Source organism: Aristolochia californica, unplaced genomic scaffold, assembly GCF_029961685.1.
Source record: "Aristolochia californica isolate CCGP_79_NKW_82.1479 unplaced genomic scaffold, dmAriCali1.0.hap1 SCAF_7, whole genome shotgun sequence".
NCBI classification, from domain to species: Eukaryota; Viridiplantae; Streptophyta; class Magnoliopsida; order Piperales; family Aristolochiaceae; genus Aristolochia; species Aristolochia californica.
In genome coordinates this window covers 4,974,633-5,098,749 of record NW_027182268.1, presented here as the reverse complement: position 1 = coordinate 5,098,749, position 124,117 = coordinate 4,974,633, and the positions used below count along the sequence as shown (strand labels likewise).

Below are 124,117 nucleotides of genomic sequence, written 5' to 3'. Positions count from 1 at the left end.
GACGGCATAGCCTAACAGGGAGCTCACAGCTCCTACGGTGGTGGACGGAACTACCTAGCTTTGATAGGAAGTGGTGCAATTAAAGAGGACAAAATGAAAGGAGAAATGAAAGAGCATACCTTTGATAGACTCAACTATGGAATAATATCAAAACCCAAATGAAAGGAGAAATGAAGCAACGGTGATCAGTTACTAAGCTCTCCTCATATTAGAACTCAAATTATGTCTATGTTTCTCGCAATTGAAGAGATTGTCAAAACTAAGAGGTATGAGAGAGAATTACCACTTTCCTTCATGTAAATGAGTTGAGTTCTATTCATAATTTTTTATTATTGATAAAGAATAAAGTTTAATTTGATATATTCCTCCATTGGCTTGAATCGATTTGATGCCAGTGTTGGTTACTTTTTTCTTAAACGTTTATTAAGGGCATCAATATTTAATCTAGCCTAGTAATATGAACCAAACTTGACCTTGTTGCAAGTGGGTCGGTTTAAGCTTAACACTGGAAACAAGTCAATTTCTCCTTATAGTATCCCTCTTCCATGTTAAGTCTACAATGTTACAATGGGTATCTTACTTGAGACGTCTCAAATCTTGGCTGAGACATCTTAGATTTATAAAGGGACATTTATTAAAATACCAGATTAAAAAAAATTACTTACCTACATAACGATCTTTTAAACTTGTTTCCTAAAATACCAAATTTCAACTTTGGGCGTCCATGCTAGAGCGGTCAATGCTCCACATCAACACAATTTATCCAATGTGTCACCACATCAACACCCTCTTTAAAAAGCTAAAAACCACCTCTTTTAAAAATATAAATACCTAAAGGGGATGTTGACATAGTGACACATTGGATAGATAGTGTTGATGTGTTTTTTAGGTAAATAATTTTTTAATCTAATATAATATAGAATTTAGGAATTGAGAATAATATTTGCCATGATTTTCATTGACGAGGAGACAAGTATTTATAGAATTACAATAGTGACTGTAGAGATTACAACTCAACGCGACTGACGAAAGGGACGAGGAAGTAACTTTGGAGAGCCATTCAAGCAGGAGATCATCGGGGTGGAGTGATTTTGTCGGGAAATTGATGACGGGAAATGGAGTCGGAGAGGAAGGATTCCAAGTAGGTGACGCCGTGACGGGAACGTTGAGCCTTAGGCGATGGTCGGGAAGGCTAGAGGATGGAGGAAAGTCATGCGTAGTGCAGAGAGTAGAATGTTGGAGAAGCAACAAATTGAGACCAGCTGCGGCAGAAGAGTGTGACTGATGGAAGGGGCGAGGAAGTAACTTTGGAAATACATTTGAGTAGGAGATCGTCGGGGTGGAGTGATTTTGGCGAGAAATCGGTGACAGGAGAAAGTCAGAGAGGAGGGAGAGAAAGGTGCGGAAGGGGCGCAAGGTCCTTGCCGGCTATAGGGAGCGACGACGACAAGCAACGGGCAAAGAGTCGAGCCCGGGGTCTGGGGAGTGGTGTTGTCGAGTTCGGCTTCAATGGTGATTTCCAGTGATGACAAGTTGGTTTTGATTAATTGATCGAGAGCTATCATACCATAAAGAATTTAAGAATTGAGAATAATATTTGCCGTAATTTTCATTGATGTGGATACATGTATTTATAGAATTACAACAATGATTGTAGAGATTACAACTCTTAAGAATTAGAGTTTGAGTTTGAGTCTATTTGATACTTGTATTTCGTTCCTTATCCATATCTCTATCATATAAAAACCCAAGATGTTTGAGAATTCAGAGATGCATACTAGTTCATGTTGAGTCCAACTAATTATTTGAAATCTGGAGACTAGTGGAGTTATGCTCTTGATCCACCCCCGTGTTGAATCTACTCGTCTGAGTCGTAGGTCAACAGGGTGATAAGCATTACCATGTTCTTGCAAGTTGCACCATTTGCAACAACGAGACATTTCCTCCAATTTCTCCATCTACGTTGGTTTGAAGTTTGTTAATATCTTGAATTTGAATCCAGTTGGTGCGAACTACTAACTTTCTGGCATGAAAGCGTGATTCTTTCTTTCTGAACTCGATGCATGCAGGAAGGCTTGCACGCAAATAGAAATAAAACATCTTTTGTTTGTATCGTATGAACTACACACGTTATTACTAAAGAGGAATAACTCCTTTTATTTACTTACTGGCTGGGAAAGTAATTTGTTTCAGATTGGACATGGATCATCGAAGAAAACTCGAACCATATAAATGGATTCACGGAGCAGACGCTGAGGATGCTTCAATCTCCTCTTCAACCGTGATGTCTCCTGCACTGTCAAGCTCTTGGACAGAGGCCGGAGATATCATGGAATGAACTTGGCGGGCGGAGTTCGTTTTACTGGTATAGCAGATTCCGCCGCCTCTGTTAGGTTCATTAGTGCACCGCCGAGAAGGAGGCGCCGGACCCTTCTGAAGAGATGAATAGCGCAAGGGTTTATCCATCATTGTCAGTTGATCTCCTTGTTTGAGGAGACTTGCTGCTCCGTATGGACTAAAAGTTGAAATCAGAATGAGTAAAACCATGAAGTTCAGTGCTGGGAACGAACTTACCACGAAAGCCATGAAAATGAGTGAGAAAATTATCAGCTTTGTTACAGGAGAGTCTGAAGGCAGATGGGTCCTTTCTGTAATGGAAGATGCCACTGGGAAGATCTATTCATACGTGTAAGGAGATACATGCCAGTGTGAACTCCTGGTTGGCGAGTGACGACCTAGAATGTCAAATGGTGGAGTATATGGAGACTCTTCAAGTTCACAAAAGTGAAAGAAGTGGATAGAATTCGAAACTTTTCGTATATAATGAAGTGAATTGCTCTCTTGATTGATTGGGAGAGAATACAAGTCTTTTGAGTTAAAGTTCTCCTTCCTCCTTGGTGTCTTGTGTTTCTTTTAAGCTTTTGAATTTTGAAAGCATCTAATCTCTATTTTCCTTGACTGAAAGATTTTGTAAGAGAGACTGTAGGTGACTGATCAACGGGAGTTTGAGGCAGAGAATCCAGATTTCTTAGGGCCAACAGTTTGGTTGACTCTTTGGTGCATGTCTTTAGCTAGAGACGCGTGTCATTGATTTGCTGGAGTTTTGTATCTTTGCATGGCTGGTGCATGGGCAAGACTGCGGCAGCCTGCATGGAACTGTGATTATCTTCACATAGAGCACTGGTAAACCTTTTCCAGGACTGAAGGAAACTGCAATGGCTACTACTTATAAAAATTGGAGGGTCTACCATCATTTCACATCACTGGTATCTAACCCTATAAAATTGGGTATTAATCATGTGCATGATGGGTATATAAGTGTAAGCATAAAAATTTAATCATCAAAATTAGAACCCTACTCAACGGTTTAAATCATTGACATCAATCGATGATAAAGATTGAAGTAACCTGATCACCAAATCAAAGTTTAATCAAACGGTTGGATAATGATCAAAATTAAGATCTATTATTGAGATCAAAACCACCCAATCTATAGTCAAGATAAAGTGGATTGTATGGGCCATAACCAAGATCAAATTAAAGGAGAGGGTCACCTAAGGGCCATATAAACAAATAAGTTGGCACATGGGTGACATGTCACATTGTAAGAGAGTTCTACCCAAGCAAAAGATGGTATTGTAGAAATGTTCCACCTAAATTAAAGGAGTGAAGTGTCATGTTTGCATGAGAAGAACTAAAAGTTTTGTCATGTATCTCATTCGCTTTGCATGTGCACCTAGACAATGGGGGGAGGGAGAAAATAAGGGTGATAAAATGTGGGACGGTTGAACCACTCACTACCCTATATACAGAGGCATCCTTCAAGTGTTTGGAAGAACTTTTGGAGGAACTATAGGAGAGAACATGTTTGTAGGTGGAAAAGTATCTGAGAGAGGAAAATTGTTGGAGCATTTATTCAAGAATTCCAATCGGATTTCTATAGTAAAGGTAACAACAAACAATCATTATAAGAAATTTGACTTTTCTTGACAAAAAAAAAATAAAAAAATTCTTAGAGAAAAGTATTCTCAACAAAAAATTTCATCAAGAATTTTTTTCGGGAATAACACTCAGAAAAGACAATTGTCAACAAAAAATACAATACACCAACAATAATTAACCATTTCTCAACGAAATTATTTCAATCTAAAAAAAATCTGTGAAATAGTTTCACTGTAAAAACTATTCTCGATGAAATTATTTCTCTGAGAATTCATTTTTAAAAATTATAAAATTCTCAAAGAAACTATTTCATCGACATAATTTTTAAACCCAACCCTAAACCCTAAACCCTATACAAAAAAATAAAATTTTGAGAACTAAAGTCAATTTTTTAAAAATAAATTTTTATTGAAGTACTTTCCTCAACAACTCTTTTTATTTTTTTAAAAAATAGAAAAAATTATTCTCAAAATTTGATTTCACCAAGAGTAGTTTTGTGGCTAAATAATTTCACTTAGAATTGTTTTTTTTAAATTAAATAATTCTCAACTAAATTATTTCACAAAGAATATTTTCTAAGGCAAAAATATTCAATCAAGAATTATTTTTAAAAATAAATAAATAAAAAGAGTTAAAATTATAGATAAAAAATTATAAACTTATTCAACCCAGGTTTGTTCCGCACTAGAGGAACATTGATAGAACTAATTAACCTCGGCGGCCCCCGGGCTGTATATTCTCGCTTACGTCCTCGGGGTATAATCTCCGGTGGACGACAAGGTTACTTTCGTCATTTCATTACTACAAAAAGAACTTCCCGCGCGTGTGGAACCTTCCTACCCCCCTGCTGCAAGTGCCTACGGCGTCGAGAATTCGACAATCAACAAATAACAAATGCGAGGCGGCCTGGTGCTTTGGCTGCTGCGCTCTGTGTCGAATGGTGACCGTCGTTTGTTGCTAGAGGGCACAGCCATGGCGTAATTATTCTCTCATATCTGCTCTCTGTCTGCATACCGTTCTTGAGTTTGCTATTTTTTTCTGTGTCAATGGCTTCCGTTGCTGGAGTGGCTAACAAATGTCGCTCTTCATGTGTTGGGTTGTTACAGATAAGATTTATTGACAATACAGATCCTGCTGGTATTGATCATCAAATTGCACAACTTGGAGATGAGCTCGCTTCTACTCTTGTAATTGTAATTTCAAAGGTCTGCATTGAATTTATGATATCATTTTAGACTTTTGGTCTTGCTGCATCTCATGTTTAAACCTGGTACCCTCTTATTTTCAGAGTGGAGGCATTCCCGAAACTCGAAATGGTCTATTGGAAGTTCAGAAGGCATTTCGAGAAGCTGGTCTGGATTTCTCAAAACAGGTTTTATTTGCAGTTTCTTTTTTCTTCTTCTTTTTTTCTTGCTAATTTGTAGGGATGGGCGTAGAAGACATATCCACCTGTTATCTTGAACTTTTAATGAATTATTTCCTTGAATCTGCGCACCCTGTTGATCAGTCAATGAAACATGGGCTCATGTAGATGTTGCATTTTTTTATGCTTTAAGACTCCCTACTGTTTTTGTTGGTTTTATTACTGCAATGGGAGCAATGCTTATGAAGGATTTCTTCTACAGGGTGTAGCTATTACTCAGGAGAATTCTTTACTGGATAATACTGCAAGAATTGAGGGATGGGTAGCTAGATTCCCAATGTTTGATTGGGTTGGTGGTCGTACTTCTGAAATGTCTGCTGTTGGCCTACTTCCAGCAGCACTACAGGTTTGCTACTGATTTATGTCTTGATGAAATAAGTGTGAGTGTTGACAGGAAAATAAAAACATCTGAGCCAGAGACAAAGATATTGGAAAAAGCTCTGAAGCTTTCTTTTTTGGCTCTTTAATTTCTCTTGTAGGGGATTAATGTAAAAGAAATGCTCGAGGGTGCTGCATTGATGGATGAGGCTAATCGGACAACTGTGGTACTGAAATTTCTTATCTTGCAATGTCATTCTTTCATCTCTGTGCCCGTGTCACCAGGACGGTGTTTCTTAAACGTGCTTCAATTTTAAAAAAAGACATGGGAAAACGGAAAATAATGAACTAATGAAAATGGTGGACTTGTGGATATTGGACGGCGGGGTATTGTACTTATGTTTTTCCTTCCATCAGAACTCCTTGTTCCTTGCCGAGGCCTAATTCTCTAAACCCTCTCCTACTCACATCAATTGCAAGTGTTCCAAATTGAGCATGATGTTTCAGCTACTACTTATATGCTATATGCTACTAACGGAAGACACATGGATTATGGGATGGACTTCTTGAATGTGTAACACTGGAAACTCTCAGTCTTAGGAGTCTGTGAAGCATGGCTATACAAGTGCATGGTGGCTCCATTCTCCCTCAATAGGAAGACATCATCTTTTATCAACAATTTTTGGAAGAGACGAGCACTGCTACCCTCACGCAACAGAATTTCGCCTTTGTATGGGTTATTTTTGGGATGAATTTCGCTCCATTCTATTTCAAATTTATCTGTTCCCTGAGTGAGGTGGCCTTAGCAATTTAAATTTCATCAATCGATATTGCTCACTGGTCTTAACCGTTACATTTTTTTTTTTTTGGGAAATAGTGAGTGTTTAATTTTATTGAAGAAGACTGAAATCAATATAAAGGGGGGACAGGGAGATCCTCAACCCTTGAGAGTGAAGGGGATAAGAATTCCCTAAAATACACGACTATTTGAGACACCTTCTTTAAAATCTGCTGCCACTTGACATCTAACAAGAATCTAAAACTGAAGATTTCATCATAAATATGGTGGAGCCTCCAAGGGGAAGCAGATTCATTAGACAGCCATCCAATTACTACAGAGGAGTCTCCCTCAATTATCACCAAAGAGGAAAAGTGTTGAGAGTAGAGGCTGATTCCAATGAGAAGAGCTGAGATTTCTGCTTGGCAGCATTGCCAATGCCTGCTTGGCCTGAGAAAACTAACTTGATGTTCTTTTCGAGATCATGAACAGTGCCACCCAATCCTGCTGGACCAAGATTCCTAATGGAGCTGCTGTCAAAGTTCATTTTTATCCAACTGGGAGGAGGGTAATCCAGGGGACAGATGAAGGGGGAGGGTGCTGTTTCTACCGTACATACTGCCGGCAGTTCCTTTGGATGTAGAGCTGGGCATGTGAAGAAGAGGGCCGAATGCATGAGCCAGAGTGAAGAATCTTTTCAGTGACTCCCTGATTGAGCTGCTTTTTCTATTGAAAGTGTGATCGTTCTGCTCTTCTAAAACATGCCAAATTACCTTCGTCAGAGAGAACTTTCAGAGACAGCTGCCCACTTTGGAGAAGGGGTTGCAGATGTGCTACGAGAAGAAATTGACTTAAGTGGCCGGAAAACATGTTTGAAACCTGAACATTTTTAAGATGGGGAAGTGAAGGAAAGGAAAAGATGGTTAGCTGTTTCCTCGGAGTTGTTACAAAACTTGCATAGAGTTGACTATTTGCTGAGATCTCTCTCTCTCTCTCTCTCTCTCTCTCTCCTCCTCCTCTCTCCCTCTCAGCTGCTTTTATTGATAATTTATTTATCTTTCTAAAAATTGGCTATTAATTTTCTTCTTGTTCTTTTGAGATGATACGTTGATGAAAATAGAGGATTTTATTAAAATGCAGAACCATTATACGTACTTCATTTTATAGTATGTAATTGTTGTCACAAGAAAAAAGGAGAAGAAAAAAAGTGCAAGTAGATCAATTTGTTTTTTTTTTTTTTTTTGAAATAGTGCTTGATTATATTAAAGGCTCAAAGGAGCAAAATTTGAATGATCTGAGAGCGAAGATAAATATCTAAATCATGTTAATATGCATCTTATCCATTGGTTTTCAATTTCTGACTTTTAGAGTGCACAGTAGAGCATCTGCTGTGTCTGATATACCTCAAACTGAGAGCAAGATGCCAAGCCAGCCCCATGTCACTCTCATCCCATTCGCATTACACGCATCTCCTTCAACAATCAAACTTGAAGAGTGAGAATGATCTCTACTCTATGGCGGGAAAGGAAAAGGTTGTACCTATATTGAGTATCTGAAGCCAATATGGCCTGATTAGTAAAGTATTAGTGTGTCATGTCTAGGATTATACAGATGCACTTTGTTTGAACCAACCTCCTGGTAGTTAATGAAGGGAGCTCTCTGTATTTAAGAGACTAAAATTTCTTACCTGTAAGCTGGAGAGACATGTGAAAACCTTTCTTCAAAGAGATTCAATCTTTGTCATCATTTTAATTAGTCTTCCAAATTCTTCTGTTATCATAATTGGCAACATTTGAACTTATGATCATAGACCTTTATATCTCGTGTTTCCTTTCTTTAATTGATATTATTTTTGCCTCAGGTGAAGAGTAATCCTGCAGCCTTGCTAGCTTTATGCTGGTATTGGGCTACTGATGGGGTCGGATCCAAAGTTAGCATTTATCTGGTTAAGTTAATCTCTGAGTTGACTTCAACTTTGAGCTTGAGTTTGTCTTTTGATGTTACTAGAACATGATCAGTCACTTTTTCAAAAAGATAGAACATGACCAATACTACTGGGTTGAACTGGAACATAGTTCTGTTGGTTCTTCTGATGCAAAAAACTGGATATCCTTTAAAAACTGGTGAAATGGCTGTGGCTGTGGTTTGACCACTGATGGGGTCTTTGGGTTGGTTTTTAATATGAAATTTCTTGTTTCAATTTTTTTAATTTGAATATCTATAGTTGATATACTTTAAGGGTTGGCATGGTAATTCTTGAACCTAAGACTTCACAACCAAAAAGTCCCCTTGTGGCCATTGAGCCAAATGGTTTTATAATTTTTATAATTTTTTATGTTATATATTTAGGTAGTTTTCATTAGATGTTTTATTTATGATATTTTCTTGGTTCAACCACTGGTTGGTTGATACCTGTCATGCTACAAATTCAAGAGCTAGTTGGTTTTTACAACACTGGATATTATCATGATTCCCATTTTTTATCTTTCCACAGGACATGAGCGTACTTCCTTATAAGGATAGCCTTCTTCTGTTTAGTAGATATTTGCAGCAGTTGGTGATGGAATCACTTGGGAAGGAATTTGACTTGAATGGAAATCGGGTATGAGTATCAGTTATTTGGATGATTTGGCTTTAATTTATGAAGATTTTGTAGTGGCGAATTTTCAAATTTTTTTGATGCCACATGCGTTTGACATATGGTTTGGCTATCATGTGTGTGTTGAACTGAAATGTGGCGGCCATATCGACTGATGTTAAATGCAGAATACAGTCTTCTGGATTTTTAGGTATGATTATTTGAATCTTTTCATCTGCAGCCTACTGCTATCCTCCTATGACTAACCTAATCAATCACTCAATAACTTGCACAAGACATGTTGACAGGAAAAACCAACTTTTGTTAGTCATACCTGTACTGCCTCAGGATAGTTGTCTCGGCATAAAGGGATCGGTAGGGGGTGAATAGTTTATTATGGGTTTGGAATATTCCAAGCTTATTAGTTAGGAAATTAGCTCATAATTTTGTTAGCCATTTTTGGATCAAACTGGCCTAACTTCAATATGATATTGGAGTGAATCCAAACCGGGATCTATTTCTGTTTTATGGCCTGCATGTACATACTATATATTTCATTGCAGGGAGCCTATATTTGCCTGAACATGAGGGAGAGTGTCTCATGCTATCTTCTGGGCGTGAGATGGGGTTGTTAATGGGTAAATAGTCCTATACCTTGTTTGGATTTGGAAGATCACGAGTTTAAGCTGGGAAAAGACCTCCTTTGGACTTTTTCATTTTGGAAGGAGCTTACCCAACTTCATCATGAGAATGTGGTGGGTCAAGCATAGGCTCTTTTTAGCTAAATACTGTTTGAATCTCCTGTTAATGCAGATCTTAATCAGCTCTCCCTAAAAGCTGTTGTTATCTTTCATTAAATGTTAATCAAGAAATTACAGTCTATGGAAATAAAGGGAGTACGGATCAACATGCGTGGGTTTCTGTCTCTTGACTTTATTATTTATATATGCTGAATTAAGAACATTGAAACCTGATGCCTTTCTTTTTGTGGTTCAGATACATTCAACAGCTGAGGGAGGGGGGAGGGGGTTCATAATTTTTTTGTTACCTTCATTAAGGTTCTATGAGATAGGCCTCCTGGTCATGATTGGGAACTTGAGCCAGGTGTGACTTGTGGTGATTACCCATTTGGAATGCTTCAGGTTAGTTTTTCACCTGGCATCAGTGAGAAATTGTTCCTGTGATTCTTATAGTTGATTAGGTGTAGTGCATTTATGGGCCTATCTTAGGTCTAGATCTCCATCTCAACAAAAAAATATTAATGGGTTAATGTGCATATGTTAAGTGACAAATGTGCCATGGTAATGTTTATGATCAGCTTTCACAAATTTGGCACTTAAACTTCCTTTCTTGCACTTGAACAGGGAACAAGGTCTGCACTGTATGCAAATGACCGTGAGTCTATTACTGTAACTGTTCAAGAAGTTACTCCCTGTTCAGTTGGTGCTCTTGTAGCTTTGTATGAGAGAGCTGTAGGAATCTATGCCTCTCTTGTCAACATCAATGCATACCATCAGCCTGGTATCTTGCAAATCTTCCGTTTTTTGTGCATTATTTGTTCTGACAAGCTAAATCTTTCATTTATTGTGAAAAAAATAAAAATCTGGCTGAGTTCTGACTTAGTGCATTGCTATACACAGTTTTTTTATTTTTTATATTAGGCTTAGTTTACTTCAAAGAAAAATCTGACATCCTTTATTTGTTTGTAACTTTAGGTGTAGAAGCTGGAAAAAAAGCAGCAGGTGAAGTCTTAGCTCTTCAAAAGAGGATTCTGGTCGTCCTTAATGAGGCTAGGTGAGTACCTGAGGTTTTGCTGGTTGTTTGAATCTTTTATTCGAAAGTTGATTCAGTTGTGGATACACCTACAAGAAAGTTCTTTTTGTAGAATTCCGCTGGGTGAATGGCGGATAATAAACTTTGCAATATCATAACCCAGAACTGGAAGTAAGAAGTGCAGAAGTAAATAAGAGAGAATGAACCACAATTATGGTTCTAACATCCTTTACATTTGATTTTTTCTTTTGTTTTCATTTATTGTGCTTTTCTATATTCACTATTCTCACCCACATTTCACAATAAGCATGACGGCTAATGCCAAATATCTGGTCTTCGAATTGCCTTTCTCGGTTTTCTTTATAGTGTCTTACTGCTACAATGTGTGATTGGTGTTTTCAGCTGCAAAGAGCCTGTTGAACCTCTTACGTTTGATGAAATTGCAGAACGTTGTCATAGTCTTGTAGATGTATCTCTCTCTCTCTCTCTCTCTCTCAAGCACACACACGAGCAGAGACACAGATGCCTACACATGCACAAAACAAATCCAAAGAGAAGTGTTAGTTTGGTCTGTAGACAAAAACAGAATTTGTTAGTGTCCATTGTTAATGACGCCAACTTAGAAAAAGTGGGCAAATTGATCAACGGGAAAAGAGAGAACTAAAGAGTTGGAAGCTCTAATAAAATAATTGAGAGTATGGAAGAGCAAGGTTGAATATATTTGCTAGTGCCGGAGTGGCATCTGCATGGTGCAAGAGACGGGTTGAAATATAATCCTTGTATATTCCTTCCACTAAAGGCACTAATGTCATCCTTTTCTGTTGGAGCAGATTGAGATGATTTACAAGATTATTGCTCACATGGCGGCGAATGACAGAGCACTTGTAGCAGAAGGGAGCTGCGGATCCCCTCGAAGTGTTAAAGTTTACCACGTCATAATTTTTACAGCTTTTTTGAGTCATTTGGACATGGATTTGCGGATCCCTCACATTGATGCAGATCCATCCATTGTGAAAGCTAATAAAATCAAATTTACTTGCCTTTACTCATTTTCTTTTATCTCAGGCCTGCAATTAATTCTTTAAAAAATTCACCACTAATATTTCTTCTCACGTGGGTCCCTTCCTTTCTGACGTGGATACATTCTCCCCGCGCGCCATCCCAATTTCGGGACAACAGTTCTCTCTGTCATGATCTTCTCCAAAGGCCTCACACCACCGTTAAAATTCTCATCTAATGGCCGGATTTTTTTCGCTCGGCCCACGAAACCACTCGATTCCGTGACTCCCGAGTTCCTTGATTCTTACGTCGGAATCATGCGCGCTTGCGAGCCTTTGCGTCAAATGAAGCGAGGGTATTTCGGGTAGTTCACTTGATCCTCATCCTCTCCCTGTCGAACGGAACTCGAAATTTGAAAATGGCAGGAAAAAGGGCCGGAGAGACCGTGGGCCCGCGATCCATTTGACACTGACCACGTCCGATGTTGATTTTTTTGGTTCGGTGGTTCACCCCCACGGGGCCGTCCCGCTCACGTCCGGACCGTTAGACTCGCCACGTCAGTTTCCCGTTACGGCTAGCCGACGTGCCTTGCTTTTCGGTTTTTTTTCTTTTTGACTTTCCGAATCTAATAATACTAATATTACATCGGAGCATTCTCTAAATACAAATCCGCTACAAATACGCCGACGCTTCTTACCCTGAGAAGCTTCTTTTCTCGGTCGGATCACAAGGATGAATTTTGAATATGTAGAGAGTTCAGCAATTTCTACGTCTGACGTGCTTCTTACAGTGAAGTTGTAGTGGATGGCTGTATCGTCTGCTTTTTCTGCACTCTTTGCTTAGTTTAACTACACATTACACTCCTCTGTTGGCTATTTTTTTAGCGTTTCGAGTTTTCGAAAATAAACCAGAGGGAATACGAAACGGGAAACGAGAGGGTTTGGACTTCGGAGGAAGAGAGAGAGAGTGTGAAGAACAGGAAAGTACAGTATTTTTTGCGGGAGTTCCGTTTCCAGATCTCTGCATTACGGCGCGTTTTCTCACCGGTGACTGAATCTATGGCTTCATTGGTGTTTTTGTTTCCTCTTTCTCGTTCTTGTTTCTCTTTTCGACTCTTTTGTTTAATGGGTGGAGATGTTTGTGTATTTTCTGATCCAGGCGAAAGTGGGAGATACAGGAATGTTCACTGAAGGACTGGACCAGAATGCACTACGGTGGGTTCGGGAGGTGAGTTTATCATAGCCGTTATTATCTTCTTGTGTTGAGAATTGTCTCGTGGATTGGAGCTTTAAGAAATTGTGATATGGAATTTATCTTTTCGACATTACGTTTTTATTATATGCATTCTTTTGAATACTGCTGTGTGAAGTCCATCTGTCCAGTGCTTTACTTCCCAATGGGTCTATTTTCGGATTTTTTTGTTTGGTTTTTGATTTATTTTATTTGTTTCGTATAAACCGTCGTTCTGTTGTTACTCACCAAAAGTGATGCCAAATGTTTCACTTGAGTTGGGGGTTCTACGCAAATGTTGCTTTAAAAAAATCGCAACTCTGCTTTGGCTTTTGGTTGCGATGAATGGTTTTTCATCCTCCGTTATTCATTACAGTTGGTGATGATCGCAATTTATGTTGTACACCTTCAGGAACCGCGGGTTGATCATCTTCGCAGTGCCCGAAATGTTAATTGGACCTATGGAGTAACTCCGGCAAACAAATTTCGAACTGGACAAGTACCGTCCAGAGTAATTCCAGTATCACGTTCAGTTGTCAGAGATGAAGATGCTAGTGTGTCGGGTTCTGATATGGACGAAACAACCGACACTGAGGAGGAGGTTTATGGACGATATTCTCTTGATTCATCGCCACAGGAAGACATTCTTCCAAGGATTCCTAATAGTACATCACATAGATATGCAGCTCCTTCAACTAGGCAGCAGAATTATTCTGATTCAGATTCTGCTGGGAGCTCTACAAGTGGTGTGGTGCTTTCTGGAGCGAGTTACCCTGCTGAGAGCTACTCTTCTAGTGTTCCATCAGGAGTGGATACGAAATCTGGACATGAAAAGGTTTGTCTTGTTTTGACCTTTCTACGCAGTGACAGTGAGGTGTTTCTTGTTTGAAGTTTATCTTTGTTATGCATTTCTGTTCCCACACTCATAACTATGTAATTTCACATGGCTCCATTTTTTTTCTTCTTAAAAAAGTTTGTGATCAACGGTGTCAAGTAGAGGTAATTTAAGGTAGAGTAATATTCTGGGGTTTACATGAAAGTAGTAATGTGGGTTTGATCAAGTATTTGTATTAAGTCTACCATTGTTACCACTTTTTAAAAAATCTTTAAGTTATGCGCATGAGGTTCTGAATTTCTTATCATTGTGCAAGTGCCTTTACAAGGATGTTGTGGATCACTTGTTCCAGATGTTATATTTAGTGGATGAATTAACTTCTTAAAACTTCTGACAATTTGATCTATGGACTAGACTGATTTTGTTGTGAATAAGTGACTTGATGCTGAAGGGGCTTAGCATAATTCTATCTTATGTTTGATATTTATATTTATAATGACTTACTAAATACTAAACTTTATTGTTAGAAAGAACTCTCTATTTGGATGAAGATTTTGTTTGGTGTTCTTGCATGAATAAGTTCCTTGCGTATTATTTGCAGGATGATCGTCGGAGAGGGTTGCTGAATAAGAACATTCCTGATGATGATATCCCTAGTGCGCCTCCCTTTCATGGGACACATCCAGAGATCAACGAAGATTCCAAACATGTTGCAACTTCTCAGGCTCATGGAAATCGAAGTATATCAAGTTCAAATAGTTATCCGGTAAGAAAGGAGGAAAATGTATCAAAAAATGTGGCACCTGGGGCTGGTGCTCATGTAGGACATGGGTTGTCTGACAACTGCTTGAGGTTTGTATTTCCTTCTTTTTTTTGCATGTAAACTTTGTTGGCTGTGTTTTTTATGATGTAAGCCAGTGGGATAGCAGAATTATACAAATCTTATTGGTGGGGCACCTCTAAACAGGGATTTTATTGAATTAGGAAAAATAAACGTGGAGTCCCAAATCTATTAGATTCTTGCAAAAAACAATTGGAGGCGTTCTCTACTTAAATGCTGCCAACATAAAATAGTGTCATTATAACTAACTAATTTGTCTGCTTCATGATGAATAATGGTAGGACAAACTGCATGTATGAAAGCAAAGATGTTTTTAAGTCTCAAAGAAAGCACTTGTGCAGGTATGGTTCCAATGCGTGATTGAAGGCCCCATTAAAATTATTATTTTGCTTTGTAGGACTAATACAGCCGATGTGGAAACTGCTGTACCTTCTGGTGCAGTACCGGCTCGTGTTCCTACTTTTCATGCAAGGTTTGTTTGATTAAAGCCTTTTCCAAGTTTATCAGTTTTAGATTCAGTTAAGTTTCTGTGGAAGTTTTGATTCCTCAAACCTAAGAATGAAAAACTTTTCATTTTTCAATTGAGGAAAATGGGCCTGCTCAATGACCAAGCACTGGACTCGAGCTTTATAACATAAAAGGGCAGTTCCAAAAAATAGAATTGCCCATGTTCCATACACCTCCTTTAATTTAGTGTACATTGATATTGTCAATTTGATCATTGTGGCTTACTTATTGGATTCAGTGCACTAGGACCTTGGCATGCTGTGGTTGCATATGATGCATGTGTCCGGCTCTGTCTTCATTCATGGGCACGTGGTTGCATGGAAGCTCCTGGGTTTCTTGAAAATGAATGTGCACTTTTGAGAAACGCCTTTGGGTGAGTTCTGTGTGTTTTGCTTTTGTTTGGTGATAAAACAAACTCTGTTGTAAAATAAAAGAAATATAAATGAAGTACTATAACTGTAATCAGGTAAAGCTAAACAATAGCTACATAAGATAGTGGAAGAGCTACTTTGTATGCTCTATGTATCTGGTTTTAATCAAATTTCCGTTGTTTAAAAAAAATAGAAATCAGCTTAAACCTTATCTGCATTTTGGCAAAAACTAATTTGTTTTTACACTTTGAAGTTATCATTTAATTGTAGGCTAGTATCCTTATTGTTTTTTTTTTTCTTGCTATTGCATTATGGTGTAGTTTGCAGCAGATTCTTTTGCAATCAGAGGAAGAACTACTGGCAAAACGATCCTCTGAGCTTGTCAGTGAAGCTGTTGCCCCAAAACCAAAGAAAATGATAGGCAAAATGAAGGTCCAAGGTACTATAACATTTTTCTAAATTAGACATGCTAACAAAATTTGAAGAATAATGTGCTGCTGTCAATGGCGATCCTACTATTTATCAGAAAGGATGGTAAACTCTTTATTTATTTTACACCTATGCAGTTCGAAAAGTAAAAATGTCCTTGGATATGCCTCCCGGTTGCAGCTTTTCATCCCTGAAGTTGCCTACATTGAAGTTAGAACCTCTTAAGCACCGATTGGCAAATTTACAGTCAACTCTTTCTGCTGGATGGGAAGCACTTAGGAGAATTCGTGTACTGCCTCGAACTCCTGCCAACAGCTCATTCTCAAGACATAGCTTAGCATATGCACATGCCAGTACTCAGTACATTAAACAGGTTTCAGCACTCTTGAAGGTTGGGGTGACCACTCTTCGCAGTAGCTCATCCTATGAGATTGTGCAAGGTATCATTTTGTTTTGTTTTCTTTTACTATTTAAGTTTTTAAAATAAGTTTTACTTTTTAAAATTGAGTAGCATTATTTTGTTAGTCCCTTTCTCCCTTTTTTAATGTAATTTAGACTCATGAAGCTTCTGTTACTGGTTTTCAGAGGCATATTCTTGTCAACTGAGATTAAAAAGTTCACCTGAGGAGGATACCGTGAAAATGCAACCTGGATCCAGTGAAACACGTCTCTTGTATGTCTTCTAGTTTCTGCTTTATTGGTTTTTATTATTCTTCTTGTTTTCGCCTTTTATAATTATTTTCTTTGCCATTATTTTCCATCTAAAAGAAATGCAGTAACTTTCTCTCTGTGGCATTTTATACAGCTTTCCAGACAGTCTGAGTGATGATTTAGTTGTTGGAATTCATGATTCCAAGGGAAAGTTCTGTGGTCGTGTTCTTGCTCAAGTAGCTGCTGTTGCGGAGGACCCTGTAAGCTTTTAAATCTCTCTCTCACCCCGCATGTACACACATACGTGTGGATGTATATATGAGTATAAATATTATGTATGTACCTATATAATCAGTCAAAGTGATAAAAGTACTTCTCATGCAGGGTGATAAACTTCGGTGGTGGTCCATTTATCATGAGCCAGAGCATGAACTTGTGGGCAGACTACAACTGTATATTAACTACACAACTACCCAAGATGAGAATACTCTCAAGGTAAAAAATATGTTCAAGTTTGTATTAAATTCTAATTATGTAGCTGAGATAACAGGTCATGAAGGAACCCTTAGAGAAAATTAGGTTTAGTTTCACTTGCATAGTTAATATAGAACTTGGGTTGATTTTCATATACACTTATGATTTCTTCTCAATTAAGACAGATGTTTTGCTATTCGAACAAGATTATCTGTAATTTAAGACTTAAAACTAAGAACATAGAGAAATTTTAGGTTTAGTTTCACTTGCATAGCTAGTATAATACAACTTGGGTTTGATTGTGGTGCACACTCATGATTTCTTCTCAATCAAGATTGAGTTGTTTTATCATTCGAACAAGATTATCTATCATTGTAAGACAATATTAAAAAAATCAGCTTGAGACTGAATTTTTTTTACAATATACAATGTAAATATTATGTTTGAGGTTCTAGAATGAAATAATAAAAAATAAATATTCCCATAACTTATTACATTTATTTTTCTTTGTTTCTAGTGTGGTTCTGTTGCAGAAACAGTGGCCTATGATTTGGTGTTGGAAGTTGCAATGAAAGTGCAGCATTTTCGGCAGAGGCACTTACTCTTGCATGGTCACTGGAAATGGTTACTTACAGCATTTTCTGCATATTATGGGGTCTCTGAAGCGTACACTAAGCTCAGGTATGATGAGTTCCTGATGAGACAAATATATTTGATGGAACTCTAGAGAAAATGGTCTAACATTACTTTTATACGGCAGATATCTTTCTTACATAATGGATGTGGCAACACCAACAGCTGACTGCTTGACCTTAGTTTATGATTTGCTATCTCCTATATTTCTAGAGGGACGCAGTAAGAGCACCTTGAGTCATCAAGAGGTAGTTTAAAATTTTACAGTTGAAATGAAATTGAAATGGAAGTTACCAATCATATTTCATTTCTCTGTCTAATGTCAAAAGAGGAATTAATCTTTTTATGTGCAATATGTTGTGCTTGCAATATTGGGTTTTCATAGCTTGTCAGACTCATAGCATATCTTTGTAAATAGTAGACCCCTCAAACCAACTAAAATGACCCTGTCTGTACTGAAATTAGTTCTGCGAACCTAATCCAATATCGATTACCTCATGGCTGATCCATCATACTGGTGTGATGCATCAGACTACTCCCTCTTTTTTTTTTTTTTGGTTAAATCTTACCATGGTTTTCTGACCTGTTGCCAACCTGCAACTCGGCCAAGTTGACCTGGATTGTAACAGGGCTGGATCAGGTCGTCGGGTCAGACTTGCCCCTTCTGTGTTGGGCAGTCCACTCTGACCCACCCCTAGTCCAGCCCTGGACTTGGGTTTAGCTGACCGACTCGGTTGACACAACACAGATTTTAAGAACCTGGGTCAGGTCCCGATCCCAGGTTAGAAAACCATGCATTTAACATGTGCTTTCTTATAGTTGAATTGTAGAAGCATTAACCATCTGCAGCCAGTCTAACTAGAACCACATATACAGGATCTGCACTTCTACGTATTCCCTAAAATTTGAGTGTGTTTTGCATAGCTTTTTCAATAAAACACTAAACAGTTATGGGATATTAGAAGCCCTAACAGTATCAAATAATTGGTGGTTGACTGTCCAGAATCGCATATTGGGAGATAATGAGGAGCAAATAAACCATATACTTGCTGTGGTATTTGAGAACTACAAGTCCTTAGATGAGTTTTCAGCATCAGGGTTGATGGACGTTTTTAGGCCTGCAACTGGGACTGCTGCTCCAGCATTGGTGCCTGCCATTAAATTATACACCCTTCTCCATGATATCCTCTCTCCTGAGGCACAGTTGAAATTTTGTGGCTATTTTCAGGTTTGTAACAGTAGTGCTTAATTTCTATACTATTCCCATGGAACTTGTGTGATGATTACCATCTCCAACTGTATATGTTTTTTGGTGTTTTATTTGAAAAAAGTAAACATGTTTCTGACTATCAGGTAGCTGCAAAGAAGAGATCACGAATTCATATGATGGAGACTGATGAGTATGTCACCAACAGTACTGAAGGCACACTGTGGGATCCAGTCACTACAGCAACTGCATACCAGAAAATGAGGGCACTTTGTATGAATATAAGGAATGAAATTTTTACTGACATTGAGATCCATAATCAACATCTTTTACCGAGGTGAACTTCTTGGCCTCCTTGTGATGCATATGGTTGAAAAGCTCTTCTTGAACAACTTCCTAAAATTGGTTTGCATGGATTTGGCAGCAGTATTTTAAAATCCAACCCCAGTATCAACCTGATAGATTGGCCTGGTTAGAGTGCAACAAATTCAATCCACTGACTCAATCATTTGGATGAGTCAAACCAGTCTAGTGATTTGTTGGTTGTTCCAAAATATTACGATGTAGGTCAAACCAATTTGGCCAAGCTCTGAGGTTGGGTGGGACCTTTTTCAATTGGTTGGGTTAATTACGTTTCCTGGTATATTTTCCTAACTTTGTTTGGGACTGATATGCACAATGGTGGAGTTACTACGAAGTCTGCATTTCTCATTTGTTACCTTGAACCAACACTGTTCATTTTTCTTCTTCCTATGGATCTAGAAGTTACAAATGGATGTGCTTAAACTCTCTTCTCACTTCAAAGATGCCTTAAAATAAATGTAGATTGACTAAATGGATTGGATCCTGTTGATACCTGCAATTATTCTGGTTAAGATTCATTAGTCTTTCTTTATAAGAGGTTGACAAATCTGATTCATCATGTCGGTACCTTTATTTTTTATTACCTCTACTGATCCTGTGTAACTTTATCTGGAGGAGAAAAATCTAACCAATTTTGTATAATTTCTAAACTCTAAATGCCTTCCAGCATTCTCCACACCATGTAGCATCTAACTGAAAGACCTAAAAAAACAAAAAAAAACAAAAAACAAAAGAGCCTCTTCTTAGCACCTGATCCCTCTTTTATAAGCCTATCAGCTTCAACTTTTTTCCTTGGGCTCTGCTAACAGGGGTTGTTCATGTTGAATTGTACAATACAAAACAAAAAAATGTGGACCATCAAATTGGTGATCTCTGATGAACCTGAAACAAAAAAACTGATACAACAGTCTATCTAAAGGGTTGTATTAGCTTATTTATGAAGAGCTGTTACTTTTCTAAAATATCAAATTGGAGGCATTGGGAAAGTGAAGGAACTGATGTGATACTACAAATGTTATCACAGAAACAAGTTTCTTCATTATAGGGCAGAAAACATCATTTTATTTTTGGAATTGAGGAAATTTAGATGTTCATTTTTGGATCTTTTTTGTCAAATATAATGTGCATACCTTTAATCATGATTTCCTTGTCCAGTTGTCCTTTATCTTGTTAATTTGTTTTGTTAACTTAGTTACTAGTGTTTGTCCATTTTTTAATTTCTAGTCACTAACTTTCTCTCTTTTCCCTTGTGTTTTCTTAAGTTTCATAGACCTGCCAAATATTGCTGCATCTATATATAGTGCAGAGCTGTGCAATAGATTGCGTACTTTTCTAGTTGCATGCCCTCCTACTGGCCCCTCACCTCCAGTGGCAGATTTGGTAATTTCTACTGCCGATTTTCAGAGGGATCTTGATACCTGGAATATTGGGTAAGATCAGGAGAAGTTTCAAACTTCACTCTAGGGGTTATCAAACTTACTTATTTCCATTATTGTTGGTTATCATTCAATATATCTGATGTTTCATATTTTGCAGTGGCAGCAAAGAAGGGGCTAAGGGAGGAGTAAAAGGAGGAGTTGATGCAAAAGAGTTGTTCCATTTGTATATTGTACTATGGATTCAGGACAACCGGCTATCATTGCTAGAGTGCTGTAAACTAGATAAGGTAGGATTTCTATAATTTTTTTGTTTGGTCTAGAGTAACATATGTTTGTTATCTTAATAAATATGTGCCTTTACTTCAAGTGTTTTTATGTTCCATCTCAATTTGTGCTGGTCAAATTTGTTTAGTACTAAACACTTTTCTTTATTATCATTTTGAAGTATACTTGGATTGATAAATATTTTTAGTGACAAATTTTTCTTTACAGATGAAAGCTTTAAGTGGCTTACTGCATTTTGTTATGTTTGTAGGTTAAGTGGTCAGGAGTGCGGACACAGTATTCAACAACTCCATTTGTGGATGAGATGTATGACAGACTGAATGATACTTTGAATGATTATGGGGTTATTGTTTGTCGGTGGCCAGAGTACACTTTTGTTTTGGAGAATGTATGTTGAAGTGAATCTCTTTAGTATTGGTTATGAGCATCTATATTTTCTCAATCTGAACTGTCTTTTTCTCCAACATTACAAGGCCATTGTTGATGTCGAGAAGGCAGTGGTGGAAGCCTTGGACAAGCAATATGCTGATGTGTTGGCTCCTGTCAGAGACATGCTTGCGCCTAAGAAATTTGGTCTCAAATATGTACAAAAACTTGCTAAACGCAATTCTTTATGTCCTTACATTGTCCCAGAGGAGGTAAGGATAGACCCTGTAGCTTTCCATTTCAATGAACCCTGAAGTTATCTTGTAATCCATGTCATATCTGGAATTTGGTTTTGGGTTTCAGCTTGGAATTTTGTTGAACACAATGAAGAGGTCCCTTGATGTATTAATGCCTAGAATAGAGACACAGTTGAAGTCATGGGGTTCTTGTATACCTGATGGGGGAAGCTCGGGGGCTGGAGAGAAGCTTAGTGAAGTCACTGTGCTGCTGAGGACCAAGTTCCGGAACTACATACAAGCGGTGGTGGAGAAACTTACTGAGAATGTATGCCCTTCTGAAACTTTATATATTGCTAATGCTTTTTGTGCTAGTTTATTTGGAACGAATGAAGAACTAATCACATGGACTGCGTATATACAGACTCGTTTACAGAGTAACACAAAACTGAAAAGAATTATCCAGGATTCAAAGGAAAATGTGATCGAATCTGATGTCCGGAGCAGAATGCAACCCCTTAGGGAGCAGCTTACAAGCACAATTGATCACCTCCATACCGTCTTCGAAACACACGTGTTTGTGACTGTTTGCCGGGGCTTCTGGGACAGGTTGGGACAGGTATGCTAGGATGAGGGTTTCCATCCCAATGTTTTTAACCGAAACCATTTTGTATCTCTGTTTTTCATCTTCTTTGCATCTTTTAATTTAAATTGTGTGAGTGATTGCCAGAATTGTGTCTCTTATGCAGGATGTGCTCAATTTCCTAGAGAATCGAAAGGAGAGCAAGTCATGGTACAAAAGTTCACGTATTGCAGTTGCTGTGAGTTCCTAGTTCTTTCTATTTCCTTTTTGGATATGTCATGTCGTTATATCTGGTATACTTGGAACAGGCAAATCTACTCATTCTTTCTTATGGTACATTCTGAGACCAAACTTTTAAAGTTCTCTGTTTCTACTTATAGTGTACTGGGGCTAGATTTGGGCTGGTCTCTTCCAATCACATGGTAGGATGAACAAGATCCGATTATTTAGTGAAACAGGTTCTATCTATCCTCTCCGTGCCATTGGAAGATACTAGCCCCCCGTTAAAAAACATTTTAGTAAATCAGAACTAATGCACTAATCTCCTCTATCCTATGTTTGCATTTTGTTATTCTTTTTCCTCTGAACTACTTTATCATTTGCAGGTATTAGATGATACATTTGCATCTCAGATGCAGCAGTTACTGGGTAATGCACTCCTAGAGAAGGACTTGGAACCACCCAGATCTATATTGGAAGTGCGTTCTGTACTCTGCAAGGACGCACCGAACCACAAGGATTCAAATTTCTACTATTAACTTGATGATGTGTAAATATGAGGATGTTTACCTTTCAAAAAAGGCTCTGTTTTGCTCAGGAGGTGGACAGGGAAAGAAGAGGATCCGCTGGGACCAGAAATTCGCCAATTTTGTGCAGGAGAGAGACTACAAATGCTTGGGTTGACAAGTTGCCCACCTCGGCATCTCTGACAGATGTGAAGAGCTATTTACATATTACAAAATCCATGTTTCTTTATTACTTTTTTGTTTTTCATTTTTTCATTTTTTGTCTTTTGCTTGAAACACTTTCAGTTCAATCTGAATCCAGAAAAATAGGTTGGAATTACTGGGTTTCTATTTTTTAAATTCCATTTGGGCTCTCTCTATCCCTGCTTCATCCTGGGAGTGTTAATTTTTCTATCTTCATCTCTATAATTCTTAACTAATTTACCTATAAAGTTTATGAATTCTGTTGATCATTTTAAAAACATATATTTAATCAGACATATTTTAAAACAAATTATATAATAAGAGTCTTTGTTTTGTATCTGACTGAATGTTTTGGTATCTAATTGAAGCTAAACTGATTCATCAACTGGTGATCTTATTGAAGCAGTGGACTTCCATCCTCCCACCGTTTAGTGACAGTTTACTAACCGCATTCATGGACACATTGAACCAAAGAATGGTCGCCAAAAAGCCAGTTCATTCGGATAAATTTCAATTCTGGGTCAACTATTTACAGAAAAAAAATGTCCAAGCTGGAACACAAGTTCGACAATGTAGTGAGTGTTACAAATTGACAGCTATCTACAATGAAAGCTGGAATGAGATGATGACAGAGCGCAATTAACACTTCTGTAGCATAAACCAAATTTCCAAGCCCGATGAAGCTTCATTGCATCAGGCTTCATTGATTTTCCCATTCAGCAAACAAAGCTTGTTCACAAGAGCTTTGAAATCACCCGGCAAGAGGTACAGAACGCAACTGACGCTGCCCTCAACAAGGCAGGGTTTTGGTAGATTCTGTCACAAAAATCAAATGGTTAAGAAAAAGATCGAGTATAATAGTTAGAAACTTCACTATGATGCTAGCAAGAAGGACAGATTTCGAGCAAGCAATGACCACATTTATCTTCCAGAAAAAAAGCTACAATTACTCTCACCCCTGAAAGATTGCAAATTATCTCACCTCTCTAGTTTTCAAAATTTGTTTCACCTCTTTGGCTTCTTTTTCAGTTGAAAAAGGATAGAACCCCTGATTTTATAACTCTAATTTAATTAAAAACCATTTGATAAATAAGGGACCTACCTCCACCCTCTTTATCTCTCAGCATGAAAAGAGAAGCAGGGGTAGAGGAGGTGCCTTTGCCCTAACCACCCTTTCCCCCCAAAAAGCCAGGAAGGAGGGGAAGTGGTAGGCCCCTCTTTAGATAAAAAAAAAAAACTTGAAACATTCCAAGTCCTCATAACATAAAAAGAAGACAAAATTGTTCAATGAATCAACTTCTAAACACCAGAAGGATGAATGTAATTTGCATACTCCACGGGGTTGAAAGTAATTTCATAATTTTCTATGGAGATAAGAGCAATTATACAACAGACTGAAGTAGGTAAAGCTGCATGGTGGGTGCCATAAAAGCTTCAAAGTTGAATACAATATAGACCCTACCCAATGGCAGTGGCCCCCCAAGATGCCACATTGTAAATAACCTTGCTTCCATCCCATGCCTTCTGAAGCTTCCCCTTCTTCTTTTTTATGGAGAAGGTTTTGCTAAGGGCTGCACAGGAGGTATCAATCAGCTAAATATAGCATGCACTTTAAAAATTGAATTAAGCTTGTATATATTGTATTTAAAGCAAAACAATTAAACAATCTCACGATGTTTTAAAGTTATGTTTTTTTTTCAATGTTAAAAAAACTAGTTTTTTTTTGTTTTTTTAAAGAAGACAAAACCTGTCTTGAATCTAATTATGATGCAAATTATTTTGGTACTCACCTTCCTGAAGTTGATTAGGAGTTAGTTCCTGCATACCAAAGTATAACTTATTAGATTCACTCTTGAATGAAATACTAAAAATAATCTTCTAAAGCAGGAAAAATCAAAGGAATTAGCAGATATTCGTCACCATTCATTGACGAACTGCTATTTGAAACATCAATACCCTGAGAAGGGTAGAATATTACTACGACCATACCCATTGGAATTGGTAAAGACGGTAAAACTAGCAATTTATCAAATGATATAGTCACTTTTTGGAAATGAATGACACAGTTTATTATTAATTGCCTCCTTAAAGATGAGTGGCAGATTAATCTAACAAGAGCTCAAACATTAAAATAAGGGATCTAGACATGCCTTAGTTTGTTCAAGTGACAAAAGATATGCAGCCATGAAACACGCAATTCCCTCTACTATATCTTCTTGTCTAACAAGGACATAACCCTCTTGGTCTGCTTCACTTTGTCCATCTATTTGACCTTCTTCCCATAAATCCTTTTCAGTAATCATGTCCCATGTGCTACCCTCTTCTGCAACAATGAAAATATGCATTTTGAAATCAGAAATTAAAATAAACCTTCGCACAAGGACATAAACTCTTGTAGACAGCAAGTCTAGAGTAAAACAGTAAGACAGGCTAATAACATGTTTTCTGATGTATACCAGCCACGCTGTGAGACACTGACATATGAATGCTCCCAAGCTTTTCTAGGAAGTTCGGGGATTCCACTCTAGATTTGAGAAGATCACAAAGCTGCAGATTCAAACAAATTGTAATTTCAAAAAAGAATTTTTAAGTAAACATGACTTTAAGATCTATTGTGGCTACAAGCAAAATGATCTAAGCCTTTGTTCTTGCAATAGTTTATAGAGTACTTGATTATCTTTAGATCAGAAGTCATCTCCTTCATATAAAAAAATATTGACATAACCATGCCTGTCATTCATGATATCATTGCATGCACCAACCATCATCCTGGATGTTTATACAATTTGTTTTCATAAAAATAAAAAAACATACAATCTGTTCAGCCATTTCCCATCAAAAGTAAAGCTACTGGGTCCCAGAGTATTCATTAAGTATCCATGAATACAATAGATGTCTCCACCAGATCAGTTGTAATTTGACAAGGGTGGAAGTAAAGTAAGATGCATAGGTAGTGGTAGGCAGAAGCCTTTACATTTTAACCAATTAACACCAAAGGCTACAAAAACTTCAAAGAAGCTGGGAGGAAGCAATAAAACGTTTTTCTTTTCTTTTTCCTGTAAACACCATACCCTCAATCTTGACAATCAATTGAGAGGTAAAGTGATGTGAAACAATGGAGTTCAAAGTTCCTCAGAGTATCACTTTGATGAACAAAAAAGCCAACTAATACTTTTAAATTATGTTTTTAAATCCAAGAAGTCAGGTCTTCCTTCTTCTTCCTCCATTTGTTGTAATTTTTCTCATGTTTGACTAACTAAGCATAGAAGTTGAGCTTCTCTGAATCTTTTTCATTTGTCATTAGTTAATAACTTCCAGCTTTCAAGGCAAGTAACCGGTGCTTTCCTTTTCTCCAAGATTTCCTTTCCCCCGGAAACTTCCCTTGCCATTCTGTCAGATTCCAATTTTTTTTTTTGTCTCATTGTCTCGTTTTATCCTTTATGACTTCCGCCTCCATCCCAACAACTTATTTCCCACCACTGGAAGTATCTACTTAAAAGAGCTGATAGGAAAACCTTAGAGACTTAAAAAACTATAATCCAGAAATCCCACAAGCACATAGCCAGCCGGCGACGTCATAAATTCTTCTCTAACATCAATCGACGTACAAAAGCCCAAATCAATTGGCGGATAGTTGTAATCGACCACTGGCCAAGTAAATCAAGTAAAAAATCCGCAACAAAATAAAGCAACCAACAGGAAGAAACCTCAGACAGCAAGAAAAAGACAAACCCAAACCCGAAACAAAGAGATAGCGAAATCCACTAACCGCATCCGTCTCGGAATCGCCAGTCCCGCAAGGAAACGACGACGGGTCCACGGAGCTCCCAGGGCCGTCGGCGATCCTGAGCAATTCGAGGGCTCTTTGACACTGATAAAGCACGGACTGCAGGGTCTCCCTCTTGACGCGGAGCTGGTCCGTCTCGGCCAGGGCCGGGCGACCGGAAGCGGAGACCTCCATGAGGAAAACAGGCGAGGGGTGTCCGCAACCCTAATCTGAATTTGTCTCCGGATTCGGTATCGATTCCGTCCTAGGTTCTGATTTCTGAGATGAGATCGTCTGAGTTTTTATATTTTGTTTAGAAGACAAAGAGTTCTGCGAGGGGGACAGAGTTGTCTGCAAGTAGAGTTGTGTTCCGGACGGGATTTGTTTACATTTTTACAGGGCCGACACGCCATCGCCACTCCTTCCACTCTTTTACTCTTTCCTCTTTACTCTTTACTCTTTACTGAAGTTTATCGGGTGTATAATCCCAGTTTTGTAACGATCCCAGATTTCGGCGACCCGGTTAACGACAACCTTGCGGGCTCCACAGGCAAAATACTGCCAACTGGAACTCACCAACGTATACAAGCGCGTGCCAGCCGCATGCCAATACCTACGGATTGTCTTCTTCCCTCTTCAATGCATCGACTAGGAATTTTCAGAGCCGATTCATGGAAATTATAAAAGAGAAAATTACCAAGATTAAATATTTTCAGAAATGAGACACACAGGCTCATGACGAAATGATACAATAATAGATAAACCAGAATCAATCCACTAATTAGAAAAAAAAACGAAAACAACCTAGGAGGCATGATTTCTAATTAATATTCATTCCCCTTCCTTTATTTTTCTGTTTTAGTCCTCATCGTCGGCTTCTTGTATCTGATGATGAAGATCAATCCATGCAGGCTGCATCTTCATCTGCTCAGAAATCCTTGAGGAGTTTTCTGACTTGTTCGAGCGTGACAAAGAGGACGATGGTGAAGGGACCCTGGCGGGAGATGGTGGGGATGAATCCCTTGTAGAGGGCAAAGGGTCCCTCGGCTCTGATTGTCTTCATGGCGCAATCGACGGCTCCCTTGTACGGCATCTCTCCCTCCGGACTGGGCTTCATGTTCATGACTCTGGTCTTTATCACGTCCACCGGGTTGGAGGCCACCGCCGCCACGAACCCAGCTGCGAAGCTGGCCGTGACGTGGGTACCCAGGCCGTCCTTCATCACCCCTCGCTCAAGGATTGTCTCCTTGATCTCATCGTACGACGCCAGCTGCGAAGCCGTCACGATCATCGCCCGGTTCACCGTCAGCGAAGACCCTCGCCAGAGGCTTCTCAGCCCCTCCGACTTCGTCATCTGGCCGATCGCGTCCACCACGCTCTTGTAGTTCCGGCGCTGCGCCGCGGGAAGTCGTCCGTCAGCTTGCATCCGTACCATCGCCACGTCGGCGGGGTTCCCCACAGCGGCGCCTATTCCGCCTGCGATCAGCCCCGCGGCAATCTTCTTCGTCAGCGGGATAGTCTTCGTCTCCGGATCCGTCCACCCGTTCTTCAGAATCTCGTACAGCCCCATCCGCGTCGTCGAGTAAAGAGTCTGCCGGAGCATCGTAGCCGACACGCCGGAGAAGAGGGCGGGGACCCCCTCCGTACGGATAATCCGGATACCCACGGAGATGGGTCCCACCTTGGGCTGCTTCAGCGGCTGGGGAAGGGGCATGTTCACGGCAGTCGCCGCCCCTCCGACGTTATGGTGGAAAGCGAGGGCCGGCCGGAGAGCCGGAGCAGGCTGCGGGGCGGCAGCCGCAGACTCCCCCTGAAGCTGCATTCGTACCTTAATGAGGTCAAGCGGGTGGGTGGAGCACCCCGCCACGATCGAGGCGATGCCTCCTTCAACAAATCCCTTCAAACCCATCTAAAAAATCCCACTTTCTTTTCCTCTCACGCCGGAAACGGTTCCGAGATTAAAATCTCAAATAAAAGAACCAAAAATCAAACCCAGCAAATTAAAAGAGCCCCAAGTCAAGAACGAGAAGCCCAGTTGGAATTAGGGTTCATCTCACTGGAAACCAGGAGATGAGAATGAAGGCCGAAGGCTACGGAAGAAGAGTGCGGGACGTTGGGCCTCTGAGACATATGCCGAATAGAATTACAATGGAAGAGAGATAGGGAGTATTTATAGCTTTAAAAAACGCGTGTTTCAAATTCCATATATTCAGATTGCACCGGAGGAATCGGTTTCCATGAACCCCGGAAGGAGGAGGCGGGCCCCGGTGGTGCTGTGAGGGGTGGTATCGAGCGAGCCAAGCCGGCCCCGATCAATTCGAGTTTAATTTAAATATTTCAAACTCGAATCCGAGTGTCGGCTCGAGCCTAAAATTATTATGAGTTCAAGCCCAAAAAATTTAACCGAACTCAAGCTTCAACATACATTTAAAATTTTTCAAAAAATATATATCAAATAAATTATTTATAAAATTATGCATACATTTTATATAAAATTAGATATGACCTCTACATAAAATTGGGCATAATTGGTATGATCTTTACTTAAAGTTGGGTATAATTTATATATATAATACATATATAAAATTCGGCATGACCTCTAATTATATACTCTATATATATAATATTTGCATAAACACTCCATAAAATTATCTATATATTCAATAAATATTCGATAAATACGTCATAAAATTGTCTAATAACTCGCCAAAATCACTGACTTTTGTCAATCTTAAATTAGATTTCCTTTATATCTAAGCAACAAATATGCTTGATAGAAGCTAAATCAAAATAGAAGCCAACTTTCTGGTTTAGCAGAGTGTAATAAGATCTTCTTCACCATGACCTCTTTCAACAGCATACGAAGAAAATGTGAATAAGACCTTAGATAATTTCTCTTTTTTTAAAAAAAAAAAGATAGACACAGATCTCAGTAGAGTTGGCCAGTCACCATAAAATGTTTATGTGATTGGATTTTAAAATAGCTCAAAGTAACCAATAAGTACCCCTTAGGAAACCTCATATGCAATTTTTTTATGCATCATGCTTAAAAATGGATTTTTTTTTAGTAATGGTATGTTCATTAAGCAAGAAGGCTAATTTCATCCATCTTTATTTTAAAATGCTAATCTTTTGTTTTCATTAAAACTAAGAAAATATGACTAGAACTTGGATAATTTCTATAAAAAAAAACACAGACATAGGTATCAGCTGGACAGTCACCACAAATGTTTATCTGATTGGCTTTAACATACTTAAAATGGAAAAGGCTAATTTCATCCATATTAAGTTAAAAAATGCTAAACCGTTTGGGGATATCTCTAAAACCTTTTCAAGAATTAAGAAGCACCGTTGAAAGCCTAAAACGAAACGAGAGTTAGAGATTTTCTAAGGTTAAATCGGCCACAAAAAAAGAAAATCTCTTTCATCTAGTCGACGAGGAAGAACTTCGGATGAATAAATCGAAGAGAAAGAAGATAAAATAGGAAGAAATCGCAAAGGAATAAATCATAGACAAAAAAATTAAAGTCTAAGATAGAGAGTGAGGAATCGAGGGAGAGGGAGAATCGAGGGAAGTGAAAACCACAATCCCCCGTTTCCCTTGAATCACGGACAACGATTTTCCATGAGAAAATCATGCTGAAACGGAAATACCGAATCAAGTTAGCATCAAGCCGAACTCGAACAGTTCGTAAAGCCAGCTTGGTTCGAAGCAACCCCGGCCCTGTGAAGATCAGAGGGTGGAAGATGACTCCATTCTTGGACTTGCTTGTTTAACGGCCTTTAAGACCTCGGAGAGCAGAAACGGTCTTCCTGGGTTTTGAACTCTGAAGCTCCGCTGATTTGACATTAATGCTTCGAGAACTTGCTTTTTCTCTGTCAAACTCTGGGAAAACACCGAGAGACGCTGAGGCGAACAGCCGCGGGCAGCAGACCATTACCGACAATTTCCCATATTCTAGAGAGAGAGAGAGGATTGGCGATGTTGTGACGCTTTCGCTCACTTCACATCACCACCCACGTGTTCGGTCCAGATAAAATCCAATTCGTATCTTTAGTTCTTTACCGAAATGGAATTATGGGAGGTTTTTTTTTTTTCATTATTTTCTATTTTAATTTTGACGATTCTTTCTTCTTCAAACCAAAATTGTATGGAGTTTGTTTCTTATTCCATCTAATTTGGAATTTTCAGATTCCGAATCTGAATCCGGTCTTTGGTCAGCAACCCAACTCCCCACTTCTTAGGAAAAGCCCCCTCACAAGCTTCCTATCTAGGAGTCATGACTGCTGGTCCTCGTCATTAGTCAGCACCTCAGGCTGCGGTTTCCTCGCGTGTAACCTGATTAACCGCGTTCCGACGTAATTAAACTCAGGCTTCTTCTTGCACTTTTCGACTCCCCGCGGCAGCGTCCCCTCTTCCTTCCTATCAAAACATTCCCACTTGTTTCTCTTCTCTCTGAGAAATTACGCCAAACTGTTTCTTTCCTTAATCTTTTATCGGCACATCGTTCCCGAATCCAGATACCCAAAATGGGTTTGAAGGGATTTGTTGAAGGAGGCATCGCTTCCATTGTAGCCGGCTGCTCAACGCACCCATTGGACCTCATCAAGGTCCGTATGCAGCTCCAGGGTGAGGCGGTGGCTGCGCCGCTGCCTGCTCCGGTTCTCCGCCCTGCTCTTGCTTTTCAGTACCCCAATATCGGTGGCGCCGGCCATGAGTGTCCGTCTTCCTCCGCCGCCTAAGGTGGGACCTTTCTTCCACGAACCCTGCTGCGAAGCTGGCCGTGACGTGGGTACCCAGGCCGTCCTTCATCACCCCTCGCTCAAGGATTGTCTCCTTGATCTGGTCGTACGACGCCGTCACGATCATCGCCCGGTTCACCGTCAGCGACGACCCCCTCTAGAGGCTTCCCAGTCCCTGTCATCTGGCCTATCGCGTCCACCACGCTCTTGTAGTTCCGGCGCTGCGCCGCGGGAAGTCGGCCATCAGCTTGCATCCGCACCATCGCCACATAGGCGGGGTTCCCCACCGCGGCGGTGGCCCTCTAACCCGGTGGACGTGATGAAGACCAGAGTCAAGAACATGAAGCCCGGTCCGGAGGGAGAGATGATGTACAGGGGAGCCCTCGATTGCGCCATGAAGACCGTCAGAGCAGGAGGGACTGGGAATCTTGAATGGCTCAATCCCCTCTTTTTGGATGATCAAATTAAGAATCTAATCATTCAGTATGCTGATGATAGAATAATATTGTAAGATGGTTTGATCGACGAGGTTTTTTATGTATCAAAAGTGCTCCTTCATATGTTCGAACTGTATGTCAAGACAAAAATTAAATTGGGCAAAATCTAGTTTAAACGGGTTCAATCTTGATCAAGATACTACTTGCATTGACCACTTGGCTGGATGTAGACCATTATTACTTCTCTCACTCGGGCCTTCCTCTACTTACCAGGGGGATTGATAGAAGATGGTGGAATCCAGTAACAACACATGCTAGTGATTCCACAGCGAGGGCGGCAAAAGTGAAGACATGGAAAGCACAGGATTCATGTCGTAAGTTTAGCTGAACATCACATCGGCGTTCCACCAAGTTTACCAGTGGTATATACAACAACAATGAAGGCCCGTTTGACTTAACAGCTTATGTGTGCTTATTACTCTAAGCTCAGAACTTCAATCTCAAACGTCAAAACTGAATTTGGCAGTATGCCCCAAGCCGGAAATCCACCAGGTCCATAAGCATAGTCTGGTGAGCACTGGAAAAATGTCAAGGAAAAAAAATATTTTAGGCAATTATCTTGACAATAGATTTTACAAAATTGAAGCCATGTCTTGAATTTGACAGATTCAAAAGGCTCTATTTCATATACTGATTCACCTTTTCAAAACAACAAAATCTAATGTGTTTTACCCAGTGAGATAAACAAAATACACAACGAGACAGAATACAGAACACTGATTTCACTTAATATAGGAATAACTCAACTAAAACATGTAAGAAAAACCAAGGAAATAGTTTATCAGTTTTAAGAAAACATGTTTCCTTCTGATTATTACGTTTACATTAACCTACCTGGACCAAAGTAACTGTAACTTTCAAAAAAAATATGTTTTCAAGGATTCTTTTAGGTTCCTTCGGATGGTTGATAGCATGCAACACAAAACAAAAATGATTCTGAAATTTTTTAATTCTCAATTTGTTTGTTGCAGAATAAAGGATAATCTAATCAAATACAATCACTGAGCAGATGATTCGAGAATTAGTAGTGATAAAGCTGATAAAAAGAAATCTTACATGAAGACGACCCACTTCTCCCACTTGCATACCCATCACACCTTCATCCCAACCTACAGATACAGGCAAAACAAGGGAATGCTTGACCTTCTTAAATAAACAACAACACCTTAGAGCCAATCTAAAGGTAGGAGAGACTTACATACCACATATAATATCAATGCCTTTAAACAAATCAGCATGCTCTTTTATACAAACAGGATAAAAGATATTCATTTTATCATTAAAAACAGTTGCATTCTGCCAATCAATGAAAGTGCTCAAAATATTACTTTTTTTTTTTTTTTGAGAGGGCGTGGCGCGATTCAAAGAATAGTAATCCATAAAACAAATTTAAGCTCAAAATATTACATTAACATCGGACATCTCTCTTTTTGGTTTTATAAGAAGAAGTCAGCATAGGAGCCGTACTACCTCATCAGGTAAACAATATGATTTTCCCCAAGTAACTGATTCTATAAATGTTTGCCTCAGACATTAGGAAGTTGGAAGCAGAAAAACTATTAATTCTGAGAAAGAGATATTAAGAAGATTGACACGACGACCAAGAGTATTATGTCACAAGCTTCAGTCAAGAGATCACTTCATGGTACAGAGAAGGCGATATCACTTGAGATGCAATTACCTATGTCTTGATCTTGTACTAAAAAGTAAACTGACTATGTTTCTGTCTGCAACTGGTAGACCGTCTATATTTTCCTTATATTTGAAGGTTTTTAATTACGGATCAGATACCTTTTTTAAATTTTTTATTTTTTATTATAATGGTTTCTGATGGAAAACATTATTGTTTATATCTGTTTATTTGTTTACCATGTCATTCAGTAAACTTAAGAGGTTCCTTGATCACCTTTTTTTTTTTTTTTTTGAGGCATAGAGCACTTTAAATCTTCAAGATTCATCTGATAAAAATTATGGTCTACTGCATCCTGTCCTTCAGATACATACCTTGAAAAACAATTTCAAAGTTTTTTTTTAATTATCCAAAGAACTTCGAAAGTGTTCTATATTTGAAGATATGACATGGCTAGCCAATTGAGAAAGAAAGCTTACAAAAAAGAGTACCAAATATTAGAACACAGAGATATCATCTAACCTTGCAGCAGATAACAAAGTAGCTAGTGGGTATGGAATCTTCTGGCAGAATGTGTAAGATGACGTCAAGTCTTAACACATCAGCAGCACTACTTGGTGGAGTTTATTTATTGTTTTTGGAACTTGACGGTGTTTAACGATTTTGACAGCGAATAATATATACTACCATGAACTAACATAAGTTTTAAATTATTGGTTTGATTTGCTCAGTATTGATGTACTTCATGTATATCTTTCACTGGTACACCTATCAGTAAATTTAATTTAGAGATGCATGAAGGTAGAATATAGAAGCTACTGTCTCAATGGAGAGCTCTTGTTGCAGTATCCTGGAACAGCCAAAGTCACTTGTTGAACAACTGAAAAGGCATCGGGTGGAAAGCTGTGGCATTGGATTAAAAAAAGGCAGATCCAGATTGATTCCCTGAGTTTGAATGAGATGATCGTTTTTTCACTTTCCTTGTAGGTTTCAGGCACACCAATCAGGCATATTCTGGAGGGGTTGGACGGAGCAAGTTCAGTTTGCCAATATGTCAATTTCAGAATTTGATTGTATTCATGAAAGGTTAAGTATCGTTTGGCAAATCAAATGGTAATGCAAATTATGCCAGCATTCATAAGACATATACATACCATATGTGGGTATAACAGGAAAAAATAGCAAAGAAATTCAGACATACTACAGACTAACTAAACACAACTTATAAACATCTCAATGAAAAATGAACTGAAAACACAACATTTTTAAATTAAAAAATTTTTAAAAATTGAGTCTTGAATATAGCCTTGAGAAGAAATTGAAACTTCACAAACCACAATTTGATTCTGGGATGACAGGTATGCTGTCAAAATGCTGCTTTCTACTTCTACACCTAAGGAAACTAAAAAAAAGCCTCATAGATTTTTCACTTCAAAATGTCTAAGAGTAGAAGTGGCAAGGTCTTACCTTTTATAACTGAGCCTTGTCCTATCTTAAAGGTGAAAGGTTTCTGGCCAGGATCTTTTGTGCTGAAAATTAATATATAACAACATACAGCTTATTTTCAATTACAAAAACAGTGGAGAATTAAATAAAACCATAAGTAATTCGAAATGACAGATAGATTGAGAGTGTTGAAGGATAAAAGAAGTTGTATATAGAACTATTATTATTTTTCTTACCTTTTTATCCCTGGTTATGTAACCCTAAGAAGGCAGGGGTATTTTTGGCATTGTAATTTGATCACCCTATAAATAAAAGGTGACGGGGAGCTCATCCACACATATGAGATCTTCTCCCTCTCATTGTTCTTAGCACTTGTCCACTTTCTCTCTTCTCTAAGACTCTAAGTCTCTCTCTCTCTCTTCCTCGTCTTCTCTCCTCTTCACTTGGGAGTTTAAAAAGCACCATGAGTCATGCTCCAAGTTGGGTGTCTATAATATTTATGCACCAGCTTGAGGGGGAATGTTGAAGGATAAAAGGTATTGTATGTGAAACTATTATTATTTTTCATCTTTTTTACCTTTTTATCCTTGGTTATGCAACCCTAACAAGGCAAGGGTATTTTTGGCATTGTAATTTAATCAGCCTATAAATAAAAGGTGAGAAGGAGCTCGTCAAGGATTTTCTCCCAATCTCGTTGTTCTTTGCATTCATCCTCTTTCTCTTCTCTAAAACCCTAAGTCTCTTTCTACCTCTTCTTCTCTCCACCTCACTTCTTTCTTCACGTCTCTTCTTCCTCTTCACGTAGGAGTATAAGAAACACCATGGATTAAAGCCCTAGAATATTAAAAAGAGAAACATAAATAGAAAGGCAATGCTCACCTCCAAAACTTTTGAGACAGGTCGCCATTCTTACCTGCAAAATATTGATGTTAGTGAAAAAGCACAAAATCTCAACAAAGAAATCTAATGGAGGCTAAACTTCATCCGGTGCACTCAATATTTTGTCAGGACAAATTAATCAGAGACACTTTCTGGCTTTGCAAGCTTTTCTTGTAAAGAATCATAACCTCTGTGGGGACATGATGCGTGTATATGCAGATTCTATGCAAAAAAAATTAGGAAATTTTTGCTTCCAAGGAGAAACTAATGAAAATTTCTCTTTTATAGTTCCTATAAGTCCAATTAAGCAAGAACCCCAATTAAGATTAAAGAATGGTCCAGAGAATCAAGAGTCAATAACAAATTCCGAGCCCCAGACTGTTGTGAAGCTGGAGCTGAAGAGATCCCATTCTAGGAGACATATCAAAAGCATAGTAACTTTTTTTTTACGATATATATTGAGGGATTATAAATAGAAAGAGGAAATCTCGTGCAACTCAAACTGCTCAGCAACCTAAATAGGCTACTCCGCCCATTACAGAGCACAGGTTTAATCACAACATGATCCCAGCCGAAGAGGCCTCTGAATTTCCAACTATGTAAGAACAACCACCCAGCCTAATAAACAATATTGCAACAAAAAGAATTGTAACTTTCTGGAGAAAAATCGATAACTAAAACAATGTAAAGTAACAAACAACTGTTTCATTTTCTTTCATTCCTTTGTTTTTTACCCAAAATAACAAACACACAACTGTTACCAAGCACAGAAAACACCAAAATGTAATAACCAATACTAAAACTTAACAGTTCCAATTTCCAACATAAAAGTAGGAAATCGAGATGTCTAAAACGATTGTCAAAAAGGGCGCAATCTGATATCCACCTTGAATCATATTTTGTATCTAGAATCTTTACATCAAAATCAGAAAGAAATATTGATGAGATCACACAAGTTCAGCATATTACACACGAATACATAGGAATAATAGAATGGTTGTGAGAGAAATTCATAACTACCCAGGAAAAGATAGAGGGATTTACCATATCCGGTGCAGTGAACAGTAACATTTTGGCCGCGGACAGGTTTGGGACCATTGCCAGGCGCCAGGACTTGCTTTTCCACTCCCATTTTCGCACTTCTGTCGATTAGTCGCTGCTGGATGATTCCTTCACAGTCAGCGGTTTCAATCCATTTATAGTGAATGCCAACTGATTATTTGCTGGACCATAGATATGGGCTTGGATTCGAGAGCGTTTGGATCAAGATAATCGGGGTTTGGTTTTGCACTAGCAATTCCCTAGTCAAACACATCCAAGGGAGATATTGTACTTAGAAAATAAATCACCTGAGCAAAGAGAAAGCCAAAGTGAATTCTAAAGTGATTTACTTTTTCTGGAGAATATATTATTTTATATTAGTATAACCTATAGAAAGTACAATAGAATATAAAATTTTGTATTATTAAATTATTTTTTACTTTAATTCGAAATTTTTTATATAATTGTGTTTAAAAAAGTAATAAGAAGCACCTAAAATATTTTCAAAATTATTTATCATTTTAATAATATTTACGCACTCATTTAATTTTATATGAAGTAATAAATTAAAATTTACACATCCTTTCAAATTTATTTGAAACAATAAATAAATTAAATTACATACAAATATATTTTGTTATGTTTAAATTAAATTAAATAGTTTATTTAATTTATTTTTAGGTGGCACTTAATTAATCACTAAGGTATACAAAGTTAATTACATTGACCTAATCATGCAATGGATCGTACTTAATTATTTATATTAAAATAGAACATACATAAGATTTTATTACATTAACCTAATTACTTACTACATAAAATTAGATAATTTATTTCACTTACTTTTCTTAATTCACTAATATCTAGATATCAATTTGATATAAAATAATTAATATAGATTAACTAAAAAAGAAGATGAGGGAAATAATTTTTAGGTCATATAACAAAATATTTCTCTCATATAACAAAATGAGCCGTTAGTGTCTTTTTCATGCACGATAGATTCAATCCATGTCTCTTTTTTCTTGGATAAGAGATCACTTAGACCTAGGGGTGTGCTTCAGGTCACGTGGGTTGGTTTTTACGGAGAACTCGACCTAAAAAACTAGGGTTTGAATTTTTAATTTCACTCTATGGGTAGGAGACGGGGCGGAGAAGAAAACCCACCAGGTTTCAGGTTGGGGACAAGTTGGGTTTTCAACGATGGGATAGAAACGGGTCATGTTTAAGTCAGGTTTATATGGACTGGGGCAGAGACGTGTTGGGTTTACGGAGATGGGGTTAGAAGATGGTGATCGGGTCGGGGTTGGGTTTGACGATTCAGGTTTTTTTAAGATTTTTTTTCATGTTTGGGTTTTTGGGTCACTCACCTTTCTTCTTTTTAATTTAGTAAAACAAACCTTTTTAGGATTTGACATCTAGATTAACTCTGTCATAACTTTTGTTAGTGATTTTTAGATGGATTTTAAACCAAACTATTGTTTTTACTAATAGGAGGTTAAGATAGATACTATAGTTAAAAAGAAAAAACATTCTATAAGAAAGGTGGGGTGGTAGGGGGTTGTTCTCGTTTACCCTTGACTTGTCTCGTTCGATTCCAAAATGATGCAATTAAATGCTAAGAAAAGAAAAGGTTAAGGTGGGTTGGTAGGGGGTGTTCTTGTTTACCCATGACTTGTCTGGTTCGATTCCAAAACGAGACGAATTAAAAGCTTCAATAAGAGAGAAAAGGAAAGGTGAAATGTTGAACAGCTTCCATGGCTCTCTCTGTTTGTTTTTTTCTCTCGTCTTTCAATTGGTGGAGTCACTATCCTTCTTGGGAACGGTTCTACTAGATCCAGTCAAACCCAATCGATGAATCTGATTGGGTAGTGTGTCGGTGACAGCCAGATTCCTATATAAAATATTCGAAAAGTAGCTTAGGTGACAGAGAATCTGTCGTTCGCGAGCTTGCCGGTGGGAACGCAGCGTTCCCTAACAGGGCAAACCAGAATCGATAAACAAATATAGAACTGCTGATGGGACTAGGTTTATCATCCATCAATAATGACCTGTATTGGGTCATCTCGACGAAATCAATTATTACACGGACAATTCCTTCTTTCAAAAGATTCTCTTAGATTTGAGAGAGGAGGAACGATGCATTCGATGAATGTTGCCCACTTCACGAGAAGGATTAAGACAATTGAAAGTTCATTTTCAGTTCTTCCACTGGATTAGACCTGGAAATTCATTATTTCTACTTCATTTTGAAGCTATTACACAGTGTCTACATAGTTCAACATGGACGGCTTCATACAGCATAGTTATTCTACAGGAACCTTTCCGAAGTGCTTTGTAGTCGCCGTTTCCAGATGAATCTTTAAAACGCCAGCCTCGTCACGGATCCTGCAGGCGAAAACCCATTCTCATCGCGGTCACCTTAAACCGGTGCTTGAGTTTCTCCTCTGTGGCGACTCCTCTCCTCTTGGCCTGCTCGAGCACACAGCGCCAGTACAGAGAACGTCAGGACATGAACTGAAATTAAACTTTCTCGTTTTGACAGATGAAACTAATATATGTACAAATGGGTAAACATTCTTACTCGAAGGAATGCTGTAGTAAGCATATAGCCTTGACCGAACTGGTTTACCGAGACGCAGGTGGTCTCTAATCCCAGCCCCAGTGATTCGATTGCCCGTTGCATCCGAACCAGTGCGCCCTTATCTTTATCGCATCTCACTTTCAGAATAAACTGCGCGCCGTCCATTCTCTCCACGTCAATCTGAAGTAAAACCGGAGAAGTATTATCGGAACAACGGAGGACTAATTGGAAGGAAGGGAATTAGATGGCCAAGAAATATTACCCACCTCGGTTATGCAAGGACGGATAGTTTCTTGGACTTGGGCCGGAGGCAAATTAAGTGAAACGAATGCCGAGTTCTTGGCAGGAATATGTTTGGAGTTGTTACGGGCACTTCCATGTTCGAGCTCTGTCTGCTCGAGAATGCTTTGCAGGTAAGTAAGAGCTTCCTCCAGAACAGCTCTTTTGCTCATCTACCACAATATAACAAAAAGTACTGTTAGCTGCAATGCTCATCTAGAGTACTTAAAAACTCCAATGACTGCTACGTTGTAGAAATGATTTTAACCAGAATCTAAAGAAACAACTGAAGAAAAGTTAAAAAAAAGGGTACTTTTTTTATGTCAGGGACGATGGACATGAGAGTGAGCAGCTGCTGGTTAATTCGTTTCCTCCTGTTGCGCTCCGAGATAAGATTCTTGCAGCTTAATCCATCAATCCCTTTCTTAGTATCGTCAGCTTTTATCTCCTCTTCCTCTTCTTCATCGATGTTCGTTTCTTCCCAATGCGAGACCTGCATATTCGTGCAGCTCTTCGTCGCTTCCTCTTCCCTCCGAGCTTCATCATCGCAATTTGGTTCGTTCTGCTTCTCTTGCTGCTGCTCTTCCTGGTTCGCTATTTCTGTGGTGGTTAATCCATACATCTCTGGTGATAAATTTGCAAACTCAATGGTGGAACCTGACATGCTATCGAAGTCACACATTTCAGATAAGGGGAAATGGCACCAGGCATCGAAGTCCGAATCCATTTGGAATTCTGGTATGCCTCCCATTACAAAACCTTCAAAATCCTCCATTTCTGCAAATTTCTCGCGACGCTCAGGAGGAAGAAAACTAAAATAGATCAATCAACAGAGCAGCTGGGAATGGCATTTATAGCCGATCCATAATAATTGAGCAACCGTGGAGTCTATCATTGCAAAAGGACAAGTTACTGATCTTTATTTCTTTTTTTCATTTGCTTTTTTTTTGGTGTCGTTCCTCTCCTACATACATCAAAATGTTGTAATCATGCCTCTCAAACTGGCCAGGCATTTGAAAAGGATGGTCGCAATATCCGTTCAAGAGTTGTGGGTTCAAAGGCTTTGGTAAGTAAATAGTCAAAACACATATCAATTCATATGTCATGCAAAATGTGACATAATTCTTTTTAATGTCACTTGGATTTTTTTAATGAAAGGAGTCCTAGGAAAGCTTAGGTGGGGTTTAAAGGCAAGTTAGGAAAAGCATGGTCACTAATTACTTAATTAATGGGACTTATCTCCTTCCCCATTCAATATGAAGTGAAATTTTTTATTATATCTCTTGTCATTCTAACTTCATGTAAATGGTTTTAGAAAAAAATTTGGAGTTATCTTTGAGAAATCTAAGGAAAAAAGGTTATAGTATGATATTCTTTTGTCTCCAGTAATATTTGAGGCTAAAAAAACACTCATATTCTCGCCCATTGTCTTGGGCTTTCGAGCACAACCAAGAATAATTGCTTCACACCCTTGAAATTGGTGATATATAATTATAGCGCAAGAAGATGATGCATGTCTACAAGAAAAACCGACCCCAGGGGTACGTCTACAAGCCAATATTTGTAGTTACACTCGGGACAAGAAATTTGTTCGTAAGTAGGATTATATTGATTACACTAACTGGGGATTAAATTAAGGATCTTTCAACTTCAACTATAGTATTAAATGAAATGAAATATTTCGAGGGTAGCACAAGATCTTGATGTGTCTAAAACTAGTTGAAATTTTATAACTTGTAGATCCCATATAGTGTTTGATTCATGCATGTTGGGCATGAGGTGGGGAGGAGGTTATGTTGGTGTTAAGTGTGAGAGTGGTAGTACTTAATTTAATGGATTTTTATATGTGGTTGAAACCAAGGTATATAATCTTCATGTTTTCTTAAATTCAAAATCATTCATGTAGAGTAATATCCTTCGGTATAGGATTTTTATCTTGTTGAAAATTATCTGGTTTTTTTGACTTAATGGATTGACTTGCTTGTCGGGAGGAATTTAATCATTATCTCATTTTCACTAAATATTTTTGAGAATAATAATGGTCAAATTCTTATTTTCTTTTATTTTCTAGTGGTTCCAAACAAACCCTAGGAGAATCTATTCTCTCTGCTAAAGAGATATAAGTAAAGCTGAAAATCATTAAAGTCGCAATTTCTCATCTTTACAAGTGCCTCCACTTGAGTTTTCTCGTTTTGAGGCTTCATTCGCCTAAATTGGAGAGGAAAGGGACGTCTCACGAGCTCCACTTGTTATAGATGCCTTTTATCTTTTGCCTTTTGTCATGTATCATGCGTCCATATATTTGCTCGCATAAAGAAACCAGACAAAGGCAAAGGATTCCAGGGTTTGCTTGCCTTTTACAGGGCAGTCTCGTATGCTCATTCCATAGTGGCGTCTCGATTATCTTTTTCACCGAAACTTTCAAGTAGTTGATTGTAATGGGTTCCATTTGGTTTATACTAACATCGTCTCCTTTCATTCCGATTGGGACAATATGGGTCCTCCACCTCCTAGTTGCCCTCTCAGAGGCATTTTCGGTGATCTTACAAGGATATCTATCAACTTGATCAAAGCAAGGACTGGACGGTTTCTTCAGTCTGGTTTTTCTCTTTCTTTCTGCTTTCACATCGAAGCGAACAGTAGTGAGAATTCTGACTGAGAACGATGAAGTGTTGGGTAGGATAATGAACAATGAATACTTCAAAGGGGAGCATCTCATCCATGGGTTTCTCGAGGCTTTTGGACGTGAGCAAGGAAAGCTGGGGAAGTGGAGTTAGTTGGCTATGAGAGTGATGATTGAGAATTGAAAGAAAGCCAATCACGTCGCCAACCCCATTAGAATGGATGAGCATAATAGCTGCTGACATCCTAAAATCCCGACCTATTTGATGGAACTTGAGCAAGATAAATAGATGGAGGTCTCACATGTTCATATAGTCAATGTTCTTTTACTGGTTTTTACTCGGCATGTATCACATGAAAAATGTATTGATTAGGCAAACACTGATCAAATAGCTAGTGTAATTATAAATGTTTCATTGCCCAAAGTAGGAGGACTTGACTGTGTTAAAATTTAAACTATCAAGATAAAGTTCCCCATCAAGTGCTATCCAACTAGGTGATCATATCTTTGTATTCATTCAATAATTTTATAGGTCTTTACCTTATGAATGCTAGTGGAAGCTTATATGGAACTGAACGAGGAAAATACTTTGCTTAAGATATTTTGAGTCTTTGATCCAATGCCATGATTTCACCTAAGAAATGTGAAAATGGGAAGAACATTTAAGAGTTGTATGATCTGTATGTCACATGTTCCCTCCATAGATCCAACCAAAAGGATAGAAGCAACTAATTGACCAACGTAGTTGCTGGTGTCCTAAAAGATGTGATTAAGACAAGTATTATTTTGTTGAAGAAAGTTTTGAGTCCTTGGAAATGAGAAAAACTCCAAGATTTTGTATGATTTGTGACCCAAAGTCAATTGTTATTAGTCAAACGACCTGAGGATTGCAACCATTGACTTTATCATGGAACTTAAAAAATATATAAGAAGTGTGGCTTGATCATATAGCCGTTCTAGTTATAATCAAATTACCACGAAGAAATAAGGTGGATGTAATTGTGTTAAAATCCAAATCCTTAGAATCTCTCCCTCTCTAGTACTATCCAAATCATCATATCTTTGCATTTGTTTAATAAATTAATTTCCTTTTATTGGTCACTATGAATGGTATTGGAAGTATTTATGGAATTGCTCTTGTCTTCTAAAAACTAAAAAAAAGAAAAAAAAAATCTTTGGCTTATAACATATGAAAAGAGTATAAACTAGGCAAATAATGCACTCCAAGATGTGATTAGAGACAATTTATTCATTTGTTTATATTTTAAGGAGATTTTGAGTCTTTCTCTATGGAACCTATATTGTTCCAATACCAAAATTTTGCCTAAGAATCGTGAAAATGAAAAAAAAAAACACTGAGATTTATAAGTCACAATTTCCTTATTAGTTAATCAAAGTGTGATTAGGGATAAATTTCTATCGTTATTTTTTAGGAGATGTTTTCGAGTCTTTAAGATAGGTATTGATCCAGTGTCGAGATTTCACCTTATGAAAATGGGAAGAACACTAGGGTTTTGTACAATTTGTGGGCCACATGTTCCTTTTTACTCAACAAACCCGATGTAGATAACAACAACATCAAACTCATCAAAGTAGTTGTTGATGTTCTAAAATTCAATCATATTTGATGGAAGTTAAATAAAATAAAAGTGGTTTGAAAACATGAGATAGCTAGTGAAGTTAAAAATATTAAATTTTTCCAAAGAACATAGACCATCACGTAGAGGTATTGGTTGGTATAGTTGTTAATACAACCCTTGAGAGGGTATTATTTTGTCAATAGTTTTGTACCATTTCTTGTGGAATATGACCTCTGTATATTGTAGGGATTCCAAACCACGTTAAAATATTTTGTCTGTTTGTTTCTGATTCATCCTTTCATTATTCATCAATCCATGACATTGGTACAAAGCAGGAAAAGTTCTATATCTAAGTTTTAGCTAAGAAGTACTTAGATTCGAGTCCATTTTATAAGATTATTATTCAAAATTGCACCTTTGTGAGATAAGTATATCAATTTACTTTGTTGAGTGGTTTGGTAATGAGGTTATTTGGCTTCACAATTTAATTTCAACCAATTATGATCCATCTTGTTCAACAAAAAATGGAATTTTGTTAATTTTTGCGAAAATAGTTTGTTTTGCTCTGTTTGCACACTATTCCACTATTTGAATGTTGTTGCCGTTTGAACACTCCTATCCTACTAGTCAAGTAGTATTTGTGCGAGCAACACCAAATTTGTGATGGTCAATCCTAAATGAAGAGTAAAGTTGGTGATTTTGATTTAGATTAAGTTGGACAATTCCCACCACATTATTTGGCTGGAGTCAAGCAATTTCTTACGGATTCAAGATCCCTAATGTTTATTGATAATTTTAATTCCATGCTTTTTAAATTTATTAATATTCAAGATGAGAAAAGTGAAGGAAAATAGAGAATCAAAAGGAACCTTGAATACAAAGAATATACTAAATGATGTAAAAGTGGTTGGTTGGATAAAGGTTACACTTTCTCTTGGAATCTATCTCAAGTAACACTAATCAGAATTGTTACCAATTGTGGCAAGGACTCTGCAATGCTTACCCTATCGACAGTGATGCAAAAACGTTGTCAATTGAAGTTACAACTACAAACTACCAAGCAAGGTGAAAGAAGTGTTATGAACTCTTACAATTACACTGAAGGTACATAACTTTAGATTGTTGGACTTACACTCACATCGTAGGATAAAGTCACATATGTTCTTGGTGGTTTAAGAGAAGGGGATAATAAATTTACTAGGGCTCTCTTTACCTAGACATAATTGCCCTTTTTTGAAACACTTTTATCACTTCTATTGCAGCAAGAATAATTTTTACTGAAAGGAAGGGATCACATATCTCAACACACTACTCTTGTTCTCGCCACATGAGTTTAAACAAATTATAATAGCACCAATCAAAATTATAATAGGAAAACAATGACAATCGACTGTACTACAATGGACTTATTTTCCCCATTGAATTCTTCGCCCGAGTCAGCTTGTTGTGGATGTTGTCTACTTTGACTCTTGGAGACTCATTTGCCTCATCACTTTGCAAAGCCAAACTTTGTGACCTTGTTCTCTATAAATGTCAACACATTCTTCATCCATCAAATTGACCTTGCAATGCCACAACAAAACATAGATCAACTCAGCAAAGGGAACCAGAGTGGTGAACCAGAGTCTACTCATCGAGAGAAATTTCGAATCAAAATTCATGTTTGGACCTAAATCTTGATTCGTATTTGAATCCAAATAAAGATAAACCACAACTGCATACAAAAATATCAAAAAAAATTAAAACTTGCATGCTCAAATGAAGCATAAAAAAGTAAAAACAATCAGTAGGATAGAAACAAAAAACAACAACAAAAATAAAATAAAGCCGCGACAGGGAGCAATGGTAGGAGCGAGCGGAGGCACGACTAGAGACGGCAACGCATAGAAGTGGCAGTAGAGAACAAGAGAAGAAAAATGGTAGAATGGGAGGAAATAAACTTGGCAGTGACAAGGAAGAGAGGAAGAGAAAACGAGGAGGAGAAGAGCCCGCCAGAGGAAAACAAAAACCTAAAACTCTACTAACTAATTTTAATTCAAAACTCTAGACACCTATCAAAGCCTAACGAGTTTGATTCACCCACGCCACGTATTTGGATTGCTCCATCAAACAATTCAACCAAGCTAGATAGTGAAGGAGAAATGAGCAATGAGTTAACCAAAGGTGGGAAGTATATCATCCTAAAGAACACATCATAAGCGAACCTAGTGATCCAAGGCTCACTAGAAGTCAAGCTAGAAAAGAAGTAATCTATCCAAAGTCTAGACTTTATCTCCCAAATGAAGCCCAAAGATTTAAGAGAAGCACTTAAGAACATAGGTTGGTGTGAGGCCATTCATGAAGAATTGAATCAATTTACTAGAAGAAAAGTGTGGGATTTAGTTCTACTACCCGAAGCACACAAGGTCATAGGCACTAAATGGGTGTTTAGAATTAAACTTGACTAGAAAGGTGAAGTAAGAAAAAATACTAGACTAATGGCCCAAGGTTACTCTCAAGAGGAGGGCATCGACTATGAAGAGACATTTGTATCAATGGATAGATTGGAAACCATTAGGATTTTGTTAGCCTTTGCATGTTTCAAAAATTTTACACTATTTCAAATGGATGTCGAATTTGCCTTTATGAAAGGTCTCATTGAATAAGAAGTATATATAGCTCAATCACTAAATTTTGAAGATTCAAAAAAGGTCAAATCATGTGCTCAAACTCAAAAGGTTTTGTGTGGTATGAAAGGTTAAGTATTTTCTTGATTGAAAATGACTCTATTAGAGGCAAAGTAGATTCCAACTTGTTCATTAAGGATATGGGTATCATATTTTTTAGTAGTTCAAACCTAAGTGGATGATATCGTGTTTGGTTCTACAAATGAAATACTTCGCAAAGAATTTTCAGAACTTTAATGAGAGAGTTAAAATTTTCTCCTGTGCTGCAAATAAAAGAGGTTAAAGAAGAAATGTAACATTTTCTGATAATTAATCAATTTAATTAATCTAGAAAGAAGAGTAGATTAATAAAGTTTACAAATAAAAATAAAGAAAAGTAATATTCATTTTGGTAATCCATGATTTCAGTTTTATTCAAAATAACGAGTATCATAGGATTTCTAATAAACATAAGTTTATTTGATTGGAATAAAACTAATCAATCAGTTCCACAATGAATTAGTTAGTAACTAGTAATAAACTAACTAAAATAACTCGATCTTCGATAGATCGAGTTATTAGCAAATGGGATATTTCAAAATCAAGTACTTTAATAAAATTTTGTCTTACTATATGTATACAAAAATCGCCATAGAATTAGAATGATTGAAAATCTCATACTCTATTCTATATGTTAACAAAAATCTTATTAACTACTAAGCATTTTAGGGATTGTTCCACCCAAAAGGTAGAGGCCATAGAGTGTATGTTGGTACTCTCTTGCTTCATTTTGAACTCCTTCCATAGGTAGAAGAAGCCCCATATCAGCCTCAAATAGAGGAGAAACCAGGAGAGTCTCAAGACCATGCCTCTATGGGGCCAAAGAGACATGAGGTGCCTGATAGTCGAGCTTTTAGGTCCATTTGTGAGGAGTTGGGTCTTGAGATGAGCCAGCCACCACCCCTTGGGGATCTTCACAATAGTCCCTTCTGATTTTTAGAATTCATCAGTAACTTAATTGATGGGGCATCCGATGTTGATGCGGGAGTTTCATCTGGTCGACAGGAAGGATGATGACGGAGAAAAACCACTGATAGGATATTAGGATTATAACTAAATCCCTTTATCGTACTTGCACCCAAAATTTCATATTTTTATAGCATAATTAAATAACTCAATATAAATAAAAAATTTATATAATAAAAACACATTTAAACTAAACCTCACTTCTTCTCAAACTCAGACCAACATCTCCATGGAAATTATTTCTTTGATAACATCCACTCAGCAGTCTAGATTCAGCTGTCTAGATTAGTCTTTGTTTAGGGTTAAGCAAACGAATAAAAACAGACACTTCCCAAAAGGCGAAAGTTCACCCAGGATGAATCCGGAAGGAGCTTCCAATTTGATGAGACGAAAAGCCATATTGCTTCAGAGTTCCGAGATATGAAAACCCATTTTCGTAGCGAGTGTTAGACTTGATGTCTAATAATAATAAAATAAACATCATAGAAATAGATATCAAATCCTCCATAATTCCATTATCATGAAAGTCGTACATATATCATAGAATCGAAATAAAAAGAATAAAGAGAGCGTACCTTTCATCTTGAAGAATATAAATAGAACTTGAAGTGCACAAGATAACCTTTGATAATTCGTTTACAAGTGATAAGCTTGCTCTCGTTTAGCCAGACTAGGTGTGCAAATAGCTTTAGCCTCACTTGTATGACCATAGAGGAATTTATAGATTTTCAAAGGGTGTGGCACTAATGACTATTCATAAGGACACATCCTCTTAGAAGAGATACATCCTCTCAGGAGAGATACATCCCCTCAAGAGAGACATCTCCTTATTCCCAAGGGATGTGTCCACTAAGTCAATGCACCCATTTAATTTACCTCTACAAGGGAATGTGCTGGCCATTATTCCCTATACTGAACATCCAATGACAAAGCATTTAGAAGTGGGCCCCACGCCATATGAATCATGGTAATTTCATTTTATAAACAATATATTTGAAACCATAATTCCAACATGGGGCATCCGATGTTGACGCGGGAGCTTCATCTGGTCGACAGAAAGGACGACGACGAAGAAAAACCACTGATAGGATATTAGGATTATAACTAAATCCCTTTATCGTACTTACACCCAAATTTTCATATTTTTATAGCATAATTAATTAACTCAATATAAATAAATAATTTATATAATAAAAACACATTTAAACTAAACCTCACTTCTTCTCAATTCAGCTGTCTAGATTAGTCTTCGTTTAGGGTTAAGCAGATGAATATAAACAGACACTTCCCAAAAGGCGAAAGTTCACCCAGGATGAATCCGGAAGGAGCTTCCAATTTGATGAGACGAAAAGCCATATTGCTTCAGAGTTCCGAGATATGAAAACCCATTTTCGTCGCGAGTACTTTGACGCGGTACTTGAGCTTTTCGTTTGTAACGACTCCCTTCTTCTTCGCCTACAAAATTATTGAATACAGAGAACATCAAGCAGGCTGACACCAATAATGAGTCTTAAATGTACTGGGATTTATGGAAAAAAAAAAACAATTAATTTACCCGAAGGAATGTCATGGTAAGACAGTGATCTTGATCAAGTTCGTTGACAGACACAAGTGTAATCTCAAATCCGAGTGATTCGATCACTTTCTGCACCTGACCCAGGGCTCCTATCGCTTTGTTGCTGATTACCTTCAACATAAATCGGTCTTCACCCAACATTTCAGCATCTATCTGAATAATAAACATAGGCAATATGCTTTAGAACTTTGCTGTGTGCAGGGAAACATGACAAAAAAATTTCTCAGAAAGAGGAAAATGAAGTCGTTCAGCCAATTACCTGCGATATTGTTAGCATTGCTGGACGAACGCATTCTCTGTACTGCGCAGGAGGCGACTCCTCCATAACTACGGCGGACTTCTCCCCTGAAGAATTCATGTCACGATCAATCATCTCCATTTCCATTTCCATTTTCGTTTGCTGGAGAATGCTTTGTAGATAAGCGAGTGCATCCACTAAAATGGATCTCTTGTCCATCTGCAATGAGAATATCACATTTGTTTTTATAAAAATATGAGATGTATAAATTCATTTTGGAGAGTAGTAAAACACTAATGGTGGGGTTCTCGTCTTAATCCTCACCTCCACAGGCCTCTGATCTCTTTAAAATACAGTGTTCAAAAGAAAAATATACCTTTGTAATATTAGGAACAAGGGATCTGAGGGTGAAGAGCTGCTGATTCAGTCTCTTCCTCCTGTTGCGCTCAGAGACCAAATTCTTACTGGAACCACTGAATTTTCTGTTATCACTCTCGGCCTCATCTTCTTCGTCCTCAAGCACAGTATCCTCCTTCTCGTCCTGAAAGAGTACTTCTTGCCATTCTCTTGGCTCTTCTTGCCATTGCTGTTCATGGTGGGAATACGGGTGCTCCTGGTACACGTTTTGACCTTCAAAAGAGTTATTAGATTGATCACTAAGAAACAAATTCAGGTTCACAGACTCATCATCCACAGCATTCGGCAAAAATTCAAAGACATCCACTTCAGGCAACTGAATATCCAGCCACCCATCAAGACAGGAATTCAATGAGCCTTCCAAGTCCGTACTCTGGTAGCACAAATCCGGCACACCCTCCATTGGAATACCCTCCAAGTCCTTCATTAACCCTCCAAAGTGTTTCACTCCTGAACCAGGCCGATCGAATTAAAGAACAGGGAGAAGTGAATATCTCATGCACGGACATTGTTTATATCCCCGGGTGCTTCCAACAGTGAGATATAAAAAACAGGAAAATTATAGTTATCGAGAAGCTACGTCTCAAGGTACTCTCCGTTGGTTTGAGACACGAGGAACAGCAGAGTTTTTTTTTTTTTTTTTTCAAACACAGACAGAAGAAAGAATCGCAGAAGACTCGATCGTTCGATCGAGAGGCGCTGTCCAATCTTCCGTCTGTCTCGAAACAAACCAATGGAACTTGTTTATACATCTGGAGATCAGTAAAAAATTCAAACAAAGTAAGAATCTCGAGCATATCTTAAATACGGACAGGTTACACTTTCTGATCCGGAAAGCGCGCTAAATCCTCCAGTTTTTTAAATTCGTAACTCTACTTTCCGAACCAGAAACGATAAAGATTCCCGTAAATTTGAATAAAGTACGATTTACTGGGAGCACCAGAAAAGAACGTCATCAACAGATCCTGCTTCAAAGTTTCTAACGTGATTCAATTATTTTACAGACGAGTGTAGCAAAATGGAACAATCTGACAAATGAATTGTTTAGATAAAAAATTATCTACATTAAATGCATTGTTATCATCTTGCCTCGAAGACTATCGACTTGGAAATGGCAAGAACTGAAACCCAGAGTCCAGATTTCAGACCCCAATGCCCAGTGAATGGAAATGGTCGTCCTCGATCGCCAACCTTTTACCCCACCTCAAAGAGTTCTGTAGGGCTTCTGCTGCAGGCGTTTCAGATTTATTTTAAAATCTCTGGTGCACGTCAATCTCTTTTTTTTGTACATATTTACATCATCAGCACCCTGCGTGGAACCCACAAAAAAGAAAAGAAAAAAAAAGAAAGAAAAGAGAAAGAAAGGAAAGAGAAAGTTATTTCTGTTGTTTGGCAGTAGATAATCATTGAGAGAAAATAAAATAAGAGGAAAAATCACTTTCTCTCTTATTTAATAAATTTTCTCTCACAAAATGAAGGAATTTGAGAAGAAAAAAAAAGAAATAGAAACTTGAGAAAAAAATTTAATCATCAAAATTTTAAAATATGACTATTTTTTATTTTATTTTTATGTGTATCCAAACAAGAAAAAATATATTTTTCTTTCATTTTCTCTCCCGTTTCCATGGGTATTCAAATTCTTTTATCTTTCTCTTTTTTTTGCTCCATTTTCTGTGTTCCAAACACAACCTATTGAAAATACGCCTCTCAACGTATCATTGTTTAATATTGTATGAATCATTATCTTCCATTATCATCATAAAACTAGTTGATTTTGAAACTGTCTTTGTTTAACTAGGGATAATACGTAAAGGAGATTATTTTTCAGTTCCCCGGCTGCCTCTCCCGAGCTGTTGAATTCATGGACTTTGAAGGTCGAATACAAAGTGATTTAAGGAACTACAGCAGTCAAAAAGTCATTAATGATAGGCAGATGAGTGGCCAGTATGAGCTTTATTCACATTAGGCCTCTAAATGCAAAATCTGAATGAGACCAATAGTGAAAAAACGGAAGTTGCTATCTTCTCCTTAACCATCGACAATGACGATAAGTTGCAATGGAGGTGTGCTCTCTGGGTCTGTGGGCAGAGCGGAGAAAGCAGCCGTGCTATCTGGTATTTTCTGCATCCTACGATCATTGCAAAACCCTAGCTCCTGTGGGAGAGCAGCTCTGACGGCTTACAGACGGAGCGAGGGTTTCGAGGCTGCAACCAGAGAGACTGACACAGAGGTTAAACCCGGTTGACAAAATAAACGGTAGCCCAAGAACAATCGTGGAAACGAGGCCGAGAAACGAAGCTGACAAGTGACCCTTTAATATGCCCATTATTATCGTTACTTGATTTTTTGTCATTTTCTTATTTCTTTTCGCTCTGCGATTCTCACCCTTAATCTTGACTTTGTAAATATTGACTGACACTAAGTTCTTGAAAACTCATGGAGGGAGCTGTTCCTCGAGACAACCACAAAAAATGAAGATAAAACTCGAAGAGATCTTCCCGAAAAGACTGCCTCGAATGGACTTCAAGCTTGGCCTAATGTTTTTTATTCTTTTTTTTTGTGGATTTTTGTCCGGGACAGGACATGACTCACCTTTCTACAGCAAACTCGTGCTGCTGCAAATCCCAGAAGCTGCAGTAAAAGTAGCGACTCTCGGTCTCTTCTTTCATCTAATGCTGACTGCGAAAACGGAGACTGCCAACTCTAGGGTTGCATCCTGAGAATGGTCGGTGTCAAACTGTTGGGAAGAAAAGAATGTTTGGCCTCACGGTTTGGAGCATAATGCCCGTATCTCTCCCGTCTTCCTTTCTTCTGTCATGTTTGTATTTTTAAGAAATTACAAATATTTATTTTGTTTCTGAAAATTCTTTACTTTTTTAAACCCTAACAATTATTGACAACTTTCAATAAGCAATACATGTTTGGAATGGTTTATATGTGACTTGTTCATCTAAATTTTAAAAAATGATAAATTGAAAATTAAAGCTAGTGAAAAATAAATAATTAACACAAGATTTGTTGTTATCAATCCAATAGATATGATTGATCATGCTTCATAATCTTTCAGTGCCCAAACTAGATTGATCGATCAGTCCACAAGGATTGACCGATCATGCATTATAGCTCATTATGGCCAAGTTCTACGTGATCGATCAATGACCCTTGATTTATCGATCTTGCTTTTATATTTTCAGCCAGTGCATATTCTGGATGATGATCATTGGCAGACAATAAATGATCATGCCAAAGCCAGGTTTCTAATTTAGGCTTCAAAGCATGATAAAAATTTGTCCTAAACGATCTAACATGTTTGAAAGATAGGTATGCATCGATAAAACATGTTCCAATTCAAAATGTCCTATTGCTTCCAAAAAATTCATTTACACCTCAAGTTTGAAGAATTGGGGCTACTCTCTTACATGGATATGGTTCGTAAGATTCGCCAGAAAAATTAGACTCTGATTTTCAGATGTTCATTTCTTCTCTTGTTGGTGTTTCTTCAAGATGACTTCACACAACCAGTTCTTTTGCGTAGACCTTGATTTTTGTGTCTCTTGAAGAAAAGACCTCTGAAATGTTAATTTTGCAATTTTTCATTTAATTCAGTTTTATTATCATCAAAATATGGATGAGAGTCAAGCAAATACACCCAAACACATGAGCAGTAACGGCGAAGAAAATGAATCAGTAAATCACTTGGAGAATGGTGTATGATTTTGTAAGATATTAGAAGACATTTGATTAGTGAGAAAATAGCATTAAGAATAGCATGTGGCCAATAATATTGAAGAGCATTCATAGAGAATATAATATTTTTGTGCAACCTAAACAAGATACGTATTATTTCTCTAAAAAATGCCATTCTTTGTGGGTATGTAAGCACAAGAGGATTAATTAATGATGCCCTTCCTTTAGCATAAAGATTGAAACTACGAAGAGAAATACACTTTAACATTATCAAACCTGAAAATTTGAATTTTCTCAATAAATTGATTTTCAATCATAGAACAAAAAGATTCTAAGAGGGAAAAAACTTCCGATTAAGTTCCGATTTATCCTTTATTAAATAATGCAAAGTCACTTTAGAATAATCATCCACAAAAATCACAAAATAATTACATAAAAAAATATTTGATACATTAATAGGTCCCCAAACATCAGAGTGACTTAAAGAAAATGAGCCAGAAGCTACTTTATCTTGCCTTGAAAGAAACACAAACTTGTGATTCCCCTAGATCACAAAACTTATAACTTAACTGAGCAAGAGATTTAAGGGATTGAACCACTTTTAAAAAAAAATTTAGGCAATGAGGGATGACCAAGCCTATTATACTACTATTTTGCTTCTAGATTTGTTGTTATGGACGTAAGAATTGAAGAGCCCAAGTAGAGGCATCCTCTCTTATCACCTATTTCGTCTTGATGTCATGAAAAACACAATGAGAAGGAAAAAATGTCACAAAACAGTTAAGTTTCTTAGTCAATTTACTAACTCACATGAGGCTCAATGGAAATTTTAGAACAAATAAAATATTATTAAATAATATTGATGAAGATATATTAAAAGTATTGGTACCTTGAACTTTGGGGGAAAAGAAAGAAAAGGAGAAAAAGAAAAAGGAAAGAAGAAAGAGAAAATTGGGGGAAAATGCAAAGGACATAAATAAAAAATGAAAAGAAAAGAAAAGGGAAAAAGGAAAAGAAAAAGGAAAGGAAATGAAAATAGAGAAAAAGGAAAAATAAAAAGGAAATAAATAAGGAAATTTTCCAAAAAAGAAGAAGGAAAATAATATTTCAATGAAAATTAACATAAACTAAAATATCCTACAAATATTTCAATTAAGCGAATATCTTTATAAACTACGTTCAAATTTAAAGGCCAAGAAAAAAATAATTCTTCTAGTGATTGTCTCATGTGTTACATTTTTTTACAACATTATTTGGAGTAACCTTAACAAGACCCTTAAGAATTTATCTCACCAAGGTAAGTGATGGTCAAATGCTTTGTGCATAAGTTAATTGCATAGCATATGTGGACATATTAAAGTAGCATATTGAAGATCCCCAAAAATGTGTATGTAGTGAGTAGGATCCAAATAAGGATGGCTTTCAACTCAGTTCTAGTATTGCTTGTCAAGGGTGTAGCAACGGAAGTACATATAGTCATACAAGCTCTATATAAAATGTTTACAATGTAGTTTTGCTAGAAAATGATAAGTTCATGAGAAGTTTTGAAAACTTGAAAACCTAGGAAAATATCTAAGTTACCATGAGTCTTTATGGAGAATTTGTTTTTTCAATAGTTTGAAAAAAAATCTGAAAAATAAAAGTAAAATAGAAGAACCAGTAAGAATGATATCATCAACATAAAGTAAGAGCTAAGTTTACCTTGCACGGTTTGAGGTTTAATAATCAGGCTAAATGTTTGATCATAGTGTACATCGACCATCTGATTATTTCCTTGAGCTAATAAATGAGCTTTATAATGAGCAATTGATTCTCCGAAGTTGAATTTTATTTTCAACACCCTTTTTTATCCCACCATAAGTTTTTTTTTTTTTTTTCAAATGGAACTAAATTTCAAATTTGATTTATTCCAAGAGCATTAAAGTCAGCAAGCATAGCATATCACCAATGAGGTATAGAAAGAGAAGAGCTACAAGATTTAGGTTCAATAGAGAATGAAGCTAAGAATGCATGAGAGGAAGGCAAAGAGTTGGATTTCACCCTACTGATCATTAGGAGAGGGATAAGGAGAAGGTACACTAAAATCTGTATTTGGCCACCTTGAGGGGAGGAATCCAAAAGAGGATTTCTGATGGAGGAAGGCTTATCATGCAAGAGGGAGAGGGAGAGAGAGAAGGTATACTAAAATTAGAGTTAGGACGTGATATAGTAGAGGGAATGGGGAGGGGAAATTTAATATTTTCGAGGGAGGAGAGAGGAGGTAAGTGAGGATCTACAAATTTATCATGCATATCTCAAGTGATTGAGGTGAGAGGTTTTAAAAAGAAAAGAAAGTTTTCACAATAGGTAAACGCATTTTCAACAAAACTCACTTGAGGAGATATGTAGTTCTTTTTCTAAGGATGGTTAAAAACATATATATCCCTTATGAATAGGACTATATCCTAAAAATATACATGGTAAACATTTAGGTTAAAACTTCGTCGAGTTTATGGTCGGAGGAAAGGATAACATTATCAACCAAAGATGTGAAGAGAACTATAACCAAAAGGTTGACCATAGAGATACTGGTAAGGAATTGAAAACTTAAGAGATGAATGCTTCTACCGAAGTGAGAGAGGGACTTGGCTACGAAAAGAAAGACCTACTTCAGTGACATGTCAATGTTTCCTCTCAGCAACTCCATTTTGCTCTGAAGTGTGAGGGCAGGAAATAGAACTGATAATGTCATTAGAACTCAAAAACTAAGTAAATTCATTCGATAAGAATTCTCCTTCTCCGTCACTTTGAAGTATCTTAATTTTCATGTCAAATTGGAGTTCGACCATAGTCTTGAATTTAAAAAATATGAGAACATTTCAGATTTAGTTTTTAATGGAAAAACCATAGAAACAACAAAAGTCATCTAAAAAAATAATATAATACTGATAACTAGCATTCGAAACTATAGGTGTTGCTCCCCACATCGGTGTGGATTACACATCACTAGCATGAGATGAGCTTCTAGCAAATGGTAATTGCGAAGGTTCTCACATTTGACAAGCAGTACCTGAATTACATATATCGGCATAGTCATAAGAGATGTGCTGAAGCTTATTTAAATGAGACAAAACATTTTTTTAGGGGATCTTCTAATGTTCCGTGCCAAAACAACAACCATATAGTTGAATCAGGCAGAGAGATGTCACAGTGAGACGTTGATCTTGGTTACGTTTGTTAACAGAAATTTCAAGTAGTAGTGATTCATTCACTTTGTACATATGGCCTAGTGCTCTTAATTGTTGTAGTTATTTTTTTTTCAAAACAAAGTGCTTTTAAATGCATAAACATTTTTTTTTTTTTGCAAGGGGGACAAATGGTATAGAAGAAGGGGGTCTTAGGAATTAGACGCCCAAATTCCAAATTAACGAGAACAATAATAATAATCATGGAAGAAAGAAAAAACAAGGATGAAAAAACACAACAAGATTTATACAAGATCGCCTTAAGGTGAGACTGCATCTTGTCTTTCATTGTTGCTGTAATCCACTATGAAGATGAAATAGTTTAGAAGAGAGATCACACACACTTACAGGAGTTATTTTTTTTTCAACCTCTCTCGGCCAAAATTGATGCTCCTTGGATGAATGGTAAAACCCTAATAGAGGTGCCCCCTCAATTATAAAGAAAAAACCAGGACAACCAATTTATAAGAGTAAAATTTTCAAACTGTCCTTAATGAAACAACAATTAATATATTGTGGATTGCGTGTGTGTGTGTGTGTGTGTGTGTGTGTGTGTGTGCGGGTGCGGGGGGGGGGGGGGGGGGGGGGGGGGGGGGGGGGGGGGGGGGTTGATTCTTGTCTCCCTTCCGTCCACTACGATGACCTTAACGCGAAGGTCGATCCAGGTATCGACTCAGCGTAGGGCATTGATTAGGCTCGACAACTTAACCGTGGGATGGATGTTACATTACAGATGACGGGAGGAAAATCCTTGCAGAAAGGAGGAGAGTAATAACAGAGGAAGGGGGCAAAAAAATTTAATAGGGGAATATGGGCCGGCCGCGTTGTCTCCACCCTTGGCGCTCTTCATCCAAAATTTTAGAAAGGGTTTCATCTTCCAAAATTGGGCCAAATCCTTTTTTTGTAAGCCTCAATCACAGGTGAACATTTTTACTTCATCGTTCATTTGGCCTTGCAAATAAGTCAGAGTAGGGGTGGCATTGAACTGAGCCGGTTCGCAAATAGCACGAGTTTGGCTCGACTCAGTTCAAAAATTTCCAATCTCAAATCGAGTTCGAGATTGGATTTGGAGTTTGTTTAAGTAAACAAGAAGAGCTCGAACCAGTGTTGGTTCGGTTCACGAGCCAACTCGTTTAGTTAAACCGGTGAGCCTGCGGAATTGGTCGAGAGAGGCATTCGTCTCAACTCTTCGGGCAGCACTCAATAGTAGAGGCATTTGTCTAGAAACTAGGGCAACCACCCGACTCCTCTTCCTCTCCATCGATTTTCCCTCAACAATAACCACAAAATCGGAGCGATCTTGCCTTGTCTCCCATTTCTCAGCCATGTTCATCTTCGCTTTTCGTCGTCTTCACTTTTCAACATCTTCATTGTTGTAGCTTCTTCCAGGAGGGTATATTTCTCGCAGTTTAATCCATGGTGCCGAAGGAGAAGAGGCCTAGGGTCAGTAGCTGTAATCCTGAGCTCATTCGTGGAATCAACAAGTACTCCAGATAAAAAATGTACCACAAGAGAAATTATGGTGAGAAAATCATAAATCATTGAACTCCTTGTTGATCTACTATTGTAATCAAGTATGTGTTATGATCTTTGGGTTAAGTACTTGGTTTTCAGCTACCTACCAGATCGATCTTTTGGGTAGTATTGGTTAGGTGTTTAACATTTGGTATCAGAGCTATACCGCAGTTGCGAGTTTGAATCCCGGGGGGGCGACCTAGAGGCCTGTGTAGCGCAAAAAGGCAGTCCGGATCGCTAGTGTGGGCCGCCGTAGACATCAGCTCATAACGGTGGGAGTATTGTTATGATCTTGGGGTTAAGTAATTGGCTTTCCGCTACCTACCTGATCAGTCTTTTGGGTAGTATTGGGTAGATGCTTAATAGTATGTTCTTCACATGCTCATCCTCTATTCTCCTGATTTTTATTGGGCTGATAATTTCTATAATGATCAAGGGTTTTTCGTGCTCTCTAGTCACTGTCCAATCATTCTTTTGATCCAGGAACCTCAAGTAGAATACCACCCTCTCGTATCTCAATTCCCTAATAGACTTCCTCTTTCAATCACGATAGAAGCCCCATCACAATTCTATGCAATATATGACTGGCAAAGCCTGCTTTCATGAACAGAGAGGGATGAGAGACGATTTTATCTCTCCTCATTTTGGTAAAATTGCAAGACATCTTAAATTATCTCATTGGTGTTAGTAAAAATCATAGCTCAATCTTGACAAAACGTCAAATGCAAGTAATAATGGAATTAAATCTTGAATGTCCACTATGGTACTTTAAATCATTGTTCAGCTATAGCTTTCAGGAGTAGGTAAAAGTGAGACTTTGTTGCATAATGGTAAGGCACCACTGTTAGTGGAGATTTATGGGTTCAAATCTGGCCATTTCACATCTCTCTTAGCCTACTTTTTTTTGTCTTTTTCTTTATCTTTTGTATTCTCGTTGTATATCCTAACTAAAATAGCAAAGATTTACCAAAGGGGAAGTGAAAATTATTGCTAATGCATGTTTTCTTACTGTCTTGCATGTTACTGATGTGTTCTTATCATCACCATCATTGACAAAGCCTTGTACCCATTTTGATGCTCAATTGCATGACTTACTTTCTTCCATCCCGGTCAATCACATATTAGGTCCATAGGGATCCCCTTCACAAATTTCATATCTTTTTCAACCTTTTTTTTTTTTCTCAACCCATGAGCTAATTCTAGTAAAGTTAAATTTGCAGCTTAAAGTGTTGGTCCTAGTCTCACCTTTCTTGTATTATAACTTGTCGATGACCTCATTGTTGATAAAATGATATTTATCAATTAAACCTCTAAATGATTTGTTAGCTAAACCTCTAAACGATTTATTAGCTAAACCTCTAAATTATTATTGAATGAAGGTTATGTATAATACTATACAATATATATGAACAATTTTATGCAAGGTTTATATAGGGTCACACACACCCAATTTTATATAGGGGTTATACCCAAATTTATGTAAAGGTTATGTTTAATTTTAAGTAAAATTTATGCATAATTTTATGTATAATTTATTTGACATATATTTTATAATTTTAAATATAGGTTAGAATGGAACGTCTCTTGTCAGCTTCCACCTGAAAGCATGTCTAGAAATAGAAAGTTTACAGGTCGGCTTTCCCAATATAAAGCAAACTGGCACTTAAGAGGAAGGAAGGTGACAAAAACATTTAATAGGGAAATATTTGGCCGCCCTTGACGCCTTGTCTCTGCCCCTGGCGCCTCAGTGACAAGTGAACATTTTTATTTTGATCGTCTATCTGGCCTTGCAAATAAGCCGGAGCATCCACCAGATCAATCGGTCTCTTGTCCTTCTTCCACCAGAAAACATGTCTAATTTACAGAAAATTTACAGTCTGTGTGTCCCGATTTGTTTCAGACGCTGACGAGTGACAATTGAAGGCGACCAAACTGCCTTCCCAATATAATGTCAAGCTCGCATTTTAGGAAATATTATCTATCACACACTGGATGATTTGATGAATCTTTTTCTTTCATTTCCATTTTTGGAAAAACATTCATGTGACAAATAGTAAATTGTAGTATATAGGACAACTCACATTAATGCATGCTGCCTGGATACCTTCTCGAGGCTGCGAGCAGACAAAGAGACGCATTGAAAACCGAGTTGATGTAGCTGACGCGTGGGATGAAAAGGGAAAGAAGGAAAACGAATGAAGGTGATGTCTATTTCTGGTTTAATGGTAGCTTCTGTGGTGGAGACGGATCGAGTGTTTAAGTGCGGAAGCCGGTGACATCTGGTTTTTTTCTTATATTGACAGATTCCAGTGGCCTCGATTGATTGGAAACGATATCACTAAGCCACCCTCACTCACAGAAGAGGTTTTTTAATATGGCTAATATTTTGGGATAAGCCTCGATCCAACTTCCAGACATCTAACAGTGAAGAAGACTACACGATATCGCAATTCAATTAATTTTATAGAGGGATCAGTCACTGTCGAAGTTGCTTTGTTTACAGACGGGTAAATCGATCAGACGGTGACTTGAATTATTGTGAATGGTTTCGCCAGAATTGCAAGTATGAACCGAGAACTGTTTTCAATTTTATGATTCTGGTACTATCTTAATGAAGAAATGACTGAGCAGCCGTATTATCTTAATGCAGATAGGCAAGCACGGAGCTTCTTTTGACCAACAAAAGGAAAGAGAAGAAATTGTTAAAAATGGTTCTAACATCATACTATGACATTCTGTATTTTTTTATGGCATGTAATAGAAAAGAAATTTGGGCACTCAAGCTGGTTTTCAAATCAATGAAACATTAAAAGAAAATAATATAGTTGACTTCAGATGCTTTTTTGGTTATGTTCAAGATCCCCACTATAATGGATGCGTCTCTGTATATTACCATCGTCTGTCTGATTAGATCCTCCATGAAAAAATAAAGAACAAACTTATAACATTATGAGAATCTTTCAAGGTGATCATCGCTGTTTTTGAATCGGAAATTTTATTTATCCGATGAACGAGAGAACAACTGCATGCAGTTGTATCTCTCACGGATTGCTTAATTGCTTCTCAATCTAAAACAAACAGAAAGAAAACAATGGCAGAATCTGAAGCAGACGATCTCGTGCTTCTGCTGCCAGTTGATCTCCAGCGCAAGCAAACAGCTTGAGTCACTAGCCAATAGCCATTGTGCCCTTATAATCCCACAGATGAAAGCTCATTTTCTTAGCCATTACTTTGACGCGGTGCTTCAGCTTTTCCACTGTGACGACCGCCTTCTTCTTTGCCTGTATAACAAATTCATCCCGCACAAGGAGAAGACCAAGAAATTAAGACTCGTCAAAAGAGGGAAACAGATTAGCAAAATAACCGAATTGAAATTTTTAATTAACTTAATAACAACTTTAAATTTTAATTATCAAAATATCCTATTTTGACTAAAATAAAAGTCTTTCGCCCTTGATATTTTCTCCTTTCTTCCATCGTTTTTCCTTCTTCTCCTTCTTCGTTGTAACCATAAGCTGTAAGTCTCTCTTTGCATGAAAAGAGCTATAACGCAGGCCACTTTCTTTGCGATGCTCTCTGCTCGGAAGTGGCCGACTTCATCTCGAAACAGACGTGATTTTGTTGTGATTATTTGAGTGAATTTAATCTCCTTCTTCACGTACAGAGATAAACCAGGTGTCTGCTTTGTCGGTAACGATGTGGAAGTTAAAAATAATGGTGATTCTGCTGCTAGCTGTAAGAGAGTAGCTGCGCTTGGTTAAAAAGTTCTGTTGAACTCACTCCATTGAGTAAGATATCATGACGAGTACCATCCAGCCGCTGACATTGAAGACGTGGTGCTCGGGTTCGAAGGATAAAAGATGAAAGAAGAAGAGAAGATCGTCGGGTTCGATCTGTTAAGTTCGAGAAGACAAAAGATGAGGACGGAGCTGAGTTGGGGCGTTGACCATTATAGCGTGGCGAAAGATTATTGAGTTTAGTCAAAATTGGGTACTAATTAAAATTGAAAATGGGTTATTTAATTAATGTCCCTAAAAACTATGTAGGGATAGAAATGAAGTTACGCGGAGGAATGCCATGGTGAGGCAATAATCTTGGTCGACTTCGCTAATACAAACTAGGGTAATTTCCAACCCTAGCGATTGAATCACTTTCTGCACCTGACCCAGTCCGCCAATCGCTCTGTTGCAGGTTATTTTCAAAGTAAAACGCTCTTCATCTATCATCTCGGCATCAACCTGCTCAAAAAACAGATAATTTACTGGAGTAGAACATTATTTTGTACTGTACACCAACAATGGAAACCCAGCGTACCTGCGTTATTGTTGGAATCGCTGGACGAAAGCATTCTTGAGGTTGCGGAAGAGGGGGGAGCTCATCTTCAATAACTGGGTCAGATCCTTCTCCTGTAAAGTCTGAGTCACAGTTGAACATTTTCAATTCAGCTTCCGTCTGCTGGAGAATCCCTTGTAAGTAGGCCAGAGCGTCCACAAGAATTGATCTCTTGTCCATCTGCAACCGCAAGAGAAGATTTAAGTTTCATGAAAGACGTATCAGTTATGGCCACATGAATGCTGCTGAAAGAAAATCAATACAAGTGAGAAAAATACCTTTGTTATGTTAGGGACAAGGGACCTGAGAGTGAAAAGCTGCTCATTCAGTCGCTTCCTCCTGTTGCGCTCAGAAATTAAGTTTTTACTGCTTGAACCACTGGAATTTCGATCGTCACTCTCCAGCTCTTCTTCCTCATCATTCACAGTGTCCTCCTCTTCGTCTTCCAGCAGTAGTTGCACTTCTACCCTGGATTCCTGAACCCATTGTTGCTCTTGTTGATTAAAGGGTTGTTCCTGCAGATACTCGTTCTGCTCCAACGAGGCAGCATTACACCCTTGAAAGGGATTATGCATCACAGATTCATTGTCCTCCTTACTGGGTGTGAAATCAAAGCGATCGATATTCTCAAACAGCTGGAAATCCCACCACTCATCAAGGCTGGAACAATGTGAACCCCCCAAGTCGAGAGCGGCCGCCGGGCTACTGAGGTCCGGCACATCCTGCATTAAGAAACTCTCTATATCCTCCATTGCTTCAATCTCGATCACTGACAAAGTCGAAATTATCAGAGATGACAGAAAGGAAAGAGAATCTAGCTAAACAATCAGAAGTCTCCTACGCAAACTCTATACTACACTAGGGCTTCTATAGTTCTACAGAGCTGCCGTCCAATCATATAGCAATCTTTAATATGTAAGAAACCGAAGATCTGCGTCTCACTGTCTTTCACACGTGGTACCAGACTATCGTCTTCCTCTTCTCGTCGAAGATTTTCACTGTGTTGGCAGGTAGAGAAATGCACGTCACCTCCCGACGCTGCTACTCCACGTGGTCGAAATTTTCTCTGTCGCCAACCAGAGAAGTGCACGTCATTCCCGACGCTGCTACCCCACGTGGTCGAAGATTTTCTGTGTCGGCCACGATGCTCTCGGATTATCTCCAATCCGTAGTTTACGGATCTGGAATACCGTTGCATAGGAACGAAGTCCTAGAGTAACTCACGCCAATAGTCCACTTCAAATTGGTGGGTATATATGTTTGATGCCCAACTTGTCAGTGAGTTGTAAAAGTTTTTACTGTATACTGCTTTTGTAAGTATGTCTGCCAACTCGTCTTCAGATTTAACAAATGGAAATTGAATTATCTTTGCCTCAAGGTTTTGCTTGATGAAGTATTGATCTACTTCCACATGTTTAGTCCGATCATGCTGATGTGAAATATCATTAGCCGCATTATTATCGCAGAATAAGTTCATCTCACTGTTTGGGCCAAAACCAATTTCGGTTAATAATCTTCGAAGCCAGAGAAGCTTACAAAGCCCCTTAGCCATCACACAAAACTCAGCTTCAGCACTTGATAACGTTACCACCTTTTGTTTCTTAGTTCTCCAGGTAACTAGGTTCCCTCCAAGAAACATAAAATATCCTGAGGTGGATTTTCTATCTGAAATATTCCCTGCCTAGTCAGCATCTGTATAACTTTCAACCCTTAGGTGATGGTTTCTTGAGAACATGAATTCTTTTCCTGGGGAGGACTTTAGGTATCGAAAAATTTGATTCATAACATTCATATGATCTTCACTAGGACAATGCATAAATTGGTTTACTACACTTACTGCATATGCGATATCCGGTCATGTATGGACTTGGTCTGGTATTTTTCAAGCTTGACATTCGGGATAATTGGGGTATCTGCAGGCTTATACTCCAATAGTCCAACTTCTGATAATAGATTTAGTATATATTTTCGTTGGGAAAAGAATATGTCTTGTTTGGAACTAGAAACTTCGATTCCCAGAAAATATTTGAGTCCTCCCAGATTTTTCATCTCAAATTATGTTGCCAATTGCTCTTGAAGTTTTGCTATTTCTTCTGAATCATCTCCCATAATGATCATATCGTCTACATACACTACCAAGGTTGTTACTTTACCTCGTCGATGCTTTAAGAATAGCGTATGATCTGAGTTGCTTTGTTAAAAACCATATTTTTGCATTGCCAAACTCAATCTCCCAAACCATGTTCTAGGAGATTGCTTCAAGCCATATAAAGTTCGTTGGAGTTTGCACACCGTCCTTGCTTCAAAATTTGCTATATATCTTGGAGGAATATACATATAGATTTCTTCTTTAAGATCTCCATGGAGAAAAGCATTTTTAATGCCAAATTGGTGCAGTGGCCAATCAAGATTAGTTGCAAGAGATAACAAAACTCTAACAGTATCCAATTTGGCCAATGGTGAGAATGTCTCTTGATAATCCACACCATATGTCTGTGTATATCATTTTGCTACTAGCCTTGCCTTGTACCGTTCAACTGCTCCATTGGATTTGTATTTGATAGAGAATACCCATTTACATCCCACTGTTCTTTGACCTTCAGGTAAAGGAACAATACTCCAAGTCTCATTTTTCATTAATGCCTCCATTTCTTCCTTCATAGCTTGAGTCCACATAGGGTCTTTCAGAGGTTCATGAACACTTGTGGGAATATGGTATGAGGAGAGTTCATTTGCAAACTTCTTGAGGGGTTCAGACAGTTGTTTTGTAGACACATAATTGGCAATAGGATATTTTGATTTGTTTCCATTCTCTTCGGGGGAATATCTGTTCGGTGGTTTGCCACGATTGAGCCTGACAGGTAATTCATAGCCAACAGGAATAACCATATCATTCGAATTTTGAGGTGTGACAAAATTACTTACCTCAATGATATTCTCAAGAGATGGATCGTTGGATACTGAGGGGAGGAGGGGCATTGCTTCACCATCAATTTCTGAGGATATCTTCTCTGGATCTGGTTTTATAGTGGTCGCTATATCTGTGTCCTTGAACCAGTCAAATGTCAACCAATTTAGCTGTTCTTCTCATGTCACCTCTTGAAGAGAGTAATTGGATGTAGCGGACGAGTAGTAAGATTCATATTCATGATACGTGACATCCATAGTTACATATGTGTGCTGAGTAATTGGATCGTAGCAGTGATACCATTTTTTATGGACTGCATATCCCAAAAACAGACACCGAATGACACACGGATCAAGCTTCGAGCACTGGTTTTTGTGGAGATTAACAAACATGACACAACAAAAAATTCGAGGGGGGAGCATGAACACCAAGGTAACGAAACATAGTTGGATAGGACTTGTAGGGGAGTCTTAAACTCAAGAATTTTAGAATGCATACGTTTAATGAGGTAGACAGCCGCAGTAACAACATCAGGCCAATGATGGCTAGACACTTGAGTCCCAAGTAAAAGAGCTCGAGCTATTTCAAGAATGTGGCAATTTTTTCTCTCTGCAATACCATTTTGCTGAGGAGTCTGGGGGCACGAAGTTTCTTGAATCAGTCCATGGTGTTGGAAATAATCACAGAACTGATGATTCACATATTCTCCACCATTATCAGATCGAAGAATTTGAATGTTGGTAGTGAACTGTGTTTGGATCATCCTATGAAAGGATTAATAGGCATGAAAGACCTCATCCTTGTGTTTCAACAAGTAAAGCCAAGTCATTCGTGTGCAGTCATTAACAAATATAACAAACCAATGAACACAAGACCTAACATCTCTGGGGGAAATACCCCACACATCAGAGTGAATTAAAGCAAAAGGATTATCACTCTTATTCATACTTAACGGATAATTGACCCATTGACTTTTAGCTAGAATGCAAGTCTCAGAGTTAAAATCTAGAATTGAAAAATTCGAAAATAGATCAGGAAACATATGTTTCAAATACCCAAATGAAGGATGGCCTAACAGACGGTGCCACATCAAAATTTGTTTCACTTTGAGGTCGATCGGGTGCCGCATGTGATATGCACAACCTACGCTGAAATCTTCCATGTAATAGAGCCCCCTCCTCTTAGTACCACGCCCAATTATCTCCTTGGTGAGAATATCCTGAATAAGACAAAATGTAGGGTAAATAAGAACCACACAATTCAACTCTTCGGTAACTTTACTCACTGATAGTTACTTGTGAGAAAGAGAGGGCACGAGTAGTGTATTAGATAATGGTAGAGCTAGTGATAACATCACTGTTTCAGCCCCTGTTACTGGAGTGATAATTCCATTAGCGTTGGCAATGCTATTTCACCCAAGAGTAGTGTTGAGAAAAATCATTTGCATCAAATGTCATATGGTCCGTTGCTCCAGAGTCAAGTATCCACGATCTACAATCATCCTCTCTAGTGGATCCGAGGAAAGCATTACTTGGGTCCGCATCCATCTGAGGTTGAGGGAGATCACCGTTCAAATACCCCAGTTTGTCTTTGTCTGATACACATCTGGACAACCTGGGATAGGTAGAGTCTAGTCCAAGTCGAGTCTTGGTCTGAGTTTGGTTTGAGTCGAGTCCGTTCCAAATCTGGTACGGGTCGAGTCTGGTGCAGTTCGAGTCCTGTCCGGTATGAGTCTGGTATGAGTCAAGCCCGAGGCCGGTCCAGTCTGAACTCGGTCCGGTCTGAGTCGTTGGGCTTCAAAATTAAATGCCACTCCCTAATGTTGGGTGAGTTTAATTCCGAAGGTTCATCGTCCCTATGACGATACCTCTGAGCCGAGCAGGACGAGAGATTTCTAGTTGTGCAGGCCATCGTCCTCGCAAGCGCCATCGGTAGTGGGGAAGCGGGATTTGATTTCGAGACTTCATCATCCCCATAACACTGCCTCAGAGCCACGCGGGACGAGAAATTTCTCGCTGCACAGGTCATCGTCCCTGCGAGCGCCGTCGGCAGTGGGAAAGGTCTCTGACTCCGAGCTTCCGACTCCAAACTTAAGCCTCCATTCTCAACAATCCGTTCGAGCTGAAGAAGCAGCAGGCACAGGAATCTCCGTAGTCAGATTTTTCTCCCTACGTCTTCGCCGAAGCTGATCTCTGGTTTCGACTTGCTCTGATACCATGTAAACTCGTAAAATCTTTCTTTCTTTCTCATTTTATTTCATACACTTACATCTCTATTTATATACATAATTTTTCAATTATTCGTAACCCAGTCTCTCAGATCATCTCCGAGGCCGTAGCTACAGAGGACTTCTTCCTCTGTTTTTATGGATCTGGAAGACCGTTCCAGAGGAAGAAGTCCTATGGAGGAACTCAAGCAAACATTCCCGACGGTGCTACTCTCAGCTGAACCTATCGAGGAGCGAATGGCCATCATCTCGGATTGATCATCAGACTCATTATAAACGTGCACGAGTAAATCAACGAGACATCTTCTTTCCCTAATAAACAATTCCAAAGGTGGATTTTTGGTTTGATCTTCAGGTCTGAAAAGAGATCATCCAATTATCATACAGACAGGGACTGCCTTTCCTTTACCAGAGATAACATTCTCATTTGATAATAACATCCAATTATCATACCGCCAGATGGGAAGCTTTTTCCTGGGGACAGTCGTGATAGCGACGACCTGAAATGAATCATGAGTGTCTGCCGTTTTCAGACTTCCACTGGTGCTGAAGAGCGAGTTCGTGTTTTCCGAGCCATGCACTGCTCTCGTCTTTTTCCTCTTCACTGAAACCTCCAGCGAGGGTCCGAGTAGCCTAACTCAAGGCAATGGCAGAGCTGGCCAGTGCAGCTCACGGGAGGTATTAAAAAATTTACTTTGTAATTATCAATATGGTAACAATTGGTTGCATCTGGGTATTCTCTCATATTTATTACCTGCTTATGTAGTTCTTTCATAAGATTTTAAAGTTTTTAGTGTCTTTTAGAGCTTTTTCAAAGGATGGGAAACTAATTGAATAACTGGTAATAGTTGCAGTCTCTATTGGTAGGTCTTGGCTATGGCTAAAGCTATTCAATCCAAACGAAATAAGAGCTAATTTTTTGCTCCGATCCTCGTCACAAGCAGGAGTCACACAAACTAGGTCTGTGATATCCATTCCAAGTTCACGAGCAGGTGAAGAACATAATGATAGAGATCAGGATACAGGTTGATCGACCACGGAGAGGGAGAAGGGATTGATTGAATATGAGGAAGAGGGAATTAATTGCCGTGTTTTTCATTGATGAGGAAGACAGTATTTATAGAGACAGTGACGATTACAAATACAACTTTTCAGCTACATGTCATAGCTGGATAGCATAATTCTTCTAGATAGTAACATTGAAATAAGTGACCTTCTTGAAAATCCAGAGATGGACATGGTTAGACATCTTACAAACTTGAAAATTCTAATTTCCAACAATGGCAAGTGCTCAACTATCAGAAAGACATTCTTCACATGACATTCCCATGCAGAATCCCTCATATTTTACTTGGATTGCTTTAAGGAATGTTTTAAGTCATGTTATTTAAACTAAATCCAGACCTTTTAGAGTTAACTTCTATTCTTAAGACGTGTTTAGAAACAAGATCTAGGAAGTAAGAAGAGGAAGACAAGGTATTGCTGGATGAAGAAGCATAACCTCTTTTCTTGCTTAGGCAGATGTGACTTTGCAAAAAGTCAGCATAGTTGATACGCTGTTTCTTCCAAGTTTCCTAACCTGGTGGGAAGAAGCTTTTGCTCTCGTGTCCGTAAATCTATCGTTTTATTATCATTTCATGATTGTTTTGCTTGATTTTACGTATGGCTGAGGGCAAGCCTCTTAGCTTTTCGTACTTAATGACTCTCTTCTATACTGATTAAATTAAGCTTTCCATATGTATTTCTCATGTTTACTTTCAAGAGATTCAGACAAGGACCTAATGACAAAAGAAGAGCCGCGAAACAGTGCCATAGATTATTATCATTCCAGTCCTTGGTCATTGTAGATGGTCATTGTTTATAATCTCATTCGCCATGAGTAGTTCAACCTCGAATAAAAAAAAATTAATATGATTAAGTAGCTAAAATCGATATATTTCTCGTAATGTAAGCCATGTCAGAGTATGAGACTGGATCGGGGAATATTCGTAATGGATCCACCACATGAATGAATCGCATCCGTCGATTCTGTCTGCCTCATATAGAAGATTGATCTACCTTCTTAGGGTGGTCTCAGGTTTATCTATAGCAATGTCCTTATTGGGCTATCATTATCTCGGTCTTTATTCTAATGAACCATGTACGGGTTGATCAATAAGCTAAACTCCATTGTCAAGCTAATCAAAAGAGTTAACTGATGAGCACAAGCCTTCACAAATAGTCATCGATGCGTCTAGGTTAGTAGTCGATAGAGAAAACTAGTTTAAATCAGCTTACTCATGACTGATTATCTCTAATTAGTACGTCAGAGTGTTAGAGTAAATGTATTACTCGATCATAACCTTATAAGCAATGTGACTTATTAATTGTAAGCACATATCAAGTGGAATTAACAACATTATTGTTGAAAGATGGACTCAAGCCCACACGCCCAAGAGAGGTGGCATGACAGTAAATAAAGAGTCATCTCATAAAGATGACACTGATGTAATTAGTTTAAGTTTCAAGGGCATAATTATAATATTTAGCTTCAGGGGGGAGGCTTAGAACGTAAGTCCATAACCTCATTCTTCCTTTTGTTTTCTCCCCAACATGTCTTTTCTTCTTTTCTCCATGAGCTAATCCATGGAGTTCTGAAAATCAACAGTGGGAATTAGTCAAGAAAGGTATAGGTATTTGAAAGTGACTAAGGTACAGCACAACCTATCATTTTTAATAAAGCTATTTAAGAGATGAAAGTTAAAACGATGCAAAAGGCTTATGGTATGCACATATTGGTTAGCAATGGTAGGAATTGACTCTCGTCTCTTATCTCTCTTCTACTGGTTTTAAAGCATTGAGTTGCTTGGTTTAAAAAGTTTTCCTATTATTTATTAGCACAAATTTCTATGAATTGATATAAAAATAATGTTTTAGGTTGAATAAGATTTATTTGGATCGGGATAGTATGATTAGATGGGGTGAGGATTTTATTAGACCCATATAGTAGATAGACTTTAGTTGAACCGGTCTCCCTCAGACAATTTGAGCCAAATTTGATCCTCCCCGATCCCCATGAGACCATGACCTGCGTTGAGCTATTAGATAAGTTTACTTGATCTAACTAATTGTCTAGATTGATTATTTGAATAGATGATTGACAGTCCCAATATTAAGCTCGATCACAACACATTGATGAAATGCTTGTTAAGTGCTAATTAATCATGAAATTTATGTATTTTATATTACATAATGCAATTCATTATAAATCTTATATAGAACATAAGTATGTAATAAAATAAAAAAATATCTATAATATACATAATTATACTATAATATACATTACAAAAATTGCTTATAAAAGAGGAGAGGAGAGGAGGCTGAGGCCGAGCGGCGGCGAGAGGGTAAGTGGAGAGGGGGCGAGAGGAGAGGAGAAGAGAAAGATGAGCGGGGAAATAAAAAGTGGATTTCATTTTTTCATTTTTAAAAAAAAATTATTCAATTTTTTTTTATTTAATGACGTGGCAATTGACATGGCAAAAGACGTGGCGAAACATTGACGTGGCACATGACATGTTCATCTAATTTCATTGTACTGATGACATGGCGACATGTAAGCTGTCAAAGTTTACGTGTCGCCTTTAATTGCACACATGTGCAGTGGACCGGTCAAAATTGGGTATTTTTCAAAATAATTTGATGACGTTGTTGTTTTTCAAAATAAATTGTTTTAAATAATTATTTTGGTGAAATTCCCTAACCAGAATCATCTTTTGATGAGGTTGGTACTGATTCCAGACACCAAAAAGATGAACTGTAAATGGCCATTATCGTTCTCTAATATATATATGCGCCTTCTTTCAATTTGGATGATGCAGTGGGTTTTGTTGCTAACCTTCTTTCGGATGCGCCACACGAAGCTGCTTGCTGTTGAGTCCATGATGTTAAGATTTACTTTAAGATTTATTTCCTTAAAGAGAAATCATGTAAATATTCTGTAAATCCGGTGATTATGTAATCCCGTTAATCACTCATAAGTCTTCCATGTATATTCTGTAAAACGACTATTTAAGCCGACGATGTGAATGAGAAATAACAATTGAATGTGAATTATTATTTTTAAGTTGGTATCAGAGCAGGAGATCATCTCCTTCTCCTTCTCGTCGCCGAAGAGCAGAGCGAAAGCTCTGTTCCGTAGTCGTAGCCGAAGAACCATAATCTAAACTCTGTTTTGCCGCGAAACAGAGTTGTTCGGAAGCTCCGCAGGCCGCCAACGATGATCTTCTACCAGAAAGCTTCGTCAAGACGTTCCGCAGGCCTCCGACGACCGTATCCGAGCCACTGCTCGGCCTTTCCATCCGAAAGCTTCGCCGACCGACGACTCGCCGCGAAACATAACTGTTCAGATGTTCCGCAGGCCGTCGATGATCGTAGCCGAGCCACTGCTCGGACCTCAGCAGACCTTCACCGACGACGGTCTTCCAGAAAATCGTCAGCCCAGCTGACGCCGGCGAAGGGGAAGAGACCACTGTCGAGAAAAAAAAATTCGTCGTCTCGACGAAGAAGAAGAGGTACAGTAAAAAAAAAAAAAATTCGTTTTTTGAACTTAGGCCTGTTAATTTAATTTTTTGCCGAGCGGACGGACCATCAGCCCAGCTAAGCGAAGCGGACCAGTCCAAAGCAGTTTACGGACCGGACCGGACCGGACCAGGCAGATTTTTTGAAAGCAAACCGGACCATACTGAATCAGTTTACGGACCGGACCGGACCAATATTTTTTTTTAAAAAGCGAACCAGACCAGGCCGAATCACTCTACGGACCTTCTTTTCATCATGTCGAAGGAATTAGCACCGATTATTCATGTGCAATCTGAAAATTCTGGTTTTACAACCAGTGTTACTCTTACCGAAGTCAACTGGTCCCAGATCATGGAGATGCAAATTGCGGGACGAGAAAAACTCGAATATATTATGGGAAAAACACTATTCCCACATGAAACGGATAACTCCTATGCGAAATGGTATGCTGAAAATCAAAAAGTCAAGGGGTGGTTGTTAACCTCTATGTCACCAGATATTATGAAGCGCTATATTCGGTTACGTACCGCACGCGAAATATGGAGTGCTCTAGAAAAGGCTTTCTATGATGGGTCAGATGAATCACAATTATTTTCATTAAATCAGAGAGCTTTCTCTACCAAACAGACTGGTCGTCCTTTATCAACATATTATGGTGATCTGGTGGAAATCTTTCAAGAACTCGATCATCGTGACAGGACTATAATGAAAGATCCTGATGATGTTATCACTTATAGAAAATCCGTTGAAAGATTGCGTGTTCATATTTTCTTAAACGGATTGGATGCAGAATTCGAACAAGTCCGTGGCGAAATTCTCAGAAAAGACCCGATATTGGATCTTGAAGAAGCCTATGCTTATGTACGTCGTGACTCTGTTCGTAGAACCACTTTAAATAGTGAAGTTGACCGTGTTGAGACATCTGCGATGGTAGCACGTCGAGCTAAGCCTAAAACAGCTCGACCAACTGGTCCTAACAGTTATCAAAATCGAACATCAGGATCTCAAAATCGTAGCTATGAGGTTGGAACAACCAAACCAGAGCGCATTTGTACTCACTGTGGCGAGATTGGGCATACAAAGGAATGATGTTATGAACTTATCGGGTATCCAGAATGGTGAGATCCTACAAAAGCGCCTCGCAAACGGAACTCCAAATCAAATAATCATGCTTCCATTGTAGTAGCAGAACCTTCCACCTCTCACACAACTGAGGATGTATCAGTCTTAATCGCTACATCTGGTAAGGTTCTTAATACTTCCACTCCTAGTAGAAATAGTGAATGGATAATTGATTCTGGCGCTACTGATCATATGACCTTTGACAATCATCATGTTAAAAGTATGAAACCATCTGAACAACATATTGTATCTACAGCAAATGGTACTCCATCTCACGTTATTGGAGAAGGTTCTATCACTCTCACTGAAAATCTGAGTCTTGATTCTGTATTAGTTGTTCCAACCCTCAATCATAATCTATTATCAGTTGCTCAAATATCTCGTACTCTGCATTGTATTGTGGTTTTTTGGCCTAACCTTTGTGTTTTTAAGGACATTCGAACTCAGAAGACAATTGGGTATAGTACTAGAAGGGGGAAACTCTATTACCTTGATCTGCAACCAGAAAGTTTTGATCAGTTAGCCCAAGCCTTCTCCATGAAGAATAAATCTGCAGATTCTGACATTTGGTTATGGCATAAACGGTTGGGTCATTCATCCTTTGGTTATTTAAAGAAATTGTTTCCTACATTTTTTACAAAACTATCTATTTCAGATTTTAAGTGTGATGTATGTGAATTGGCGAAAAGTCATCGTGTTCCATTCCAAATAAGCATGAATAGGAGTTCAACACCGTTTATGATTATTCACTCTGATGTGTGGGGTCCAGCAAAAATAGCCTCTCTTAGTGATAAACGATGGTTTGTTTCTTTTATTGATGATCACACCCGTATGACTTGGATTTGTTTAATGAAGTCAAAAAGTGAAGTTGGTTCGTTGTTCAAACAATTTCACAGAATGATAGTCACTCAGTATCATTCTGCAATACGAACTCTTCGAAGTGACAATGGTGGAGAATTTGTGAATCAAAGTTTCAAATAATATCTAGATGATCACGGTATTACTCATCAAACTACTTGTCCGTACACCCCTCAGCAAAATGGGGTTGCAGAGTGAAAGAACCGCCACCTTCTTGAGGTTGTTCGAGCTTCCTTGTTTGAAGCTCATATGTCGGCCAGTTACTGGGGTGAAGCTATCACAACTGCAGCTTACCTTATCAATCGAATACCCTCGAGTGTGTTATAATTTAAGACTCCCTTGAGTGTTCTTCATAAAACCATAAGTTCACCTGCTGTGCCGAATCTACCACCTAAAGTTTTTGGGTGTGTAGCCTTTGTTCACCTCCATAAGTCATTGAGACATAAATTGGAACCCCGAGCTCTCAAGTGTGTTTTTGTTGGTTATGCACAACATCAGAAAGGTTATCATTGTTATCATCCTCCCTCTCGAAAATTGTATGTCACTCTTGATGTGGTATTTCACGAAGAAAATATGTATTATTCTACTCCCGAGTCTTCAATACAGGGGGAGAACATGATTGAATTGAAGAATCTTTATCATCAGTTGGATATCTTGGATACTACAAGTGGTCAATATTCTGATTACAGCTATGGACATCAAAATGATACAAATCAACATGATTCACAGGATGGAGAAAGACAAGACCATATGGAAGTGATGCAACCAGAGTCTCAACCGCCATCTTCCCCCCTTCATAATGTACCAATGGATCAATTGCCTTCTGAGTCCGAGTCCATGTCTGAACCTCAGGTAAGTTCCGAAACTCAACTAAGAGTGCTACCTCATCGAACCACGAGAGGAAAACCTAGAGTCAATTATGAACCTCTTCTCACCTCTAAATCTCAGTATCCCATGCATAATTTTGTGTCTTATCATAGATTGTCAAAGGCAAATGAAGTATTTGTGAATCAATTATCTGCTATATCTATTCCTAATAGTGTGCAAGAAGCCTTGAAAGATCCTAAATGGAAAGAAGCCATGAATGAAGAAATGAGGTCCCTTCAAAAGAATTCAACATGGGAAGTGGTTGACCTACCTGTAGGAAAGACACCAGTTGGATGCAGGTGGGTATTTACCATTAAATATAAAGCCGATGGCACCATTGAAAGGTTCAAAGCAAGGCTTGTCGCCAAAGGATATACTCAAACCTACGGGATCGATTATATGGAGACATTCGCACCAGTGGCCAAAATCAACACCGTTCGGATTCTTCTATCTCTGGCTGTGAATCTTGATTGGCCCTTATATCAGTTCGATGTAAAAAATACATTTTTGCACGGATATCTCCAAGAAGAAGTATATATGGAATTACCTCCTGGATGCATTATGCAAAACAAAGGATGCAAACAAGTATGTAAACTGAAGAAATCTCTATATGGTTTGAAGCAGTCCCCGAGGGCGTGGTTTGGAAGGTTCACGAAGTTTATGAAATCTATCGGATACAAGCAAAGCAACTCAGATCATACTCTCTTCCTAAAATATAACAAAGAGGCCATCACAGCTCTTATTGTATATGTTGATGATATGATAGTAACTGGGAATGATCCAGAAGAAAAGAAATCATTGCAAAGTCGTCTGGCTAGAGAATTTGAAATGAAGGATCTTGGCTACTTAAAATATTTTCTTGGCATTGAAGTGTCCAGATCCAAGGAAGGAATTTTTCTATCTCAACGAAAATATGCTTTGGATTTATTGAAGGAAACTGGAATGACAGCATGTAGTCCAGTCAGTACTCCTATGGAAGAAAATCTAAAACTGGGAATACATCCAGATCAAGTTCCTGCTAACAAGGAGCGTTATCAGAGACTAGTTGGGAGGTTAATGTATCTTGCACATACTCGACCAGACTTAGCTTCTGTACTAAGTGTGGTTAGTCAATTTATGCACTCTCCAAGTGAAGAACATATGAATGTCGTTAACCGTATCCTGCGCTACTTGAAATCATCTCCAGGGAAAGGAATTTTATTTAAAAAGGGAGGTGACTTGAAAATTGAAGGTTATACCGATGCCGATTGGGCTGGGTCAATAGAAGATCGACGGTCTACATCTGGATACTTTACATTTGTAGGTGGAAATCTGGTCACTTGGAGAAGTAAGAAACAAGAGGTGGTGGCTAGATCTTCAGCTGAAGCCGAATATAGGGGAATGGCCAAGGCAATATGTGAATTATTATGGATCAAAAATCTGATACAAGAACTACATATTGAGCAGACAAGTCCTATGAAATTATATTGTGACAATAAGGCCGCATGTGATATTGCCCACAACCCAGTCCAGCATGATAGAACTAAACATGTTGAAGTTGATAGACACTTTATTAAAGAAAAGTTAGAAGCAAGAATCATTGAAGTCCCTCATGTTCGATCTGAGGATCAGCTTGCCGATGTGCTAACCAAGGCAGTGTCTTACCGAGCTTTTAACAAATGTGTTGACAAGTTGGGCATAAGTGATATCTATGCACCAACTTGAGGGGGAGTGTTAAGATTTACTTTAAGATTTATTTCCTTAAAGAGAAATCATGTAAATATTCTGTAAATCCGGTGATTATGTAATCCCGTTAATCACTCATAAGTCTTCCATGTATATTCTGTAAAACGGCTATTTAAGCCGACGATGTGAATGAGAAATAACAATTGAATGTGAATTATTATTTTTAAGTCATGATAGATTGGCAGATTTGACGATGCTGCATGTGGTCATAAAGGAAGCTTCTGAATATATGGATATGGGCTCCTGGTCATGATAACCCAGAATGGCCACCCAAGGGATCCCGATGATATCACCAGCAAAAACGCCACATCTCGGGACCTGGCAATGGCTTCAATTATTTTCTTCACTACGAAGGAGGTGGCAAAAGGAGCAATAGGACTTGTAATAAAAAAATTAAAAAGATTCTACTGAGATAAAGGTAGTGATATAATTGGGATTAATACTGATTAGTAGCTAATCAAATTCTATCGTTAGTAACATGTAACATCCACACCGAGTAACTTGAAGCAAATGATAGGACTTAAAACAACGACATCATTGTAAAGGGGTACGACAAAGATAACCACCTTGACTATTATAATCGAACTACAATATTTGGGAAATAATATTGTTTATAAGCTCAAGTATAAGTAATTGGATGTAGGTAATACAAGACAAGGTATCAAGTCTAATTATTGGTTCACCGGTGTCAATACCTCAATGACACGGTGCAATTACAATCCCTTCATAGTGGCTCACCTCAAAGCCCAAATTGTTGCCAAGGGCTACAGCCAGTGTTATGGAGTGGACCATTACTTGTACACTAATCATCACGATTAATGAAATCCACCACCCTCTTCAGCATCACTTTCGCGTTCTCGCACTCGGGATTGAAGAGATGGAACACATGACCCTCTTCCTTGGTCTCCAAAATCTCCACCGTCCCTTTGTACCCGCTAGATGCCAACCCATCGTGGTACATCCGGCCCCACACCGTCAGAAAGTCCTTCTCTGCGAGGCATACTAGCACACGCTTTCCAGCGAGCCTCGCTAGCCTGCTGGGCCCTCCCGCAAGTGGGTTTGTCAGTACGTCATCGCTGCCCGTTGAATTAGGACAGACAAACTTCCAAAACGACTTCATCCAGGCCCACAACTTGGGGTCCACATCTTTCGGTTCATTTTCATGGGTGCCCCAGAAGTAAGGATGAATCAGGATGGATCCCACGACTTCGACGACGCCGGCTTTCAACGCCCCTTCCTCGCCGGCGCGGGTAGCCAGGTCGTGGGTTATGTTGCCACCGGCGCTATCTCCGGCGATGAAGATCTTTTTGAAGTCCGCGTGGTCAGTGAGCCAGTGCTCTGGTCCGCCACCTTTTGCGTGGGAGGCCACCCACTGGAGAGCTGTCCATGAGTCCTCGTACGCAGCGGGAAGAGGGTGCTCCGGTGCGAGGCGGTAGTGGATGGAGACCGCAACGACGTGAGCGGCAGCAGCGAGGGAGCTAACATAGTCGTGGTAGGTGGGTGAGAAGGGCGTCTCGATGACGAATCCCCCGCCATGGATGTACAACAGAACGGGGAGTTTCTTAGCCGAGTCGACGAGCTTGGGAAGGAAGAGACGAGCAGACACGTCTGGCGAGATGGTGACGTCCTTGGAAGAGACGCCGGACGGAGAATCGCGGGATGCGGGAACGACGTCGTTGCCTTTGAGACGCTCAACGCGGCCGGACTTGTAGATTCGGATTAAAGGAAGGAACTCCTGGGAGACCTCGGTGTCTTGAGCTCCATCCATGTTCAATGATACAGATAACGAGGAAAAACAGAAGAGAAGAAACACAGTGATGATAATGGCAGACGGAAACAGATTTATAATAACTAATTTTTTTTTTCCCACTCTTAACTTTCTTCTCTGTCACTTTCCACCGGAGAAATCGCTGGCCCGACCAGATTATAATAATAATACAGAAGAGATTTTTTTGGTAATTTATTTTTCTCGAAATTAGACTTACGTGTGGCCTTCTGCCATTCCTGGTGTGGACAAAAAGTCTGCTGTTTGTTCAAGAAACGGCACTCACAGTCAGACCTAAAGATTCTTGTAGCAAAATTTGTCACAACGCAAGTAATTTTCCATTCAATGTGTCACATTCGTAACGTATGTGGCTATATATTTATTGCTATATAGAAATGTCTATGGATGTAAGGCTAATGACTAACTGCTTTAGATGGACTGAAATAAATATTATTAAAACCAATTAGGCTATGAAGATAGAGATCACATGGTTGGATTAGACTAAGTCAATTCAATAACAAAAAATATCATGTCAAACGCCTAGTGAATACAACTCAATAGACGGTCGGTTAAGTGCGAAAAATTAAGTACCTAACCCAGGTGGACCGGAACTACCTAGCTTTGACAGGTTGAGTGAGTGATGACTTCGTATGATGTTGTATTTAAAAGATTTGCATATTATGTTAACTTTGGGTTGACCATCATTCACATTTTGATGATAAAAATATATAATTTAATGTATTAATAATTTTAAATTAAGCATTTGAAATGCATTTCCTTCGAGAAACACATATTTATGGTCATTGCAAAAGAATCAACAAATTCATCACAAGACCTCTAGCCACAAGAAACTGTTATCTTTGAAAAACACTTATAAGAAGATTGAAGACTTGAAGAATTAAATCAAATCAATTAGATTCATCTCAAGAACTTTTAACCATGTAAGAGTACAATAACCAAATCTTAATCCTAACATATACAAGAGTTTTCAATCTTTAGGGCATAAAATTTTCAAACTCATGTTTAATCGATAGATAATCATGTTTTAAACTTGCTACAATCCCTTAGGATCGTTTCATCATGCATAGAAGCCATTGTAAAAAAACTAGCAACTGGCATGATCGATCACTATAGTGAAATTGATTGATCATCCAAAAGGTAAATTGGCAAGCAATAAAAAGCATGATTGATCATTCTAACAGGCATGATCGATCTACGGTATCATGCCTAATAAAGTTGTCAAACATGATCAATCATGCTCTATAGCATAATCGAACATCCATAATTCTGCATAGCTTGAACTATAAAGCATAATTGATCAATCGAATATGGTTGATCGATCAATAGAGTTTGCTAAAAGTTTCAAAACATGTTGATTGATGCTATAATTAAACAACAAACTTAGGGAACCAAAAACATATAGTCGTTACACATGATTGATCAATCAACAAATCTATTAGATTTTTAGAAATGAGTAGATAATCGCTAGTTTGGTTGGGAATCTTGTGAATAGGCTACCAAACGTCTTTTACAACATCAATTTAATATTTAGTTGAAATCCCAACATTCATAGAAGTTTTTACTTGAAATTTCCATACAAACCCACTTTTGAGAGAAAAAGATCTTCACAATTCTTGCATTTTCTTTAGCCTCTCTCAAAAACATTATGCATCCTAGCTTTATTCTCTTGTGCTCAAAGGATTTGAGACTTGATCTCACTAGGAGAAGATTGTTTCTCCCATTTAAAAAGGTGTAAGTTTTCTTTTTTTCTCTTGTATCTCTTGTTGATTTCTCTTAGAGGTGTTATAAAACCTCAATGTAGAAAGAAAATGCCCACCAGAACTATAATCTAGTTTTATAATCTTTGTGGAAGAGATTTATCATAGTTTAATTAGGTATTACACTTGGCTTAAACAAATCCAAAATCTCTTTAGAGTTGTAAATTTCAACTAATAGATAATATTTGTAGAATTATCGCAAGTAAGAGTTCCTAGGCTATGATTACTAATAGGAAAATATTGAGAACAAAAATTCTTTGTGATGCATGTTCGTCTATTCTTTTGATTACTTTTCAATTTTCCAGTTAAGTATCTAATTTTTAATTTAATATCTCAATTCACTCCTCTCTTGAGAAGCCACCACTTGGCCTATCATATTAAGGGTTTCCTCGATTAATGTGTGAGGGAGGGATCAAAATCTCACCTCTTCCTTGTGTGCTTGCATGCAAAAACCACTGCAAGGGAATGGGAAAGGCAAGAAGAAGATTAATCTCAAATTATGAAATCTATTGGAAGTCATATCACTACAAGAAATTTGACTTCTGTCACAAAAAATTCTTGTTGTCAAAAGTATTTTTTTCCATGGATGGAGCTTGTTGACGAATTTCCTATTGTAGCCAGCAAAATTATAATTTTTTATTTTTTAATAATTTCATTAACAAAGAGAAATCTTTGCCAGTGAAATCCAATTTAGCTAGAAATTTTCAAAATTTATGTAAGTCAAAATCATTTTTTTTGGAAGAAATTTCAAAACTCTTCTAAAAGAAATGTTAGTTTTGCCAATGTTGATGTACAAGGAATCATGTTTGAGAAGCGGTGCAATTGTCAGTACCACAACAAAAAAAGTTACAGATTTCAAATGATGAGAGATCTCATCTCTAAAGAGTCTTCTAATTTGATCTTCACACATGATCTTGACTGGAACTTTGAATGATCTTTTGGGTGAACTAAAACCTTCTTTAGTTGAGTAGGTTCAATTTTACAGCTAGACTCTACTTGATGTTTGACGAGGAAAATCGGCCTATATTGCAACAAGAACACCAACAACGGTGGCAAAGTAGCAATATAGATGATTGTTTAATGTTACCTTTAGTGCAAAAATCTGGTAGGGCTTCAACTAATTTAAAGTTTCAAGCATTAGTAAAGACAACAAAGTTGTGGCAAAGTTTATGCATGCCTAGAGATCCATGATGTTTTTGATAGAGTTTTCTAGTATTTTTTGGGATCTGAACCTCTAGTAGATTTCTCTTACTTTCTCCACTCCTTTAGAAGCTCTTCCTAAAAAAATTCCCCTCTTCTCTCATCCCTTCTAACCCTTTAAGGGGTCCCTATTTATAGTGTGTTGGGGGCAGTTCAACCACCCCATATTTTTCTCTACCTTATCTTCTCCCTCTCTTCTTTACTAGCTGCACCTACAAAGGGAGAAAAACACTTGGCAAATCTTTTCTTTTTCTCATGAGAGCATGACACCTCATCTTATCATTTTGGAATGGTGTCACTTCTTCCATTTAGGTGGAATATTCCTACAGTGCAACATGTCATTGAGAAGACACCTCCTTGGTTATGTGGCATATTAACCAAGTCATATTGTCTTCTCAAGTATAGTTTCTTTTCTATCCCCATATCTTCTCAGCTTGAGTTCTTTTCTTATCCCCATCTCTTCAATTTATTTTATGTACCGAATGTCTCAATGTGTTTGTTTCATCTACACGCATCTTGTCTTATCACATCATATCCTTAGTTATTTTTTTATGTAAACAATTGTTGAAATCGTAGCTGGAAATAATGCAAGACTTTATGCGACATCAATTTTCTTTTGTTGTTTGATCACATATACCTCGACTCACCACATTATGAATATTTGTCTTCCTTCTCATATTTTGTCCCAAACAAGACAATTGTTTTTGTTCAGTGTTGCTTCTATACGGATTGGGAGGGCAATGGTCCTTATTGTGCCGATTGAAGGACTTCCTCTACACATCAGGAAGAAAATTCCATTGATATATTTTTATTTTTTAAATATACTAATATCATTATGCTGTAAATACAAAAAGGGTAATAGTTAAATTGGATTGGATCAGTCACCTCTCTGGGTTAGTGACGACTTTGGATTTTTTAACATTGATGAAAGTAAAAAGTTAAAAATTTCACATTACCATGCACAAAAGCCTATAATATATTATCAATCTAATTTATCATAAAAATCATTATAAAGTACTTTAAAAAGTCAATAATCATATAATTTCTTAAACATATAAACACTAGAAAATTATTAAAATATCCATACATATAAAAATGTAGTAGTCCTTATCCTTACATGTTTTTGTTTTATTTAATATAATTGTCCAAGAACAAAGAGGGCCAATCCATAAAAAGTTCTAACCATAAGCACAACAACTTAAAGAATTTACAAAGTATCAAGTGTGTATGGTCATATACTTACTTTGGTCCTCATTTGACCCCCACAAATATTCACTATTGGTCCTACAATTGAGTGCATGACTTGATATATCTCTCACTATTGGTCCTACAATTGAGTGAATGACTAGATATATCTCCTTGCTTGGCAAGCAATTTGAACTTTTTGTTGGCTTACAAATGACGTGTAATAAATTTCATGGTCCAAGAAAGTAGGGTGGAGTTACGATAGTGTTTGGTTGGTGCAAGCTCCATGACGGAATTTTGACACCTTGGGCTGCTTCAGCGGCAGGGGAAGGGGCATGTTCACGGCAGTCGCCGCCTCTCCGTCGTTAGGGTGGAAAGCGAGGGCGGACGGAGCGCCGGAGCAGGCTGCGGGGCGGCAGCCGAAGACTCCCCATCAAGCTGCATTCGTACCTTAATGAGGTCAAGCGGCTGGGTGAAGCAACCCGCGACGATCGAGGCGATGCCTCCTTCAACAAATCCCTTCAAACCCATCTAAAAAAAAAGAGCCAAAGATCAAACCCAGTTAATTAAAAGAGCCCGCAATTAGGGTTCATCTCACTGGAAACCAGGAGATGAGAATGAAGGCCGAAGGCTACGGAAGAAGAGTACGGAACGTTGGGCCTCTGAGACCTATGCCGAATTGAATTGAATTGGAAGAGAGTCCTGAGAAGCAGTCTCCAGAGGGACTATTTTAGCTGAAAAAAGTGGTATATCCAGAGAAGACTTATGTATATATGGAGTTTATTCAAGCTTGGTCCAAGTGATTGGCCAAGTTCACGAATTTCCGAGATCAAACCATCCAAGACAGGTATAGTCGAGGGACCAAGGACACCCTTCCTCTTATCTCCACAAGATTGGAAATTTTTGCTATTTTTTGTAACGGGAAATTTGAAATATCGAATGACAATCTCAATTGTTTCTCCATGTTTCTGCGTCCTGGGTTGGGGATCCTCAGGGCCTCTGTCACGATGTCCTGATGTGAAATACAGGGTATCCATCGCAGTATCCAGCTTGAGTGGTCTTACAGTGATAGGGCATATAAGTCGGTTCTTTGATTTTATAAGCTCGAGAAGAAGATGGATAATGGAATGAGAAACCATACCATTGGATCAAACCGGAATTGGAACACTTCTCCGATAATGGATGCTTTTCTGTGGTGCCACCCACGATGACTACGAAATGCTTGTTGCCGTCAATCCTCGAATCGGACAACGGGACGAGCACAAGCGGGCAGATGTGAACCCTCTATTGCAAGAAGGGATTTGTTGGGCAGTGTTGGCGATTGTCCCATCCGAGCAAAAGCGGGCAGATGTAAACCCTCTGTTGCAGAAGTGAAATGCTTGTTGCCGTCACTAATATATTTTTTTTTTTTGTTCATTACTTGCGTAAGTGAGTTGTACAAGTTCTTACTGCATGCTAATTTTTGGTCTGAGACAAAATATACCATATATCCGCTCTTATTGAGTGCTCCATCGGGTGTGATCAGCGGAAGTCTATTTGTGCGATTTGATTCAGATGTTCAGTTCGGTCCGGTAATTCGGTTTGATCAAGTTTGATCCAAGTCAAATCTGGGCTCGTCGTCTTCTTCGTCAAGAGCAATTCTGCATCGTGCTCTCACGGCTCACTAGAGAGAGCGTCTTCGGTGACGGGTGACGATAGAGCGTCTTCGGTCTTCTGTGATCACAGAGCGTCTTCGATCTTTAGTGACGACAGCGTCTTCGGTCTTCGATGACGACAGAGCGTAGCATCTTCGGTCTTCGGTGATGACAGAGTGTAACATCTTCGGAGATGACATAGCATCTTCAGTAATGACATAGCGTCTTCGGTAATGACATAGCGTCTTCGATGACGGGGTCACGACAAAGCGTGTTCGATAATGACGACATAGCGTCTTTGGTGATGGGTGACAACAAAGCGTCTTCGGTGATGATAGAGCTTCTTCGGTGACGACATAGCGTCTTCGATGATGACATAGCGTCTTCAGTGATGACTGAGGGTCTTCGGTTTTGTGGTTTTGGGTCCTATTTTCCAACACTCTCCCTCAAGTTGGGGGTGAGTGAATAGCATGAACGCCCAACTTGCTGCAAATAATAATAATAATTTTTTTCTCTAGTCCGGTTCGGTTCTGGTCCGGTCCGTTTTTGGTCCGATTTGGGCAGCTTCTGCTCCGGTTCGGGTATGGTGGGTTAACCCGTTATCGGCTGGGTTGACCAGCAGATAAATCAAGGAACAATGTTCCTAAGTTAACAAAAAAAATAATTAAAGGAGCACCTTTGTCTTCTCCGTCAATGTTGGTGGTTCGACGGCAAATTCGGCGGGATGATTCGGCGGCGGTTCGTCGACTTTCGGGAGTCCCGCCGGATTTCGGGTGGTGGTGTTCAGCAGTGGCGCCGGTTGTGCGGTCGTCGGCGACGATATTTCGGCGTTGCCTTCGTCTTCTGTTATGGCCTGAATTTTTTCGCGATAGGAAAGGAGACAGTCGTGCGCCTCCTTCCTCGTCGGCTAACAATGCGATCGTCGGCGACGGAAGTTCCGCCGGAGTGGGTGGTGGACACGAGGACGAGGATACGACGACGATAGAGCGTCTTCAGTGATGCAGTCGTCGACGGCAACGTTCGGGCTGATGATGCGGTCATCGGCGTCGTCGGCGACGTTCGAAAGCCGGTTTTAAACCAGTTCTTCGTGCGCTTCGGCTACGGGGTAGAGCTTCTGCTCTGTTCTTCGGGTACACCATCTTCGGCGACGGCACAAAAAATTCTCATGCTATTATTGTCAAAGTAAAATCAAGGGACTGACAGAACAGTCCAAGAATCCACAAGAGAGCATAACTCTCTGGTTTCACGGCGAAACGAACACACACGAATCAATCCAAAATTATTTCCGTTGGGGATTTTCCCATTTCATTAAGTATTTAACCTTTAGGTTTTCCTGTTACAAAATGGCTCATAGGCCTAAGACAATACCCCCCCCCCCCCCCCCCCCCCGCAAATCCCATTAAGCCTAATCAAATAACCCTATGTACATATCCCAAATTATACAACAATGATAAACATAAATTACATTTAATATACATTTTAACATATCGTAACATCCCCCCTCAAATTGATGATGGTGAGTCAACCAGCAACAATTTGCCAACCAAAAAATTATGTTGGGATTGAGACAATGCTTTGGTGAAGACATCGACCACTTGAAGATCCGAATAAATGTACGGAAGAGATATTACCCGGTGCTCCAAAGTGTCACGGATGGAGTGACAGTCAACCTCAATATGCTTGGTACGCTTATGAAAAACCGGATTGGTTGCAATCTTTATAGCACTTGTATTATCTGCATGAAACAGTGTAGATGAGGGCTGAGGAAACTGGAGCTCAGCAAGAAGACCACGGAGCCAAATAACTTCCGAACACGCAGTAGACATAGCACGATACTCGTCCTCGGTAGATGACTTGGACACTCGATCTTGTTTCTTACATTTCCAAGAAATCAGTGCATCACCTAAAAACATACACCAGCTTGTAGTAAAGCGACGGGTATCGGGGCACCCTGCCCAATCAACATCACTGTAGGCAACCAGATGTAGCGCGAAGCCAGTAGAAAAGAATAAACCACGAGCAGGGGAGCCGCGCAGATAGCTGATGATGTGTTGAACTGCCGCAAGAAGGAGGTGTCGAGGAGATGCCATAAACTGACTGACCTTATGAACAACATAGGAAATATCTGGGTGAGTAGTAGTCAAGTATATGGGAGTCCCAACTAGTCGTCGATAGATAGTCGGATCATCAAGGAGAGTCCCTTCATCTTTCCGATATTTGACATTGACCTCCATAGGGGTAGCCACCGAAGATGTGTCCTCCAACCCAGCGAGTGTGATAAGATCTTGAATATACTTATGTTGGTTTAAGAAAATACCTTTGAGTGTGTGATGGACCTCCAACCCTAAGAAGTAGGTGAGACGTCCAAGATCCTTCATATGAAAAGTGGCATGCAACACTTCTGAAGTTTGGTAATCAATCCAGAGTCAGTGCCAATAATGATGATGTCATCCACATAAATCAAGAGAATGACTATGCCGGCAACAGACTTATGATAAAAGAGAGAGGAATCATACTGACTCTGGGTAAACCAGTGGAGGATAAGTGTGCTGCAAAATTTCTCAAACCAAGCCTGAGGGGGTTGTTTAAGCCCATACAAAGGACGTCGTAGCTTGCAGACATGATCAGGAGAGGATGTAGACATACCCGAGGGAAGTTTCATATAGACGTCTTCCTGAAGATCACCGTGAAGAAAGGCATTCTTCACATCCATCTGATGCAATGGCCAAGATTAAGAGGCGGCAATGGCTAAGATAGTACGGATTGTGGTCATCTTGGCAACTGGGGCAAAAGTTTCCTCATAATCAATCCCATATTCCTGCCTGTTCCCCAGGGCCACAAGGCGGGCTTTGTACCGATCCAACGATCCATCGGAACGCAGCTTGATAGAGAAGACCCACTTACTTCCAAGAGGCCGAATAGTAGGAGGGCAAGCCACAATGTCCCAGGTGTGATTCTCCTCTAGCGCTTGTAGTTCAGTTTGGATGGCCTTTTGCCAACACTCATGTACTATAGCCTGTTTATATCCAGAAGGAATGGAAATAGAAGACAAAGTAGCGACCAGAGATACAGGGGAGGGAAAACCATACCGGTCAGGAGGGTGAGAAGTGTGGATCTGCGAAGATGGAGGGGAACAGGAGCAGAGGGAGGATCAGGAGCAAACGCTAGGTCAGAAGGAGGAGAGGGCAGCGAGGTAGTGGGTTGAGGCTCATCAAAGCTCGGCAAACTAGACAAAGAGGTAGACGGAAGAGTAACTTGAGAGGGAAAGAAATTTTGGTTTTCAAAGAAGACCATATTCCGAGAAACACGGATTCGACGCGCCTGAAGATCATAGCAAACATAGCCCTTTTGAGAACCGGCATACCCAAGAAATGTACACATAACGGATTGAGCTGTAAGTTTATGTCATTCATGATCAGGTAAATGCACAAAACAAACACAACCGAACGTCCGAAGATCTGTGTAGGATGGAGAATAACCGAATAATTTAACAAAGGGAGAGACATGATGCAATACAGGCGAGGGCAGGCGGTTAATTAAATGGACGGAGGTAGAGAGAGCTTCACACCAAAACCTAGGAGGAACGGATGATTCAATGAGAAGGGTGCGGGCCATATCAAGAAGGTGACGATTTTTGTGCTCAGCAACACCATTTTATTGGGGTGTCGAGGGACAAGAACGTTGAGAGATAATGCCTTTGATTTGAAGAAATTCTTGGAATTCTGCCGACATGTACTTGCCTCTTGAGTCAGAGCGGAGTACTTTAAGGTGACCGGAGAACTGGGTTTCAATGAGTGCAAGAAACCTCTTAAAAACAACAAAAACGTCAGACTTAGCTCGTAGGAAGTAGACCCAGGTAAATCGACTAAAATCATCAATAAAGGTGACAAAGTACTTAATTTGTGCATTCCAGATAACGGGAGCAATGTCCCAAACATCACTATGAATACAAAGCAGTGGGAGGCATGCGAGGCATGATGCGGAAATGATAGAGTTTTACTTTTGCCAAGTTTACATGATGAACAGTCAAAAGACGTGTCACGAGAAGTACAATCTTGATTGCCTAATAAACCCGATTTAAATAATGTACAAAGTATAGCCAAGTTTGGGTGGCCTAAACGTCTATGCCACAACTTAGGGCCAGATCCAACAACATTACAAGCAAAAGAAATTACAGGAGAACGTGGAATAACAGTGGATAGAAAGACTTTAAGTGGAAATAGCCTGCCCACTTTAGGCCCCTTCACGATCACCTTCCCCGATGCTTGATCCTGCACAACACAGCCAAAGCGAGAAAACTGAACATTACAGTTTTTATCAACCAATTGACCAACAGACAAAAGGTTTGTTGACATATCAGAAGACACAAAGACATCAGCTAAAGATGGAGAGAGATCACCAACAGCAATGATAGGCAGAGTGCTGCCATCAGCAGTGTTGCAGTGTTGATGTGTAGATTGCCATCATACTTTCTGACATTCGAAAGAGATACCACATTGTTGGTCATGTGGTTAGAGGCACCAAAATCAAAATACCATGGTTGAGTAGAAATGTTCTGTTTACCTGAGATACCAAAAGTCGAAAAGGCATAAATGATCATCTGTTGTACCATTTCAGGAGTGAGAGTGGTGGTGGAACAGAAATGATAGGGACCGAAACGGCATGCGGCAATGTGGCAGAACTAGATGTACTGTGGATGCATGATAAGCTGTAGGTTTCCTCCGTGGAGGTTGTGTAGGGCAAACGGTGATGTGATGACCCGGCTTCTTATAGTAGTTGCAGAACAGAACCGACTTCTTGGGGCAGTCCCAAACAAAGTGACCATAAGCCTTGAAGTGGAAGCACTGGACAAAACTGGTGTCCCGACCCTGAGGCCTTCCTTGAGTTACATAAGGTACAGGAGCCGAGAGATCAGCTTGAACGCGAGGTTCCATGCCAGCTTGAGTAGTGACGCGTTGTTCCTCCCGGAGAAGTTCACTCAAACAGGCATCTAGAGACGGCACTGAATGACGATTCATCATATGTGATCGAGCAATCTCAAACTTGGGACGAAGCTTCATCTAGAATTGATCTCGTTTACTGGTGTCATGTACAACTTGCACAGTAGAGAGAGCAGCAGCAGGGACATCCTCGTAAACAATGTCAGTGTAGTCAGCCCATACATTTTGGAAGCCCGAGAAATATTCTTCAATCGAACGACTGCCTTGGGTGAAATTTGCAAGTTCATATTCAACTTGAAATCGACGGGCTGTGCTGGTTTGACGATAAATCTTGTGGAGGTAATTCCACATATCGGCGACAGTTTTGTAGGGCCTCAGATTTGGGACTAGGTGAGGCTCAAGAGATCCAAGTATCCAAGTCATAACTCTAGCGTCCATGATGATCCATTTTGACAATGCGTCAGCATCGCCAGGTGCCGGATCACTCCCATTAATATGACCCCATAAACCTCTTCCCTGAACAAATAACCGGAACTGAAATTCCCAAGTACCGTAGTTCTTGCCCGTGAACCGAATAGGAGTGAAATCGGACTTGTCTGCTGACATGATAAAGTCGAATCGAACAAAATTCCTGATGCCCCCTCGCAAGATAAGAAATTCCAAATATACCCCCACTTTTCGAAAATTGCAAATAGACACCTACTTGCAGAAATCCAAGATTTGCCCCCAGGGTAACAGAAATTCGAATTAGACCCCAAACTGTGAGAAATTCGAAAAAATACCCTCGCACCTTCAGAAATTCCAGAATGGCCCCCCAAACTTTCAGAAATTGCAAATTGGCCCCCAAATGTTCTCAAATTGCAAAATGACCATATGCCAAATAATCAGTTGAATCGAATGCGGGAGAAAAAAAAATTCGTACCTTCGTTCCCCCTTCCTGCGAGTTTCCCGGCGAGAATCCCTTTCCCGTTGTAGCTTCTCCAGTAACGAAACCACCAATGGAGCTTTTTCGATGACGGAACCACAACTTTTTTGAGCTCGGAGAAGACTTTCCGACAACCCCTTTTGTTTCCCCTTCCGGCGAGAACCCTCTGACGTTCGTTTTCCCTTCCGGCGAGAACCCCCTTCCTGGCAACGGAACTCTCGGAACTTGTCCAACAACCGAACCCACCCCCCCCCCCCCCCCCCCCCCTCCCCGACAAATGTTTCCAACAACACCCGAAATCAATGCCAAAAACGAAAAAAAAAACTCGTCGAACAACACGAGTTGTCGGACAAAAAGCTTTGGAAAAGTTACTCTTCAGAGCTCTGATACCATGTCAAAGTAAAATCAAGGGACTGGCAGAACCGTCCAAGAATCCACAAGAGAGAGCATAGCTCTCTGGTTTCACAGCGAAATGAAGCACATAGGAATCAATCCAAAATTGTTTCCATTGGGGATTTTCCCCTTTCATTAAGTATTTAACCTTTAGGTTTTCCTGTTACAAAATGGCCCATGGGCCCAAGACAATATCTCCCCCATCCCATTAAGCCTAATCAAATAACCCTATGTACATATACCAAATTATACAACAATGATGAACATAAATTATATTTAATATACATTTTAACATATTGTAACATTGATACCATGTTGAAACCAGTTGCGCTAAAACTTCGAGGAATTAGTGAGAGGCGCAACAGGACCTTATACAAAGATTGGCCCGAGCGATACAAATATGGTTCCACAAGTACTGTGACCTGATCCGAAGCAATGCGGCGGCTCTTCAACTTTGATCCAACCGCCCCCAAGAAAGAGGCCCTGAAGAAGCTGGAAGACGCGCTGCTAGAGCCGCCCCGCTCCTCCTCCGAGGAGTCAAAACTCCACCTTCAAAGGATCAAGTACCTCTCGGAGCTGACGGGCGTCTCCCTAGACGAGTACCCATGGCGGGTGTTCATTGACGTGAGAACAAGGAGCAACGGGTGGTTTGAGCGCAACTACCCTATAATGGACCGGGACTTCAAGATATACAAGGTGAAGACGGTAGCGGAAGGCGGGCCCCTGGGGATGTCGCAGTGGCTGCAGAAGAACATCCGAGAAGAAGAGTACGTGGTGAATCAGGCGAAGGCGGAGGTTGTGGAGGAGACGGTGAAGAGCAAAGCCATCTCCTGGTGGACTAGCTGTTCCTGAAGTGCGAGCACCAGGGGCAAAAAGGGAAGAGGAAGACGAAGAGCAGGAGGGCATACTCGCAATGCCAGGCTCCAGGGGTGGCTTCGAACCAAGCTGGCTCGCGAGTGGCTTGAGCTCGGCTCGATTCGGGCTCAGTTTGATTCGGTATACCCGAATCTCGAGCCAAGTTTGAAATCCGGGGGAGTCGGGACCAAAGCGTCGAGCGGAGTGGGAGCAAGAGCGAGGGGGAAAAAAATTCTTTCTCCCATCGTCACCGTTGAGCCCCTTCGGCAACTGCTATGGCCGCCACCTCGCTGGCCGCTTTCTGCCTTTCCGTCACCGCCGATTATGTGGTCGCGCTCAATTTCTTCCCCATCGTATACCTTCGCCTTTGTTTACGTCGCCAACGAAATTTTCCCTCGGCGAGACGGAAACACACACACGCCCCCCCCCTTTCTCCGCCCAAAGATGATTTTACCTGTGCGATATCATAAAGTGAAAAAAAAAATCTTAAATTCTCCTTCCTAATGGCTCTTGAAGAAATTAAAAATACATTTTAGTAGAAATATGTGTCTAGGGACTATTAGTGTCTCATGTTTTTTGTAAACAATTTTCTAATTGAAAATTATTATTAAAAATATCATATAATTTTTCTAAGTAAGATTTTCCTACGAGGATGGGTTAGAAAACCATATAGAAAATTTTTGAATAAATATTTGACAATTGATGCTGTAATACTTTTAGCATGAGGCAATTTTCATGGCAATTTTGTGTTTGACATTTTATTTGATTAAAATTTTATCAATAAGTATAGTAATATATTAGATTGATTATTAATTTTTATTTATTTCCCTAGAAGAGGCAATAAGAGGTCCGTTTAACTTTCCAAAGAAAATTTTAAAATATTTCTTGTAATTTTCTAATAAGTCACTAATAGTAATAGGATTTTATTTAAAGGGTTTTTTGGAAATATGTATCATATGAAAAATATTTCTAGTTTTTTTCTATAATATAAATTTTCAACTAGGGACACTAAGGAGGCCATAGTAAATTTATGGCCAGATTAAAAAATTACAAAATAAGCTAGACAACATTTGGAGTAAAAAAACTAATATTGGTTTGTTCTAATCCATTATTGAAATTCAATCCTGAACCTCCCTTATCATTTTTTTTTAAAGTGTATGCATAATTTCATATATAATTTATTTGACATATATTTTATATAGAGTATTAAATGTAGGTTAAGCTCGAACTCAGCTAGAGCTTGAACTCGAACTCGGTTAAAATTATAAGGCTTGAGTTCAATTACAATTTTAGGTTCAAGACTAGGGTCGACAAAGCTCGAGTTCAAAATATTTAAATCAAACTCGGCTTGAACAAAGTTCAGACTCAACCGGATTCGATGCCAACCTTATGCCCAATTTTAAGTAGAGGTCATTCCCAATTTTATGTAAAATGTATGCATAATTTTATATACAATTTATTTGACATGTATTTTTTGATAAGTTTTAAATAAATATTGAAGCTCGAGCTCGATAACAATTTTAGACTCGAGCCTAGGTTTGAGCTCGAGTTCAAAATAGTTAAATCAATCTTCGCTCGGCTTGATGCTACCCCTACCTGGCTTTGTATGGGAAGCTGAGAGATGGAGGGGCGGCTGTGCACCAATGGTGGCCATCTATTTGATTATATGTGACTGATTTGTTAACATAGTTTTACTGCATTAATTAAGGATGGTCATGTAAAATATTATTACAATGGGTTTAATTAGATAAAGTTAAAATAATAATGGGGGGATTTAAATCCTAATTAATTGCATTATTTTGACTTTTGAGATTGTGACGCCGGACAGGATAGCAATTATCCTATAGGCGGATCAAGCTGAGAATCACGGGAGGAAAACACGAAATCCACCCTGAAATCGTAGAGAAATTCTCTAAATCGAAATATCATTCTACCACTTCCAGAGAAACACTAAACAACCTTTTAAACAAACTCAACGCCCCCGACAAGCCCGGGTTTCAGCTCAAAATAAAACAAACCGGAACCCTACAATTTATGGTCCAACCCAAGTTCAATACAGATCCGATTAAGGATCTGATTAAAGTTCCGACTGTATATTCGACTCTGACTACGGGTCCGATTAAGGATCCGACTATTTACCATGGATCCGATTAAGGATATGAATATGTACCCGCATCAGATATTCTCGCCTGCATCAGTCTCCTCGGGTTGGAAAGAACTCGCCCTCAAGTTCATAATAGCTTTAGCAGAACCCAGAAAAGGACACAAGTGTGGGCCATAAAAAACAGCAGAAGTCCTTAAAGGACGCGCGGGAAGGGTCAGCGTCGCCTACTCAGGCGGCAATTCAGGAGGAGGATCCACCGCCACGTCGCCATGCACAATCTCCACCAAAAACATGGATATCAGAGGAGGAGTGGGCCGTGCCTGACAAGGTGTCAACACCATCTTCTTCCCTGTGATGCTAAGGGAATAGGTAGGCCTCCGGCCATCATGAAGAACACGGCGATCAGAGTACCAAGGGCGGCCGAACAAAACATGCAGACTCAAACGAACAACTAGAGGCGCATGGCCATCACCACACAACACATTGCCATCAGCAGTAACATCATACACAGGTTCACCAAGCCCCGCAGTGTCACCGACCAGGTCTGCCTCAACATCCGCAACATCATAGATAGGGTCACCAAGCTCGTCAATCTCATCGACCACGCCTTCCTCTACATCCGTATACACAAGGCCGCCAAGCTCCTCAATCACATCGACCACGTCTTCAACAACATCAGCAGTATCAAACACAGGTTCCTCAACATCATCATCATACACAGGGTCACCAAACGTTTTATTATCAAGTAACCAATTGATGAATCCTTCGGCCTGTAACATCCCAAAAAACTCAGGTAGCGGTACTCTGAAACCGAGGTCTAAAAGTCGATCTCCTTGACCGCGGTGCTCCTTGAATCGAGCAGGATTGCGACCTAAACACTGGTTGTCGCACCTGGTATCGTAATAGTGAGCTTCCATCTCATGAGACCCGAAATCCTACGTCGTGAGACGCTGGGTTAACTCTGTGACGTGCCTCTGCAAATCTCTAAGTTTCACTAACTTTGCAACTTGCCTCTGCAAATCGTCAAGTTTCACTAACTGTGCGACTTGCCTCTGCAAATCTTCAAGTATCACTGCTTGAACATTACGGTTGCGACCACGACTACCAGCCATGGAAGACAATATTTGTCCAAAGTTTTTTTTTTTAATAAAAAAATTAAAATAACTTAAGGTTTTCCCCCAAATCGAAAATACCTCGACGCTGGAACCTGTCTCGACGCCGATGAAAATTTCCTCCCGAAATCGGGATTTCAGAGCCCCTATTTTTCGAAATCAAGACCTCCGGCGGCCCTCTCCGGTCGTCTCCAGCATCCCGAGGTGCGCCTGCCTCGCGCGAGGTTCTCCTCTCTCGGCCGAACCCCTGTTGCGGCACCACGAAACCTCTGTTTCGGCGCCCCTGTGTTCAGTCAGTCCCGAACTCGTTCCGTTCGGCCAACTCCGTCGACGGCTGTTCCAGCCATGGCGACGACAACGGCAACGTCGTACGATAGTTCCGACAGTGACGATGTTATGGACTCAATAAGACTGAGTCATCTACTTTACTTTTATTATTTATGTTGCTTTTAATTTTGAATTTTATTGATTTGTAATAAGACTTAAAGGTAGGGGTAGAATTGGGTTTTATAACCCTAACCTATGTTGATGTTAATTACCCTATTTAAGGGGTAAGGATAGAGAAATAAAGCAAGTTCAGAATTAGCATAAACTAGGGTAATTTAGGTTCTTTCTAGGCCCCCTTTTCTAGGTTTTTTGGCTTGAACTCTCTTGGGGGTTTGCTGCATCCATTGGGGAGTCCTTGAGGAGATCTTGGAAGGAAAAGGAAGAGGAATTACCTTTCTTTTCTGAGCTGCAAGAGAATATCAACTCTTTCACGAAAATTCAAGAAAAGGAGAGGTCTTGACGTGAGTCTACCTAGGAAGGAAGACGGGTTCTTGTTGCTGGTTGGGTGTTGACGTCTAGAGGTATTTGCTAATCTTATTCCAAGCATTGAGTTTAGATTTATGTTTCTCTTTTACGGAAGGAACCAATGCTGCATGAAATTGGAAACCCTACCTTGACGTGAGCCATAAAAAAGGGGATTCCACATTGGGGCCTCAAGAAGCTTCCTTGACTAGCTGGGTTCGTTCATAATTAAGAAAAGGAAACTCCTTTTCAAGGGGAATGAATTCAGTAAAGGGAAAAGGGTTGTCTTGAGTCATTACAGCAAGTAAAACCCTCTTGTCGTGAATCATAAAAGAGGGGTTTCATATCTGAGTGCTTAAACAGTCATTTAACTTGCTGGTTGCATCTATAATTGAGAAAAGCAAAATCCTTTTCAATCCTAATGTGAAAGGAGAAGTATAAGAGAGTTATTTTTCACAAAAACGTGATAAGAAACCCTCAAACAGTGCTAGATTCATATTCAACTCGCCGAGTTACAAGATCCATGGCTAGGGACCATAACAGACGACGTCGATGCCGAACCCTTTCCTTGCCGATTCCCTATCTTCCAGCAACTCCAGAGCCTCTGCTCTGTTTCTGTACTTGCTCGGTCGAATCCCGAGTTTTTCCGACAGCAACGTTGAGCAGTAACTCAACGGCGACAGTAGCAGTGTTGAGCGGTAGCTCAACGGTGACGACGATGGCGACAGCGTCGTCTTCGTCAACTGCAGTGTCTCTAGCTAGATCAGCTTCTTCCCGAGCCTGAAACTCTGATACCAACTGACGCCGGACAGGATAGCGATTATTCTGTAGGCGGATCAAGTTGAGAATCACGGGAGGAAAGCACGAAATCCACCCTGAAATCGTAGAGAAATTCACTAAATCGATTCGAAATATCATTCAACCACCTCCAGAGAAACATTAAATAACCTTTTAAACAAACTCAACGCCCCCGACAAGCCCGGGCTGCAGCTCAAAATAAAACAAACCCGAACCCTACAATTTATGGTCCAACCCGGGTTCAATACAAAGATCCGATTAAGGATCCAATTAAAGATCCGACTATAGATTCGACTCCGACTAAGGATTCGACTATTTACCCCAGATCCGATTAACGATCAGAATATGTACCCGCATCAGATATTCTCGCCTGCATCAGATTGTTTATGGGAAAAAAATTTGGAAGGCCAATAATGAGGATTAAATAAGTAATGAATTCATTTGTTAATTATTTTATATGTCAATCCATTACATCTAATTAATACATGTGTTAATTAATCAGTAGCATAATAGAAAATAGTAATCAATAATGTATAAATTAATGTTTAGAGATAATTATTAAAATATTAAGTTTTGAAAAAAATTATTAGAAATCAATAATTAAAATAAAATCCCTAATTATAATAAAAATGAAAATTAATAGCAAATAATGTTTACGATTAAAATAGTCTATAATTTGGAAAAATACAAATAAATTAGTTATATAATTAACAAACAAAGTTTGAAAAATCTTGAGTTTGGCTTGTTATGCTTAATGAGCCTTTGAGTTAGTAAAAACCTCTTAATTCCTTACCCCAACGTGAAGCAGTTTCGATTTCAGAAGTTCAATTTGCTGGAGTTGAATGATGAGTCTCTGAATCTCTGCATAGTATCTTCTTCTCTCGTTTTTGGATGGGATCGTCGAACAAAATGGGGTTCACGGGCTGAGCTTCTGCTCTTACTGGGAATCTCTTCTTTTTTTTTTTATTCTATCCACCTTCTTCATGTCAATGGAGGGATTAGTCCCGTTGCTTGCTTGTACATATACTATCAAATCTGAACTTAATTCACTACTCCATTTTGCAAAAATGATGACCAACGGAATAACAAGAACTCAACCCTCTTCAAATAATTTCTTGCAGCCTGAAGCAAGAAAATCATCACTTTGTTCACATCAACCTTTTTTTGTTTCTGAAACTTTACAAGGGATAAGTCAGAACAGTCTTGACTCCAAAGGGCAGAAAAAAGTTTTCTTCTTTTTCATATCAAGTACAACAAATGGAAGAAGAACTTTACATGATTACTCGATACAGATTTGTCAACTTATGCTGTTTCAATGGTAACTATAGAAGCATTATCATCTGAGCAAACCAACACTTTTGAAGACGAGTTAATGTGTGAGAAGCTTATGACAACCATAATGAACAGAGGAACATTGTTGGAGAATATACATCAGACAGCCTCCTTAACCACCATCACTGGGCATTGGACATGATTGATGCAATAATTGCTAACACTGCCCAAAAACATCCTGTGATCGCACACACAAAATCCATAAGTGTGCGGTTATCATATAAAAAAATACAAGTGTTATAGAGAAACCAACCAATTTTACAGATATAGGTGCTAGCAGTCTATTTTTAGATAACAAAAATCCTCCTCATTGTCATGCAGTTTCCATTTCTAACCTCGTCAAAATGTTAAATCAGGGATTACTCATCTCAGAGAAGATCATACACCCACTCAGGAAGTCAACCAAGAATATTCATGATTAAATGCATTGATGGCAGCAGGGGAAGTCATCTCTTTCAGGAGAGAGAGAAAGAGAGAGAGAGAGAGAGAGAGAGACCACTTGGTTTTGACTTATCTTTCAAGTTTAGTGCTTTCCATTAGGAGAGCTGCATATCCTGTACTCTAAATTCAATCTTTTCATTATCGACATTTTGAATTGAGTTGAACCAGTGAACTATTGCAGTGCTAACTAAAGATACAAATGAATGAGGATTTCCCACCTATCTAAAGGTTGTGCCTCCCTCATAGAAGATGAAAGTAGAGTGGATTACTGAAAACCTGTCCTGTCCACCACCCGTACCCACCCTGCAACAGTCATCCCCATCCTCTTCCTCACCTCATTCCTGCCCTAACCAAGAGAGAAGGGGAAGACCACTCCCTGTCTGGACAGGGCCTCCGCCTGTCTGTGCAAGCTTTGTGCTGAAGGGTGAGGGGTCCTCCCTTCTCTCCTCATACAGTGAGGTGCAGGAGCCTCGTCTCTGTGAAAGCAGAGAAAACAGTTGGAGGGAGCCCCCTCTCTGGGGAAGCAGAGAGAACAGTTGGTGGGAGCCCCTTCTCTCCTCACCAGGAGAGGGAGAGGGAGAGAGAGAGGGTTACCCCTGCACAGCTTTTCTCACATAGATCTGATATAGCTGTTTCGCTGCTTGCATATAACCCTGTAACTGAAAATATAACCGGATAATATCTTTCTATTATACTTTCGACACTGTATGTTATTTGCATCTTCAGAGAACTTCACATAGTAATTAAATCAAACCAGTCAATCAGTAGAGGTATAGACATGACCAACTCTTTCTGATTTGACATATGTAGTTAGTCAATCCATCTCAGGTTTGGGTAAGCCGTAAGTATCTATATATATTATTTTGTTGTCATCCAAGCCACAAACTTTTCAGACTCCAAGCACAAGCTGTTAAGAAAGGATTTCACGATGTCAGTGGCTATTTTCACATTTTAAATATGCTCTAGTAACTTCATAATTGACTACTAAGATAGATTTCTAATTTTATAAAAACACTCAAACTTCCATGTTAGAATTAATCCTAACTGAACCGCTTGTATTATCATTCACTCAAAAGCATTTATTGTGCTCAAATACATACGAGCAACCTAGTGAAGCTTGAATACACGATCTCCCATGAATGGACAACCAGATGCAAGCATTGAACAAGGCCATACATGCTGCCACCTCTTTCATCTATGTATCATGTTTGGCCTTTACTCCCTGATACCTAGAGCTGTGAACATCCTGCTCGGTTTCAGGTATAAAACAGAACCCTGACTTGCATCACTAGATCAAGTGTGACAAAGGAAGTTCTTCAAACATGTGCACAGATATCTGTCTGAGTGAAACAGAGCTCATCAAGCTTAGTAAAAACAGTGGTCATCAAGCTCGGTGAAACTAATTTGTAGACAACCCTCTTGCATACCACAAGTTCTTGAGAACAAGGAAAAGTTGTTTAACCTTAGAAAATACTACTATTATTTTGAATTTCATCAGTGAATATTGAGAATTCACATATTAGCTAGGCAGAGTCAAAATCTCCAAAGTACAGGCTCACAATGGAGCTATGTGCTGTCTAACAGTATGTTCAATAAGAAACTATGCTAAATGTTCTTCCAAATTCTAAACTAAAACTATGAGCTGATAAACTGTTAACCCGATCCCAACTTTGGGCCTTAGCAGACAAATAGACAACCAATTTATCCGAGGGGTGCCATGGTTGAGGTGTGTCAAACTAGATAGATAAGTGGGACTACTTGGTAGAGAGTTGGGCAACACAAACAAGAAATATGTTACAGGGCCAACATCAGTAGAAGGAATGCAAGTGGGATTCCAGTTACCAGTATCCTAGCCCTCAGTTCCGAAAATATACCCAGAACATTTTAAGAGGGATGAATCAGCAAAAATGTGCAAATTTGTGCAAGGAAAAGAGTTCATGCGCTGCAACATCTGACCTTGCCAATTCAAACAAAGTGCACAGAATCCAATTAAATGAAAAATCAGCCACAGACACTACTCTACCCTCAGTGTGCTTACATGTTGTAATTTGAAACAACCAGCTTCCACAACTTGGTGTATTAGTCTACAAGGTTAGTTGGCTTTATGGAAAACAGCTCCATGATGCCACTTAGATTCCTCAATATAGGGGAGTTTAGTGTTAACAAAGCTAATATATTGCTCCAATACAATCAAGTAGCACTACCTTCACTGCCCCCATTAAGGAAAGGTGTCTGCCACCTAATACGACCGAAGGTTTTGTAAAGCTAACTCACCCTTAATCCACCAGGAAAATGTTCCACTTTTCACAAAGTATCGTATGTTAAATCGGAGAAGGTTGATCGATCTATTGGAGATACTTAATAGCCTAATGTTGGACAGTTGAGCAACTTTGTGTTATTAATTCAACAACATATTCAACGTGGCAAAGCTCAAGGACATTCCCGATGAAGTAACAAAAGCAGGTAGACCCAGCAGTTCAATTAGAAAACCACCACAACGAAGGGCGGCAATTAGCAAGAATCAAACGATTTCCACTGATAATCTCATGATTTAAAATTTTATGTTAAATCAAGCAATTAAGCAAGGGTAGTATTAAATAACAGATTCAGAATAGCTAAATCACCTTTTGATGGCTCCAACGTTGCGACAACCCATCACAAGAAGATCCGCCTGCAACTTGTCTGTTACATCGCAAATTACCTCCTTTGGATCGCCAACAATCACACGAGTTTTCACGGGCACCTGCAGATTCAACAAACCCCATCGGCCTATATTCCTAGTAAACGACCAAAAACCATGATTTAAGCTAAAAAAAACATACATTCTTCTCAGAACATATCTTCAGAGCATGGTCCATGATCGCCTCAGTAATGCGCTTCTGGTGCGCCTCGATCGCCGCGGTAAAAGCAGGCACCTCCACATTACCTTCATCCATTTGCATGCATAAATAAATGAAAAGATAAACCGAAAAAGTAAAGTCCTAAATTAGGGAGGAGCCGAAAGCGAAGAAAAGACTTAAGAGAGGTCGAATTCTTACTAGGCCCACCGAAGGGAATCGAGGCGGGGCTGAGGCCGGCAGCGATGGTTAGCGGAGGCTGAGCGTGGAGAATCACGAAATTCCCTGTTTCAGAATCCTCGCCCTGCGAGCGGAGATTCAAATTCTGCAAAGCCCACCGGAGGGCGTTCATGCTCTCCTCGCTGCCATCGACCGACACCACAACGCACCTGAGCTTTCCAACCATTGCGCTGCGTGGGAAAACGGGAGAGAAACGGACTTTCAGAGATCGTCGAAGAATCGACGCAATGAGACGATTTCTGTCGACGGATTCAGTGAGACGCGGCAGACAGCGAGTACGTACGGTGCAGGAGCCGCTCTTTAGTAGCTGCCATGAGCACGTGAAGAGCACGTGATGTAGGCGAGAGAAGTTCGTGGCCGGCCTCTACGCTACTAATCTTATTAACTACCAAGCTATACTAAACCGGTAATTTATGTGGGCCATGGAGGCTCAGATTGAGAGGCTCTCTAGACTAGAGATCCTATAACATTATTGTACAATATTTGAAAAGTAAATAATCCTTGTATTATAGCCAATTCCATTAACTTAGTAAGTAGATTGGTAGCTGAAAATCCTTTTGTTGCTCCGGGTAAGTGTACCTAGTTGTTGATCGTAAGTCCCCGATGTAGACGGGTTGTGAACTGCTATAGATCATGTGTCTTTGTGCTTGATAAATTGTTACATTATTTATGTGTTTGGATTGCATTAATTTTGATAAACCTATTTACCTCCTTCCCTCTATGTTTATCCTTGTAGAACATAATAGAAAGAAAATTAAATACTATTTAACTAATTATCATTTTGGAAATTCTAGGAATTGGGACTACAATAAAAACAATAAGGAAACTAATTTTTATGGCATTTTCGTAGACATTGGAAGCAAAAGAAAAACTTATATTAGCAAAAACATGTTATTCCCACCCAACCACCAATGACCGTCGTAGTTGCAATACTTCTATGATCCTTTTTTTTTTTTTGGCATCTTGTTTTTTACTACTCTCTTGTGTATTGATAAGTCTAGAAATAATTTCCTTGCCCAATCGTATCTCCTAGCACAGTGACCCCTATTAGAAAATGTAATTTAAGTTTAAATTTTACGTAGTTTTTTAGTTTTCTAAGAAAGTATTTTTAATGAAATTTTATTTTCTAAGGCAAAAGAGGGAACACAACAATAGTAGAATTTTTTTCTAGTTTTATTTACTACTATTTAATTTTTTGAACTTGTCAATGTTTTTGCCATATTTGTGTATGAGTCAATTACTTTGGTTGGAAAAATTAGGTGGAGACTAATTTGCGTGAACCTCATGAAACTTGTTTGCTATTGATGTACAAAAGGATCTAGTTGGTGAAGTGGTTCTACCTTAAAATACAACAACAAAAAAAAGTTATAAGATTTCAAGTTATGTGAGGATCAATCGCCAGTTTGGCCTCTAATTTGATCTCCATATATTAGCTGAATTAGACTCTTAATCTAATGGATGTATTAGAAATCCTTTGGTTGACTAGCTTAATTTTGCAATTAGCCTCCGCTGGGTGCTTGACAAGAAGATTTGATCTAATGTTGCTTATGGAGATTTAAGGTTAGTGGCATAGTAACGACAAATATGATTTCTTATTTGCTACTTTTACAACAAAAATCAAGTGGGGCTTTATTCTAACCGAAAATTTAAGGTGATTGGGATGCAATAGAGTTTCTTCACTCCAACAAACATAGTTTGACCACACCAAACCTAAGAGAAATCCTCAAACATTTTTCTCTTACCAAAAAGTTCTCCTCTAAATAGTCCTCCTCTAAAAAGTTCTCCCTAAGCCTATAAGGAGTCTCTATTTATAGTGTGAAGAAAGTGGTTCAACTACCACCTTTTGTCACTCTCTATTTTCACTCTCCCTCGACTAGTTACTCATGCAAAGGGAGAAGGATACTTGACAAAACTTTTTCCTCTTTCCATAAGAGCATGACACCACATCACATCTATTTTAAAATTGTGCCACTTCTTTTCTTTAGTTGGAGCTTGTCTACGACGCCATGTGTCATTAATGTGTTGTCTCCTTTGTTCAAGTGGAACTTTCTAACAATGCCATGTGCCACCTCCTATGCTTAGTTAGTATTGTCATATGATGTCACATGTTAGTAATGTGTCACCTCATTTGCTTCGGTGGTACTCTTTTATGATATCACACATTGGCAACATGAAGATGCATGTCTTCACAAAAAGTCCAATTTGATTCTAACAACAACCCTTCTTGATCAACTTTCGTCTCAATTGTTGGTTATGTTCTAATCATTCCATTAATTATTCCAAACTAAATGATAAAAGTATAATATTACAATTATAGCCTTGACCCTAGTAAGACAGAAAAAGAGGCAGAAAATATAAACTAATTAAATCATTGACCCTCTAATATATTCGTATCTTCCAACAGACAACAATGAATTTGCACAGAGATTGCATGTTTTTTCTTCTTATTCCTGTTAAATTGGGTTGCTATCTATCTATATTGGTATGATTTTGGTTACTATAAAGGGTACTTTGGGGACATATGGATAATCAAAAGAACAATGCATGGCAATCTAGACCAACCTTTTAGTAGGAGACCTTTTCATTTCCTAGAAATGACTTCTATTATACCATGGTTGCAGACATCCAAAGAGGTCTTGGTGCCAAAGACGGTTTTGTAGATCAAGGCAATATTAATGTTGGTGAGTTGTTGTGAGTGGGAATGGAGGTAGCCTTTGAGAGTTATCAGTAATTATTGTGTATCATTCCAAGACCCAATTTGGTTTTGGCTTATTTAGAAAGCTTCCTTTCAATGGTTTTTTTTTTGGTGGAAGAGTTGCATTTCTTAAAAGCATTTTTCTAAATTTTTTCTTGTTTTTTTCTTTTTATTTTTATTTTTATTTTTTTTTGTTTGCTCATAAAGATTTGATGTTCTTAGTGAGTGTACTCGTGGTGGATGCTCTATTGAAATGAAAAGCAATATTACTTGATGACAATTCTAAGGAGATTCAAGAGAGTGAGTTGGTCATCATCGTTGTGCCAAGAAGAGTAAATTAGCCCAAAAAACATATTGCTCTAAGCTTCGTTACTGTGGAAGCACCAAGAAGATTGATGTAACTACCAAGAATATTATTTCCCATCCCCTGTCTTGAAACCAAAAAGGGAGACTATTGGGCACAATTTCCAATGTACCATCTACCTTGCATAGTGAATGGATCCTTTTGGCAAGATTTGAATGGTGGTTGTTGTCAATGGAAGGTTTGTTCCTGAAATTGGACCCATCATGCCCAAGGGTCACTCATGTCTCTAGAAAATCAGAAATTATGGTTGGGCCTGAACCAAAAGGATATCCAATCACTTCTAGTCACCAATGAAGATGAGTCATCAAAGTCCTCAAGTCCCAAAGCAAGATGGAGAATTCACCTTATGACATAAAAAATGTGTTTGTTGATTGCCACCATGACTATTGAAACAACGAATGGTGTCAGGATCACTGGGATATTCAAATAAAGAAGTAGGAATCCTAACCATCACTTTAGAGCGATGAAGAAGTTGTAACAACATAAGAGATGACCAGTCAAAGTATATGGCAATTTACCTAGCATAACCTATATCCCGGTAGGTAGATCATTAGACAAACTCACCCTTATACATATGATCTCGAAGGGTCTAGGGAGGTTCTGAGTTGTTGGGTGATGAAGGGACGACAATAAAATGAGGTTCTTTACTGCATGAGGTAACACATTCATAGGATCTTCGCTAAATGCAAACTCTTTAAGGAGATTTTTCCTCTTTTAAGCATCGACCGTACACACAAGTGGTATGGATTAGACTTCTTATAACTCAAACATGTCCACCAATAGTTGATACATCACTTGGACAACATATTCGTCTTCCTCCTTGACATTTAATAACTATGCTAGAAATTTTGAATTCTACAGAGTTGAATCGCTCCTCATAAAAGTAGTATATATCAAAGATAAGAGTAGGCATTTGTTGAGCAAACGCTACCTCTATTTGTGTAAAAAAAAAGAAAAAAAAAAGAGTGTGGAACACTTGCTTCAAAACTAGAAAACCAACTTGAAAACACAAAATGCTAGCTTACGCTACAACTTGCAGCACTTCGAAATATATCTAGACCAGCATGCAAATCAATGGTACAAGAGCTCAAAGGTCGACTTATGAATCAACCAATATTATTTTTGGATGGTTTCCATTCATGCAACAAAGATTTGAGAACCAAGATATTCCTACCACACTAGCTTGGGAAGATAGCTTAGCAACACCATCATGCCAAACCCAGGTGAATAATTGTACAAAGGTTAGAAGGTCACCTAACACTTACAAATGAAGGCAACAAAGAATGGAACTAGCTGTATGGCTATATTGAGGGTAAAGGGAGAGTCATAAGCTTGTTAGACCAATGGCAAAATCATGATGTTCTCCATTATTTTGATGATAACAGAATGGGCAGTTTGAAAGTATGTTGCTAACAGTGTTATAAGTGTTTGTTAGACAAATGCACTCCAACATAAATATTATGAGGTTGATGGAAAAAATCAAAACAAAAGAACAATCAATTAAGTTGTGAAGTTAAGACCAAATGTAAAAACTTATTGAAGATTGTTGTTGTGAAAAAGAACTTATACAAAAAAGAAGATTGAAGATTTGAAGACTAGAGTCCATGCATCATTAAAAAAATCTTAAGAACTCTAGCCATGTGAATGGATAACTAGAGAATTTTCAATTCTCAACTACAATTATGTTATGGAGCATTAAGACATTCATATTTTTAAAATCATACTCATAATCATCATATACATGTTATAGAATGGTTTTAGAATATAACATAAGTTTTCACTAAGTATAAACTTCATTTGAAACTCAAATCTTAGGCTTTTGTATCATACCCATCTTTGAATTCAAGGAAAAATATTAGGACATGCAATGTTTTCTAAAACCATATTTTTAGGATGCATATAAATAGTTTAGAAACTTTAAATCCATTATATCATGCTTAGAACTCAATTTTCGACTATTAATAATGGAGATGATTGATCATCCTCATAGTAGTAAGAGGTTGTTCACACTAAAAATTATCTTAGAAGTAAAAGGTTGATCGATCATCCTCACGCTTAGAAATTATCTTACTAGTGCAAGCGTAAGTGGTTTTTCACAACTAAAAATCAGATTCACAAATTTTTTTGTGGGACTTAGTACAGATCAAGTTGAAGCTACATAAGTTGGGCATTTTGTAGTGATTTTAAAGACCAATTGGGTGATTGTTTTACTTGTTTAGAAGGGGAATAATATCACTTATTTTCTAACAAAATGAAGCTATATGCTCTAGTTGGAGGAAGAGTGCCAAATGACATAATTTAGCTTTACATTATCTTCTTAGTTTTGTACGAAAATATTTTCGTTGTGAAATCTTATTCTAGTGTGCAATACTATAATTTTTTTTTTGTTTATTTTAACCTAATGCTACATAAGAATGAGAGCGCAGTCACCTAAAGCACCTTAATTTATCTTCCCACCATTTTTTATTTAAAACCTATCTTATTCTGTCTCTTTCGTCCTTCCTCTCTTCCTCTCTTCTCTCATAGTCTCCATACTTGTCCTTCTTCATCATGTCTTTGTAATTTAATAATTCCTATGTCACAAGATTGTTATGATCCTTCAGGGCCCAATATTGACTACGGTGCACAGTTAGTTTGGATTAGCATGGTATAAATAGATTTAATGACCTAGATTTCTACAAAGCATTTACACATTTAAGTCATCCTATATCATGCATTCTGCTATCAAAATTATTTTCCTTACCTATATTTTTTTAAAGCTACCTAACTTTCAAATTTGTGAAAATTTTATTAATTTCTATGGACAATAAAAATTTAATTTATGTTTTATTTGTTTAATAAATTGATTATTCATTATAAATTTCGTGTAATGCTTTCTCGCAGGAAGAAAGGGACCGTTTGTGTTGCCATAGGAAAACAAAACGACAAGAAAATCATTTTTTTACTAATGCTTTCATTGGAGAATTTCCTACTTGAAAATTTCTTTTTGATCAATTTTCTTGCATTTGTCCCATCGTAAGAAACAGTCAGAAAATTAGTTATGGTATTTGTATTTATGCTAGAAATAAATTATTTTTTTATAAATAATAAAAAAAAGTTAAAAGTAAGATGTAAGTGATCAAGAAGTACTATAGTGTTTCTGGGTATATTTTTCCTATTGTTTCATGTTGGAGCAATAGGAAGCTCATTTTTTTAAAGGTAAGCGGAATCAAGAAGAATCAAGAGAAAATATTTTCCATCCCCCAAAAAGGTAAAAATGCTAAAAAAATATCGGTCAGCAGGAAAATTTTCGTATGATATTTTTTTTCTACATCATCCTTTTGGCACAAACACACCCTAAATGATAGTCACATTTATTGCTCATCTCAATTTAATAGCAATTTAATTCAAACATAGATTTTACAGAACAACATATGATAAATTTTCATCATACTACAAAAATTAAAAAAAAAGAATTGGATGGGCCCATTAGGGTTTGTTTGGAACCCCATGGAAAAGAAAAAAAAAGAAAATGAGAATTTAACCATTATTATTCCCAAAAATAGTTAGTGAAAAATAGAATTTGATCATTATCTCATTCTCATTAACTATTTTTGAGAATAATAATAATCAAATTTTTTTTTTATTTTATTTTCTTTTTTAAAACCCAAAAAGATCAAAAGGATTTAAATTACATGTTCAGTTTGTGCATGATGGAATTTTATGCTTGGTTAATGTCATCATAATTGTTCATAACAATGACCCCAAAAAGATACTAGGGTTAAGTACTATCATGAAAAATCGATTTCTAAAGTAGATGAAATTATGATGGTATCATAAATAGAAATTTTCAAAATAATATTATAAAAAATATATATAAGATGGGGAAAGGAGTGCACAATTCCCCTACTCTTGTTCCATTACACAAATCTCGTAATCTTCTTCCTTAAAAAGGGGAAAAAGCGGCCCAACTTTTCTTTCTTTTTTCAAGATCTTTGAATAAAATCGCCCCTTGAAAAAGACCAATGGCTGTCCGAGGTAGACAAACGTTGTTGATGGTGAAAGAACTCCCTTAATATTTCATAGCACATGGCTGCCATTGGAATCCACTTAACATAGGCATTAAATGTCACACGATGCTAAGTTAAATTTGGAGGCAATTTTGGTACAACCACTCAAGCAAAACGGTCCAAACCGGGTCCATGTTCCGGTACTTTGGGACCCATCTTAAAAAAAAAGAAGATCCGGGTTGGATCATCTGAGTCATGTTGGGTCATCGTGATTCGGTGAGTCTACCCCCAATCTGATTATCCCGCGAGTGCTACAACCATGATTCGATCCGTCCGAACTTCCGACAACGGGGATTCTCTTTTTCCGGAGTCTCAATTCCCATGGATTGATTTTTCCCTCTCAAAAGATAAGAAAACGCGACTCGTCTCCGGCCCAAAAACCGGTAAACAAGCGACGCAGTAAAACTGGACCACGACGAAGTCGGGTTGCAAATCGTTGGGTTCATTTGTTTAACGACCAGGACTTTGGGCGGGGAGAGGAGAACTTGGACACGACTAAAACACCGCCATTTATGACCCCGCGAAATTGACCAACGGGTCCAGGCCGGGTCAAGTACGTTGTGTGAGCTCACTTTCTCCCGCCATTAACCAGCCGGTCGAGTAATCTATCCACCTACTAGAAATTACAAATTGTGACGCCCCAACTCCGGATGATGGGACCTTCAAGCTGCCGAATCCGCTAATACCTTCTACGTGGCACGACGTCATTGGATTCAGTTCAGGGGAATCTCTAGATGACGAAGAGTTCACGCTTTCCAACCCCGTGTCTGTCCAAGTTCGTACACGGCCTAACCTATAATTAATTCCTTATTTACAAAATTAATCTCTAATTAATGTTAGAGAGAGAGAGAGCGGAAAGTGGATTGTCTTGAATGCCTTCTCTCTCCTGGCTTTCTCTCTCCAAAACAAGCACCAACAGAAAAATACAAACCCGCTTTTTTTTTTTTTTTTGGGCCAAATTCTCATTCCCATTCCCAAATCCTATCATTTCGCCCTTTACTCGCTACTCACTCCAACCGAAGAAATTCCCCCGCTGGTCTTATTTCTCCTGCACCTCTCCTTCGCTCATCGCTACCATCATCATTATCAGCGTCGTGGTCTTCTTAGCGGTATTATTCGTCATCGTCATCATCGTCGGAGATGGAGTCGAGGGGCGGATACTTAGGCTGCTGAAACCCTTCCATGTGTACCGCCGCGGGCGAATTTGGGTTTTTTCAATTTTGGATGCATCTGGGGGGCAGGATAAATGCCCTTGAACGGGGATCTGGGCTTTAGCGGCTCTCTTCTTTTCGTTTTTGCTTTTCTGGTCGCCGGCTTTATTGTCAGGCGGAAATGGTGGACGGCTGCGGCGAGGAGGGAGGAGATCATGCGCCTGCTTGTCCTGGCCTCCGAGGAGTCAGCACGAGCGGAGCTTGAGGCGGCCAAGGAGTACGTAGAAGCGAGTACCGAGGTGCGGCATCAGTGCGCCATTTGTTACAGCCCCACCACCACGAGGTGCTCCCGATGCAAGGCTGTGCGCTACTGGTAAGTGATTTTGAGCAATTGTTTTCCCTTTTTTTTAGCGCTTTTACCTGTTTTTCTATTACGATTTTGGTGTTGATATGAATTGGGAGAAAATAGATGACATTGCATGGGGGTTGAGATTCTCGAAACAACTATTCACGGTGTGTGGTTTATGTAACAAAAAATTACTTTGAATTGCCTAGCGGTTAGAGTATCTATTGTAGCAAAAATGTTAACATTTAACAAGTTTCTGGGGAAAAGCTAATAATTTGTTGAAGGGACGCAGAGTGTACTGCATGGAGATTAAAAGAGAATTGAGATTAGTGTGCTTTATGGGGATAGGAAAATATTTTGTTTAGTTGATCTCTACGTAGTTTTAATCATCAAAGTTGAATCTTGTTCAAGGGTTAAGTTGATTTCCACGTAGTTCACTCAAAAAAGGGAACTTATCTCTTTGAGAAGTAATTATCATTAGGTCAATGCGTGTTGATAGATGGCCAAACACTATCCTATGATCAAAACCGGATTGATAAATGCATAATCAACAAATAAGTAGAAAGCATTTTTACAAAATGCATCTTTCAATGCTGTTTTACTTGCTTTTGCGTTTTTTTCTCTATAATTCTTAAACTATTTAGGTAAGGCAAATTTTGCATCTGTTCCCAGTTCCATGTGGAAAGGTTTGGTTACACAATGTAGCAATTTTTTCAAATATGGAGCAAAGTTGTGCATGGAAAATCTTTTTCTCTTCTTGCAAACTATGTTTGAGAAGTGTGGAGTGAAAATCAATTAACATGTCACTTGAGGTCTTTTTAATAGAGAGGTCAGGTGATGCCCTACAAGGATGGGCCAATAACCAATGACAAATATATATTGCATTTGAGTTACTGATATTTTTTTATCTATTTCTCTGTGACTATAAGTTTGCTTTCACTTTCTTTTTGGTTTTTTCTTTCTTGTTTTACGATATATACAAAAATTGTTAGTTTGACCTATATGGAAGGCTTAATAACTACAATCAATCAAAAGTACAATTCTTAGGCTTGCGTATTCTCATATTTGAGCTTGGCCTTAGCTTTCAAATTCAGGATCAGTAACCTACTTAAGAAGCTTGGTTCAGTTTAGATTCAGATAAGCTTGAAGTGACCTCGAAATTATTTTCAGGCTTGGGATGTGCTTGTACAATTGGAAGCTCAGCTAAGATTTTCTGGCATTCATGTTGCTTATGTTGTGAGTATCTATTATTTCGGTCCTAGAATATAATTTTTCAATTTCTGATTGAATGAGTGCAGTTCTGGGAAATGTCAAATTATTCACTGGAGGCAAGGTCACAAGGAAGAATGTCAGCCTCCACCAACAATTATAGAGTTAGATAGTCTGGAAAGGAACTCAGAATTCATATCAGAGAACTCACCGGCAGAGGAACCTGAAACAGACGAAAATTACTTGGATACAGAATGTGGTGCTCATCCCAAGCCATTGGACACTGAATCTCAAGCCTCATTCAAATCAAATAATACATTTGAAGATTTGGGCAGACAGGATGACTCCAAAGTTGAGGTTAAGTCTCTTCCAGATTCTTTTGAAACAGACTCTTCCAGCTTCTTGTCATCAAGTAGCTGCTCTACATCAGATCCACGGATGGAATCATGGGCTGAAGTTCTGGCTGCTGGGAGTCATGTCTCTAAAGCTTCTTCCATATTAATAAGACAACCTACTTCCATTGATCATGCTGGTGGTGTTCATGACACCAAAGTAACCGAATCTGAGTCATCTGATTCCTTCTCTACTTTATTCTCGGTAAATAGTGTATCTAGTTCAAGTAAGCTCAAGCAGACAAAACCCTCATGTAGTACAAGTAGTTCTTCGTCAACAAGCTCAAACAGCTTTGATGAGTTTCAAATTGATGAATCCAAAGTCCCACACAAAAAAGTGAATGCAGTCTCTGAGTCATGTTGGACCCAAACGCTTGGAAAAGTTGATTTGTCTCAGCCTGATTCCAAGTCTCTTCTTCGGTTCTCATTTAACTTGTCAGCTCAAGCAGTTCGCTCTGATACTTGTATCTTGGAAGATCCATATATGCATAGTTCTAAGGATGATAAAGCTGACTCATTGAAGGATTTGCCTGTAAATGATCAGCTTAGATCAAGTTCTCGAAATGAAAAGTCTGTACCTGCAAAGGAGTTTGCTACAAGTGATACACATAGATCCAACTTTCAGAAAGAAAAGCTTGTCCCTTTGAAAAAGGTTGCCACAGATGATAGTTATGAATTGAGCTTTAAAGTTGAAAAGCCTGCACAATTGAAAGAATTAGGCACTGGCAGCGATGGTAAGAGATTGAGGCCTCAGAGTGGAAAGCCTGTGTCAACAAAAGCATCTGTCAAAGACCTTTCCCCTCGCACTGAACCACCACTTTCAAATTCTGAAAGGTCTGCTTCCACAGCCAGTGAGAAGAATGAAGAAGAGCGGCTGCTTAAGTCAAGAGGGCAGAGATCTTTATCATTTGAATCTTCAGCTGATCAGCACCTACCATCCGAGGTTGGAAGTTGTTCGTTTTCAAGTGTTTCATCTTCAAAAGTTGAAAAAGTTAATGCCAGCCCTGCAGTATTATCCGACATTGTCATTCCTAGCCTTCATGGTGCTAATGTCTTGAAGTCCTCTATGCGGAAAGTAGTTCAGCAGTTCAGATCATCAAAGCTTTCAAAGAATTGCAACCTGTCACCATTGGGAAGTGAGACTACTGGAAATTACAATAACAAGGTTTTACATCCTCTCTGTTATGTTTCTGTTCACCGCTACCTTGTAGAGCCTTTAGAGTCATTTTTTCTATAAAATGATGGGATGTTGGAGCTGTTCTATAAAATTTAAGACATAAATGTTATAGTCTGTTGATATCCTCTGGGATTGATCTATTCTTGTATCCGCAGATGCTCTCTCGTTATGACCTATTCACTAAGCTCTGCAGTTGGGACAAAGTGGAGCTCCGACCTTGTGGCCTGATAAACTGCGGCAACAGGTAAAATGCGTAAACATCATTTTAGTGGCATGATTTTTTTTATAAATGTATCGTCGGAAAAATGGTTATACCTTTTGACCTCTTTATTTTTTGTTCATTTTTGTAAAGTAAGATAGTGCTGGCTTATGTTAAGATATATTGCTGATTTTGTGAAATGTCTTTTTCTTTTGGTATCTTGACACCCTAAAAAATTGAGCTATCAGAATGCTGAGATTAATTCAAGAGACCATGATCTCTCTTATCTTTTAGCCTCACTAAAATCCCATTAAAGCTAAAATCCTCTACTGTAATAAATATTCCTTTTAGATGACTCTTTGACTCCCTTCGTTATCATTCTATTATTGTAACAAAGTCTAGCATAAATTTGTTTCTGTCCACTTACCAGTGCGCACTATCTATTAATTCTTTTTACCAACTCGTGTATACTTACTATGAGTTTTCATCAAATCTAACTCCTTGCAGAAATAATTTCGGGTGAATACTTTTTGTCTTTCTCTTTACCTTCTTAGGAATATGGTTTTATGAATTCTTTTCTAGGTTTGGTTGCTAGTACATATAACATTTTGAACTCTCTGCAGCTGTTATGCTAATGCTGTGCTCCAGTGCCTTGCATTTACACGACCTATTACTGCTTATCTTCTGCAAGGGTTCCATTCTAAAGCATGTAAATATCTAATGTCTTCGCTGGTTTCTTCTACATCTATTGTCTTTCTGTTGGTTATTCTATTTGTTTAGTTTAATTCCGATGCTTCTGTTGTTTCCCTCTTCAGGCACTAAGAAAGAGTGGTGTTTTACATGTGAGTTTGAGAGCCTGCTTTTGAAGGCGAAAGAGGGGAAATCTCCTCTTTCTCCAGTTGGGGTCCTGTCTCAGATTAATCTTGGCCATGGAAAAGAAGAAGACGCTCATGAATTTTTAAGGTGGCTTTATTTCTGGTCTTCGTCTTCAGTCTTCTGAAACTGTTGACAATTTGTAATCAAATAAATGAATGACTTTGGCAGGTATGTTATTGATGCAATGCAATCTGCCTGTCTAAAAGAGACTGGAGCTAATGCCATGAGTCCAATGGCAGAAGAAACCACACTTATCCAATTGACTTTTGGTGGTTACCTTAAGTCAAAGGTAGTTGATCACCCCCCTCCCTCTAAGTCTGTGTTTATCAGTGTATACACAGCACATATACATAGAATTAACAGATAGCGTTTGCCTTTACATTGAGCTGAATGGGCGATAGAAACTGGTTGATTCTAAATGCAGATAAAGTGCATGAGATGCCTGGGCAAGTCTGAGCGTTGTGAAAGGATGATGGATCTGACTGTGGAGATTGATGGAGATATTGCAACTCTTGAAGAAGCACTGCATAAGTTTACCTCCACAGAAACTTTGGAAGGAGAAAACAAGTATCACTGTAGTAGGTGTGTTCATGTTTTTTCCGTGTTTTGATGATATAAAAGAGACAATGTTTTATTGTTTTCATAAAACTGCATATCTACCCAGACTTATCAAGTTCTCTTTCTGTCAGATGCAAATCCTATGAAAGGGCCAAGAAGAAGTTGACAATTTTGGAGGCCCCTAATGTTCTGACAATTGCTTTAAAGCGCTTCCAGGTCTCATTTAAGATTTAAATTTCGCATTTGGATTTAATTTGGTTTGAGGATTCATATTTTCTTACTCTCTTACAGTCTGGAAAATTTGGCAAGCTCAACAAAATGGTTAAGTTCCCTGAAGTTCTGGATTTGGCACCGTATATGAGTAGTACAAGTGACAGATCACCTATTTACAGGCTCTATGCAGTTGTCGTTCATTTGGATATTATGAATGCAGCATTTTCTGGTCACTACATCTGTTATGTGAAGAATATCCAGGGGAAGTGGTTCAAGATTGATGACAGCGTGGTACTTATTCTCTATTCCAAAATCTATTTGAGTTGCTTTTTGTTTGAATTATCTGCTTGTTGAAAGTTTTAGTGGGTTCTTAGTTTACTGGTGAGGTTGATGAGAGGAACTAAACTGGAAGATATAACGTTTTGTCACAATGACTTGTTCCCAGGAGATTTTTGGGACATGAGGAGGATTTTCAGTGCTTGTTTTGAGAGTTGTGGAAACTGTGGTATAGTTTGTGAAGCCTGATGAGTGGGAGGTCCAACAGTCATGAGATCTACCAAAATGAGTTCCACTTATATCACCTCTTAGGGGTGCTTGACATATTAAAACCAGCCTTATTTGTAGGAATTTCCTGTAGCTCTTTGGTAGATGCCTCACACACACACACACATATATATATATACCTGAAAGAAACATGCAAAAAATTGCTCTACGTTTAATACCATTTTTCATGTATCTAACGTTTGACATGTTTAGGTGAAAACCGTGGAGCCTGATAGAGTTTTATCTAAAGGAGCTTATATGCTTCTTTATGCAAGGTAAACTGGTTTACACGATAATCACTCTTCACTCATCTGCCTTCTTTGGCTTTTCAGTCCAACTAATAAAGTAGCAACTATTTTGTCAGGGTCTCACCCCGTAGGCCAAGTTTGATAAGGAATTCAATGGCCCATGATTCAAAAACTAGGAAAACCACGTATACGTTACCAATTCCTTCAAGCCATGGTGAAAAGATTTCTTCCAAGGCCAAATCCAGTCTTTCTTCAGGCCGATGGTATGATCAGTACTGGACAGCTGCAGACGGGCCTGCTAACTTGGGATCTCCTGATTCGTTTGACAGAAGGTCCCACCCAGAGCACTGGATGCCTAGGGTGGATTCGTCAAGCGATAGCTCTTCTCTTTTCAGTTGTTCAGACGAAGGATCTTGCAGTACGGATAGCACTAGGGACTCCTTAAGTATAGATGATTGCTCCGAATATATATTTGGTAGCCCCTTCAGGGGTGCGGATGAATCAGAGGTATGGTCTTCTGCTTTAGCATCTTCGGATTCAAGTTGTTCAGACCGAAGAGAGGGAAGATCTCCGTATTTGTATTCCCACAGTAGTAAAGAGAGTAGGAAAATAGGAGATAACTGTAGCAGTAGTGAGACGGACAGGGATGTTGTAGCTGGGGTGAACCCTCGTGACTACGACTCTGGTGTAACATTGAGGAGATCTAGAGATAGAATACAAACATCATATTATTAAAAGGGTTTTTATGTATACTCATTTTCTTATGTTCTTTCTCAAGTCGAAGATGGTACACAACTCTGCATTGCCAATGGAAGAAAGGGGGAGGGTGGTAAGCAACCAAATAAAAATATAATATAATTATATATATATATATATAATATATTCCAAAATTTTATATATTATAAAAAAATATTAATTATAATATTTAAATTTAGTTTTACATTTTTTATACATATGTTTTATCCTATTAATATGTTTTAGAATTTTATATTACCACATTTTGTTTTAAAAATATTTTGATTCCTATAAATTTTAAACTACTTCTTTTGATTGTTCATTAAACCTTCTCTCCCTAACCCCCCATCTCGTCGATAACACTAAAAATCAATGCCTTACAATAGAAATTATCGTGTAATGCTTGTAATTTCATATAACTAAACATTTTTTTAACATAAACAAATATAAATTTATATTATATTTATATTTATAAAACAAAGGGTTTTAAATCCCATATATTTACACCACTATCTTAACAAGAATTTTAAAATCCATTTGAGTTTAAGAATTTTTAAAATAGTTAAAATAAAAATTAGGTCAATTAATATTACACGACTATCTTGATTTATGGATCTTTCTGTTCAAGAAATAAGAGAATCGAGTCATTTCTTCTTACTTTTTTTTCAAATTCGATAAGCCGAGGCTCGACTAAGTGGATTGTGCTACCTTTTCCACAATTGATACAAGAACCCATCTTAAAAGAAAAGAAAAAAAAAAAATTATCTGCATTCAACCAGATTAACTGAATTTGCCAGAGCTTCGAAATGGAAAGAAGCAGGGATGAGTCACCAACATCACACTACTGATCACCAACACATGAGTATTACCATCTTTGCATGACATCGAGTTGCAGTTTTCTTCCCACACTTGAGTGCATCGACGTTTATTGCAAAGAGCCAAAGATGTATTGGGAACAACTTGGAGGTTCAAATGTAAACATGTTTGGTCATCCTTCTAAGGGTCCACATTGGGGTTGGTCACGACTCAAAAAGTCTCACATTTTGATCATTATGAAAGGAGGAATTAGTAGAAAATAGGTGCCCCCAAGTGTGACTGATGGTTAAAAAGATGGTTGAACCACAAAAGCCACCCTCTCTTTCCTTTTCTTCCCAATACAAGCAACCAATTTAGCATTATCCATTCCATTAATGATATTTTTAATTTTTATATATATATATAGAGAGAGAGAGAGACTTTGAAAGCATGAGCCATAAAAGCACTTGCCCTAGTTAGCATGTATTTTGACTACCTTATTTACATTTTATTAAAGGGTGTGTGCAATTATCAATACTTAAAATTTTAATTTTTCCAAAAACTAACAAAAATTCTCCTCTAGGGTTTATACAATATGCCAACAATTTCAAAGGCTTGTGATACCGGTATTAAATACTTGAATCCCGATATATTAACTGATCAAATTTCAACCACCTTGAGCCTTAGGGCTAAAACTCAACCGGGCGGGAGCCCTAATCGACTATAAAGCAATTGTAGTAGAGACCAAAAATTTTAAATTTTAAATTAAAATGAGAATCAAACTATAAACTCTAATATACAAAACATATTACGATTAGGTATTTGTGAGGCGTTATTTTCCTACGGGTTAATACGTAGGACTACCTTTTGGTGGTTGAACCCAAGACCTCATACTAGAAAACCCGCATCTCAAGTCGTAATATCGACGTGTATTTGATCAAGCTTCAAAGTAAAACGATTAGAAATAAAAAAAAAATACAAGATTATGATTTGATTTGAGTTTTGAAAGGGAATTTGTCTTGATCTAATGGTTCATGAAGTGCAAAATTTTCTCTCCCCACTTGTACCATGTTTTGACTAATCTCTATTTATCAAATGGCCATAGAAGAGTGGACACCCTCTTTTTTCAAACAACCACGTTTGACAAGTGCAAAGGCGAGACGTGGGGCCCATCCTGTACTCTTATCACTCGCTCTCTGACGCCTCTCTTTGTTTTCTTGGTCTGTAATGTGAGAGCTTTGTAAGAGAATAACTTTGTTTTATCACCGAGTCTTGCTTGCTTCTCACAATAAAAAAAAAAAAATTCCAACTATCATCGGAGCCCCCTCCGGTGACGGCTTAATTTGCTCGACTGTTTCTCCCCAACCAATCATTACATGTCCGCGTCTACTTCCCTCTCCAAAACGAAAACCCTGAAAACCATCAGGGACCCACAATCAACCAACGGATGCGATTCATCCTCACTTTCTAATCCAACTAAAAAGTGGGCCCCCACAACCACGGACAGAATTCAAGATCGGCCGCAATGAAAGAGCACGTAACGTGTCACCTAAAAAACTCACCCGTTTTCATGATCATCAAATCTTTTCGTCAAAGGGTGTGGGCGATTCCAGATATCCCTTTTAAGCAATCGCCAGGCCGAAAGTAGCGGGCAAGAGCCAAGAGCCAAGAGGGTGCCCCCCCCCCCCTCTTCTTCTGTAGGGACGGACACTGGGACACTTCTCTCTCTCTCTCTAGAGAGAGAAAGGGAGAAGACAAGAGCAGACATCTTGTCGCTTTCAATCGACACGGTCGGGGTAAAGAAACTTTGCATCATTCTCGCTCATTTCAAAACATGGAAAAAAATTAAAGGCGAGGCGGTGACGCCGGCCTCGTCTCTGCGGGACCCACCATTCCTCTTCTTCTCCTTCAGATCTCAGGTGGGCCCAATGTGGGGATGAACAGTTGTTTGAAGGCTTTAAGATGTCTTGGCCTTTTGGCAAACGTGCAGACTGTAAAAGGGCCCACTGAAATCAATGTGGCTCGTTGGAATTGGTGGGACCAAAGGGGTGGAGAGGCGTATTCGTGTTGTGAATGTCCCCGACTCCAGTTATAAAATCCCACTCGGTCTCTAACAAACAAAAGTCCTCTTCTTTCTCTCAATCTGACTCCGTCTCTATTTCTGATTTCCTCCGCTTATCTCTATCTATTTCTCCTCTCTTTCTTTGTCTTCCGCAATTTTGTTTATTTTATTCTGAGGTGGTCTGCTCTGCTCTGCTCTGCGCTTTCTTCCTTTGTGGTGGTTATATTTGTTTGAGGATCCAATTCGTAATGAAGGCTGAGTATGAAGACGAGCGGAGACGAGAATGCCAGACCTCCGAGGAAGACGACACCCGCAGCAGCGGTGGCTCCAAGAAGTCCAAGCAGATCACCACCGCCACCGCCACCAGCGCCGACGGTGCCACCATCGAGGTCGTCCGCCGGCCCAGGGGGCGCCCGCCTGGTTCTAAGAACAAGCCCAAGCCGCCTATTATCATCACCCGTGAAGCCGAGTCGGCGATGCGACCTCACGTTCTGGAGGTCCCGGGCGGTCAGGATGTCGTCCAGGCTATCACCCAGTACGCGCGGCGGAAAAGCATCGGACTTTGTCTTCTCGCCGGTAGCGGCACCGTCGCCAACGTGACCCTTCGCCAACCCGGTCCCACTCCCGGACCTACTGTTACCTTTCATGGTCGGTTCGAGATTCTCTCCATCTCCGCCACATTCCTCCCCCCGTCCTGCTCGCTCTCCTCCGTTTCCAACGGTTTCGCCATCTCCCTCGCCGGCGCCCAGGGTCAAATTGTGGGCGGCTCCGTCGTTGGCTCGCTTCTCGCAGTCGGGACAGTCGTCGTGGTCGCGGCCGTTTTTGGAAGCCCCACCTACCACAGGCTCTCGGTGGAAGACGAGATTTCTGGGCCACCGGCAGCGCTCTCCCCGCCGGAGACGACCCATCATCAGCAACAGCATCAGCATCAGCATCAGCAGTCTCATCAGCATCAGCCTCCGGCGGAGAGCTGTGGAATGTCACTGTACAGTTGCCATTTGCCCTCTGATGTGATATGGGCTCCCACCCCTCGTCCGCAGCAGCCACCCCCGCCATACTGAAGAGGTTTGGGATTTGGATTTGGTGCATGTATGTTACTGGGTTAGGTTAGCTTACATACTTCAGTCTAGCTGATACAATTTTCTTGTTAGATTTGTTTAACTTTGTTACAGGTTGTAAAAAGAGGCCATATCCATATCCATGTTCATTACTGGTTTAGTGTTGTTTAAGCTTCTCAAAGTTCAGACCTTTGGTTTGACGATCCATGAGAATCTAAAGAACTCAGGAAGAAGACTGTGCCTATTCTGGCAGTTCCCATTGTGATAGTTTTTGCCTTAGATTTGTATGGATAAAGTTTCTGATTACAGCCATGCCTTCTGAAGTAGAAAGCTAATCTTCCCCTGTAATGGGTTTTAGCCTTCCGAAGGAAGCCATTTGTTGTCTAGAAAACGGAGCAGTCTCTCCACCCTTTTGCGGGTTTCTAACTTTAAGACTTCGAATAGAAATTGTTGCAGGAAAGCTACTTGTAAAAGTAAGCTTTGATTCGAAAAGATCGTCTCCTTCGCAGTGGAGATATTGCTTCGACTGAATTCAGTTCTACAGAGTTGGCGATAGTTTACAAATATCTGAAAGACTGAGAAGCTTCTTCTTTAAGACTAATCAGTGACATGTAAAAAGGGGCTTTCTTCTGTATAAAGGAAATGGTTAATGCTTGACCTGGTTCAAACTCGTCACGTCTTCTGCCCTCAATGGAACCAGTAGTTTCTTCAAGAGAAACTGTTCCCCTTCCAGTTTCTTCTTTTTCCTGCCTTGGTTAACTTGGCTGCTAAAAAAGAGAGTAGGGCTTCTGAAAGACTAGTCATAGTCGTCTATTCCCTCTTTAATATGGATTATCTTCAAGGTCAATCACTTCCGATCTCTCTCTCTCTCCTCCCATGATATTTTGGGTATTGGGATGTGCCTTGGAGTTTAAGCCCACATCCACGTCTCTGAAAAACACTGCACCAGCCGACGTGAATGCGACTCTCTCTCTCGGCTTCTCGAACTTGTGAGCGAATGTATCCGTTTACAAAACGACTAGACCAAAGAAAAAAAGTGTCTGAATTCTGAGTTCTGATTACTGGTTAGGGTTTTACCAGCTGTGCAGTACTGCAGGACCGCTGCAGGGAAGAGCGAGATGCTCACGCGAGCACCTTTTTCTTTATCTTTTTTCTCTTTCTCTTTCTTCTCTTTCCTTCTTTTCTTCTCTTCCAGCTTTCCTTTCCCCTCTAGAGAAACAAAGAGAAAGAGAGTACATTTCCATTCGTCGAACGAAACACGCTTTTCTTAGACGTACTGCGCCTTCTTCTTCCTAGATCTGCTAAAAGCAATTTCCCGTGCTCGAGTTGAAATCACTTGCATTCTCTTCCTGGGGTTCGTCGTTTCCCTCCTCCGCTCTCTCTCTCTCACCGTCTTCGTACAGCGAGAGTTATTGTGAAAGAAGAAAATGCGAAAGAACTAGAGAGAGAGAGAGAGAGAGAGAGAGAAAAAGAGAGTTCCTGCTATCCTCTGGTTACGGTTAAAATGCTTTTTTGCTCGCCTGCTACTTTCCAGGGATGGAAAAGAGTTGGTCGCCAGCAGCAGAGCTTCCCGAGTTGACATCCCCTATCTCGTGGGTCCCCTCTAAAATCCTGAGCCCTGATCGATGAACTGGCATTCACTGTATCTGTTTTCTGATCCTATCTCTTATCTTCTGCTTCAGGGAAGATGGAGACTCTGCAAGTTGGATTCACATGCGTTCTGGAGTCCCAAGTCGCCATTGATGGGTCTTGAATCCGGGTGGATTGAAGGGATTGGATTGAGTTGATGATCCCCTTGTTGTACTCTGCGTTTGGGATCTCTCTTCGTTTCGCATTTATTTTCGTAATCTCTTCTAGGGAAGAAAGATTACAAGATTGCAGAGATTACTGGCCATATGAAGCATTAATGAACCCCGCTTGCTGCATTTAAACCAAACGAGAGGATTTACCTGGATAAAATCTTTTACTACATCAATGTGAATTGTGAGCGAATGGATTCTGAATTCGAAGCACGCAGAGAGCCCTGAAGGGTCTCTAATCTTCCATTAAGTTTGGAATCTCGTCGAGCTAATCACGTCTAATACTAACCAGTATTAGACGGTTAAGAATTTTTTTATATGAAATAAACATAAAGCTAAAAAATCATGAAAAACATCTAAGGGAAACCTACTTGCTTAAGCCAAAAAATTAAAGGTGATGCTCCCCTTCATATGAGGTAGCTGAAGGGGGCTTATCTTCCCATAGATTAGTAAATTTCGACCATTCATGCACTAAAGAACAAAACATATGAGAATCATAATAACATTTTTGTACCTAAATTTAAGAGCAGTAAGAACAAGTCAGTGGCAGATTCAACTAGCCAGTCTTAAGTTTAGTTTTGGGACTTCATTAAACAAGATTATTAAACGAGGATACTTCACTTTTACTGTTAAAAGTAATTTTTCAGCTTAACTGTAGCTTTTGCTCTCACCTTGTCTCTCCAATCTTCTATCTGAGTCTTTCATTTTTTCTTTTCTTCTCGAAACACTTCAAAAAGAGAACTACAGCTATAGTAGAAATCCAACCCTTACCTGTCATCAAAGCGATGCCTTGCTTCAAACTGAAGAAAAGAATGAGAAAGAAGCTTAAATTTGTTTTGTGAAGAAGTCGGTGTAGTTAAGTTAAGTAGGGGCTTCAAAGGGAAGACGACTTCTAGCCCGAAATAAGTAATGCGGTCGCCCGGAGTAGTCTCCAGGCACTAATCTGATTTGCTTGTTGCAATTCAAGCAAGGCTGAGAAGCAGTGCAAGTTGAGAAAAACTAAACTCTTTGGACGATGGTTTTATTTTCTGAGACGGGACAAGGACGAAGAGGGTTTAGTTTTACTTGAAATCTTACAAGTGGAAGAAGCAGCTTTCTCTGTAATGCGGAGGAAAATCATCTTTTGTTGTGTTTCTGAAACGATCTACTTTTAGTTCTACTTTTAGTTCTACTTTTAGTTTTTATGGGTTTCCCATTTATCTCTGTCTGCTTGTTTCCATTTCAAATGTCTGAAAGCATCCAAATAAGATCTTAGTCCCCCTTTTTTCTGTTGTGCGTAGAAGCATGATTATGCTTGGGTGACTTTAAAAGTTAAGATCACATTCTGAAATTCTTCACAGATAATACCAATTTTTAAATTTTTTCAATGGGTTCAAACTTTATAGTACTTTCAGCATAGTAAATGATATCCAGTTCTTCTGTTCGACCCAGATGGCGCGCTGGGGAAGAACCAGTCTCTTCCTTGTACTCTCCTTCCATAACTGCAAATGTACTTGAAATTGAAATTTTAATGGAGGAGGCAAGAGAGAAAAGAACAGGGGACCCGTTTGACCAGATTAAATGCTTGAGAAAATGTCAAATCAAACCTCATCTCATTATTCAGAAACCCACTTGCACAGCGTCCACTGTCCAGTACTCAAAACCACTCCGACTGTACATTTTTCTGGATTGCGGAAGTTCCGGCGGAGGCCATTGACTTCAGACCCATTTGTTGAAGTCTGAACTGTCGGCCAACAAAGATGAAGCAAAATGGGTGAATTGAAATGGCGGATGTGAGAGATGGATGATGGATGGATAGTCCATTCTTTCTTGGGTTGCGAACAGGATTGGAAGGGTGGAAGGTCAGAAAGTGAAGAAGACGAGCACAAATTATAGACATGGAGGTCCGAACCGTAAATAGTTGGATAAGAGTGGGTGATAATAGAAGGCCTGATGTGTCTCTTGAGAATCCGAGTTAAGCCGGTGGAGTAGAGTCAACAACACGAATCCCAAAATGGAATGGACCCCAGGGATTACTTCCAATTTGGGTGACAGGGATTGACAGATCCGGATCCGGTTCAATGCACTCGACCCTTGCCGCCAAAAACGGAAACAAACGCTGCCTGGCTTCTAACTTTGTAGGGCCTGAAAATTGTCCAAGTGGGAACGAGTCTGGTCTAGAATGATTCACCCCCTTGGATAAAGATGTTGACTCCGGC

General features: G+C 39.0%; 12 protein-coding genes and 1 pseudogene across 13 annotated transcripts; 5 read left to right on the top strand and 8 right to left on the bottom strand.

The window, feature by feature from the left end:
- Positions 1–4,988: 4,988 nt before the first annotated feature.
- LOC137936280 (glucose-6-phosphate isomerase 1, chloroplastic-like) lies at positions 4,989–11,897 on the top strand (annotated as a pseudogene).
- Positions 11,898–12,715: 818 nt separating this feature from the next.
- LOC137936970 (uncharacterized) lies at positions 12,716–23,317 on the top strand. The gene is made up of 23 exons (XM_068781960.1): positions 12,716–12,857; positions 12,970–13,038; positions 13,454–13,876; positions 14,478–14,728; positions 15,115–15,189; positions 15,463–15,597; positions 15,916–16,034; positions 16,162–16,464; positions 16,610–16,697; positions 16,830–16,935; positions 17,060–17,170; positions 17,667–17,830; positions 17,910–18,030; positions 18,786–19,010; positions 19,136–19,326; positions 20,615–20,782; positions 20,889–21,018; positions 21,267–21,404; positions 21,490–21,654; positions 21,746–21,946; positions 22,043–22,237; positions 22,368–22,439; positions 22,807–23,317. The coding sequence occupies exons 2-23, from the start codon at positions 12,991–12,993 to the stop codon at positions 22,957–22,959; spliced, it is 3,582 nt and encodes a 1,193-aa protein (XP_068638061.1). The 5' UTR covers positions 12,716–12,857; positions 12,970–12,990; the 3' UTR covers positions 22,960–23,317.
- A 289-nt stretch (positions 23,318–23,606) lies between these two features.
- LOC137937066 (uncharacterized) lies at positions 23,607–27,256 on the bottom strand. Its single transcript, XM_068782103.1, has 6 exons — positions 26,900–27,256; positions 25,587–25,677; positions 25,281–25,453; positions 24,921–24,948; positions 24,593–24,701; positions 23,607–23,946 (listed from the first exon to the last, which is right to left on the bottom strand). Exons 1-6 carry the CDS (start codon positions 27,089–27,091, stop codon positions 23,865–23,867), a joined length of 675 nt encoding a protein of 224 aa, XP_068638204.1. The 5' UTR covers positions 27,092–27,256; the 3' UTR covers positions 23,607–23,864.
- Positions 27,257–27,580: 324 nt separating this feature from the next.
- On the bottom strand, positions 27,581–29,049 carry LOC137936529 (mitochondrial uncoupling protein 5-like). Its single transcript, XM_068781252.1, has one exon. The coding sequence runs from the start codon at positions 28,803–28,805 to the stop codon at positions 27,825–27,827; it is 981 nt and encodes a 326-aa protein (XP_068637353.1). The 5' UTR covers positions 28,806–29,049; the 3' UTR covers positions 27,581–27,824.
- A 3,305-nt stretch (positions 29,050–32,354) lies between these two features.
- Positions 32,355–37,265, bottom strand: LOC137935984 (peptidyl-prolyl cis-trans isomerase FKBP12). The gene is made up of 5 exons (XM_068780449.1): positions 37,136–37,265; positions 36,092–36,125; positions 35,234–35,295; positions 33,193–33,245; positions 32,355–32,653 (listed from the first exon to the last, which is right to left on the bottom strand). Exons 1-5 carry the CDS (start codon positions 37,221–37,223, stop codon positions 32,552–32,554), a joined length of 339 nt encoding a protein of 112 aa, XP_068636550.1. The 5' UTR covers positions 37,224–37,265; the 3' UTR covers positions 32,355–32,551.
- Positions 37,266–39,283: 2,018 nt separating this feature from the next.
- LOC137935983 (transcription factor bHLH35-like) lies at positions 39,284–40,800 on the bottom strand. Its single transcript, XM_068780448.1, has 4 exons — positions 40,309–40,800; positions 39,983–40,168; positions 39,717–39,896; positions 39,284–39,604 (listed from the first exon to the last, which is right to left on the bottom strand). The coding sequence occupies exons 1-4, from the start codon at positions 40,768–40,770 to the stop codon at positions 39,512–39,514; spliced, it is 921 nt and encodes a 306-aa protein (XP_068636549.1). The 5' UTR covers positions 40,771–40,800; the 3' UTR covers positions 39,284–39,511.
- An 8,431-nt stretch (positions 40,801–49,231) lies between these two features.
- Positions 49,232–50,527, bottom strand: LOC137936277 (transcription factor bHLH27-like). The gene is made up of 4 exons (XM_068780861.1): positions 50,060–50,527; positions 49,705–49,902; positions 49,425–49,598; positions 49,232–49,324 (listed from the first exon to the last, which is right to left on the bottom strand). The coding sequence occupies exons 1-4, from the start codon at positions 50,525–50,527 to the stop codon at positions 49,232–49,234; spliced, it is 933 nt and encodes a 310-aa protein (XP_068636962.1).
- A 10,985-nt stretch (positions 50,528–61,512) lies between these two features.
- Positions 61,513–63,705, bottom strand: LOC137935982 (transcription factor ABORTED MICROSPORES-like). 2 transcript variants are annotated; one of them, XM_068780445.1, is made up of 4 exons: positions 63,137–63,705; positions 62,841–63,038; positions 62,591–62,764; positions 61,513–61,807 (listed from the first exon to the last, which is right to left on the bottom strand). In XM_068780445.1, exons 1-4 carry the CDS (start codon positions 63,608–63,610, stop codon positions 61,694–61,696), a joined length of 960 nt encoding a protein of 319 aa, XP_068636546.1. In that variant the 5' UTR covers positions 63,611–63,705; the 3' UTR covers positions 61,513–61,693. The 2 variants fall into 2 exon arrangements, with proteins under 2 accessions (XP_068636546.1, XP_068636548.1); XM_068780447.1 differs by having other exon boundaries at positions 62,687–62,764.
- A 9,100-nt stretch (positions 63,706–72,805) lies between these two features.
- Positions 72,806–73,639, top strand: LOC137936276 (uncharacterized). Its single transcript, XM_068780860.1, has one exon. It carries the CDS (start codon positions 72,806–72,808, stop codon positions 73,637–73,639), a length of 834 nt encoding a protein of 277 aa, XP_068636961.1.
- A 4,123-nt stretch (positions 73,640–77,762) lies between these two features.
- LOC137935981 (probable carboxylesterase 13) lies at positions 77,763–78,965 on the bottom strand. The gene has a single exon (XM_068780444.1). The coding sequence runs from the start codon at positions 78,888–78,890 to the stop codon at positions 77,925–77,927; it is 966 nt and encodes a 321-aa protein (XP_068636545.1). The 5' UTR covers positions 78,891–78,965; the 3' UTR covers positions 77,763–77,924.
- An 18,737-nt stretch (positions 78,966–97,702) lies between these two features.
- Positions 97,703–101,700, bottom strand: LOC137937798 (universal stress protein PHOS34-like). The gene is made up of 4 exons (XM_068782976.1): positions 101,412–101,700; positions 101,196–101,299; positions 100,998–101,116; positions 97,703–98,110 (listed from the first exon to the last, which is right to left on the bottom strand). The coding sequence occupies exons 1-4, from the start codon at positions 101,614–101,616 to the stop codon at positions 98,032–98,034; spliced, it is 507 nt and encodes a 168-aa protein (XP_068639077.1). The 5' UTR covers positions 101,617–101,700; the 3' UTR covers positions 97,703–98,031.
- A 7,822-nt stretch (positions 101,701–109,522) lies between these two features.
- LOC137936603 (ubiquitin carboxyl-terminal hydrolase 17-like) lies at positions 109,523–116,220 on the top strand. Its single transcript, XM_068781382.1, has 11 exons — positions 109,523–110,082; positions 111,354–112,821; positions 112,989–113,077; positions 113,656–113,741; positions 113,848–113,995; positions 114,077–114,197; positions 114,333–114,490; positions 114,598–114,682; positions 114,758–114,970; positions 115,436–115,497; positions 115,587–116,220. The coding sequence occupies exons 1-11, from the start codon at positions 109,805–109,807 to the stop codon at positions 116,203–116,205; spliced, it is 3,327 nt and encodes a 1,108-aa protein (XP_068637483.1). The 5' UTR covers positions 109,523–109,804; the 3' UTR covers positions 116,206–116,220.
- Positions 116,221–119,149: 2,929 nt separating this feature from the next.
- LOC137936908 (AT-hook motif nuclear-localized protein 17-like) lies at positions 119,150–120,736 on the top strand. The gene has a single exon (XM_068781873.1). It carries the CDS (start codon positions 119,311–119,313, stop codon positions 120,121–120,123), a length of 813 nt encoding a protein of 270 aa, XP_068637974.1. The 5' UTR covers positions 119,150–119,310; the 3' UTR covers positions 120,124–120,736.
- Positions 120,737–124,117: the final 3,381 nt, after the last annotated feature.

Excerpts from the sequence above, each read along its gene's own strand:
- LOC137936970 (XM_068781960.1), top strand. The coding sequence starts at position 12,991 with ATGTTCACTGAAGGACTGGACCAGAATGCACTACGGTGGGTTCGGGAG. Across the intron at positions 15,190-15,462 it reads GTTCCTACTTTTCATGCAAG|TGCACTAGGACCTTGGCATG; the intron begins GTTTGTTTGATT and ends TATTGGATTCAG. Across the intron at positions 19,327-20,614 it reads AATCAACATCTTTTACCGAG|TTTCATAGACCTGCCAAATA; the intron begins GTGAACTTCTTG and ends TGTTTTCTTAAG.
- LOC137937066 (XM_068782103.1), bottom strand. The coding sequence starts at position 27,091 with ATGGAGGTCTCCGCTTCCGGTCGCCCGGCCCTGGCCGAGACGGACCAG. Across the intron at positions 25,454-25,586 it reads AGTGTCTCACAGCGTGGCTG|AAGAGGGTAGCACATGGGAC; the intron begins GTATACATCAGA and ends TCATTGTTGCAG. Across the intron at positions 24,949-25,280 it reads TGTCACTTGAACAAACTAAG|GAACTAACTCCTAATCAACT; the intron begins GCATGTCTAGAT and ends TTTGGTATGCAG.
- LOC137936529 (XM_068781252.1), bottom strand. The coding sequence starts at position 28,805 with ATGGGTTTGAAGGGATTTGTTGAAGGAGGCATCGCCTCGATCGTGGCG.
- LOC137935984 (XM_068780449.1), bottom strand. The coding sequence starts at position 37,223 with ATGGGAGTGGAAAAGCAAGTCCTGGCGCCTGGCAATGGTCCCAAACCT. Across the intron at positions 36,126-37,135 it reads TGTTCACTGCACCGGATATG|GTAAGAATGGCGACCTGTCT; the intron begins GTAAATCCCTCT and ends AATATTTTGCAG. Across the intron at positions 33,246-35,233 it reads ACAAGGCTCAGTTATAAAAG|GTTGGGATGAAGGTGTGATG; the intron begins GTAAGACCTTGC and ends CTGTATCTGTAG.
- LOC137935983 (XM_068780448.1), bottom strand. The coding sequence starts at position 40,770 with ATGGAGGATTTTGAAGGTTTTGTAATGGGAGGCATACCAGAATTCCAA. Across the intron at positions 40,169-40,308 it reads TCGTCCCTGACATAAAAAAA|ATGAGCAAAAGAGCTGTTCT; the intron begins GTACCCTTTTTT and ends ATATTGTGGTAG. Across the intron at positions 39,605-39,716 it reads TTACTACAGCATTCCTTCGA|GCCAAGAGGAGAGGAGTCGC; the intron begins GTAAGAATGTTT and ends GTGCTCGAGCAG.
- LOC137936277 (XM_068780861.1), bottom strand. The coding sequence starts at position 50,527 with ATGAAGGACTTGGAGGGTATTCCAATGGAGGGTGTGCCGGATTTGTGC. Across the intron at positions 49,903-50,059 it reads TTGTTCCTAATATTACAAAG|ATGGACAAGAGATCCATTTT; the intron begins GTATATTTTTCT and ends TTCTCATTGCAG. Across the intron at positions 49,325-49,424 it reads TTACCATGACATTCCTTCGG|GCGAAGAAGAAGGGAGTCGT; the intron begins GTAAATTAATTG and ends ATAATTTTGTAG.
- LOC137935982 (XM_068780445.1), bottom strand. The coding sequence starts at position 63,610 with ATGGAGGATATAGAGAGTTTCTTAATGCAGGATGTGCCGGACCTCAGT. Across the intron at positions 63,039-63,136 it reads TTGTCCCTAACATAACAAAG|ATGGACAAGAGATCAATTCT; the intron begins GTATTTTTCTCA and ends TTGCGGTTGCAG. Across the intron at positions 61,808-62,590 it reads TCACCATGGCATTCCTCCGC|GCAAAGAAGAAGGCGGTCGT; the intron begins GTAACTTCATTT and ends TTTGTTATACAG.
- LOC137936276 (XM_068780860.1), top strand. The coding sequence starts at position 72,806 with ATGTCGAAGGAATTAGCACCGATTATTCATGTGCAATCTGAAAATTCT.
- LOC137935981 (XM_068780444.1), bottom strand. The coding sequence starts at position 78,890 with ATGGATGGAGCTCAAGACACCGAGGTCTCCCAGGAGTTCCTTCCTTTA.
- LOC137937798 (XM_068782976.1), bottom strand. The coding sequence starts at position 101,616 with ATGGTTGGAAAGCTCAGGTGCGTTGTGGTGTCGGTCGATGGCAGCGAG. Across the intron at positions 101,300-101,411 it reads GATTCCCTTCGGTGGGCCTA|GTAATGTGGAGGTGCCTGCT; the intron begins GTAAGAATTCGA and ends AAATGGATGAAG. Across the intron at positions 101,117-101,195 it reads AGATATGTTCTGAGAAGAAT|GTGCCCGTGAAAACTCGTGT; the intron begins GTATGTTTTTTT and ends TTGAATCTGCAG.
- LOC137936603 (XM_068781382.1), top strand. The coding sequence starts at position 109,805 with ATGCCCTTGAACGGGGATCTGGGCTTTAGCGGCTCTCTTCTTTTCGTT. Across the intron at positions 112,822-112,988 it reads CTGGAAATTACAATAACAAG|ATGCTCTCTCGTTATGACCT; the intron begins GTTTTACATCCT and ends TTGTATCCGCAG. Across the intron at positions 113,742-113,847 it reads AGGGTTCCATTCTAAAGCAT|GCACTAAGAAAGAGTGGTGT; the intron begins GTAAATATCTAA and ends TTCCCTCTTCAG.
- LOC137936908 (XM_068781873.1), top strand. The coding sequence starts at position 119,311 with ATGAAGGCTGAGTATGAAGACGAGCGGAGACGAGAATGCCAGACCTCC.